This window comes from Alternaria arbusti (assembly GCF_024043155.1).
Source record: "Alternaria arbusti strain BMP 1465 chromosome Unknown scaffold_37, whole genome shotgun sequence".
NCBI classification, from domain to species: domain Eukaryota; kingdom Fungi; phylum Ascomycota; class Dothideomycetes; order Pleosporales; family Pleosporaceae; genus Alternaria; species Alternaria arbusti.
In genome coordinates this window covers 1-121,417 of record NW_026249977.1, presented here as the reverse complement: position 1 = coordinate 121,417, position 121,417 = coordinate 1, and the positions used below count along the sequence as shown (strand labels likewise).

The following is a 121,417-nucleotide window of genomic DNA, read 5'->3' as shown; positions in this document are numbered from 1 at the left end:
GGGTAGGGGGGGGTATTGTAATTCTTCTTTTGTGTATTAGTGTACTTATCCACTGCCTGGTGCTGTGATTGTGAAGCGGGACTTGAGTCTTTCAAGTATGCTCCCATGACTTTTGGCAAGTTGTTTGATCTTTCCTTCTTGCACGAGCGGTGTTGCACTCGTGTCACAATAGCACGTACATGAGCAAAGCAAAGTACACCTAGGATTTCCACTTGTGCTATCACCTTGACTAATTATTGCACGTGCAAGATGAAGTAGTGCGAACACCAAACACAGCTTTCAGTGACTTCAAGCGGTCACGATCGCACTTGGTACATGTCCCCACTCACCCCACGTTTTGTTTTCCTGCACTCGAGCATCCACTCCCATCAAAAGTCTTCGTATGCAGACACAATGGGTTTCGCCCACCTCTTCAAGCCCGTGCTCCCCGCCTAGCATGATGCACATGGTCTGGTCGAGTATACCAATGCAGCTCTATTTCTCATCCGCATCCTTGTAGTGAACACCCTTGGCTTCACACGGGTCGGGTGCATAGCCAATGGTGCAATGTTCCCAGTCCTCACTATCCACGAGTTCGCGCTTGAAGTTGAGAGCGTTGTAGATGTTTGCAAAGCGGAACTCGACGTACGAATGCTAGAGTGACCGTGTCAGTGTTATACAGACATGGGTCCGCACATGTTACTTACACCACGGGCGGTCTTTCCGCTCTTGATACGATCAACGTCGCGCTTGCTAACGCTCTTGCCCCGAGCGAGCTTCATAAGAGCCGCTTCGTTGTGCTCGTTAGTGCCGATAGCTCGCACGCAGCGTGACGCTTCGCCATCGATGCAGTTGCGGATGACATCGTTGATAGAGTTTGGTCCCTCAGCCTTCTCCACGAAGACAACTGCTTTCTTCGTCTCGCCCACTATCTCGATTCCGTTTGCAGTGTCCTTGTGATACTTGTCGCATGCCTCGGGTGTAAGAAACTTGACAAGAGCGTTCGAGGAGCCCGGCTCTGGCATGGAAATGGACTCAAGCTTGCCACCCCATACAAGAGCCTGCAACTGGTTGATACTGGTAATCCCCCCAACACCCTTCAAGATGCACGTACGATGTGCAGCGGCTATGTCTTGTCAGTCTAAATTTCTGTCTGCACGGAAAAGGACTTACGATTCTCGCGCTTCTCCTGGGTCGGCCATCCCTTCATGCTATCAACTGGGTCCCTGGACATGGGCTTGCTGTTCTCAGAGCCCATCGCAACAGAAGGTGCTGGCGTCAAAGGCGCTTCCACCGACGTGGTGGTAGGTTGCTCTGGCTTGGGCAGAACATCACGCATGGCGGCGACGATACCAGATACTTCAGTCAGTGTCTCCAAGGAGACGTACCCCTCGTCCACGAGCTTGGCACACAGCCGGAGAAAATCTCCATCCATATCCCCAAGCGTTTGTTTGATTGAGTCGGCTGTACGTGACTCCGGGCGCTTCTTCAATATCTTATTGAGATAGTTGGCGACTGCGAATGCTAGACGTGCCTTGAGAGCTTCGTTGCTTCCAGCATCTACCTTGGTGGTTGACGTGTATGAGTCGTGGAGCTTCCTTGACATGGCCTTGACGAGATATGCCGTGTTTCCCGTGCTGTTCGGAAGCGCCTGGATGTACTCAGTCGCCTTACGCATGTACTCACTCTCTAGCTTGTCTTGTCTCGGTTCCGCGGTCTTGCTACCGGGAGACTTCTGGATGCCTCCCTTCTCAGCCTCTGAATTATCCGTCTTGATCTTATCTGCCTTGGCCTCAGCAAGACGTGCACCAAACGAGAATGCAGTTTGGCTAGGTCTTGCTACCGTGGGACCTACGGGTGTGCGAGGCCCTAGGATGGTTTTGCTGTTAAGGCGAGCGTAAAGTGCATCCATTGCGGATTCTTCGTCCATGGCATCAGTTGTAGCTCTCACGACCTCCTTGGTGGACGGAACCACTTTCGATGTAGGAGCAGTCAAAGCAAGTGCTGCGCCCTCTTTGTGAAGGGGACCGGGCTTGGACGCTCTAGAGGTACTGGCGTTCGCTGGTCTGTACGCACATTAGTGGAGTCCAAGGATTAAGTAGTAATGCGTACCCTTCAACAGCCTGGAGCATGGTCTTGACTGAGCCTGGAGCTGGCGATGATGTCACTGACGGAGCGGGCGGTGCGAATCGCGACGGGGTCGTAGGAATTGGTCCCGCAGCCCCGACGATCTTGACGGCGTTCTTCTTGAGCTTCAACTTGCCAGCATAAGCTGCAGGTTGAACAGCGAGATTGCTGCGTGCATCACCAGATTCCCAACCGGACGAGGCAGCCGGCGGTGCGCTCATGTATCTCGAGCGATCCATGGTTATGGCTGAAGACGACAGTGGAGGTGGACTGGTGTGTCGTACGACTTCCTCTCGCGCGGGCGATACAGGTGGCGATATAAGGGAGAGCGCAGCCGGAGCAGACTTTCTTACAAGATCACTGCCCTCGTGCGCAGTGATTTTGATGTTGACGGTGTTGCTCGGAGTGGATGTCGCTGGGGAAAGGTTAGTGGAGCAGGGCGCGTGAGCAGGTGAGAGAGTCTGCACGTACCACCAATCCGCTTGTTCACCGTTATATTCGCGATACCCTCGATGCAGGCGTCGAGGCAGGATTGGTAGAGTTTGTCCTCGCTGTTACGTATACGAGGACGTGGATGGGGCTCGCCAGGCATGAGACAAGACGTGCTGCGTTGGCGTGGGCAACCGTTGGGGGGACGTCGGGTTACAGAGCAAGAGACAAAAACAGTCTGAGCGCCCACACGCGGTTGCCGTTCCTGGCGGTAGCCTACAGCCAATGAGACGGCAGTGATGAAGACGAAGCTGAATGCTGTGCAAGTGAGAATACTTGCACTCCACCTCGATACATTGCCAATATAGCGACGCAAGCTGGCCATACGGCTATTACTGTCGAGCAGGAAGCTCCTACCAGCAGTGCGGCATTAAGGCATGATTGTGTAGTCGCTTTGAGCCGAGGAGACAAGCGGCAGATGGTGAAGAAAATGCAGATAGTCCGTCAATATGACACAAGCTCATTTGCGTATGCTCAGACACGTCTCTTGGCTTGCAAATGAACACGAAAGAGCTTCACAGGTTGCATATATCCAGACGGAAAGTGACTCGGTTGTGAAGTGAAGCGTAGCATTATGAGATTCATTTTACTTAGCTGGCACGACCAAACTGTCCGGAAGCTGCACAGTTGACGCTTACATGAAGGGTATCCAGACACGAGTTCTTGCCCTGTACACCTTGTACTCTTCGCCGAAGAACTCGATTAGATGTTTTTCTTCGTCTAGGATGGGTGAGCAGCTTGACTGGGGCCATGGGTGTGTAAGGCTTACGTGAAATGCGTGTCATGAAAAAATACCACAGCACGCCTGTGTATCCCAAGAAGCAGACAGCGTTACCCAGCATGACCTGTGTGCCGATGCCCCACCAGAAGAAACCGAAGTACGAGGGGTGACGGAAGTAGCGGTACAGTCCATGGGTCACCAATTCGTGCCCATCACTCTTACGCGACTGCACTTGGTGGTTGAAGTTGGTACCCGCCTGCATCATCGCTGTGCTGCGCACAGCTTGTCCCACCACGACCATGCTTATGCCCAGCGCGATGACCCACGGCGGGTGGATTGTCGATTGGTAATCGGGAAAGAAAGACGAAGTCACCAGAGTCTCGATGAAGGCCATGGTATGGGCTTGTCGGTATTGGTCGCCGTTGGTGAGGAGGAACGAGGAGATGTACGCGACCGGGGTGTTGTACGCGGCCGTCGTGTAAAACTCGAGGAAGTGGAACATGGACAGCGCGCTGAGAAACATGAAAGGCCGCCATAGATGATTGCCGTTGTATGCTAGCAGAGCCGTACCGACGACGCCGAGAGCCATGGCGCATCCCAAGCAGAAAGCACGCACGGCGATGCCACAAAGCGAGCGCTTGCCGTGGGGAAAGAACTCGGGCGCGATGGCATGCTGGCTCCTAGCCGCCACAGTTGAGGCCTCAAGCTCGCGTGATGCATTTCCGTTGGGCGGGAGAATATCGACACCGGGGGATAGCGAGCCGTTCGGAGCCATGATGATGGCAGGCAGGTAGAGGTCAAGTACGGGGAGCTCGGGGGGCGAGGACGGGATGGACGATGGCGTTCAAGACATGGTTCTACCAAGGCGCAGAAGAAGGGGCCCTGCTGCACAACCCCGATCGCATGGCTTGCGGAGGCCGAACAATAGCAAGGCGTGAGCGACTATCCAGGACCGGCTGGCCTCGGGAACAGCCGAGGGCCTTGGCGCCCCGCGCATAGCTCCCGCGACCTGTACTCCTTCACAACCGGCACACCGGCCTCGGTAGCATGCGCCGGGCAGCCAGCTTCCTGCATGCCAGCCATGGACATCTCGCAGAACAAGCAGCGTATGCTCTGCGGCGAGCTCTACCATGCCATGACGCCTGAGCTGACAGCAGAGCGCGCACGATGCAGGCAAGCTTGCAGACGCTTCAACGATGCCGGTGATGTACCGCGTCGCAGGCTAGTCCAACTGTTTCGAGAGTATGTGTGGCTGCTCGATTGCTTGTCGAGAGACGTCCTTATACTTTGCCTAGCATCATCCAAGACGAAACCCCTCTTCCACCACCAGCACCTACAACAGAAGAAGACGCCAAGCTGTTCGAGGCTGAACCATGGATTAACCCACCGGTTACTATGGACTATGGATATAATGTGCGTTTGGGCAAACATGTCTTTGTCAACTTCCACGCCGTCTTCCTCGACACCTGTCTTACTACTATTGGCGCACGCACACTCGTCGGTCCGAACGTCAACTTCTACTCAGCTACTCATCCTCTCGACCCAGCCATCCGGAACGGCCTCAGCGGGCCTGAGTTGGGCAAGGAGATCCATGTTGGCGAAGACTGCTGGATCGGTGGCAATGTTTGCATACTGCCTGGTGTTGTGATTGGTAGAGGCAGCGTCGTAGGCGCAGGAAGCGTCGTTACGAAGAGCGTCCCAGAGTTTACAGTCGTCGCTGGCAATCCCGCTCGCATTATCCGCAAGATCGAGACCGAAATGGACTCTGAAAGCAATAGTCGCTATGCTGGCAGGCAGAACGACCTGCAGCACTGACTTGTATATCAGTCACCCTCGCAATGGGCTTCCCCTCGTTACGAGCGGCAGTTTCACAACTCTCAAATCGAGCATCACGAGTTCTCTCGGACTCCGAACTGCATTTGGAATGGCAATGTAAGAAGAGAAGGCTACAGTCGCATAAACCTCCCTACAAATCTCTGCTGCTCCTGCAACTGATACACCAGACCTTGTTACGCCGTGCTTTAGTGTACTCTAGCGCTTCTTGCCGCTTCCAGCTTCCCTCAGCATTTTCCAAACGGGGCGTTGAATGATTGCACGCCTCTGAAGATCCTCTAAGATCTTAGATATTTGCAATACGGATACGATTATGAACAGATTCGACGCGAAACTTGTTTATCTTGACAAATTGTTTGCAACAAACAATATCGTAAATCTTTTTGCTTACACATCTCTATAGTCTAATGAAGCATCATTGTGCGTACTCAAGGATCTAATCCACAGATACACAGCGCGATCAAGTCGTATGAGCACGCAACAGGAATTGGGCGACCTGAAGCCTGCCTGTGTCGATCTGGAACAATTGTGGGGCGTTTGGACTAAGGTTCAACACAAGATCTGATGATCGCCTGCAAGCTTCGGGCGCCAAGACCGACGAAACCTGTTCCCAGACGCTGTCAAAACAATGACATCGGCTTGCAAAACATCATTAACTAATCCAACTTACATGCACGACATGGCGTACCTTGCGAAACGTCCTGTTTGAGTTTAGGGCTGAACTTCGGCATCGCTCGCTTTGAGGGTCTCGGCAATTTGGAAGGCCATTTGGAAGCGCCTGATTCAAAATATGGCATACTTCGAAACTACGCCATTGAGCTAAGCGTGTGCTACCTGACTTGACGCCAAGGGCTGCGAGCCCTAGGGCTTGATCCCCAGACTGTTACGATGCATAGGCCTGCCCACCATCATGCCTTGACGGCAAGGCTTTCCGAAGTTGTAACAGAGGCGATACAAATACCACAGCTCCCATCATCCTGATAGTCTTCATCGGACTGGTTCCTCACTCACTACAGACTAATATTTTCCACTCTACAACCTCAGCATTCCATTCACTCTTTGATATCTCTACTCATAATCTTAGTCCACTCGACAGATCCGTTCTCACAGACAAAATGAAGTACATTTTCATTGCCTCGCTCCTTAGCTCTGCAGCTTACGCTGCCCCATTCGCCCAGGTGCAGGGCGGCAACGGTGGTAACGGCAATACTGCTGCCGCCACGACTGGTCAACAGACTACGAACCAGGGCGGCAATCAGCAACAACAGCAACAAGGAGCGCAGACCGGAAACCAGCAACAGCAAGGCACCACCAATGCCCCGACTGGACTTGGCGCTGGTATCCAAAATGGACAAACTCCCACTGCGAACGACCTCGCTACTGCGGTCTCCAATTGGATGGCCGATACCTCGATGGTTTCTAACTTCCTCAACACTGGAGCTAGCATCCAGAACAACGTTCAGTTCAAGCAGGCTGCCACCGTAGCCTTCAACGCCGAGGTCGATGAGCTCAACCACAAGGCCATCATTGACGCTGCTAACGGCGCGGACCCCAATGTCATTGCTGCCAACAGCACCCTCGCCACTGGCGGTTCTTTCCAGGATGTCGTCGACAAGCTTCAGCAGATGTCTGTTCAGGGAATGGCTGCCGCTGGTAACATCGACTTGATCAACCAGAACCGCTGCGTTAACGTCCTCCCCAACATTGATGCCTACATGGCCTCTACTGGATCTACCTCCCAGGCAGTTCGTCCCACTGTCTGCGACCAGACTGGCGTTGCTGGTGGTGTCCAGGGCACTGGCCCCACTCAGCCTGGTGCGCCAGCAGGTAGCCCCGCCGCTGCATTTGCCGCTGGTCAGGCTCTTGCTCAAGGAACTGGCAATGGTCAAGTCCAGAATACCGGAACAGCTGGTGGTGCTGCCGCCGGCAATACTGGCACCGCTACGAACAACGGACAAGCGCCTCAGCAAGGCGCCGGCATCTCCCCTACCAACGGACAAGCACCCCAGGGAACTACAGGTGTTCAGGCTCCCCAGCAGGGGGCTCAAGGTGCCGCTGGACAGCAGGTTCCACAACAAGGTCAACAAGCCGGACAACAAACGGGACAGCAGCAGGGACAGCAGCAAGGACAGCAAAATGGACAACAGGCAAAACCAAATGGCGGTAACCAGAACAATGGCAACCAACAGCAGGGAACCAAGGGTGCGGCTGCAGGACAGCAGTCTCAAGGCCAGACGCAAAACGGCGGTTCCCAGCAACAGGCAGGCAACGGTGCGGCTGCAGGCCAAGCATCTCAGGGTCAGACCCAGGCCGGAGGTAACCAGCCCCAACAGGCAGGTAATGGTGCTGGACAACAGTCTCAGGGCGGCAACGGTGGCAAGAACAACAACAACAACTGAGCACTAGGCTTGATACTTGATTGAGAAGATGATGTGAAGGATTAGCAAGATGACGGCTATGTGCTGGCGACTAGCCAATCGGTCTTTTCTGTATATAAGAATAATGGTTGAAAGGGGGGATGACTGTGGGAGCCTGTATGTAAGAATGTATGAGGAAGGAAGGGATTATATGATATAGTTGTAGATATGCGATTTATGAGCCTGCCGCCCAGTCTTCCTGTTTTGGACTTGCATGCGATGGCACTGACTTGAAGATCAAGGTTTCGAAACCTCAGGCGTGAACGCGTGGATACCTGACGGTCGCGGAAAGAAGCCAGTGACGTGAACCGTGTCTTGGGTACGCCTGGGCCAGGGGCAAGTTGCGGTGGCTGCAGCACAGGTGAAACGATGTACCAAACATCAGGTGCTACAGGACCGGATAGCTTGATATATGCCAAAATGGGAGGGTGCGAGACGGACGAGGCGTCAAGCGCCTGTGCTGGTCACGACATGTCGGATGTTTGATGCCGTCTCTCACCGACTCCGGGGTTCTGAGGTGCTGACACGTGCGCAAGTCGCGTGACGTAGCGACATGAGAAGTGTGCGCTCGTTGCGGCAAGCAACATAGAGGCTGCAGCGGGCCGATGAAAGCGTGTGCTGGCATGCATATGCTACGGCGCCTTGTACCGTCGAGGCTCGCCAAGTGTGCAGTCTAGCTGAGAGTCAACCGCAGGCGCCTGACGAGCAGTTTGCGACGAACCATGGCCGAGGGCGAGGGCGCTGGCGGAGTCCAGGGCGACCTGGAAAAGGAACTGACGTGCTCGGTAAGTCGAGGAGCACGACGACGAGGCGGCTGCTAACTCGGCCATGGCCAGATCTGTACCGACGTGCTCTACCAGCCGCTCACACTGCTCGACTGCCTGCACACCTTCTGCGGCGCCTGTCTGAAGGAGTGGTTCGCCTTCCAAGCCTCGACCGCCACGTCGATACACCCGTACACCTGCCCCTCGTGCCGGGCCTCTGTGCGCACCACACAGCCCAATGCCACCGTCACCACGCTGCTCGACATCTTCCTCAAGGCGAACCCCCAGAGCGGCAAAAGCGCCCAAGAGAAGCAGGCGGACCGCGACAGATACCGGCCAGGCGACAATGTGCTACCCAAGCTCAGGCGCCGGGATGAGCGCGATGACACCCATCAGCGCATGCTCGAGGCAGCTCAGCAGCCGAGTCTGAGGGACGCGGGCATCGCAAGCAGCAGGAGGGCCAGCCGGGAGCCTCCGAGAGAGCGCACAACAAGGGAGCGAAGCCGCAACGGGAGCCGCGAATCCCGCAGGGCGCGCGATCAAAGGCGGTCTGCCAGCCAAAATCCGCCCGGCGCATCCCCGTCCAGGGCCGTCATACCGCCCCGCGCTATCGAGCACCAGTCCAGCCTGCGCTCTCTGCTGAGCGCCTCCGACCTCGACGCAGAAGACGTCGACGAAGACCTCGTGCGCCAGGTGCTGGAGGAGCTGGTGTCCGAGGGCGTCGACCTGAACCAGATTGGCACTGCGCAGGAAGAGGAGATCACCGAGAGGATAGCCGAGGCTGTGCGACGGCGGCAGGCAGAGCGACATGCTGAAAGACAGCGCGAGAGGAGGGAGAGAAGGGAGCGTCTGGCAAGAGAGGGCTTGACGAGCTCCTCGTCTGCGTCGCTGCTGCCACAAGCCATGCGCAGCCCGCTTACGCGCGACGAGGAAGCTGCGCGCAGGAGAAGGCATGGACGTTCCGAGAGTGGCGCATCGACGCCCCAGACGGCAGTAGGACCCCCCATATCCAGACCTGCTCTCATCGACGCCGCAAATCGAGGCGGGCGGGCACCGCGCCAGCGATCGTCAAGCCAGGGCAGCTCTCGATCCGCCACGAGGGTAGAGCGCCCTGCACCTGGCTCGGCTCCTGCAAATCCGGCGACCGGCGACCGTCATCCATCATCGGAACTCGCTCGTCCAAGGCCACGTCGACAGTCCGAAAATCAGCAGAGAAATAGGCTCGACGTTCGAGAGCAGTTCCGCATCAGTCTCCACGCCAGCAACAACAACAACAACAACAACAATGAGACAGTGTCAAGTCCTAGCTCGCCCCAGAGCCTCGGCTTCGATCTGCCCAACAGCGGCAGTCCAACGACTTCTCTAGCTACAGTTGGCACTCCAGCTGTGCCCTTGTCTTCCTCTACTCCTGCCGTCACGCCTTTCCAGCCTCCTTCGGCTCGCCGTACTACCGACCCTACCACAGCCGAACTGCCACGCTCTTCTCACAGTACTACTCCCCCCTCGCTATCGCCTCCTGCTTTCCCTCGCTCCACCCCCGATCCGACCGTGAGCGAGACTCGATCGAGACAAGCTTCAAGCTCATCACTAGGTACTCCTGCCCTATATACAGAGCCCCATGTGGCATGCCAACGCTGTGGTAAAAACGACATACAGTACGAGCTTCACTACAATTGTCGACGCTGCGATGGTGGCGAGTACAACGTGTGTCTTCGCTGCTATCGTCTTGGCAGAGGATGCAAGCATTGGTACGGCTTTGGTTGGACTGCTTGGCCCCGGTATGAGCGCGAAGCACCAGAGGGTGGTTATCCGCCCTATCACGAGCATCCCCATATCCTGGTCGGGCACCGATATCGCAGACCCATGACGCCCTTGACGGAATCCACGACACCACCACATGTGCTCATGAGCGAGGATGACCCCAAGCAGAGGGTAGAAATTGGCGTCTTCTGCGATATGTGCAAGGCATACGCCAACGCCTGCTACTGGAAATGTGACTATTGCAACGACGGCGACTGGGGCTATTGTAATGATTGCGTTAACCAGGGGCATCACTGTACGCATCCTCTTGTTCCCGTTGCCCGCAAGACAAGAGACTCGCAGTCTGTTACTGACACAGTTCCCTCCGCGCCCTCTACGCCACGTCAGGATGGACATCTTGCTCCCCCAGACCTCGACGCAACACCCACAACCCCTCCGTTGACACCGAAATCCGCGTCTCTTATGCGAGGGCCAGGGTACTTTACCATTGCGAATTTCATCTTCCGCCCTCTCACCTTTACAACCTTGTGTAACATATGCAGTTACCCTATCCCACCATCAAACACACGCTATCACTGCCTCAAGTGTAACACTGGCGACTACGACATTTGCATGAGCTGCTACCACAAACTCGTCATCAGCGGTCGCATCACCAAAGAAGACGGCGTAAACGGATGGCGCAAGTGCCTCCGCAGCCATCGCATGTACATTGTAGGATTCGAAGACCGTGACGGCGCACAACGGCGCATGGTTGTCCGCGATCTAGTAGGCGGCTACGCACTGAAAGAAGAAGACGAAATGGCCAGAGTACAGCGGTACCCACCAGATGGCGGTATAGGCTTGAGATTACTGGCTAGATGGGGCTATCTGCCGGATGAAGGAGTAGAAGATGAATTATCCTTTCCTAGAGGAGCAGAGATAAGGGAAGCAGCTGATATCAATGGAGACTGGTATTGGGGTGTTTACTGTGGTGTTGGAAAACTGTTTCCTGCAAACCATGTCACATCTGTCTAAGTTTTATGCATAGATAGTCAGCTGCCGATGCTACACAGACTCACTGCGCAAACTTCCTCTTCAGCCAATCCTCCAACCGCTTCACCACCTCGGCAGGCTTCTCATACGTTGCCCAATGCGCCGCATCAATCATATCCGCTTGTTCCAATTGCGGCAACAAGCCCTTTTTAATACTCTCATACATGGCTTCGGGTCTGCACACCACATCCTCTCTGCATCCGATGTACAGCGTGGGTACATTGACAATCTCTCTCCCTTCAGGCAACTTGACATCGACTTGATGCTGCAGATTGCCTGTCATGGCTTTGTACCAGCACACGGGCGCTTCGAACCCATCGCGCGCCATACGATCAAGGAACGCCTTCTTGAAAGCTGGGTCTTGCGCATAGGGTCGGAGAGAGAAGGTTGGTTCCTTTTGCCCGGAGAGTGTTTCACGCATGGTGTCGGGTGTGCAGAAGAACTCTTTCAATCCATCTTTGTCGTGCATCATGTTAAACATGGCCTCTATATCGCGGGATAGAAGTGCTGGTCCGTCAGGCGCGGTGAAGAGGTACCAGTACGATAGCGATGGGTAGCCAAAGATGTTGTTCATGAGGGCGTTTGCGGCGTCGAGATCGAAGGGTTTGCGACTTGGTGCCGTGTAGGCGACGTTCAGGTTGACCAAGCCGACAACGCGTTCGGGGTGGTAGTTGTACAGGCGGCTTGCGGCTGCGGAGCCCCAGTCGTGGCCGATGGAGATGCATCTTGGCACTTGTTCAGCATTGAGGATTTCCACCATGTCGTTGGTCATATGGTCCCAGGTGTAGGCGGATGGGTTTGTGGGCTTGTCCGTTCCGTCGTAGCCCAGCATGTCAGGAATGATAATAGGGTGGTTTAGTGGGCGGAGAGAGCTAGCCACGTCTGCCCACATGGCGGCATGGTCGGGAAAGCCGTGTTGGAAGAGGAGGGTTGGGAGAGACGTGTTGCCAGAGCACGTGTAGTAGGTGTATGTGATGCCTCGGGAGGTTCTCAGGGTCTTCTTGGTGAAAGCGTCCATGGTTGATCTCAATGCAACGTACTTGAAATGGCTTGTTGTAATTGGTAAAGAAAGGGCAAGAGTCTTCTATGTATACCAGTGCCAAGTCTCGTTACATCTTGTCCCTCACAAATGGAGTCCATGTCGGCCGAATGTTGGTCTTTGCTAGGTAGGTACTACTACCCAAGCGGAGTTTCCGTCGTAGCTACGTCCGTAGCGGCGTTGTCGGGTCTATAAATTTAGTGGGGTGCTCCGTAGAGTTGCATGAACTTGTCTAGGTTGAGGCAGTTGGCCGGACCGTGATGTGCAAGGACACGACCGCTAGGGAGGAAAGCGGCGGTCCCGGATCGTGCATGCAACGGCCGGGCCTAAGATAGGGCTTGGATGATCGTTGTTTGCGCCTCTCATTGCCGCGCCGTGGTTTGGGTGATTGCTGCTTGTGGCGGCTCTCCGATGCGCTCGGTATGGGTCGAAATTGAACGTGGAGGAAACCGCTGGGTTATGGCAAGGGCTGCGCGAGTACTGCCGCTTGAGCATTGCGACACGGCAAGGCCGAGGGTTCTGGTTTGAATATTTGACTTTGCGTCGCGGTGCGCGTGATCGCGCGCATGGCCTCCGACCGAGGAGGCGCCTACACAGTATTATAGCGGAGCACGGCTAGTTGGGTCGTCGAGGGACATTTTGACGGGGTTCTGCCCATACAATGTCCTTCCAATGTCCTTCCAACGTCCTTTGGGTGGCAAGTACTGAGTCGAGGTGCGGAGCGAAGTACAAGCGGCAAACACGAGAGACGTCAGCCAATAGCGTCAGAGCGCTGCACGCTCGCGGCGTACAGCACCTCCACGTCGACGAGCATTGCAACGCTACCACAACCTCGTCATGGCCGGCACACGAAGATCTACGCGTCAAACGGCAGCGGCAGCACCGGACTACAACCAAGACGACACTTCGTCCGCCGAAGAGACACAGCCCAAGCGCGATGCCCGGCAGGCGACGCGTCGCAAGCGTGACCGCGAAGACGGCGCCGACCAAGACAAAACAGACAGCAGCGCTCCTCCGCCCAAAAAAGCTGCTACAGCCAAGCCTAAACCCCCTAAGACGAACTCTCTACCCGCGCCTGTTTCATCCACCAACCGCGACGCAACCGGCGCCCAAGAAGTCTACTGGCTGCTCAAAGCCGAGCCCCTCGCGCGCTACGAGAACGGCGTAAACGTTGCCTTCTCTATCAGCGACCTGCGCGCCTGCATGCAACCCGAGCCCTGGAGCGGCGTCCGCAATCCCCAGGCACGCAACAATATGCAGGCCATGCGCAAAGGCGACCTGGGCTTCTTCTACCACTCCAACGCCAAGCCTTCGGGTATCGTAGGTATACTACGTGTTGTTGAGGAAGCAAAGGTCGATGAGACGGCCTTTGACCCCAAGGATCCCTACTATGACAAGAAGAGCGAGAGGGAGAAGCCCAAATGGTTTTGTGTAGACGTCGAGTTTGTGAGCGAGTTTGAGCATGTGATAGATTTAGCGAAGATTAAAGAGTTTGCTAAAGAGGGGCCGTTGAAGGATATGCAGCTTGTCACAAATTCGAGACTGAGTGTGAGTAGGGTAAGGAAGGAGGAGTGGGAGTTTATTTTAGGGTTGGCCACGGACAGCAAGGAAGTTTAGGCAGAGAAGAGAGATGCGCCACATGCAGTCGTAGAAGTTTGATTACGTCGTGAATCGACCTGAGATACCCCTTGTAAGATTCCCGTTTCATATTATATCGTCTTCGACGTCTTGATGGATTTCACACCCTGTACTGCTCATATTGAGACCTTGCGTCAGACTGAGCTACTCCTCAATACTGAAGCGCTTGGATAATCTTCGGACTGTTAAAGAAAGCGCATCGCTCCTGTAATCTCTGTTTTGCCATCTCTCTTGTCGCGTTTGCCATGCCCAGCGCGCTGTTGCTCGGATGCGCGCCACCAATCGTCCTGACATACGGACCGCCTAAAATGTCAATGTACGGAGTCAGTGCATGCCTCACACGCAGTTCGCAAATGGGAGATTTTACCTGGCCGGCTAAATGCCTCGTCCCAATTCAACAATGTGGTGGATTGTGATCCGCTCTCTGCCGGGGCTCCTTGGCTCACAAAGGTGCTCCACGACCGGCTTGCTCGCATAGCAATTTCGTAGTCATACTCGGTCGGATCAAACGGGTAGTCCGTCTTGTTGTACACTTGCATGCTGTCGAAGATGTACGCAAACTCAGACGTGTGTACTACGCCAAAGCCAAAAACATCTTCGGTGTACTCGAGGATGGGATCAAGTATTGTCTGGTTGAAGTTGTAGAAGTAGACTGGCGCTTTGTACACTTCGTCAATTGCAGCACCCAGATGTAGCGATGGGCATACCATGAGGATATCGCGGAAGATGCGTGCAGAGCGATAGAACTCTGCTGTTAGGTTCACACTGGTTCCGAATTCTTCTACCGGGTACAAGTCCAGTAACTGAGTGAGAGAGTCCTCCGACATAGCCGGTAGGTAGTCGCGAACAAAGTCGTACGTATCTTGTGCGGTTGCGATCGAGGTGTTGGTGTACACATTCAGGTCGCCTTCCATCCAGCCGGACATGAAGGTAGCGTTACCAAAGCGTCCTTCTGCGATGAGCTGACTTGGTGCCGCAGGAAGGAAATCACCGTCCACCTGTGGCAACCAGATGTCCCCAATATTATGCGCGATATCGCTGAGATACGTCGCATTCGAGGCTTCAAAGAGGGTTTCAGTATCTAATCCCCGTAGACACTCAATCGTCCCTGGAGTGTCCACGTCAGTAGTGTTGCACCCTACGTAATTGACCAGCGCGATCATCGCATCCTTGGCGAAAGTCCCTGTGATACCAGGCTCAAGGGACTGGGACTGGGCGATACCTCGCTCGAAAGGAAGTGGCTTCTCTCCGCCGTAAGCCATAATCTGCATTCCGATTGCGAGGCCGCCGGAAGACTGGCCGGCAATCGTAATCCTCTCCGGATCCCCGCCAAAAGCAGCAATGTTGGTGCGGACCCACTCGATAGCAGCGCGCTGATCACGTAGACCAGCGTTCATGCTTCCTTCTTCTTTCAACCAGTCTGAACTGGCAAACCCAAAGAACCCGAGACGGTAATTCATGGCCACATGGATGATTGGGTCCCCATTTTCTACCGACTGCTTGATCATTCCGTCAGGGGCAGTCGTCGGCTCCGTGTTGCTTGCCCACCAGAAAGATCCTCCATGTATCCATACCAGAACTGGCAGTGGTCCCTTTCCTTCTCTGTCAGTCGCTTTTGGCCGCGCTACGTTCAAGTTCAGGCAGTCCTCGGATGTTTCAGTTATATTGCCCAGTCCAAGAGGTGGATAGAGCACACCCAATGGTTGTGGACATGCGGGACCAGGCTTGGTAGCATCGATGGTAGTACCTGGAGAGTATTCGTAGGGAATCGGTGGTTTGAATCTGTTTTCGCCGCTGGTATCATGAGCATAGGGAATGCCCAAGAAGATTTCGATGTCGTTGCGTCCGATGCCTAGGATGTTGATAGGATCTTTTAAGTCGCCGAACTGGACACCTGCCGTCATGGTGACAGCGGCGACGAAGCAGGACAGCGTAGGAAGGTGCATCTTGATCACCAACCACTGTAAATCCCGTGTTGGCTTATACGATGCGGCGAATGTGAGTCGGAAAGCTCCCGTAATAGGTAGTTGGCAAAGTTGTTGTGTTGCACAGAAACACTGCAGTAGCTGTAAGCACATAGATAACATCCTCCATGCTAGCCCCATGTGGCAGGTGCACGGTTGTGACGTGATAGACGGGAGCAGGTGCTAGCGCGACATTAGACGGCAGTAGCGTAGAGCTCATCTACATCATTGATGCGAATCATCATTGTCCAATATCCAGGTTGTTCAAATACTACTTCAAATAAGAAAGGTAGCGTGAGGCCGGCACAAGCTATCCTGCGCCGATGCACGCCACGTGCAGATACCGTGCGCTCAAGGTGAGTTGCTCGGCCCGTCAAGCACCAACAATATACCGACGTTGCTGCCCGAGCAAAGCTCCCTACAGTCGCGCTTGTGCACCCCGCAAGTTCCCAGCAACCTCATCAAACCTCTCATAGCAGTCGTTCTCTGCATCAAAATTTAGCAGCCATGCCTCGCGTGCTAGGTGAATGGATTCCGGCGTCTTCGCTATCTCATCCCAGTTGGCTTTATGCCATCGTTCGCGCGTCTTAACCCCCATCGCCTGTGCTTTGTGCACCCTTTCATAGCGGATCTTCTCGAATGCTCGTACGGCTAGAGGAATGCTTTCTTTGCCAGCCAGTTCTAGACACGCCGCCATCACAACACCGTCTTCGATGGATTGACTGGCACCCTGGATGGATGTTGGAAGAAAGGGATGCGCTGCGTCTCCAATCAAAGCGATACGGTGCTTTGGCGAGACGAAGGTCGGCAACGGATCGCGGAAGACGAGCTTATGATCGATGAGACGCGCGTCTTTTGGCGTCGACCTTACAATCTCTTGCACGATGGGTGCCCATCCTTCTACATACCTCAGGCAGTCTTCCACTCTGCCTGGGAATTGCCAGTCCTCCTCGATATTCCCGTCGTCTACGTGAGTAAACACCCAGTTAAACTCCTTGCCGTCTTTGAGCGACGATACCAGAAAGTGAAGATCTGGACCTATGAACCCAGAGTGACTGTCTCCATCTACGAGATGTTTCAGGATTGGGTTGTCTTTGATGGCATCTCCAGAGAACCATGAGCGATATACAGCGTATCCCGAACTCTTCGGTTTGTCGTCAAAACCGAGCACAATTTTACGGCCGCGGGAACGAACTCCCTCTGCTGCAATGACTGCATCGGCAACCATCTCTTCTCCATTGACTACCACGCCAGCCTTTTCATCGTCCTCGAAGTAATCAGTTACACGTTTGCCCCACTGAATATTCACTCCCCGATCGACAGCATGCTGATGAATAATACTGTACAGTTCTCCTCTGTGTCCATTGATTCTCGGCCCCCATTCCTGCTCGGCCACAAAACTCTGCCTGGTGACAAACTGCCCTTTCCAGTGGTACAGATCCAGCCATGTTGTTTTCCGTGCGACTTCCTTCATCGCTTCGATGACGCCAGGCCAGCGTTCGAAGTTGCGCGCACCGTTGGGATCGAACGAGATGATATCGCCAAACCGGATTATGTTTTCCACATTTTCCGCTTTCTCAAGAAGAACGACTGAGTGGCCTTTGCGATCGCATTCTATTGCTGCTGCGATGCCCGCGAAACCTGCGCCTACTATGATGACATTGACACCGGACGGAGGGCGGCGAGGAAAGTGCGCCATAATGGAGTGGGAAGTATGGTGAGTATACAGGCAGATGAGAGAGCAACTGTGTCTTTCGTGTTGAGTGTGCTGATCTCCTTCCCCGTAGATACAGTGTGGGGTCGGCTTGCTGGCACGCCACAAGTATGGCCCCACATGCAGCCTAATTATGATTCTATCGGTAACTGAGACCTCCTGATCTTCGCCCGGCTGTAATGAATTGTGCTAAGTCGTTTCTGACTAACTCCATCCAATGTGCGAATCAACGATCCACGCACGCCTGAAATATATGTTTCCATCTCCCCACTCCCTTTTCGCTTGCAAACTTCTTGTGTGACATACAGACACGTCTTTCGATATTTTCCTCTCAGATCCAGATTTCCGACGCCTCTTCCTCTTCTCAAGTTGCTGTGTCGCGTTCTTAGGGATAACCGCCGGAATCTCACTTTCAACTTCACTCTCTGATGTTCAATGATGCTCTACCCGCCTTCCCTATTGTACGTCAATCTTGGAAAGTCAGTCCCAGACATCGTTATTAATGGGCAACACACCCGTCATGTCCAAAGTCTCGAACCTCTTATCTTCCTACTGCCTCTTGCTTAGCTCGACAAGCACGCTGGTGAACCTTGGTTCCTGGGGCACGTTAATGTCGTAAAAGCGATACAGATTGTTGACGACCGTAAGAAGACGACAGTAGCACACAAGGTAACGGAATTCTGCCTCATTGCGGACGTGGGCGAAAGATGGGAGAAAGGTAATGTGCTACTTTTTCACGACCCATGTGTCTTCTGTCTTCAGATCAGGTAGGTCAGGTACATGTTGCTTGTGCTCTTTGTAAGCAACGAGCTCGATCCAAGTACTTGATGCTGAGCCCTCTAGCTTCGATCTCTGCGAACGGGTGTGATATAACCATAGTTCCAACTTCTATTCGATCCCGGAGACGTCGTTTTTTGCTTTGTAAACGACATCGTAGACACCCATTTGTATCATGGTGCGCACGAGTTCACCAACACCAATTGCATCGTCATATCTCATGTTGCTGTACTTAGGCAAGAAGCGCATCATATTGCGCACCCATCCTCAGATGAAGGTCCTGAAGATTGGTGCATGCGGCAACCTTGGCGATCGAGTTGAGCTCTGACAGATTGACCCATAGTCGTTCACCGCCCGTCGAGATGGTGGGTACGTGCTTATCTGAAGAGCTGACGGCTGTGCCATCGACCTTTACTACACAGGCTGGGATTTGGGGTGCTTGTGGAGGTTGTCGATGGCTCACAGGTGCAGAGTCGCTGTCCGAATTCTTGAATGAGGGGTGACACTATGATGTGCCGCTATTGGCGGCGTCATCTGACATAGTGGCTGTTGTCGCTAAAGTGAACTGGTTTTTGTAGTTTTCGGCTTGTTTAGAGCACTAAAGCAGTCAGATCCGATTTTCGTAAGGCGGCGATTAGACGCAATTGATCAAAGTGTAAGTGCAAAGATCTCCGCATTCACCTCCGCGTTCACTGGTTCTCATTGATCCTCAACCTATACCAGAAGTCCGCGATAAACCCAGCAACCTCCGGCACCCGTTCCCGTACAACACTATGGCCGGCTTGTGGAACAACAAAGATGCTATCAAAGCCAATTTCTCTTAACTCTTGCTCTGCACAAACTTCATCGTTCTCGCCCAGTACCACCAATGCTGGTATACCAGACATCGCGGCCTTTTCAAATGCACCGTGATTGTTCATTGCACCACCGTCTCTAAACGCTGCAATCACGGATGATGTATGACCAGGATGTTCGTGCATCTGCCACTCCCTCACTGCCTCCGCAACAACTTCGCCTCTTCCAGCTCTTTCCCTCCAGTCACTTGGCACTACCAGCCGGCCGCCTTCGAGAAACTGCAGGATGACTCTGCTCAGTTCATCGTTATCGTTATCGACACCGTAATCAAGATGATGCTGATCCTCTTCTGGAAAAGATGAAATACAAAGAAGCCCAGCAGGCGCAATGAGCGTAAAACTGCTAACGCGATGTGGCCGTGAGTCAACATATCCGACTGTTAGTGAGCCGCCAAAGGAAAAGCCGATGAAATGTGCCGATGGCCATTGTAGATGATCGAGCAGCGCATCTAGCAGCCTATGGAATGTGGCGGCTTGATGCGGAACTATCGGCGTATCGCTTAAGCCGTGACCCCAGAGATCCACCAGCACAAAATGTGAGTGTGGAAGGATATCGTGTAGAGCGCGAGCCAGAGGTAGCAGTCCTATTGCCGGAGTCTGGATGCCATGAACGAACAGCACGTGATCAGTCGTCTGCGCGTCTATGGAGGGTACCGAAGGTGGTATCGAGTAGTATGCAGCTTTTCCATCTTGTGTTTGCAGGTATTGCGCGGGTGGAAGGATGGCGCCAAAAGTGGAAACAAAAGATGACTCTGAGGGACCTGGGATAGGCGGTTTTTGTGGGAATGCTCCGCCAGGCCGTGGGATTGCGAAGTCTGTCCTGGTAGCACACATTATGTCTCAATGTCCGGAACCTAGATCAACGGGATGTCTACCCAGGTAATGCTGCGCCTACTCTCCAGCTTTTGTAGCATTGTAAGATTCAGATCCATGGATGTTAGGCGAAGGGCGCGCTTAGCGTAAGCATGACTCGCGGATACGGGGAGCTCGCCCGCGTTCTCGTTGGGTAGGTACATGTCACTTTTCCCGTCTCCTTCCGCGTTTAGCTGATGAGCGATGCCCAGTGCTTATTACGCAAGTCACTGAGTTTTTGAAGAATGCAAGAGTACCTAGGTATTCTCGACCACTACGATGTGAGCCCGAACGAACTCATGCCCAGCCCCTGCAAACGATGCCACACGAGTAATCTCGGCTAGAAAGCGTACTTGCCTCAGTCCCGACAATGCCACTTCGCAGAAGGATGGAAGCACCGAGAACAGGAAAAAAATCTACCATCAGGAGAATAGCGGCAGCTGTCGCACGATAGTCTACAATACATGGCAAGCCCAGAACCACCGCGCTAACTGGGTAGTTCGGCAATGTAACATGTCAAAGAAAGCCATCGAATTCAAAAAGAATAGAAAGCATAGAGTGCGCCTTAGACTTAGACTGCGGTCTGGTCCTGGTTCGGGCTGGGTCATTGAGATTGTACTTTGGTACACGGTATGATTGCGATAGCTTTGATGTTGTTCAAGTCACGCTGGCAATGTCGCGAGGGCCCGAAGCTCGACCTTACTGGGCTCGTGTTACAATCAGAATATAGAGGAAAATTATTACATTTTGAACAGCTCGGAGCAGCTAGAAGGATCGTACCTCGGTAGTACAGACGGTCCTAGGCGTCTTTTGGCTGTCCATGCTACCTAGGTATGCTGGCCTAGAATTAAATTGTCGATAATCAACAATGACCTATCTAGCAGGTCTTTCTGCGGCGCGACGAGAGTACAGCCGAACACTTCGTAGGTTTAGTGCTTATTATAAGCCCGCCATTTGCGCTAATGGGTGACAGAAACTTTACCGGACACCTGTCGATCACCACTAACAATGTCGTTACTGCCACGATACCCAACGAGCGACACCTATTCGATGAACCCTATATCACCTCTAATGGGCGGATTAAGGTCGACCGCAGGTTCGAGAACGTTCCTATCGTAAGCTACTTGGATCCAAAGAATTGTATGGTGCCCCGAACTGGAAGTACGTTTTTATCTAGTGTTTACCCGATAACCAATTACGACAAAGCTAGATTGACCATCACTCCGATACAGCGAAAGTCTCCCACACCAGCATTGATGGGCATTGATACCGTGAACAACTGTGCCGGCTTCGTGAATTCGTCTTCAGATATGGCCATCGTTTTTTGAAAAAAATTATGCAGTGGCGCAATGACGAGTCTCGTGCAGGGTGCGATGGCTGCGCTGTTGATCTTTGCTAGTACTTGTTTTCCTGGTGTAGCGTTGCAAACGAGTGTCCGGAACACAAGCATCAAGCGATGCGGAGCTACAGGAAGTTGCTACTACTCTACTTGCCAATGAGAAGCATGCCTGGACATGGCCTGTCAGGAACGTACACTGGAAAGGGCGTGGGTGAGTTGAGTGGGCCAATCATAGGTCACCTGAGTATGTTACGGTTTTATACTATACAGGTACATCTTGACGAAGTGGAACGGGTCGCCTGAAAGACAGATATTGGTGGCTCACGATGAACAGCCGCACCTTCGTCACGATATGCCATTCGTAGTGCGTTCGGCAACTTCCAAGATTAGATGCAGGCTAGCTCCCGGGTTGTTTATCCTCCGCGATGCAGGGCCTCGAGCAAGATTCTAGCAGAGTAAAGTGCTGCGCATAGATACGTCGGAGAAGGTATAGCGAGCCGGCAAGCAGGTTGTTTGATGGACTTCCGATGGTAGCGCAATTCTCATGTCACTCAGCCAATCAAAACATTAGCGTACCGACTCAGCGGTGCTTGCAGCACTTGCGCAATCGAGTATTTTGCCGACATGACCGATAGCTCGGCGAACATGATCATCAAGAACAATTGATCGTGGGCTATCCGATCGGCTTTGCGGGGGTGGAGCAATGATTGCTTCCAGGGGTTGAATCCACCGGTACATGCGCCAGCTCTTTAGGGCTGGCTCGAGCCACTCTGCACCGCCGTGGTGCAGCGGATCAAGCCAGCCGTTGTGGAGATCGTGTGGCATACGATTTTGTGGATACTCAAGGAAAGATTATCTCCATCGCTAATCGTTGGGATCTCACTCTGGTAGAGGAACTGAAGCAGACCTTGGAAGATTGCTCACTACCACTTCACCAGTGGGCAAGATTGGGCGCCGTTGTGAGATGTAGGGTGGCAGCTTGATGACAAGCTTATCCCTTCCTTGGACGTAAACAAAGCTCCACTAACTGCGTCGAACCCGTTTCGTGACGAGCCCTAATCCACCCGCCACCGGCAAATTGAAGTTGACACCAACGGCACATAGCATATGATAACTGAGTCAGTTTAGGACGTGGGTAGAATCGGCGAGGTTACATGGCCTCGCCCGTGCGCTCATGTGTTGTGGCTTTTACAGCGGACTCTGCATTCTACACCAGCACGAAAAGCAATTATTGCTACCCGTGCACATCGTCGTAAACTACCTTGTCAAAATGCTCCTTCTGTCCCCGCACCTAGCATTTGCCTCTGTGCTGCTGTTCAGCGCCTGTTGCCCCACGACGAATGCTGTCTCATTAGACGATGCGGCACTGGATGCGTTGAGCCAGATTCCGCCATGCGCCGTAAGATACACATCGCACAACAGGACGATTGTTGCAGCTGACTGTCGCAAAGCTAAATTGTATCAACAAAAACCTGCCTGCCATCGGCTGTACGCTCCTCGACATAGAGTGCCAATGTAGTTCCAAAAACTCGACCAAGATTTTGCAACCGTGCTTGGAAAAGCAGTGCAATTACAACGAGACCTTCGGTATGTTCATCGCAGTTATCGGAAGCGGTATCACTGATTTGTTTGCAGCTACGCTCCGCATTCAAGCATCTATTTGCGACAAGCCGCACGATAACCTATCGAACTCCATCCGGATAGTGGCATACGTGACTGGAATTATACCAATCATCGTGATTGTAATGCGCTTTGCTTCTCGATATGTGGGCGGCAATAAGCTGTGGTGGGACGATTGGCTCCATCTAGCAGCGGTGGTAGGTGTTCAATGGACAAATCAGTGTCATCTTACTTACGATTGTGCAGGTCTTGGTCATCCCTATGACTGTTGCCCTATTATTGAACCTTAAAGCGGGACTCGGCCATCACATATGGGACCTGACATATCCACGTGTCGTCGCGATCGGAAAATGGAGTATGCTTCCATCTGCCAGCTCTAATAAACAAATACTGACTATTGATAGCCTATATTGCTACCATCTTGTGGGGTGTCGAATTGCTTCTCATAAAGTACAGCATCCTCTGCTTGTATATTCGCATTTTTCCGAACGTCTGGTTGAAGCGCGCGGTCTTCGCCTTCATGGCTTTTACGGCTCTGTTCACCCTGCCCCTACTTTTCCTGGCTGCGTTCCAATGTGTTCCAGTCCGTGCTATCTGGGACCTTCAAGAGCAAGGAACTGCGAAATGTATTGACTATATTGCCGTCTTGAGACTGACGGTTGTATACGAGATCATCGCTGAGACTATCCTTTTCAGTCTTCCTATCCCGATTGTATGGAAGCTGCAGATGAAGACTGCAAAGAAGATCCAGCTACTCATCTTCTTTAGCCTTGGTATTTGGTACGTCTCATCTTGATCATGTTCGGTTTGTGTAATCTAATCCTTCCGAAGTGTTATTATTATGTCCATCGTACGCCTGCCATTTTTACCAGGGGTTGTCGACACTATCGACCCAACCTATACAGTGACTGGCACATCGATTACTGGATTCACCTCCAGTGGAGTTGCACATATATGCGCTGCCGTCCCCACTATCAGAAACCTGATACGATACTGCCAAAACGGGTTCAAGATGCCCACGAATGTTCCTTCAAGCTACACCACGGACCGCAGTACTTACAACTCTACGAGCAAACGAAGCTACAAGTCATTGCAGGACAAAAAGAATGGCTCTAGTACAGCACAACAGCGAGGCAAAGCCTCATCTCGCGATACAAAGGATCCATATCGCCTATCCGCAATCGTGGATGCCGAGAATGATGGCACAGTCATAGAGCTACGTGCGATAGACTCGCCAACTCACGCGAATGCATGGAATGATGAGGAACAGGATGGACAAGAAGGGAAGATTCGATGGACTCAGCGCGTGGAAGAACAACTTCCTACTATTGTTCGCGAATCTCCGTCGCCGGGGTTGGACGACTCAGCGTCTCAAAAGTCCATACTTCGCCAACACCCCTATTCATAAAAGCAAAAGAGGAAAGATCAGTGGCATGTATGCCGCCCAAGAATGCTGTTTCGCCATTACGTGTACCTACTTTGAAGTTGCAACAACAGAGGCCGCTTTAGTGATGCATGCAGAGTGCTTGGACATGGTCGCACTACCTCCTTTTGCTTTTTGAAGCTTACAACAGATATAGAGAGACCATATCTTTGAGTTCACCCGCTTTTCCTGATATTCATTCGGGTAGCGCAGACTAGCGAACGCGTGCATGAGCTTGCGCCACACGTACAGTCGGCTTGACGCGACCATGGAGCGTATACTCAAGAGTGTAGTCAGGTACACCGGGTAGGTATGTAAGTGGCTGTCGCAAGCTTTCCAAACAGCGGTCTAGGCGAGCAATTCAGCCAGGCGTCTGCAATGCTTGTAGGGGTTTGAAGTAACATACTGGCATGTGATGCGAGCTCGTGCCCGTCTTGCTCTTTGTGGTCGTAGTACACATCTGGGTACAGGTGCTGCTTGATACGCTTCTGTTGAATGGTAAGCAGTTCCCAGTGGCAGCCTGCAATCAGTCATTACGTGTTTCCGATTGGCCAGTGCCCAACCGACCTTAGCCAATGCAGCAGACGACACCTGAAGTTCGCGCTTGCGCCTAAGAATTAGAAGAAAAGCGGAAGCTAAAAGCTAAAATTACAGATATCCTAACACAGAGTATTTCAAAGTTCGAAACGAGAGTTTACGAGTGCTCTTAGTAGTGGAGTTACACCGAGTTAGCCTCGGCTCATCGCCTACATTTGACTTGGTGGCCGATGGAAACCACGACAACAATTTCTGCTTGCACAATGTGTTCACTTATACCTCGAAGTGTCACCAACTAAATCCTGAGCAGCAGGAGCGAGAATGGCTAACCAACGTATGGAGCTTACTACGCCAACAGTGACATGGCAACCTCGCACGACTTACCTTACTGCATACAACGTCCTCTTCGCATCGCTATGGGCATCGGTCTTCGTTCGAGCCATGTCTAATGCTCGAAATGGCAAATTCGAGCTCTTTGATGCAACAGAGCCATATGCGCGATGGATACAGACCGCTTCGTTGATAGAAGTCTTACATGCGGCGTTTGGTATGTTCATCATTCCTACCTCTTCTTGTGCATCTCATTGAGAACGATACCAGGTGTCATCAAATCTCCAGTCAGCACAACCGCACTTCAAGTTGTTACACGCGTCATACAGGTTTGGATGGTGTGGTACAGCTTTCCGCAAAGCACAGCAACTTCGCATGCTTATCTTGCCTTGCTCCTTGCTTGGTCGGTCGCAGACACCATCCGGTACCTGTATCTTGCGGTCAACATGCACGGGAAAGCTCCGAAAGGACTGGTATGGCTCCGGTATGTTCTCAAGCCACCTCATCCGCTACTTGGTCCTACTTAGGTAGCTGACTGTCCCAGGTATACCATGTTCTACCCACTCTATCCGGTCGGTATCGGGGCTGAGTGGTGGTTACTGTACCGGTCTATTGCTCCTGGAGCGAAGGTCAGCCCAGTCATACCGCTCGTCTTCTACTTCTGCTTGATGCTGTACATTCCAGGTATGTATTCTCTTATGGCGGCTTGTTTATACTCGAAATTCACATCTTATTAGGTTCCTACACCATGTACACCTACATGATCAAGCAAAGAAGGAAGACACTGGGTTCCAGACACAAGGTCCAGTAAGCGCATAGATTTGGTTGCGTTCCAGTACAAACGTAGTCATATGCAAAGGATGGGAAGTCTTTTTGAACAACTCTGTCTACGAGATGAGCTATCGTATAGCGATGTCCCAAGAGCTGAATATAGCCAGAAGGATGTGCTCAATCTCATGGCGTTGGTAAAACGGTGGACCTCGTCCCCTCGCATTACCATCCGAAGTTCTCTTTGTCACAAGTACAAAGCATGTTTATCCGAATAATCTAGTCTATTTCCTGCATTGATCCCATCTTCACCTCAGCTGTAACGGCTAATGTCTGGAATGTGGGAAGACGCGCGCAATGGCATCAGCCAGGTACAGGCCAAGGCTACAATGAAGGCTAGCGTATGTGATATGACAGGACCGACTCCAAGGACGAAGACGAAGAGCATGATGATATTGCAAGAGGTTAGCATGACCGACGGTAGTAATGTTTGGAAAGAAGAATATATAACCATAAGAACCGGACCCACATATGGCAGACAGGTTAGATGTAGGAAACCTTGACGCCCATTCCTACGGTACGTCTCACCTTGTCCCACGCACTCCGTATGATGCGTAGTATCCTCTCTCTAAGATGGCGCCTGCCAAACGCCAAGCCAAACGCCAATAAGAAAAGTAAAGTACGGAAGAAAGCCATGGGATTGGAAGTCATGTGATGGGCCGTATCCGAAATCATGGTGTGTATGTTTGCGAACATGGTAGACGCGCGGTTGTAGAGGCCGGGTGGTGGTGTGGTTGGTTTCTTGGCGGGCGTTCGGGAGGTGCGGGAAGACTGCGATGGCGTGGGTTGTGGCGTGGGTTGGGGTTTGCTGAAGCGCTCGTCTGAGCCGCGGGGTTGGCGTCTGTTTTGTTCCTCGCGTATGCGGCGTTCGTCTTGTGCGCGCGACTGCTCGAGGCGCTTGGCCTCGGTTTCTCTGCGGCGCTCCTCCATTTGCTCTTGTTGTTGCTGGCGTAGCTTCTCTTCGCGGGCTTGCGTGTCTTCCTTTTCTTCCTTGAGAGAGTGCAGTGCTAGCAGGAAGGCTTCCTTGCGCTCTTGGTCCAGCACCTCGGACATGGAGATGAAGTCGCGGGCATAGTCCCATTCGTCGTTCCGTGGCAGGACGTGCAGGGTGTAGAGCTCGAGGAGTTTGATGCGCTTTTCCAGGTCGCGTGGGGTGTCGGTGCCGGTGTGTTGCCTACGATGGCCTGGCCGTTTGTCGAGGTATGCCGGAGAAGACATGTGCGAGGACACGTCGAGGGCTGGGTTGGCGGTGGCGGAGAGGTACGTCTCGAGCTTCTGCTGATTGAGCCGCTGCGAGGGCGCATGGGTAAGGAGGAGGGTGGCTCTATGTAGCATTAATACGCAGTCGCTCACCAGGTCAGGGGATTGCTTACAGGTTGACGACAACGTCGGCGTCCACGTCGCCCTCGACACCCGCATAGCCGTCGCGGACCACGTGGTCCCAGATGCTGCCGTCGCGACACTGCGAGACCAGTTGCTTCCATCGCGTGCTGCCAAAGGCGTGCTTGCCCTCTTCGGCGCCCAGCTCGACCACGGCGTTGAGGAAGGTGAGGTAGAAGCTCCACACCTTGACCCGGGTGCCGCGCGACGCCGTCGCGACGGGCGCGTGGCCCACGACGTCGGCCGCGTCGATTGGCGGCGGGGTGATGATGGGCTCGATAGTCGACAGCGCCTCGGGGAGTCGTCGCGTCAGGAACAGCTGGGCAGCCTGTCGGTAGGCTTTGGCGATCTGCGACGACTGTTGCCGTGACGTCGAGAGCGACGAGATGGATGATGAGAGGTAGCGCGACCCGCTGACGTCGTCGTAGAGCGTCGCCATGTTTCGCTATGTCGCGACGTTCCAGGCAATGTTCCAGGCAATGTCCTCTGAGCTTCACGAGCGCATAGCGGTGGGTGACGGAGCGCCCGGTGTCAACATTTCGAACCTCGGCTGACCTCACCTCACCCGAACCGCCTTGGCGCGTCACCTGCCTCCGAGACCCCGAGCTATCTGCGTTTGCATCAGTCTGTAGACGTTGTCAAGGTGCTTGACACCCGCTTGCTTGCGTCAAGCTCAGAGTTAGGAGCTAGACACGGGCTTTGTCGCTTGATCCATCGCTGCTAACTTCAACAACACTGACCAGAGAGACCTCCGCACCCAGCCAACATAGCTCTACACAGCGCCTGCCCCATTTCCTCCGATTGCCAACGACGTTTGGAAGTGCGCCTTGCTTATCTTTACGCGTCTCGCCAACATGGACGTCGACGCAGCTACCTTCCCGCACCACTTGCTGGCCATCTTCATCCACATATCCGAGGCCGACTTTGTGTCTTTTGATCTCGAACTGTCCGGCATTCCATCGCGCATCCAAGACAAACCTGCACATGGCCCGGCGCGCTTCACCATGGAGGAGCGCTATGCCGAGACCAAAATGGGCGCCGACCGCTATCAGATCCTACAGGTAGGTATCACTTGCGCGCGCTTCGACTACCTTGCCAATACCTATGTCTTGAGGCCTTACAACATCAACATCAGCCCGCTTTTTGACGAGCGCATCGACTTTGAGCGTGAGATCAAGTTTCAGAGCGGCGCGTGTACCTTCCTCCTCAACAATGGTTTCGACCTGGGGGCTCCATTTGCCACAGGCGTACAGTACTTATCCCGCGAGGAAGCAGAGCGAGCAAAGCGCATGGCCTGGGATCGACTCGAGAACAAGAATCCCATACCCGATCTGCAACTTAACTCGGCAGATGTCGAGTCGCTCGACTTTATGCGCAGGGTGAGGCAAGCCATTGAGAAATGGAAATCTAGCACTTCGTCGTCCTTGGACATTACAACTCATACAGGGCTTTCCACTCCGCCCGTAATACCCGTCATCACGCGATTCGAGAAGCGTCTCGTGCATCAGCTCGTGCGCGCAGAGTTCCCAGAGTTGGTGTCCATAGGACGCGGAGAGTGTATTCGTATCCTTCATCTAGACCCTGTGCGTGAGGCCGACAACATGCGCAGGATCAAGAACCGCGTCAAAGAATCCATTGTCCGACAAACCGGCTTCCGCTGGATCTTTGAGGCTTTAGTCAAGGGCGGCGACATCAATCGCGCGGATCCACTCTATGTCGCACGCACTACTGGCACGATTGTCACTGCCGACGCATATGATATAAGAGATCGCTACGACAGAGCCATAGAAAGACTCAAGATCAAGCAGCCCGTGCTAGTCGGCCACAACATGTTCACTGACATTGTCTACTTTTATCGTACTTTTGTCGGCCAACTGCCTGCACGTGCAACATCTCCTCATTTGGACGACGCGCTAACTCCGTACAGGATACGTTGCAAGGCTTCCAGGATGCCATCCATGAGCTGTTCCCCAACATCATCGACACTAAATATCTAGCGACTCATGCTGAAGGCGACCTCAACGCCTCCCCTACACTACAGGATATTGCTGAGAATTCAAGTCTGCAGCCGTTGCCCCACATCGTCACGCATGCCGACCATCCGAAGTACCAAGAGACCGAGGCCTTCCACGAAGCAGGCTATGACAGCCTCCTTACTGCCACCATCATGATCAGGCTCGCCGCCAAGCTTGGTGCGGAGCGAGGAGAACAGGTTCCGGCGCCATTGCCCAACCGTTCCAGTAACAAAGCGAAAGGAGTGTTGGCGGAAGATGTTCAGGATTTTCTAAAAGATGGACGCGAGAAGGTCGACCTGCCCGTTCCCCTGCCCCCAGTGGAGCAGCCTCAACCCAAGAAAACAAAGAAACAAAGGGCCAAGGCTAGGAAAAAGGAGGCAAGACAACGACGATTCGAAACTAAGAACCTATTCGACACGCTCAAAGCTCTGAGCCCTGACGCCGAATCTTCCTCGACTGAAGATGACGGAGAGGTTAAGCTTCCTGAAGATAGTGAACTTGCAAAATGGGACGAACAGGTTCAAGACGTCGCCGGGTCATGGGAAAATGACGTCTACGTCCAAGATAAGACGGGATGGGTGCCGTTGGAGCAGGTTAAGCGACAGCCAATGGAGCTCATCCCAGCCTTTGATTCAAAGTTTTGGAACGAGTTTGGCAATACATTGCGTGTGTTTGGCACTCAAGAAGCTGTCCTGAAGATCGCAGAGTGGGAGGTTTGAAAGCCGCGCAAGCTTGACTCCAAGCTAATAAAAGGTGGAGTTGGCACCAAGGTTCTCATGGTTGTGTACAATCTTGAAGAGCTGAAGTTACGCCGTGAGCGGTAGTAGAAAGACAAACATGTGTTGTCTCTAATGCGCAACTCGTCTCTGTGCCCATCATGGTGATTCATCATAAGAGACAGTGGTTTGAGTGCGTAACAAAGAGTTCTTCAATGTCTTCCCCTCTTCTTGTAAAGCATGGACAGCCTCCTGCGGCATTCCTTCGGTCCCAATCCAGCAGCGCCATCATCCACAATCACTCAGACCCAATCAAGTTGCAGGTCACCAAACACGCCTTTTCATCATAGACACACAGGTTCGGCATTTGCCACTCATTTCAACGCCCGCCCATGTCATCACCCATATACAGTCTGCTTCTACCGTACACGAACCCGACTTTCGGTCCAAAAGATCGCACCTCCTCAGATATACACGATTTGCCTTTTTCAATCGATGCATATGACTCTGACAGACTACTCATACACCATCACTTCGAACGGCCAGCTCCAACAGATCTCTGCAGCGGTCTCGTATGCTCTTCAGGACGTCATAGCGTATTCGAAAGATTCCGCAGGGAGAATGCTCGACTTGACATGTATGAGTCCGCAGTTTGACGGAAAATGGTCTCGGGATCGGAAGAGGTAAAGGCTATAGGCAGGTTGTCAGGTAATATCAAATTGAAGGGTCGACGTCTGGTGCTGTTGACACAGAGTTTTCAACAACGTGCAGGACCAGCGCCTATGGCTTCTACTGGCTCGATGTTCACCTCCACCGCTTTTGCCTGTGTCGTACTCGATGGGACGATCCCTCGGTTGTGCTCTTCGTCGGAGCCGGGCACATCATTTTCCTGGGGTAATGGCTCAAAGTGCGCATTGTTGACTCTTTTCCTATCGATGCGACGTCTCCAAGGCTTGTACAGCAGAACACTGAGACCACCGAAAACGATAAATGTACCGCATATAGCTCCACCTGCATCCTGTTAGTGTCGAATTCTTTTAGTGCGATCAATCAGCTCACCAACTATATCCCAAGCATCGCCCAGCTTTTCGACGCCTTCCCAAAACTTGCCATGCGGCTCGGCAACGTTGAGCACCAGATTGAGGAACTGCACTGTCCCGATGATGGTCGCGACAACCACGGTAATGACTGTTAGCACAATGCTGTAGTAGCAAATGGCGATCGGGTCGCGCGCAAGTTGCGTGCTTGTGTACAGACTCATCATCAGCGCACCATCGGTGGTATCGAGAAGGCACATGCCTGCTGTGAAGAGCAGTGGAAAGATCAAGATCAGCCAAATTGATGTCCCCTTCGTGGCTTGAATCGAACTTATTCCTAGGATAGCGATCTCGGAAGAAGTGTCGAAACCTAGCCCGAAAAGTACACCCAGAGGATACATCTTCCAGGGTCGGTCGACCAACTTGAAGAGCTTCTGCAATATCGGGAAGAGGCAACCGCCGCCCTGTATCTTGAACTGTTCGTGCTCACTACCAGGGTCGCTCGAAACCATCTTTCGCATCTGTACTATGAGCTTGTACAGAATGTAGATGTTCATAAGACCAAGGAGCAACAAGAAAGCAGCAGAGACAGAAGTGCCGATGATGCCACCGACACGCTCGAAATTGTCAAACTTGTCTGACACAGCCGCTGCAGTTCCTGCAACGATGAGCGACGTGATGATGACGATGGTAGAATGTCCGAGACTGAAGAACATTCCAACCGTCACTGGCCGCTGGCCTGCAGCAACCAGACGGCGAGTCATGAGATCGATCGCCGAAATATGATCTGCATCCAGGGCATGGCGCAAGCCCAGAGTGTATGAGAGGATTGCTGTCGAGATCAGTGGCGTATGCCAGTGCTGCCGACGTTTAGCATATGCGATCAACGCCATTTGGATTCACCTTCTTTACTTACTAAGACTATACCAACTGCCGCCCAAACGAGGAGGTTTACAGCGACGAGGGTGATGATGATTGCGATTGCCGCGAATGGGAGCCTTCTGAGGTAGGGTGTCTGCGCATGATATGCAGATGCTTTGTTGGATACATTGCGAAAGAATGATAATTTGCTCCCTGCATCGCTACCCACTACAGATGAGGGGCGAGAGGTTGCCATTCTACCAGAGTTCGCCCTCGCGCGTAACAAAGAGCGCGAGAACTTGAGCTCGAAGTCTGATAGGAAGTGAAAGAAGTTTGAACAGGTAACTATAATGAAGCTTGGAAGGTAATTATCGCAGATGCGGCTCCTGTCCTCCACGGGTGGCACCGTGGGATGCAAATGACGCCAAGTGGGGCTAGCAGCTGTTATCGTGACCCTCTGGCGGGGTAATTAGCATCATGGTGTACTAATAGTCGCGAATCCACAAAACCTCGGCATCAAGTTTTGACGATCAGAAGCTCGTATTGTATATGGTGAACTATCGTCGACTCTCAGATTTTGCGGAAGCATAGACATGCGTTGGTGCCACCAAAACCGAAGCTATTCGAGAGAGCCACATTGACTCTGTGCTGTTGAGCGGCATTGGCGACGTAGTTGCAGTTGAAGTCAACCGCCGGATCTCCTGGATTCTCAAGATTGAGAGTCGGAGGTAGGATGTTCTGGTCATCGTCAACATGTAGGCTATGGCAAGAACCACATCTGACTTACGTGATGCATTCCAAGAATTGTGAAAATGGTCTCAACGCTCCCTGCAGCACCCAGAAGATGTCCGACCGCACCTTTTGTACTGCTCACATTGATTTCACAAGGTCTATCCTTTCCGTCTTCGCCAAGCAGAAGCTCTTTGATGGCTCGGTTCTCCGCAGCATCACCTAGTGGGGTGCTCGTCGCATGGGCGTTCACGTAGTCGATAGCGCTTGGCTTGAGGCCGGCATGTCGTAGTGCATGCTTCATTGCAAGACGTGGGCCTTGGCCATCTTCGCGAGGTGCCGTCATGTGGTGTGCGTCGCTGGACAGTCCGTAGCCGGCGACTTCAGCATAGATGTTCGCACCTCGCTTCCTTGCGTGCTCGAGTTCCTGCACCTGATTAGATACGACAGGTACGGCAACCTTGCACACAGCGATCGCGTACCTCGAGAACCACAACTCCGGCTCCTTCTCCAATGACAAAACCATCCCGTTCTCGGTCGAATGGTCGACTGGACTCCATGGGCCGTTCATTGAACTCAGTAGCCAGGCTTCTAGCCCTAGCAAAGCCTGATATGGCGAGAGGATGAATGCATGATTCAGCTCCGCCGGCTATCATAACATCTGCATCTCCGAACTGAATCAAACGTGACGCGTCTCCGATGCTATGTGCTCCGGTCGTACATGCTGTTGTTGCCGCATGGTTCGGTCCCTATCATGGCTCAGCATCAACAAACATAGCCAGCAAGTTATAGCCACCTTGAACCCATAACGCATCGATATGTGACCTGCAGCTAGGTTGATCAACAGTCGTGGAACAAAGAGCGGGGACACCTTTCGGTAACCCTAGCATAATCAGTTGACAGTTACGATCGATAGCTGGGACAACCCACGCCTTTCTCATAAGCAATTGTGGTATCATACACATCATCTAAACTGCCGATACCAGATCCCATGTACACTCCCTATCTCGGGGTAAGCAAGATGCAGGCTGGGCGGATGCTGAGCCTCCGTACCGTGACTTCAAGATCGGCCTCTTCCTTCGAAAACCATCCCGCATCATTGAGAGCTTCCTCGGACGCCACCATGGCATACTGTGCGAAGCGTGCCATACGGCGTTCATCCTGTGACGAAATTAACATTGTCAAAGACAAGAACGTTGGGTGGCGGTACATACGCTGTGGCTTAGATGCTCCTTTGTATTCCATTTGCCATCGGTTTTGCTACCCTGAGGAACCAGACCAGCGACTTGGCTCGGTAGCAGCGCGAATTCAGGGCTTCTGTCTTTGATGGAAACGATGCCACACTGGCTATCGATCAGACGCTTCCAGGTTCGTCGAACACCTATCCGCGTTAGGAGAAATGGGATCAAAGCAAGGTGAACGTCGCGTCACCTAGTCCAAGAGGGGTTACAAGCCCTAAGCCTGTTACTACTACCCGTCGCATCGCATGTCAGTAATAATGGTTGATGTTGGATACGGACGCGTTTGGGTGGGCAGAGAGAGCTAGTGTCACGCGCAAGCCACGCGTGGCGTCCGTTAGCGAGAGGTGCGTGCTACATAGCCGTGATTGCGTCCGTCCTTATTGTTTTAGATGCCTTCATTTCGCTCCCATCGCAGGAATTCTATATAGTGCACGCTGAGCTTGGTTTCCATTTGCAGCCGTTGACTGGTCAGAGTACGCTTTGCGCCAGTCGGTTGATGCATTATTTCGACGATGACAAGTCGTATTTGGGCCAACAATATATTTCTGTGTACTATAAAAGCCAGCCAACAACCTGCAATTTGCTCATGACCATCGCAATCAAAGTCTGGAGAGCTCGACTTTTCTGTTGTTGTCCAATCATCTAACTTGAAACACCTATGGGCAGCCGGTGACTCTGTCTCTTGATTGCACTCGAGGGTTTGGCGACAGTCTTCGTGTTGTTGCACAACCTCATGGGAAAAATCGTATGGTAACGCCATTCTGCGCAAAGCAGTGATTATGTCGCCAAGTAGGTGAAAACAATCCTAGACGATGGCGGACAGGCAACACTCGGAGGGAAGCCCTGAGTCTTGTCTCGGGCATTGCGGGGAACTTTGGAAGCAGTGTCAAGAGTATCAAGGCTTGGGCAGACACTTCAAAAAACCAATCTGGGCAAAGGGTGATCGTTGATGTTTGGCAGATCGAGGGCATCATACGGGCCAGGCAAATCCCCAAAAGCACGTCATTGTCTTGGCGAGCCTCGTCTAGCGGGCGTCTGCAAGCAGCACTCAACACCAATGTGATGACTCCCCACAATGTGATCGATACGCCAGACTTCCTGCGACGCAGGCTCCACTCTTCCCTACGACTACACATACGATATCGCGAATATGGATACACATGGATCTGCCAATGGACCGACGAAGTATAGTAGGTGCATTCTAAACTTTTCTTGCCGTCGCAAGCATTTCGGACAGGCAAAGCAAGAACGGCTGGTTGCTGTAATTTGCTATGCGGAATGTTGCAGAATCCAGACGGGTTTCCTTGACGCGTTCTGGCGGTGCATGATCCAAACTGACATGCGGTAGGGACGGTGTCGTCGCAACCCGAGAATCCGTTCGCCAAACTTATCCCCGACCAGACGTTTGCCGTCATACCCCGGGTCACGCTCGAATCCGGCGTCGTGTTACACAATGTCAGCGTTGCCTACAAGACCTACGGTACCCTCGCGCCCAGCGGAGACAATGCCATGGTGATATGCCATGCGCTCACGGGAAGCGCTGACGTGGGAGACTGGTGGGGACCGTTGCTAGGTGGGCCTGGGAAGGCTTTTGATATATCGCGCTTCTTCGTTGTCTGTATGAACAGTCTCGGCAGTCCTTACGGGAGCGCAAGCCCGGTCACAGCAAAAGATGGCGACGTCTCGCTGGGTCCGTACGGACCCGAGTTTCCACTGACAACTGTAAGAGACGATGTCAAGTTAGTCGAGCGAAATCTGGAATTCGTACTTGGAAGCCGCTAACGGGCACAGTGTCTTCAAGCTCCTCTTGGATGATCTTGGTGTGAAGCAGGTCGCTGCGGTCATTGGAGGATCCATGGGCGGTATGCTTGTCCTCGAGTTTGCCTACTTCGGAAAAGACTACGTCAAGACCATCATCCCGATAGCCACTTCCGCTCGCTACAGCGCATGGGGCATCAGCTGGGGCGAAGCGCAACGGCAAAGTATCTACAGTGACCCCAAATACGACGACGGCTATTACGCATATGAAGATCCTCCATCGACCGGGCTTGGAGCCGCACGCATGTCTGCTTTACTGACTTACAGAAGCCGCGACTCGTTCGAATCAAGGTTTGGGCGCAACACACCAGACCTGTCCAAGAAACAGAGCATCAACACTGTACCGCGACCGACCACTCCGTCCAATCCCTCCCACGAACACTGGGCGATACACAACCACGGTCACAAGAACGCTGGCTCGCCGCGTCTGATGTCACGGACAAACAGTAGTACCGCCATACCCGGTTCTGCAGCCGCACATGCCGACCTCGAATTCCATGATGCATCGGACCCAGGCACTCCGAACCTCGAAAGGTCAAGCTCGACAAGTAGCAGCAGTCAATTCCCGCGCTCATCGAAGCCTCTAGCGCCGCACTACTTCTCAGCACAGTCCTACCTCCGTTACCAGGCCGACAAGTTCATCAAGCGTTTTGACGCTAATTGTTACATCGCAATCACAAGAAAGCTGGATACGCATGATGTGTCCCGCTACCGCTATCCTGAAGGCGAGACACCCGAAACACTAGATCCAGTATCGGCCCTTCATCATGCGCTTTCCTTGATTGAACAGCCTACACTTGTACTAGGTATACAATCGGACGGTCTCTTCACATTTGCCGAACAGAAGGAATTGGCCGCGTGTATTCCCAAGGCTACACTTAAGACGATCGATTCTCCAGATGGTCACGACGCCTTCCTCCTGGAATTTGAGCAGGTAAACAAACACTTACTAGGCTTCCTCAAGACCGAGCTTCCAGGGATCATGAATAGAACACCAAACGTAGAGACCGCAACAAGTGACTCTGGTATGGTCGCCACCAAAAGCAGCACGTTTGGTGAGGCTGAGGTCGACGATATCACGGCATGGTAAGAAGAATGGGAGCATTGAATTTGGCACGGCGTTCTGGGTTCAGAGGATAACTGCACTGGTCGGCGTACAGATTTCGGTATAGGCTTGAAAGAAGGCCGCATGAGTATGATGCGCCCTGGGGCGTCCCGAGCTGAGGTTCAACCCCTCGTAGACACCAAGTACTGCAGCATGAGAGCAGCAACAACGACCCAATAATTCTGTCCTCTTAGTTTTCCCGAATCTTTCAACTCCGTCACAAACGGCTCGCTCATGTCCAATTTACCTCATGTCTGTACCCCGCCTTGCACGCTAATCTTTAGTCGTCTCCGCACGTCCACCGTCTCGCGTGCCCCTCATTCTCGGTTCGTATACACCGCGGATACTCCCCGCAGACCTTGACACGAACGTGCTTTATCCGATCTGGTCTCCCGAGTTGCAGTGCCGTAGGATCACGAGGGCTTCGGTGACGATGCACGGTAGATTATGAACGCAACGTCTTGACAATGGTAGAGGGGTTATCTGTGTACCGAATTCGGAATGCTCATGCTTTTGCGACCCCGATCAGTAACCTTCGACTATCCGTACAAAGGCCAAGAACAAGGTCCGTTAAGTTCGACCCCCGCACATAGAACAGTGAGTGCCGGGTGTCCGTGTTGATACATATATAGGTGTATTCTGAGTGACTCGATGTTCCTCAATCAGCCATACTCCCTTTCTTCACATCGTCCCGAATACAGTAACATTATGCGACTCCCCAAAACACAGAAGGCGGCCATCAAACAAGGCACCGGCGACAACGCTACGATTACCATCAAGGAGATTCCTGTCCCGGAACCAGCTCCTGACCAGATTCTCGTCAAGATAAACTACAGTGGCCTCTGTGCCTCGGACAAATCCCTGCTCCATGATGAGTGGGACTTCAAGATGGCCGAATGTACCAAAGGCATCGCAGGCCATGAGGGCGCTGGCATCGTTGTAGCCGTTGGCGCAAACGTGCAGGATCTCTGGCATATTGGTAATCGCGCTGGTATCAAATGGATTGCGTCTGTATGCCGACGATGCGAGTTTTGTACTAATGGCCAAGACGAATGTCATTGCCCGAAGCAGCTGAACAGTGGATTTACTGTTGCGGGAACGTTCCAGGAGTATTGCTTAACGGATGCGAGGTATGCGACGAGATTGCCTGATGGCGTCAAAGACGAGGAGGCGGGCCCGATCATGTGTGGTGGTGTTACAGCATATGTGGCTTGCAAGAGAAGTAAGGTACTCCCCGGGCAGTGGATTGTCATTCCGGGAGCGGGTGGTGGTGAGTATGCGCATAGCGCTTTTGTGTCCTCTTCCGTCTTTCGCAGCGACGAAATTGAAACCGTCATATAAGATGATACTGATACCACCCAGGCCTTGGTCATTTTGGTGTTCAGTACGCTCGCCATATGGGTATGCGCGTTATTGCCATCGACGGCGGCGACGCCAAACGCGATCTCTGCCTCTCTCTTGGTGCCGAGAGGTTTATCGACTTCACTACATGCTCGGACATCACTTCCGAGATCATGAAGATTACTACTTATGGCGCCCATGGCGTGATCGTTTTCGCAGCAACGAAAGCAGGCTACGAACAAGCGCCAAACTTGCTGAGACCCAACGGCACGATGGTGTGTGTAGGTCTACCGAAAGATTCGTCGATCATTGCGGGAGCTAGTCCAATCCTGATGTGCCTCAAGAGATTGAATGTTGTGGGAAGTGTGACAGGAACGCTAAAGGACGTTGAGGAGGTGAGTGTTATTCTCGCGAGCTAGGTAGGGAGACTGCTACTAACTGGGCGGATAGGCACTCGACTTTACTTCGCGAGGACTGGTACATCCGATTCTGACTCATGGTGGTTTGGAGGATATTGATCGGTTCTGTGCAGATATGAATGCAGGGAAGCTTGCTGGACGGGCTGTTATCAAGATCGCTGCGTAGATGGGTACAGTCTATGATGCTCTACATCAAGTAGAGATTTGGTACCGCCATCCTACACTCAAGATAGATCTGCGCCAAACTCTACGTGAAGCAATCCAGAGGCGAATCATTTTTCTGGTTTGCTTGATTCCTTCCTTCGTTATGATGCGACTGAATGCGTGGCACAAGCAGGATTGCCTCATAGGTGACGCGAAAGTGACGGAAAGATGACGTAGAAAGACAAAAAGACGATGTTCGAAAAGGAGCGGCAAAGAAGAAAGGAAGATAGTCGAGCAGGAAGAAGGTGTTGGCGATATCTGGAATCGGACAGGAGGGTGCGACCTGCGTGTGTCGGTCAGTATAGGCCGCAAGGCGAGCCTGTCCGAGGTACGGAGGACAAAGATAAGCGGCGAACGCGTGCCGCCTGCGCCAGCGTACCGCGAACCCGAGCCGTGGGATTGCAGTTAGCTGATGACCGAGACGCCAGACGGGAAGACATCCAAATTCGCACACATGAAGACTTGTTGTGACTGCGCATGGCGAACTAGCCTTTCGCATGCCTAGGGCAAGAAGCCGTCATGTGTCGAAGCCAAGATAAAGCCGACCTAGGGCGAGGCCTGACTCAGCTAAACTGGCGCGGTTGGCGTTAGCAGGGAGAGGGGCGTGTCATGTTGGTGGAGCCGAGACTGTCAGCGTGGTGTGGGAGCAGCGAGAAAAGCGATGGTGTGGTGATTCTAGGCTTGGTGAGAGGTGCGCGAGATTCTCAGCTGAGGCAAAAAGCACGCAGGGTGGAGTGGAGTGCGGCGGCACCGTGGCAGTGGCATGCGGACGACGGATCGCTTGCAGAGGTGCAGGACTCGACTTGGCTCAAAGGGGCGGGTGGGCCTGTTTCTAGGTCCTGTTAGCGGGATCTGGAACGTGTTCAGGCCTTGACGAGTTATCCTTGCATGGCACCAACAACTGCAGGGCAGCTGATAGCAACAAGTGATGCTGCTTAACTCTATCATGCCACCGCGCCGCCGACACCCGCTAGGGTTGCTTCGCCGTGAAGTCATCTTCTCCGTCAGCTTCTCCGTCAGCTTCCATTCGCACTGCCCTGCGCTGTCAATCTCTCCGTCAGACTTGTGTCGCATCTTCCTCGGTCACATACGACGCGCCCCGTCCGCATTTCATTCCACAGCAGGACCACCCCTGTCGTAGCTTTTAGATATACCCAACGCGCCTGCCACCGCTTCTTTCGCTTCTGCAGCTCCTGTGGCGTCATCTCTGCAGCGACATTGGACTTTGTCCGTTTGCTCGACTTACTTTTTCCTGACGAGAACAAATCACTGTGACACATCGAGTCCGGGGATTTCATCGTCAAACCACTACCGCAAGCCACCCGTTCATGGCGCTTTCTCCTCGATAGGTCCATGAGCTGCTTTGGCACCACATGCCGCTTCCAAATACAGCGCCGATACCTACACTAAAATCCTGCCCTGACCTTGGCCAAGAGCCCTGCAGCCTTGCAGCCATCTACTCTTCAACGCACCGCTCTGCTCCATAGACTCGACCACTGAAGCCATGGCTCAAACACGTGCACCACGGCCTCGTTCGACAAACCCTTCGCCGGCCACGTCAACATATGGATACCACAACACCTACCACACCCACGCCCAACTGCCCATCGGGTCGCCGCCCTCGTATGCTCGCGCAACCGATCCTCAGACCCGTCGCGTCCTAGACGAAAGGACAAGGAGAGAGAAAGAGGCGGTGCGCAGTATTCAGTCACCCCCGCCCTATACCTGCACCGTCGAGATAGAAGGAGTTGTTGGCATCAAGCAGGAACTATCCTCGCCATTCCAGGTCTCGGGACATCGAGAATGGCATGATGTCTACGCCGTACTTCGAGGCACGCAGTTGAGCATACACCGCATAAAGTACCCGGGTCTCCTCAGCAAGAACAAAGAGCCATGCCCAGGTCGCTTGTTGCGAACCTATTCCTTGCAGCATGCTGAAGTTGGCGTGGCATCTGATTTCAAGAAGACATTGCTGATACCAAAGTCTCCTTTCGCCCACCTGGTGCCCGCTGTCGCTCGGCCTAAATTGTACGAAACGGATCCACAGCTTTTCGAGCCTGTACGGGAACATGCCATCCGCCTGCGCCTGGAGTTTGAGCAGTTCTTGCTCTGTCCGTCGACTGAGCAAGGCATGCTCGACTGGGTGGAATTGTTTTGCGCCGCTATCGACATCAGTGCACCCCTAGAAGATCGCAGCGAGCCCCGCTACAGAAGTCTTCCTCGGAGGGGCAGGCGTCAACGCATTTTGGACAATGCGCAGTTCGGAGAAAACCTCGAAAGTCTGACAAGTCTAGAAGCCGGCCGACGCATCATTGCACAACAGGAGCAGATTATCCGCCAACTTTACCCACATTTGGCTGGCACCCGCGATTCGGGCATCAGTCACGCAGCACCCGCGCCAGACTTAGAATTCGACGACTTCGACCCCGAAGACGTTCGTTTCCCGACGCGGCATGCGAGAGAATCTCTAGCACGCATATCTTCGCACGATTACGAGCAAGGCGATGACGAGCGTCCTGAGAGTGACTCCTCGTCAGATTCCAAATCGGCACCCGCGATCCGACCTTGCCCTGCGCAGACCCTGCGTTACCGCCGCCGTTGCGCTCCAGTGTTGCTTGCTTCTTCTCCACGTGTCAGCGACGTAGTCTTTGGAAAAGGCCAACGCTTCCGCATTAGCGTCAAGGCGCACATGCTCGTCGACTATACCCCGCACCCACCCCGTTACGACGTGCATGGTTTCGCGAGGTCCAAACGCTCTGCAAGGCTTACAACGATCCACAGCTCACCAACAGCTACCGCAGACAAAACTGAATCCGCTGCTGCCTCATCAGAGAGACCCAGCTCGCCTATTCGTGGTGTCAGTGATGATTCCATCACCTCAATCACTTTCGGCGAAGACCTAGGCCCTATGCGCTCCAAGTCAAACAGCGATGCTACAGGCCCATCAGGCCCACCATCGCCGTCTGGCATGTCGCAAACAAAGATGGATACCGCGCGTCAACTGAAGACGTTAGGAAAGCGACGAGCGAGCGAGGACAGTCGCGAGACAGGCCTGAGCGCCGTCACAATTGGTGCCGGCTTGATGATCTGAGCATCCATCATACATTTCATCTACACATACTCTCTTATGTCTTGCTGCATCACTGGGCGTCAACCGAGCGTATATCTCGGCTTACAGGGACCATTACTTTTCTTTTTTCAGCATTTGCACCGGTGTCACAAGCCGGAAGGAGGATATACCCACTTTACTTTGTATGGCATATAATGAGAGCGTTTGCGTTGGGTCAGCAGTCGTAGTCGACGGCAGCGGGTCGTCTGTATATAGGCCATTTTGACATCAATCAAATTCATCTATAGAAATGACCCGTGCATGTAATCTTTCCATAGCTCGACCTCTCAAGCAACGTCGCGATCCTGACACGTCTAAAACTTGACATAGCCCTTGTCCTTGACAAACGTAGCTAACCACGGTACATCCCTTTCTTGCTGCACCAACTGCGCATAGAACGCGCCATGCGCAGGGCCATCTACACCGTTTACCATGGGCGCACCATCTGCAAATGTAAAGTTATGAAGTCAGTGTATCTCTCATATGCATTTTGTATAGTCATTTTCTTACCATGCTGTCGTTGGTCTGCATAGAAGAACCTATATCCCGATATTAGCAGAACATCCTGTATTCAATCTAGACGTTGATAGTAAGAGAAGTGTTGCGTAGCGGGAAAAAAACAAACTCACCGATACCCCTTCTCCTTGTACAAAGCATCTGCCATGCCAACCCAATGCGCACTCGCGCTCTTTCCTACACCCAGTGTCAAGAACAGCGGGACAGGCGCAATGGTCTGATTCAGCGTATTGCCAGTATAGATAAACGTCTTCTTATCCCCTGCATGCTCTTCTCCCATACTTTCCCAGCTCTTGACCGCTTCCTGCGCTGCCACATACGGACTCACGGTATTGACATTCAGGTCTTTGGCAAATTGTTCCTGGGATATAGATAGCACGCTCTCTTCCACAGGGGGAGGCGTCAGCGCGGCGGCGTTCCAGACCACAACGCTGGGCGATGTGCCGTACTCTTTTAGCACGAGCGAGAAGAGGTTGGGAATGGATGTTGGCGCCGTGAAATCGGCTTTCAGGGTGAGGATGCCCGTGTCGGGGTTGATACTGTTCGTGCCGGATCGGGAGGCAGTTGCAACGCGGTAGTTCAGGATGGTGAATGAGGTGCTTATGGCTAAGCCTACATTGGGGCCTGCGCCAAGAATGAGGGCGACGGGTTTGGTGGACATGATGTTGGATTGATCCTGCCCAGGTGCGTGAGGCGGTACGATGAGACAAGAGACAAATGGGGCCAAGATACAGAAGCGGTTGGTGGTCCTATTGAAGATGCATGTGCCCTCCGTTGATACTTATATGCAGTGGGACGGACAATCAGGCAGCCTCCCATCCATCCGCCAGCTTCCAGAGTCCCGTTGCATTTATAATCTGTGCTGCATACCTGTATGTCAGCACAATCACCCCGGACTTTGCTTTCATACATTCTCGCTCTTTGCCAGTCGTTGAGTAGGTGAGAAGCCAAGAGGACGAATCCAGAAGGAGGACGTCGGGAACGTGCATGAAGAGTTACAAACAGGACGTAATCGGTGCCAAGCGAAGACTTACCAATCAACATGACTTGGCGAATCGGGATATTTGGCCGTTTGGTAGGTTGAAATGCAACGGAACTGTGCCGCGCAGGAAGCGAAATGGAAGAGAACTTGAACTGAGCGGCAATTCTCTGAATCCGCGGAATCGGCCATATCGTACAATACACCACTCATACCTATAGTCACCATTCATACGTCATCCAAGTCATAAGCATCGTGCTCAACCCTCTGCTTCCTCCCTTTCCTTCCCTTGCTACCCCGAATTTTCCGATCCGCAGTATACCGTCCATCGCGGTCACCAACCAACAACCTCCCTCCCTTGCCAAGCACCTTTGCGGGGCCTTCCTCGACGGTCCTTCCATCTTTCTCACCAACACCTATTTCGATAGTGACTTGCTTCGCCTTCTTGACTTTCCTGCCCTTTTTGTCGAATTCGTCGTTTGGCCGGCCTAGACGTACGTTGCGTGGTATCCGCGTCTTTGCGCCGAGGGCCCAGAGGTCGCCCCAGCGGACTTTTCGCGCGTCGCGGTAAGCTTGCTTGCTGAAGGAGCGTGGGACGGTCCAGCGCTCTAGCGTGCCAGCAGGTGTGCACACATCTAAGATGATATGGCCTCTGCGCTTAAGTGCGGGGAGCACAAGACGTGGGAAGGTGAGTGGGTTAACGTCGGTAGATGAGGACATGACGGGCTCTTCGGTTCCTGGGTCTGATGATGGGCGCCATTCGTGCCCTTCAAAAGCTGCGGCGGTTGATGCTTCACCTTGCACGAACCCTTTGCCGAGGATGTCATATTGTGGAAGGCGCTGGTCGCGTCCACGCTGGACGGCTAGGTAGCTGAACTGCACATCCTCATGGTTCTTGTCTTTTGCATTCAAGATACGTTGAAGGTATGGAGGGCGGATGTACCGCTGATTGAAGAAACAAAAGTCCTTCCTTCCTTGGCTCACACCTGTAGACTGATACATCGGGCACGTGCTGTGATTTGTGCATGGTGCAACGATCATTCCCGTCTCCTTCTCAGAGAATCTAGTCTCTTCGTCCGGTTTTGACACCTGAGATTCGAGTAGCGTCTCGATAGTTTCTGAGCCGGGAGAAGATATGTGTTTGTTTAGAAGGTATGAACGGGCAGCGGCTACAACTTCAAAGCCTCGTGGTAGGCCTTTCTCAATGAGGATGAGAACACCACCCTTGGGGTTCAGAAGAGACCAGTATTTTTCGACTTGCTCTCTGCGAAGATAGTCTTGTCGGATGGGCCAAAGTGTATGTGGCGCAATGATCACGTCATAGAACTTGCGCGGTTGCTGCGTGTTTCCATCGTCGGCCGCTGTCACAGTCTCTGGCAGTCGCGGGATAAATGTTGTGTTGTCCAGCAACTTGCTTGCACGGTGGCGCAGTGCATCAGATGCGGTCAAGACAGTCGCCTTTCCCAACGGGGTAGCACCAAGCGACGTGTTTCCCGAGTCCTCGTGCATACGTTGCCATTCGGCCTCTAGCATCTCGTGCCATGCGAGCACGCCGACACCACCAGAGCCAGCGTCTAGTATGGTGCCACCCTTTTTGTCCTGCAGCATGTGTTGCAGCCATCCTGACCCTAATCGGCGACGGACTTCAACCATAGCGCTCATGACACTTGCGTATGTGCCTGGCTGTACAGAAGCCATGTAAACATCAGCCTCGATGTTGCCCATATCTGACTGCGAAGGGTCGAGCGGAATTGGTTTCTGCTCGTGGCCCAAGCGTGCAGGGGTCGTGCTGGCGGAGTGAGGCAAACCACGACCGCCAAAGATACGGTTCGCAGACTCGGCGAGGTGTTTGTGGTTGGCGCGCGTCAGGAGCAGCGCGGTAGGGTCGACGAGCGAGTTCTTGGGCAGAAAGACGGTCGAAGGCGATGGCTTGAAGCGGCCCTCGATGGTCAATGGATGTGCGCGCATAAAGCCGTCTTCCTCTTGCACTTCATCTACGTCCTCCCAGGCCTCTGCTTCCTCTTGTTGCAGTCGACTCTGCTCGTAGATGTCGTCGTGGTATGCCTGCGCCTCTTCCTCCCTGCGCGCTTCCCATTCTTCGGGTGTCATTGTCTCTTGGTCCGGCTCAGCAGCTGCCTCGTCTTCGGCATCGACCTCTTCCGCGACTTCAATCTCTTCGAGTTGGCCGTCCACCCCCTTCCTGAGCAAGACGATGGAACCATCAGGCCCCTCCTGCTCGACAATCTCGTCGTCAACTGCACCGTCAACGCGTTCCGCCTCTTCGGCAGCATCTGCAAAGACGGCTGGGCCATACAGCCTCTTGTATATTGTGTACTCGTCGTCGGTCAAGTGGTCCCGCGGCAACGTATCGCCGAACTGCTGCCTTGCTCTCCGCGCGTTAACTTCGTGGCTAACCGCGTCGGCTGCCGAGGGAGGCAAGCCTTCAGTATCCCGTGAGGCATGTTGCTGCAATTGTCGTCTTCCAAAGGCTGTAGAGAAGGCTCTTCGTGGCGTTGTAGGCTCCGGGGCGACCAAGCGTAGCGGCGGCGGCGCGTGCCGTGTCTGAGAGGGTAATCTTGCGCTACGCGCTCGTGAAATGGCAATGTTTAGTCGGCACGATGCACATACTGACGGTAAGCCTCTCGTCTTCAGCATCATCGAACGCCGACCTTGATCTTGTCGAGCAATGCATTCTGGCCGCTCGAGGCAAAGTTCGCCGCATCTTGAATCCAGGGTCCACGCGCTAAGCCCTGCCCAATCCAGATGCGTGCCGACATGTTTACTCAGCCTGCGCCCCGCTAGAGATGGCTCCCACCAACTATACAACATCGTTTAGTTGTTTCGAAACTATGAAAATGGGCCTGGGGTCTGGAGACTTTGACTATCCGTCGCTGAAGAAGCTACTCGACAACACGACTGCTGAAGTCCTACTTCCGGGCGACGGTGAAGAGTACGAAAAGAGCATCGAGAGGTGGAGTGAGCACTGCATAAAACGAGCTGTACGTTCCCTTAGTTCTGTCTTTCTATACAAATGTTCCTGCATCATGTTCACGCACTTATACGAGCAAAGGCTGCTGTAGTCCTAGTCCGGTCCGCCCATGACGTCTCCGCGGTTTTAGCTCAAATACGCGAGCACAGAATCCCCTTCACAGTCCGCGGTAAGCACATCAGAGTACAGCCAAATTACATGTGAGAGAAAGACTCACATTCTGTAGGGGGAGGCCACAGCACGTCTGGAGCTGCGTCTATCCGAGATGGCATCGTCATCGATCTTTCCAAGATGCGCAAGGTGATTGTCGATGTGGATGCCGAAACAATCAAGGCAGACGGTGGGACTATCTGGGAAGATGTCGACGTTGAGGCTGCCAAGTTTGGTCTTGCAACTGTAGGTGGCACCGTCAACCATACCGGCGTGGGGGGCTTGACTCTGGGAGGAGGCTATGGTTATCTTACAGGAAAGTACGGCTTAACGATTGGTATGTGCATGAACCAGTATCAATGAGTATTGACAAAGTCTGCGTTACTGACATCTTCCAGATAATCTCTTGTCCGTTGACATTGTCCTCGCTTCTGGTGAACAAGTTGTCGCGTCAGCCACCTCAAACCCCGACCTATACTGGGCTGTGCGAGGCGCAGGCCAGAATTTTGGAGTAGTGACGGCATTCACATTCCAGGGTTATCAACAGAGGAGCCATGTGTTTGCGGGGCCGCTGGTTTTCCTTCCGGATAAGCTACCACAGGTCGTTCAGTTCGCAAATAAGTTCCATACTACCAACGACGGCAACCAAACGATGCTCATGGGCTTCTCTGCCCCACCACCGGCGAATGCTTCGGTTGTAATTTGCCAGATCTTTCACAATGGTAACGAAGAAGAAGGAAACGCCTTCTTCGCCGACTTATTTGAACTCGGCCCAATAGCGAACATGACCGCCATGATTCCCTACCCTCAACTCAACAGCCTTCTTAATCAAGGAGCCGGCTTTGATGGACGTAAGCTTTTCGGTGGTGGCGCTTTCAGACTCCCCATGGACCCAAACTTCGCTATGCAGCTTCACGCTGAGTTCAATGCTTTTGTGGCGTCGCATGAGCGAATGAACGAAAGCATGATGCTTTTTGAAGCCGTTCCTTATAAGAAGGTCATGGAGATTTCCAACGACAAGACGGCTTTCTCAAATCGTGGCGATTACTATAATGTGGCTGTGATGATGAAATGGTAAGCCAAATCAGCACCACAGAGGAGTTAATATTAAAGAGAGCACAGGTTCGATCCTTCACTCGACGACAAAATTCGTACGTTCTCACGAAACCTTCTCAAAAAAGCCTCAGAAACTGCCTCGGAACGGTCAAAGGATGGTGGTGTAGGTCAGTACGGCAATTATGCAGCTGCCGATGTTGAGGCGAACGAGATCTTCGGCGCAAACGTGAAGCGACTCGAGGAACTTAAGCACAAGTACGACCCCGATAACCTGTTCAGTCATGGCACAAAATTGACTCCGCGTCCCTTGGTAGTGGTGAATTGAGTACTCCCACCATATGTGCATATATACAACACGGGATGAAATGTATCGAATCAGATGCGTACAAAATTCAGTCTCCGGTTTACTACTATCTATTTACCACGATGATGCTTTGTTTACCAACAGCTCAGTACATACTTTTGTGTACTTTCCTTCGTCTAGGCTCGAGGCCGGAGTTACCACATCGGATATATATCTACACTACACGACGCGACAGTAGCGCCGGAAATCAGCAATCCCTGACGTCACCCCATACCACCGGCCTCTACAATATTACCAAGCTTCTACGCCACACCCAGATAACCCTGCACGACTAACCGTATCCACTCCTTTTCAGTCTGCGCTCGGGAAATAATGTCTACCGATGCACCGACAGTATCTGAATCAAAGGACCAACGTTGTGGGGCACGCGATCCACGGAGATTCGTCCTACACGTGCTTAAAACCGAGCGTGCAGAGTCTATCAAAATCGCGAAGTTCGCCGCATGCAAGTTCTGTATCTGTTCACTTTCCAAGCTTGAACGCCGGCATAGCGACACTGTTTCCCTCACCACAACCTTCTCTATCGTTGAAAAACAGACGAGTTATATTTATATACATGGAAGTTCACGCCCTACACTAGTAATCATAGTCTGCTACACGTATTTGACAGCATACCCAGTCTTTGTGCACGCCTCTTCTCAGTCTCACGTCACCATGGAAAGCACAAGACGACCACGAGCTCAAAGATCATCCACGTGCCGATCAGTATCCCGACAACGGCGACTCGACAACGCACCATTACATCGTATCTTGTCCAGTCAATTCCCAGACGATCATTCGGTTTATCACCATGAAGATGGCGAGGGAACCCATGTCGACGAGGACGCCAGTTCATTGCACAAGACTGAGACTGAAAGGCGAGACGAGAACTCGTCCAGTGACAACGACGACGGCGGCGACAGCGGCGATGACAAAGGTGGGAAAGAAGTAAAAGACGATACCGCTCAAGAGGAAAATACGACTTACGAGGAGATACGGGGTGGTATTCCATACGAGCGTGATGTGGTGGCACTATCACGTTTAGAAAAGCAAAAGTCTACGCGGTCCGTCAAAGACCCAAATTTGGTATATTCTACCTGACAGACATTGACTGCTACTGTAACATCTAACATACATAAGGTCACATGGGATTCAGAGTTCGACCCACATAATCCAAAGAACTGTAGGTTTGGTCTCCCCAACTAAGCACAGATAAGTTGTGGTCTAACAGCTGGTAGGGTCCATGAAGCGGAAATGGGCAGCAACTATCATTGTTTCTTCTTTTACCCTCGTCTCGCCAATATCCTCGTCCATGATCTCGCCAGCTCTGAGCAGCATCAGTGCTGAATTCGGCATCACAAATGAAGTCGAAGCCCAGCTTACCTTATCCATCTTCGTTCTGGCGTATGCAATTGGACCGCTGTTCCTAGGCCCACTATCGGAGATCTATGGACGAGTCATCGTCTTGCAGCTGTCAAACTTGTTCTACTTGGCTTGGAATTTGGGATGTGGATTTGCTCAGACATCTGGCCAGCTCATGGCATTCCGATTCTTCAGTGGTTTAGGCGGATCTGCACCGTTAGCTATTGGTGGTGTATGTACTCTCTTCCTGAAAAATGCCGTTGGAAGATAAAACGCTAATTGACTTACTAGGGTGTTCTTAGCGATTGTTTCCTTCCCGAGCAGCGTGGCCGAGCCATAGCAATCTATTCACTGGCTCCATTACTGGGCCCGGCTATCGGGCCTATTGCTGGTGGCTTCATCTCTCAAAACACGACTTGGAGATGGTGTTTCTACGCCACCACGATCTTCACAGCAATAGTGCAATGTCTCGGGTTCTTCTTTCTGCAAGAAACATACGCACCAAAGCTCCTTGAGTGGAAGCGAAACAAACTGCGTAAAGAGACAAGCAACGAAGAACTACACACTGAGTTCGATAATCCTGATCGAACGCTTGCAACAACTATTAAAATCGCCATGAGAAGGCCGTTCAAGCTGCTCATCACCCAGCCCATTGTGCAAGTTCTAGCTTGCTACATGGCCTACCTGTATGGCCTCATGTATCTGATGCTCTCGACCTTCCCCAGCTTATGGGTCACGCGCTATGGCATGACTATAGGGATTGGTTCTTTGAACTTCATCTCCATGGGCATGGGCTTCTTCCTCGGCACACAGATCACCGCACCCCTCAATGACGCCCTCTACCGCCGCCTAAAGAAACGCAACAACGGCATCGGTAAACCAGAATTTCGCATTCCAATCATGATCCCTGCGTCTCTTCTCGTTCCAATCGGCCTTTTTTGGTATGGTTGGAGTGCACAAGCGCAGGTACATTGGATCATGCCTAATATCGGTGCTGCGATATTTTGCGCGGGTGTTATTGTGGGGTTTCAGTGTATACAGACTTATCTTGTTGACAGCTATACACGGTACGCTGCGAGTGCTATCGCGGCGGCGACGGTGCTCAGGTCGTTGGCTGGGTTTGGATTTCCGCTGTTTGCACCGGCCATGTATGACAAGTTGGATTTTGGATGGGGAGATAGCGTGCTGGGCTTTATTGCCTTGGCTTTGGGTGTCCCAGCGCCGTTCATGCTATGGAAGTTTGGGGAGAAGTTAAGGAGTAGTAGCAAATTTGCCGCGGGCTGAAGGTGTCGCAGAAGCGTCAATACCCGCCTCGTAATGTGGAATGCAACACGCGGGGGCTTCATGTTGCGAAATCAGATTAGACGAGAGGGCTAATCGAAGTGGAATACTTGAAAGCATACTAGAACAGCCGCACGCTATCAGTCGTGACTTGAGTTCGTCATTCTAAACACGTTCTTCGTAAAACACAAGTCGTGAGCGACAAATTGTCTCTATCATTCCGCCCTTTGTCCACAGCCTAGCTATGTAGAGCTGTTTTTCCAGCTGGTACTAAAAGTATGTCCGACGCGATGGCCGATGACGCCAACTGCGTGTCCATCTCAGTCGTCAATTTCGTAATGCAGCGATACATTGAGCCAGCTTCGTCAGTTCCACCTCTCAGTCTTCCTAATCACACCCTGGAGTATAGCAATTAGAGCATCCGTAGATATATCCAAGATCGACATGTAAAGAAAGCATCGTGAGATGACGGCTGCAGCTTTATCGTCACCCTGAGCATCTTTGGGGCGTCGGCGACACACCAGCCGGGCAACACTCCAGCGAAGCACCTCAATGCTATCTCAATCATCCCGCATACCAGAGCGCGCCTTCAATGACCAGCCCAAACTAAGACCAGGCCCCAGTCTTAGTCAAGATCGCATTCTCCTCTTGGTTGAGGTGTCTGACAAGCTACCTAGGGAGTGGGGGGTGTGCGATTGGGACCGTGCCCTAGCAACCCGCGAACTTCCCCGCATAAACACACTTTTGCTCGACCAGTACTTGCGCCGCAGAGGCCGTTACTCTAACAACCTTTCGCGTCGAGCCCTCAGATACTCTACATAATACCGAAATGTCCGACGAAGATCTCGAGCAGATAAGACGCGCGCGCCTGCAGCAGTTACAACAACAGGGCGGGGGAAGCGGAGGACAAGGAGGCGAAGGCGCCGAGCAAGATTCGCGAAAGTAAATACAATTATACACGAAGATCAAGGTTTCTTACTAAGGCAGAGTTACAGGCAGCAAGAGGGTACGTTTTCAGAATCTCTCCTGGCGCAGACATGCATCACTTGACCACACACTCCCCCTTCGCCCACTCGTCCAAACCCCGCCGTCCACTAGCAACCACGGGCTAACCCTTCCCATCAGCCGACCAGCGTTCCTCCATCCTCTCACAAATCCTTCTCCCCGAAGCAGCCGACCGTCTCGGCCGTATCCGCCTTGTCAAGGAATCGCGCGCAACCGACATCGAGAACAGACTTATAATGCTTGCGCGGACTGGCCAATTACGACAGAAGGTTACAGAAGATCAGCTCAAAGAGATACTGGGGGCTGTAGCAGAGCAACAGGAGAAGGAAGAGCAGAAGATTGTTGTCAACAGGAGGGGAGGGAACTGGGACGATGATGATGAGCTCGAGGAACTCATGAAGGATGTATAGGGAAGCGAGGATAGATAAACAAAGGGAGAGAGACACACACACAGATGCTGGGTGTTGCATTAGGCGGTGCTTCTGGGACATGCAAGGCAGGTAGTCTTGCGCATGAAAGCTAAGGTACGACTTCTCATGGCAACTTCACGACGTGCATCAAGTCATACATGATTTGTGACTATTATCCATCTGCCGGTGGTTGTTCAATACTCGCTACTTAGTGCTCAATCATGACGAATGATAACCTGTGGATCAGTGAAGAAGCAAGCACAAGAGAAGAACAACATCAGATGTGCCGTTCGATAAAATCGCAGCCGCAAATGGGAGTAGTACCACCATCCGCTTGGTGCAAACAGTGTGCGCAGTTGAAAAGAGGGTTCGGACGAAGTGAGGCTATAGATGCCGCGTGAAAGACTCAAACAGTGTTCTAATGCTAGGTAAGCGTGGGTTTCTACCAGTATACCATCTTCCGAGTGTTATCTGAGGTATAGATGAACAAGCCAACCTGTCGCAAAGACCATGACAAGCATTTGCATGTAACCCCCAAATGAAAGTACCAGATTCGATCACAAGCGCGATCTTAGAGTTGTCGTAGGCATTGAAACCAATGATCTCACGTCGCTGCCATCCTGGCCATACCCTCCCTATCCTCCGCGCTCAAGGTATTGGCCTTGGCAGCTTCCTTCCATCTCTCAAGCTGCTCATACTGCTCATACTCCAGCTTGCCTTTCAATAACTTCAACAGCTTTGGTGTGAACTTTCCCGTTGCATATACGACACCATCGTACTGCTTTGCGAAGAGCAAGATCACTAGCGTTAAGAAGAGTACGGGGCCGTCGGAAGCTTTTTGTTTCTTGATTCGGCGAAGCATGTCGTCGAGCATCGATTGCTTGGCAGCAGCCAGCGAATCTGTAGATGGATGGTTGATACCTTGTTTTTTGTTGAATTTCTCCAAAGCTGAAGATAGTGATGTATTATCCAGAGGCGTCGTGGACTCCAGCACACTCGAGAGCTTGGTAACATTCTTTCTTGTTTTGCGGCTGAGGACTAGACCCTGCGCTCGTGCTTTGGCAATAGTATCGGGTATAAGGTCCTTGTGTGCGTAAGTTGCAAAGACCTGAGCAAGCTGGCTGTGCACTTTCTGGTCCATGACTGAAACTAAGCCGGCGCTGTATATCCGATATCGGGTGAGCATGCGATCTGTCCAGTACATAGCAAACTCCTCTTCATTCAGTGTTTCGAACGAGGACACGTGGAACCAGAAGCGCTCTTCTAATAACTTCTCAACTGGTTTTTGTTGGAGGAGAAGGCGCTGAACAAGGCCTGTGGGAGGAATCATGTCTTTGATCTTGTCTCGAGTGAATTTTACGTCTTCCACTAGGGTTGGATCGTCGTGTAGACTTTGCCATTGTGCCTTTGCAGCTTCTTTTGCGTAGCCAGCGAGCTCGTCGAGTGCTCCGTCTCGGCGCCTTTCAGTGAGTATCAGAGTGCCGACGCGCACTATCTTCAGCCCTCCAGTGGTCTCGGAGAAGTGAGCGACAATGGAGTTCTTGGCTCGGCCGGCCACCTGCTCCCTTATAGTTGGTGGAAGACGGGAGCCAATCACTTCGGTGACATCAAGGGTACAACCTTCTTGTTCAAGGATGCGTACGCAATCTTGCTCTAACCTGGAGATCCAGATCAGTGATACAGCGAAAGAGTCTATTACCTCAATGCCTGAGAGTTGCTGGAAGTAAGACAATGCGACTTGGGAAGACGGGAAAAGTTCGATGAAGTCGGAGGCGAATCTTTGCACATCGAGATAGGCAAGAGCGCCGGACTGCAGATCGTAGACTGTGGTATCGCGTTCGGATTCTAGATATCGCTTGGGTGTGCACAAAACGCTAACGTCAGTTTCCTGGATGTTGACCTTGGAAGTAAGATTTTCAGACTGCAAGAGTCGCTCGAGTGTATGCAGAATGAACCATGTAGGGGGATTGTTAGGCAAATCAGCTGGTTTGATATTGAGAGTCCTGTACAGAGTGAGCATGCGATGCATCTAAGGCAAGTCCTGCACTTACCGGACATCATCGACCGTCTTTTGAATCATACTCTTTACTATGTCCGCGATCTTGTGAGCATAGGCCTTAGTGTAGATGTAGCCGTTAGTTTCCAGGACGTTATAATCTTGACTGGACAGGAGGAAGTCAAGACTCTTGGAAGAGACACGGTGCTGGGCAATGAATTCGGCCTTGGATGCCAGTCCCCCAGATGACAGGCGAGTGACTATCGTGTCTCGCTCATCTATGGGAATAATGCTTTCCTCGTCCGCGCTGAACAAACATAGCTTGGGGTGGCTGTGGACTAGTTGATGGACAAGTAATTGACCTATGTCGAGGTCGTTGGCCAATGTGGAAACCGGTATCCGCTGTGTCTCTGGTGCATGCTTCAGCAAATGTAGCCAAGAGAGATTACGAACGCTCACCTTTGGTCACGCGGCTTCTGAAACGAGCCTGGACAAACTGGAGCGTAACGAAAGCATGGCCGCTGGAGGATAGCGCAAGCCGCGGAACAAAATCGGAAGTGTCTTGCGGAGGGAAGAGGGCGAAGATGTCCTTCACATCATGTGCGGTAAACATGCCAGCTGGACGTTGGGTAGCGCTGCAGACTAGATTGCCAACATGTACTGTTCAGGAACAGTGCTGTGAGCTCGAACGGTTCGGCGGCGTTGGAGTATATAGTGCAAGGGAAAGCGTCAGAGGCTGGATTGCGCTGATTGGTGGGGAGCGGGCAGCGGGCGGCAGAACACCGGGATTGAACAAGGTTGTGGCTCATGGTCGAGTGCTCGCAGACATTCAACCCATTCCGCCCACCGCCACCATGTCTCAATTCCGCGCGGCCAAGCTGGACATTGGATGTTTCGCAAAGATTCGCAATATCCGCGACCACACCAAGCGGAAGGTGTACTCGGAGAATGAGCCAGAACGGCATGCGCCTCTGCACCTAACGCTCCCATGGCGCAACGACTGACGACGACACAGACAAGCTCTGCGATACCTGATCCGCAATACCACGCTTCCGCAACGAGTCCGCGCGCAGGCTCAGCTCCAGCTCTCGCAGATGCACTGCTACACACGCTACACCCAGATCAAGAACAGGTGTATAATGGGCGGCAAGGGCCGTGGTGTCTTCAGCGACTTCAGAATGGGCCGAGTATGCCATGGCCTTCTCTTCGCGCGACGCAGGGCTGACGATGCTACAGTATCAATTTCGCGTAAACGCTCTCGCGGGGAACCTGCCGGGCGTGAAGAAGGCAAGTTGGTAGCTGTGCTTCTACGAGAACCCGACTGGTTCCATGTACAATCCCACCTACTTTTGGCTACACATGTAGCCTTGCACATGGCCGCTCTTCGGGCGCACACTGTGAGACATTGCGTGCGAAATCTTCGTGGTTGACCCATCTCACTGTCTACTTTGCCCTCCCCTCGCTCTCTCACCGTGCGAGACACCCTTTCCTAATCGGTTTGCTCTCACCACGCGCTACAAACGACGGCAGCGGCTACCCACCGCGCCAGTGATAAAAGCCGACTTCCGTAGCCATTACACCTACAATCCCTACTCCCGCAATAGCTCTGGCTGCCGTTTTCTAGCAGCTCACTTCGCCACTGTCTACGGTCCATAGACGCCCTCAAGCATCTACGTCAGCATGTTCCGCCGCATAGAAGACACTCTGGAGCCGGATCCATCATTTCCAGCCGACCTCAACCAACTTGGCTTCTTCATCAACCTCTCAGGTCATGTCCGTATGATCGACGCCCCCGAGAAGCCCTATGTCTACCACGCGACCAACAATGAGCGCGTCAACGAGGTGCGCCGCGAGGCCATGCAAAGTACATTCCAATCTCCATTGAAACACTCGCAGCTAACACATCACAGCCTGCCAGCGCAAGGAAGCAGAGAAGCGCCTGTCCCACCTCGGCCTCGAGTGCATCCACCTTCCCGACTTCGCCATGACCAAGCCCAATGGTCCACATGTACCTATCCTTGCTCCACCGCCTGACCTCCTCAAGACGCGAAAGCGATTGATTGTACTGGTAAACGACACCATGCAAGATCTAGGCATCCTGGCGTATAGACAGTTGCAGCGGGAACTCGGCATCAACGGTGGCTCAGTCGTCAACTTTGCCAAGGAGATGGTCAAGTGCTCGGACACTGACAACACCGCTGAAAGGGACGCGAAGATTTTCAAAGATGGTCATGTTCTCCAAGACAAGACTACCACTCCTGCTTTGATTGTCTTGAACGCGGGCCAGCTGCTGTACTCGCACAAGTACGACCAGGCCATGACTCTACGCAGTTGGTCCGCCATGCCACGCAAGTCAATCGCCCACGACATGGTCCGCATCCGTGACAACGAGAACCGTGTTCCAGGTCATGAAAATGCCAAGAAACATGTCAAGACTGTCTTTGACGAAGTCATCTGCGACTCCGATCGTGTTGCAGCCGACGCAGAAGTCTACGTCATCGCTATTGAAGACGGAACGGAGAGTATCTTGAACCTGCTCACGCACGACTGTACGTCTCCTGGCCCTGCTTTCACCTGAGGAGTTTACACTAACGTATTGTTATAGTCGGCAAGTATGGTACCCGTATCACGGCCATGGCGTTCATTCACTCCTTGATCGACGACTCCCAAATCAAAGATGAACAGATTCGCGCTTTCATGCATCAGCGCACACGTCAGTGGCGATTCAGCGATCTGACATGCAACCCCCAGCACTGTGTCGACTTACCGACTGACTACAATCGACAAGTCAACGGGCCTTGTTCTGCAGACACACCATCAACCATACAATCAATCAAGCACATGTCTTGGCACGCTTCGATTCCTACAGGCCCAGTCTCGGCTCTAACGAAGGCTTTCCACAGCCTCGCTCTCAGCGTCACCTCTTCGGCCGGGGCTTCCACTCCAACCGCAACATCAACCTCTACTAGTGGAGAAGAAAGCACAGAATGGTCCTCGGGTCAAGCTGTCATCTGCCCTACCTTCGCGGGCGGCGACAATTCGGTTGGTGAATGCATCTTTACCTACCCTCCCACCCAGCATGCCATTCTCTCTTTCTTCCAAGACGTCGCGCAAGACCCGGTCCACTATCGCAACCCACCTGGCCTCCAAATCTTTACCGAAGCCCCCAAGCCCAGCCCCGAAAATCCTCTTGCACTATCTTCAGACCACGAGAATGACGCTGGGCTCTACTTGCAAAATCTCTTGCCGCAGACGACGTCTGAGCACGCTGAGCTAGATGAAGCTCGCGAGCGGCTCGCCGAGTTACAAGTTGCCTTGTCTGCCTGCCCTACTGATGCTGCAGAGCTAGACAAGGGTCGCGTGAAGTTGGAAGTTAAGGTGAAGAGCATGGAGGCGAAGATTGAGTCTTTAGAGATCAAGGCGCTGAGTCACGGCGGACTGGCCGCGGGTGAAGTGGTCGAGAAGCGCGAGGATTGGAAGCCGCAGGTTGAGGGTCCCCAGGTACCATTTGCAGGGACCATGGTGGATAGTGAACTGTTGAAGGCGGCGGGGCTGATGGAGTCTGTGGATGAAGAAAAGGCTTTTGTTTGAATGGCGAATGGCAGCTCTAATCGTGTAGCGAAGATGAGGGGATGATGGCAAGTCCCGGATGGAAAGGACACAAAAGCGTTTGTTTTTCAGCCATCCTACGCACCACGAACTCCTCCTCTTGTCACGTCAGCACGAGGAAGACGTCTTTTGGCTGCTCGGCGATGGAGTTAGGGTCATCTACCTTATTTGCATCATGTCCTTGAGAATAAGACCACAGCCTCAATCTCGCTTATCGTTGTCCTCAGGCCTAGGTTCAGTACTCAACTGATTCCCGTTATAGAACTGTTGAGGTACATCTCTTGCCCGCTGGTCCGCCAGCGTTCTTACCCTCATCCCACCCGAAGTTGCCTGATCCAGCACAGGATCGTGACTGGGATCCCGGGTAGGTCTGCTGCCCATGGTACGACCACCACCGCCATGGTTGTTACTGCTACTACCATCACCACCTTGCTCGTGTTGCGCCCCGTAGCCTATAACGGAGCTGATGGTACTCCCCACGTAGCCAACAGTAGAAGTGAGAAGCCCAAAGGCCCCGCCAACGATGCCCGTCGCGGCTCCTGCTATACCTCCTCCAGTGCCCCCGGAATACGCATCCGAGTAACCCTTTACTGGCACCAGTACCAACGTCGCACTGGGCGCTAGATCAATATCGCCCAACTCGACGGCCTCGTCGCCGGCAGAGAGCTCACGACTGGGCGATGGAGCGAGTATATGTCGGAAAAAGTAAGGAGGCAGTTGTTTGTTGTTGATGTTCTCGTCATCCTGGGTCAATTTCCCAAACTCAGTGTCAACCCAGGACCGCACGTCAGTCTGCAGGGTGGCGGAGCGAGGGAATGTAGAGCGAATGGTGCGGCCATCGAACAAACGAACATTGAGAGCGACGGTTTTGGAGTTGGTGCCTCGCGAGGACGTTGGCACTGGCTGTGATGTGTCGGGGGCTCGTAGTGCGCCCTTGTTCCTCTCCTTCTCGCGTTCTGCTTTGCGCAATTCGGCATCTACTTTGCGCGCTGCTTTGTCGGCTTCTATTCGTGCTTTTATACGGGCTATCTCTTCGGCATCTTCTCGTTTCTTCTTTCGCAGGGCGTCGCGGGCTTCTTGTTGGGCTTTGGTGGCGGATGTGGATGGGAGAGTGGGGTGCTGGGAGCCTGTGGCTTTTTGCTTGCCTGGTGTGTTGGACGTGAGGGTGGGTAGTGAGGTTTCGGGGAGGCCATACAGGTCGTCTTCGGCTGCAGCATTCGCTATACTATTCGTAGGTTCTGGTGTGCTTGCTTGTGGGGGAGAGGTTGGTGCTGCGTTGGAGGCTGGGATGGGATTCGCTCCCAGGACGCGTCGGATTGAGTTGATAAAGTCATCTCTCGTGGCATCGTTCTTGAGTTGAACTTGGAGTTGGCCGTTCTGGATGACGACGAAAGTGGGCACGCTCGAGACATCGGAGAAGGCAGCCAGAAAACCGGCTTCGGTCGAGCCCGCTTCGAGTCGCAGGACGACCGCTTTTTGGTGGAGCAGAGTCGACAGCTAAAAATGCATCATCAGCGCGTGTTGTGAAAACCTGGCCGAGTCCCAACGTACCCATCCGCTCTTCAGCCACTCGCCTTCCCACTCGTGGCTCGTGGCGCCGTCGTCTACGCAGCTAGTCAGTCACGATGCTTCCCAGATTCCGATAGTGCACCGTCACGTACCTCGAACGAAGCAGGCAACGAGTTTCTGCTCCTGAATGGCAAGCGCGATTCCGCTCTGTAGGCTGCCTTGGTGGAACATGTTGGTGGGTGGTGGTGGTGGCTCCATGTCTGCACTACCGCGGGGATTAGCCTGGGAACCTGCTCGGCGCGTGGTACCGTGGCCAGACGACGCACGAGCATGGCCGGCGGCCGTCAGCGCCCGCTTCATTCAGTGGCTTATTCACACGGCGTTGGAGATGTGCAAAGGGAAAAGATGCAATAAACAGTTCTATCGGTAATGCCAAGCCCATGAATCCTCCACGCCGAAGAAGGGTAATGCTGCAATAAGCCAATGCTAGACTCGCTCTATATCCAAACATCAAGCCAGAAGGTGCTGCACAGCATGTGCCCCTTCTGCTTGGTCCCGCCGTTCCGCTTGGGCTTCCCAATGATGCCGACCGTGTACAGTGTCGGGAGTGAGTGGCATATCCAAGTTGTTGGTCTTTTCCCAATCAGGCCAAAGCCGTGGCCCCTGGGCCCTGGTATCGGCTTATAGGATGGTGCACTTCTTCTTGTTCTTGGTCGCCGACTGCTGGGGACGGGGGCTGAGGACGGCGCTGGGGCAGGTTAGGACAGTCATGCAGGGAGCACATGGGAACATACCGAATAGCTTCGTCAAAGACACTCTTCAGGTTGCGCTGTGTGAGGGCGGAGCACTCGAGGTACTTCTGCGCCTTGATCTCTTTTGCGACCATGACGGCCTGCTCGTACTGGATGGGCGCCATCTTCTTCTGCCTCAACGACTCCTTGGTCGCCTCATCGTCCCTCAGATCGAGCTTGGTGCCGACGAGGATGATGGGAACGCCGGGCGCGTGGTGATCTATCTCAGGGTACCACTGGCAGGGGGTTAGCGGGTGCGCACGCGGCGTGGCGGGCGGCTTGGTACCTTTGCCTTGACGTTGTCAAACGACGGGGGGCTGACGATGGAGAAGCAGATGAGGAACACGTCCGTCTGGGGGTACGAGAGCGGGCGCAGTCGGTCGTAGTCCTCCTGGCCGGCCGTGTCCCACAGCCCCAGGCTTATGGGCTTCCCGTCGACCATGACATTTGCCGAGTAGTTGTCGAAGCTGGGCGAGTTAGCTCACGCGTGGTGCAGCGAGGGGCGGGCGTACACGGTGGGGATGTACTCGCCCGGGAAGGCGTTGGTCGTGTACGAGATGAGGAGACATGTCTGCGCGGTTAGCAGGCTGCGCGGCTGTCGCGGGGGCGGCGAGGCTCACCTTGCCTACAGCGCCGTCGCCGGTCACGACGCACTTGAGCGATTGCGTCGCGGGAGCAGCCATGGTGCGCGAGGTGTCGCCCGGGGAGCGTGGCTTTGGCGGACCCGGTTCGGCGGAGCAACGGGGCGGCGAGGGTGGAGCGGATCGAGTCGGGCGCAGGGCAGGGCAGGGCAGGCAGGCAGGCAGGCAGGCAGGCAGGCAGGCAGGCAGGGCAGGGCAGGGCAGGGCACGATGCAGATGCAGCGAGGCGGCGCGTGGGAGGTAGAGGACGCACCGGCGAGACTGCGCAGCACGATGCGGGTAGCAGGTAGCTTCTGTGAAGGCGCGGGAGCTATCTGCAGCGTAGGGGGGCGTTTTATCGCTTGGCAGGCGGCGGGTCACGAAGCGAGCTGGAGCTGGAGCGACCAAGCTCGACGAGCGCGTACCCTCTTGAAACCCTTGTGCAACACGCTGCTCACGCCTGCCATCCGCCGTGCTAGCTAGCTACGGGCTCGTGCTACGCCTACATGCTTCAATACCACACAAACAGTCCCTCGCCGCCTTGCCTGTCCTCGCCCACCAGCTGCTTGCACACCACCAGCCTGACCACGGCCTCGTGCAACTCTCTCATGTCGAGAATGCCGCGCTTCTTCCCGTCAATGTACGACACGTCCACCACGACTCGTTTCAAGTTGGCCGTCGACAAGGCTCCCTCTTGCAAGAGCGCTATCAACCGATCCGGTGTCCCAACCCCGTAGTCGATTCTGCTCTTGCTCAAATGCGCGACCTGGTCTGCGAGCTTCAGGTGCTTTGCAAACAGTTTGGCTACGCTGGGCTTCTCGACTCCCTGGGTAGGTAGCCCAGACTTGAGACATCGGCAGACGTCTGCCGCTCGCATCCCAGAGCCCGTCACTACAAGCGTGTGGGGAGCGCCGGGCGGCTTGCATGGCGTCGCCTCCAGCGTCCCTGCCTGCTTCTTGAGAAAGGCAGGCAGCTTGTCTGTAGTTCGCGGCTCCGTCCAGCTGCTACTGTCCTGCACCGTCCGCGCTGCTTGACGTCAGCATTTCACGATCTGTCTCGGGCGCTCAAACACTCACCAGAAATCCACAAGTCCTCGAGCTCGACACTGCTCAAATCCTTCCCGTAAAGCCGTGTTCGTGCGTTGACATAGTCGGCAACAAGCTGACCATCCATGCGCTCGAAAGCGTGATTGACTCCCAGCCCTTGGTCCAGATCGTCTTCAGAAATCGCCTTTGCTTTCTGCTTCTTCTTCTCTTTGCGTTTGGCCTTCTTGGCTGCTTTTTTGCCGTCCTTGCTGGCTTCGGGCTCGGCTTGCCGTTTCCTTTTCTTCGACGACGCGTCAAGATCGAACTGGGCTTCCATCAGGGGCACGCCTCCCTCTGATTCCGAGTCGGACATGGTGAGACTAGTGTTTTGTGTGACGGAGCGACACCTGAGTTTGCGACGGAAAAAGTTGCAGCGCATCGAGCTTCAGCTGCTATCGATAAGCGGCTAGCGCAGATGCACGCCGGGGAAGTCGCGTTACCTTGGTAAGCGACGCGTTTCCCTGACGCCCATCAACACCCGCCTGGGCACCCACCTCGCCCCTCGCATGCCTCTCTTGCCATGGCCGAGTCTGCGCGCAAAACGCAGCGCCTTCCCCCGCGGCGCGACTTGCAGCCGACACCCGACAACGACGCGTCCATGGAGCCCACGACACCCTTCCACCAGGCCACTAGTGTGGGCCCTACTCCAGCGAGCAGACGGACGCCAGCTCTTCGCACACCAGCATCGGGCGCGACACCGCGGGGCGGACCCGCAGCTCGCCCTCTTCCTTCGCGCAGGATTGCACCCACTACTCCCCACGCGATACGAGCCCTGAGAGAGCGAGCCAATGCGGCAAGGACGCCAGGAAACACCCGGAGACGAAGCGGCCGCGTACAGAGGGAGACACCGCGGGACATACTGCGCCATCTTAGCAGAGGTACGGCTCTTGCAGCCGCCATCTCTCACCTAGCTAACTGTCCATGCAGCCCTCGCTCGTGAACCGCGCCCGGCCCAGCCCTCCCCACAAGCCCTACCTCGGCGAACGCGCCATTCCGCCCTCGACCTTCCAGACGTCGAAGACGGCCCTGCCATGCCTGCGCCCCGTCTTTCAATGCCCCTGGAGAACATGTACGACGACGACGATAGTTTCCACAGTGCCCCACCACGGCAGTCTCTCCTACCAGACCTACCAGACGACGTCGATGGCGGGACCGTACAATCGCTCGAGTTTGGACGGCGAGCCATCAGTGAGGATCCACGCTTCATGTTCACGGGAAGGCAGAGTGAGCGATTCGGCGACCTAAGCGAGCTCGGGGCGGTCCAGGAGGAGTACGAGGTCGATGGCACCTTCATCAACACGCGCGCAGATGGCCTCTTTGATCCTGCAATCGACGAAGCTCTAGATGGAGACGAAACCACAGTACAAGCACTGACCGGGCGAAGAGACGCAAGGCCGAGTGAGGAGGATTTGGGCGTATTTGGAGAGGCAGAGGACGATTTAGAAGAGCCTACCTTCCGCTTCATGATACCGGAGCGCATGCGTGTGCCAGCCCAAGAAGACGTACAAGCATTTCAAGACGAGCGGGAAGAAGACGAACAAGAGCCGGATGACGAGCTTCTGCACCAGTCCGATGATTACGACTCACTCAATAGCGACGACAAGGACGGAATAGCTGCTGCTTTCGACGGCAAAGACCAAACAGTAACCGCCGGCATGTTAGGTTGGGCATCAGATCCCCCTGCAGACAACGACGCCGAACTAGTCGCCTATCGAGAAGAAGAATCTGCAATTGATCGAAGCCTGCAGGCCAAGTCGCCCAAGCAAACACATGTAGCCCAGATGAAGAGTGTTCGCAAACCGAAAGAATACATGGTATCCGAACACGGTATCGGCTTCCCCTCGTTTCCAGCCGCGCCTGTCAAGAAGCTCACTTTGAGCTTCTTGAAGTCGCAGGGAGGCAAGACCCAACTCAATACGGAAACACTCGACGCACTCGTACGCACGACCAACGACTTCTTCGAGCAGATTAGCATAGATCTCGCAGCATATGCACAGCACGGTGGACGAACGACGATTGAAGAAAGCGATGTCATCGCGCTTATGAAGAGGTATGCTGCTCTACTCGACTCTGTTTGGCGTACATGGCGTGCAGACTTATAGCAGACATATACGTTCGGTACACTGACTTTCAAGCAGGACTCGCAAGACCACCGGTACCTGTACCTCGTTTTCTCTGGCGCAAAGGATGCTTCCTAGGGAGTTACTTCAGCAGCTGCGTATGGAGCGTCCGGCCAAGTTGAAGAGATATAAACGGAAACGATTGAATGCTGTCCGTGAGGAAGACGAAGATGACGACTGAAAAGGCACGGTAATGTCTCACGACCAATCAACGCTGTGGCGTACTCTCCGTTGGGTGCCCGACATGGGCTTCTTGACGACCATCCAAAACATGACTGAGGTCGCGAAACTGAGCGCGTACCTACTTGGAGTTAGATGATTGCTTGCAGGAAAAGAGCGAGGCGGCGAACCGTACCATGTGAAGATGTACTGCGTGTGGTTGTTTCGTAGGTTCACGGTGGGCGCCCTACCAATCGGTACGCCCTTGGGTTCACGTTCATAATTTGTGAGCAAATCAGGCGCTGTGTCATAGTTAGATACCCCAATCACATCATCGAAAAAAGATAGATTACTTACTCATCGTCTCCTCCACCCACACAGCCTGACTCCCGCTATACTCGGCCATCTCCTCGACACTGGGAAAGAACCACTTTCCCTTTTCCGGCTCGTTTTTCGGCGTAAACATGTTGCCCTTGGGCGGTATCCTCAACAAGCCCTCAATCGTAACCTCACCCTCAGGCAACGCCCCATTCTTCTTGCGAAACCACTGCGGCGCAGCGTCCTTCTTGATCCACCCCCTACACGCCAATATCTTATGCACATTGCCGCGCGCATCCCGCCGTTCGAGCGGCGTAACAACCGTGTACCCCTCTTCGCCATCCAAAATCCGCGGCCCAATCAACATTTCCTGATCATGTCTCAACACGCCCCTCGCATAGACCCTGCGATAGTCAAAATCCTGAATTGCAGCCGGGTCGATTCGCAGCGGAAGTTCGAGAGGCGGGAAGGTCAATCTATCTTCAAAGCGGGCGACTAATTCGGTTTTCCAGCCCAGACGCTGCACTTGCCAGCATCCTAGTATGAAGGCTGTGACGGGGATTATCGCGAGGATGATTAGGCCGGGCCCATGTTGTTTTCCTACTCGCGCCATCTTCGCCGGCCGGTCGAGAATCGAGACGAAACTTGGGTCCAGGCCGGGGCCGCCGCCCACTCGGCGACTTTGTGAGCGGAGGAAGAGGATGCGTGTGTGCGGACATTGGGGTCGCGTGGGTGGGGGACGGGCGTGGGCGGTGCGGAAGAATGCCGATGCGGGCTGTGAGTAGTATCGCCGGAAAAGATTGAGGAATGGATTTGGTTTCGACATGGCGGGTGGTTGGGTGGATGGAAAGTTGGGAGTAGCTCAGTCGTGTCGGATATGCGAGCTGCGAGCTACCCGGCTGCTAGACGCCGATGCGGTATGGTTCCCGCGTCTTAGCACCCGCCAACCTAAGCCTGGCTCTGGGCTGATCTCGACCTCCCATCGCACTGCTCCTCTTACATCACTCTTTTTTCACTCCCATCCATGCAAGACTGCAACATCATGGCGGATGCACAGGACCCACCAATGGATCGAGCAGAGATGGCTGCGAGGCGGAATAAAGATGCGCTTCTTGATGTTTTGGATACTCGACTTGAACACTATTTGCATACACTGCATGAATATCACGACATTATGCAGCAGCTTTCCGCAGAGCTATCCTCGGTAAGCAATGTTTACGTTTGGTTAATGGCACGTGGTGTTGATGCCAACAAGGGTTACATGTCGCTTGCTCAAGCAAACTTTTACAATTCGTCCTCTGCGATCCGTTACGGACAGGACTGCTATGACGAACGTATGCAGAGTGTACGCAAGGTGTGAGTTCTACAGTTTCCTTCGAGATTTCATAGCTACCAGGGGTGCTACAACGATCCTCTGGAATGTCTATCTACCTTATGTGCTCTGTTGACAGACCACAGCCATGTCTCCGAACACGGATGTACCAAGAAGAACGATCGACCCCATTTTTCCATCAAATCTTCCGCTACCACTCGCCAGGACGCGAGCCTTGACAACCACATGAGATCAACAGAACAAGCGAACGAAATCCAAGGACCGGGCCTCCCTTCCACAGGTTCAGAAGCTAGAGAAGGAGAAACAGGCCCTACTTCCGATTTGGATGACGAGCCCGCCCAAGGATCAAGGGACAACCAAGAAGAAACCGGATCTGTCGGAAAGCCTACAGATCCTCTCAGATGGTTTGGTATCCTTGTTCCGCCCGCACTACGTACTGCGCAATCTACATTTGTAGGTGCAGTCGAAGGTCCAATCCCCCAATTAGCCACCGTTGTGAGAGATCTACGGGCCCAAGAGATCGAAATTGGGAGGGTGAGGAAGCAGATTAAAAAAATGTAGAGACGAGTCAGGTGCTGCTTGTGGGGATATTAGGGAAAATCGCGCATGAGCACTGGGTTGCGCGCATTCGATATCGTGACTCGGGTTGGCTGCAGATTGTTGCGCGTACTTCAGACTAATCAGTAGCATTACGCGTTGTCGCAACTCTATATTTACTCTCGGCACTGGTTTATGCCGACTGGAGACAAGAGTAGCTCTGGATGGGCGTATAATATGCGATGATTCACCTCCGCTGTATTGGTGGTCAGCCGGAGTAGCATAATAATTTGGTCGTTTTATTCCCATGTGTGCTGGAAGGGGAAGGCCCACTAGACTTGGGACGATTTCTTTCTCGATCATGAAAACTTTGCCAGATCAAGATAGTGGCGCGAGCTGTGCCACCTTTGTTGCTTGTAAAGCAATCATTCATATTGCCAAATTCACGGATATTGCCGGAGAGGGTTACATCAAGGTAGTAGCCATGAGCCTAGTGCTACATGCATCCACATCGTATGGGTTTCAACATTGGTGTAGTATGAACCTCGCCCTATATACAGTCGCACGCTCACCTAGATATCCGCGTTCCTCAACCCTCGTTTGAACCTATCCAACGCCCTAGCTTTCGTTTCTTTCCAGTCCACATGCGGTTTTGGATAACCCAGCTTTTCGAACTCGCTCTTTGACAACCTCGCGTAAGGAGCAAATACCGCCTTTCCCTTGACATCTTTGAGCTCTGGGATCCATTTACGGATATAATCACCATCGGGATCGTTCTTCTCAGCCTGAGAGACGGGGTTGAAGACGGTGTAAGAAGGCTCCCAGCCTTGGGTATTGTTGGAAAGGTCCCAGTCAATCAGAGTTTCGGCAAAGTAGCGTTCGCCGCGGCGGTAGTCGAGCAGGAGGTTGCAGTAGAGATAGGAGGACACGTTCATACGTAAGCGATTATGCATGTATGCCTCGGCTTTGAGCTGCCGCATCCCAGAATCGACAAAGGGTTCGCCTGTTTTGCCTTCATACCATTTCTCCCAGCCTGCTTGGTCGTCTTCCCACTCTACTGCGTCGAATTTGAGATTCTGTGGGAGGTTCATGGAGGTGTGTGGCGTAGTCATGGTTGTCTGTCTGTAGAGTTCTCTGAAAACAATCTCGCGGACCCAGCCGTAGACGCCATTGGATGCCTTGGCTTCGGTAAAATCGGTACTGCCGCGATTGTAATCTACAACTTTCTGCAGTGCTTCGCGTACGGAGAACATGCCCGCACTAAAGTAGGCAGACATGCGTGACGTGCTATTTGCGGCAGGATTTGAGCGTGTAGCGGCGTAGTGGTCAATTTGCTTTAGGAACGCATCCATTCGTTTTGCTGCTGCATCGTGACCGACAGGCCACAGCTTCCGTATCCTCTTTTTGTCTTCTTCCGACTCGAATTGCTTGTCTTTTGCAGGCTGGGGTACGACTGTATCGAAGAGGCTTTTTAGCTCCTTCTTCGCAGAGGGGGGATTCGCGGTAGGTGGAGGGTTAGTGTCAAGCAATTCCGGCTCGTCTTTCAGCCTCTCGAGCCACGCTTTGAAGAAGGGTGTAAAGACTTTCATGGGTGTCCCAGCACCTGTAAGCATTGTGCCAGGCTCGACAACGGTCTGGTCATGATACAATGAGACTTGAATACCATCTCCAGCTGTTTGGCAGAGTTTCAAATCCCTCCGCATCTCATCAATCTCGTACTCCAAGTTGCCAAACACGTGTGAAATCTCCCACTTTTGCATCCAATCCACTGCTGTCTGTACAATCTTCTTCCTATCCTCGCACTCTAGAAAGACTAGTGGTATGTTCAACTCCTTGAGCTCTTTCTGCATGATGCGCAATCCCTCGCACATGAAATCGACCCTTGCGGGGCTAGTCCCATGCCACGACTCGTCTGCAGCGCAATTGACGTAAAAACATACGAGAGGCTTGCTCGCACTTTGGGCAAGCTCGGAAGCATGATACAGCGCGGTGTTGTCTTGAATGCGGAGATCTTTTGGACGAAACCAATGCGCTACCTTTGTCACAACCTTGATTTCCTCTTGTGCACCGAGGGCTTCTTGAACTTGATCGTAGGGAAGATTATCATCTACTCGTTTCGCGCGTTTGAGAGTCGTATGCCCGAGTTCGGAGCGTTCGTATGATGTTCTTTTGGACATGTTCGTATGGGTCTGGGATTTGTTCGGCTGTGCGGGCTTTTTTGGCGGTGCTCTACTTTGGAAAAGAGTCGCGTGTTGAAACGCGCGGATCGGTAGTCGTACTTTGACACTAACACATCTATATTGAGCAGCTGCCGGCCTAGGTAGAGTTTGCAATAAGAAGACGCGTTCGAAGGAAGGCATTGAACATGCGCTCTGCGCTTAGGCGTACCTTTGTACCTGATCATCGATAAACCTTAGACTAAGGGTTCAGAGTGGTGACGTCGGCGGACCACCCAACCACACCAACTAGAGCCGATCAAGACGTTACCCTGATGGACACCTGGCGTCGAACACCAATCGAAGGCATGCCTATCGGCGTTTCAGATACAAGATCTGGAGAGATCCTTGGTTCCCGCTGCATTTCGCGATCTGTCGCCGCTTCCTGGGATTTTGGTGCTTTGCATAGGGCTGCATTCGATTCAGGGTTCCAGGCGACGACGGTGGATGTGAGCACGCGACAAACTACGTTGCTAGTGCGAGGTGTTAATGCGACCGACATAATTCCGCTCTAACGCGCAGACAAGGAGTTGCATAATTTCCATGTTGGAGTTTTGTTGGTCTGACAGATTGACCGCAGCCGAATCATGCCAGCCGGGCACGGTGCCTAGTTGCTGACACGTGATGCGAGTCTTTCGGACTGCGATCAAGCTCTCTTCCTTGAGCTCGTCGGCACCATATCCGTCGACGAGCTAGGCTAGCAAAGCTTTGTCGTGTTGTGTCGCTGGCCCTCACTACGATGGCGAATGGAATTGCCCCGTCCGGAGCACACCGTAGGCATCGAAATCCCAGCCGCTCGCAATACCCCATCGCCAAGGGAAAATCTACGGGGATACCAATTTTGGTTTCCACGAGAGAACCATTGAATAGCGAATCAGATCATAGCTGTGCGGAACGTGACGCCAAGATGTACCAAGCCACGCCAAGTCCTCATCCTCCAGCCTTCCATTAACTGGCAGAAACGTGCATGTCTTTCCCAATGAGGCAGCTCGTTAAGATTCTCGATGATGACAGTGGCTCGCGGCGCGGACCAGGCCAGCGGAATGGGGACTGGGCCCAGGTAGCCGGAGTCTTCCTCTCGAGCAGTAAGAGCGCTGTGTTATCGCACGAGGGACGGGAAAAGGCACTTAATGCACCTTGTACTGCAGAGGAAGGCATGCCTCGGGTATGAAATGTGGACGCTAGTAGCTAGATACGCGGGACATAGTCTGATTCGTCTTGATACATGTATGCAGGTCCGGGAAGCTCTGTGAGCTTATAAAGGTTGGAGCAACAGCTTCCCAGAATGTCGGTTCATCGCACTTTTGAGAGTCTTGCCCACTTACTAATCTCTCAATCGCGTTCGTTATGAAGTGTACATGCTCAGCTGTCGTGGCTGCAGCCCTTTTGGTCGGGTCTGTCTCCGCGCAGACATTCCGCCGTCTGGGAGCTTGCCCAACGCTCGGTTGCGTGTTCCCTCCTGACCAGTAAGCATGCAGATTGAACGAGCTCAGAGAGCTCAATTGCTGATACACAACTCAGGGCCGACTTTCTTGCGGGCCAGTACTTCGACATCCGTCTAGAAGTTCACCAGCCAAGGAACGGATCCGAGTTCATCGGTCTACCTCTGGATGAGCAGTTTACCTTCACTCTTGGAAAGAAGGGCGAGGAAGCGAAGCTAGTAACAGAGTTTTTCAACCTCGAAGAACCCAAATTGGAGAAGTGGAACTTCACATGGTACGAAGACCTCTTCGCACGCGACGCTCTGAGGCCCTCCCTCGTCAACGTTGCGGCTAAAGCCTACCGCCGCATCGCTCTTTACGAACCTGGCGAGTACACTGCTACCCTCAACTATAACAATGGAAGCAAGACGGAAGCTACTTGGCTCGTTCGCGACCTGGCTGAGGAGCGCAAGGCCAAGAACATCATTCTCTTCATCGGTGACGGGATGACCACAAACATGATCACAGCTGCTCGTTTGATAGGCCATAAGCAGGTCAACGGCAAATACCAATCTCTCATGGCCATGGACAAATTCCCTGTCGTTGGCCACCAGATGACCCACTCGATCGATAGCTTCATCACCGACTCCGCTAACTCTGCTGCTGCGCTCAACACTGGTCACAAGTCAACAGTCAACTGTTTGAACGTTTATGCGGTACGTGTCTTCCATCTCGTTGCGCACTTGTATACATCATCATTTTACTAACAAACAGTATAGGACAGTAGCAAGGATCCTTTTGACGACCCGAAAGTCGAGAGCATTGCTGAGATCTTTCATCGTCTTACCGGAGGTCACGTAGGAATAGTATCGACAGCATACATTGCGGATGCTACCCCCGCTGCCTTGGTATCACACACCCGTCTCCGTAGCCAGTATGGAGCTATCGTTGATACCTACCTCAATGGTGTCCAGAACTACACTTGGACAAACGTTCCTCTCGATGTCATTTTCGGTGGTGGCGCCGAGCAGTTCTACCCGTCTGAACTTGGAGGTGTCACGTATCAGGACAAGAACTACTATGATGAGTTTGCCGCGCAGGACTATCAGATCATTCAGAACCGCACTGCTCTGCTCTCTGCCAGCAACGAGGAAAAGGCTCTCGGTATCTTCACCACCTCCAATATGGCCAAGTGGCTCGACCGCAATGTCTACCGTGACAACCTCAACCAATCGCTTTCCCCTACTGGAGATGAGACACCCGCTCTTGATCAGCCGGGTCTCAAAGAGATGACCCTCAAGGCCATTGACATCCTCGAAACTCGCTCAGGCGACAAAGGATGGTTCCTTATGTCAGAAGCCGCCAGCATTGACAAGATGATGCACGCTCTCGACTATGATCGCGCACTCGGTGAACTTCTCGAACTCGACGACACGGTGAAGGCCACTATTGACCACCTCAACTCCACCAACTGCCTCAAAGAGACTCTGATCCTTGTCACTGCCGACCACGGCCATGGCTTCGATGTCATGGGCTCCGTTGACACCCACTATCTAGCTGCTCAAAACGTCGATCGCAAGAAACGGAATGCAATTGGGACGTACGAGCAATCTGGCGAATCCCAATACATCAACACCGGCAATCTGACGTACACGTAAGTTGGAACTATACGAAATGCACGTAAGACATACACTGACATCATACTTTCTCAGAGATTCTAACTTCCCGTCGAATTGGGATCCACGCTACACGCTCTTCCAAGGCCTGATGGCAGATCCCGATCGCCGGGAGAATTGGTCTGTCCGCAAAAATGGTCCCCGCGAGCCCGCCGTCGAAATCGAAGAAGATAGCAACGACAACTACGCTAACCCCGAGGATGGCGAGGGCGGTATCTTGCTCAATGGTACGCTGCCTGTCGAGAACGACCAAGGTGTGCATTCGTTGACGGATGTGCCTGTCTATGCCATGGGCCCATGCCAGGAGCTCTTCCAGGGGACATACAACAGCATTGATATCTTCTACAACATGGCGACTTGCTTTGGCCTAGGAAGAGGCAAGCCTAGTACTGAAGAGTAGAGCGTCTTTCTAGATGGGTGTTGAAGAGAGAGGGGCTCAGGCCTCATGACGACGTGGACGATGATCATGTTGTGGTAGTACTAAAATCACGTCTACTCTAGAGTAGCTGTAATGAATTCTTGGTGATGATATTACTTCGTGCAACATTTGAGTTGTCCTTGGTTCGAGCATAAAGTGTGTTCACACAACTTCATCGCAGGAAAAAGCTACCACGGAAAGTGATGTGAAAAAGTCTTTAGTTGCTTGTCGCAATTGCCATAGTTATCAGAATTTGATCATTCATTAGGTTTTACGTATTGGGGTGGAACATGAACAGACGGACGCTGCCTGAAAGCGTCACAGTGTTGTTATGTAACCAATATCCTGAGAAGGTCTTTGGTTTTGGTTGTCACTAGATAAGCCACTGTGGAGCCAAATGCTATCACAGTTCATGGCAACAGCACCCTAACAACGCAGTTCCTGAATGTTACGGCCAACCAAGCAGATTGCCTCGCGCCTACTAAGGTTTCCACGGGTATCGGTAGCGTCCATCAGTTCCGTAACGAACGTAAGGCTCGACTTCACTTGGACGAAATCATTAGCACCACTTGATAAGAATCTATCCTCACACCGAGAGCAGTGTATTCTCACAACTCCCGCCTATTCTTGGCCAGTTCAGCTTGTTGGCGTAGGTTCGGCGCCGTGGTGCTAGCCTCGCCGCTTTGAACGCCCTGCTCCATATCGGCAGCCCACAACGCAGCGCCAACGGTGTTTGTGAAGGAAAAGAAGATTCCGGCAATCGGGACGAGTTCGAGGAGGACAGCTGGGATGCCGAAACTATGCAAGGTTAGTGGTCTGAATATGACTACACGTAGACGGACCGACCTAGCATATGCGGCCTTGCGCTCGTCAATGAAGCGCTCCTTCTCCTGCTTCTTCATCTGCTTGAGTTGGAAGTAGCGGGCATGTGCGGTGGGACCAAACTTGCGTCCTTGGAGGATGACGAATAGTACGGTGCCCACGACTGGGATGAAGTTGAGCGGAAGGTACATGAAGTATCGGATGATGGCGCTGGGGGCGAATTTCGCGAAAGGCTTCGAGACGAGCTTGCCCAATTTTGCGACGGGGTCGCTCCCTGACTTTACCTGGCGCTCTTTGGAAACCAATGTGGTCTGGTTACGGCTGACCAAGGTTGAATCAAAGGTATCAATAAGCGCTTCGTCAATGAGGAAGTTCTTGCTGAGAACCGAGAAAATAGTGGACGACTCGCTGAGTACGAGTAGAACCGTGGTGAAGACTGCGAGTGGTCCGTTGAAAAGGGTGAGAAGTGCGACTTGGGGAATGTATGTGACGGCAAACATGAGCACGGTGACACCAAGACCGAGCGAGACAGTAGGGACCAGTTTCGCAGCGAGAGGCTTCCATAGAGCACGGTGTGTGAAGAAGTACGCAATGCCCTTGGGTCATGTCAGTGTTGTGCTTTGAATGCAATCCCTTAGTGTGGTCGAGAGGGCCGAAAAGCACTCCCAGACCGGCCTCTCCAGGCAAACGTCGATGCAATGTAGGTAGCAAGGATTCAGACGCGTACCTTGAAAGGGTAGAGATATGCGGCCGAGCGAACAGCTTCTGAGGCAAGCTGTCTAGCTTGGTTGAAGTCTTCCTTGGCGACTTCCTTGACCTTGTCGGGTACTCTCACTCTGGACTCTGACATGGTTGCAACGGATAGATCGGAAAGGTTAAGAAGATTAGGAAGTAGGGAAAGGCGTCTGAGTCGTGATGGAAGACAAGTGGTGTTCCCTTGCCCAGGTGTTGGTGGGGTGAAGCTATGGAATGTGGAAAACTACGTCATAATCGCGTACTTGGCCCAAGCTCCAATCCTAACAACGCGGACTCTGTCCCTGCGCCAACTACGTAGTTTGAGCAGATAACTTGTTACCGCAGGAGAGAAGAAACCCGAGAGATGGTACATGTTTATTGTATAGAATGCCAATAAGGCAAGCTGGGACGGTAGCGGATCAGTGCAAGGCACGTCATACAGTGCTGGTTTTGCGCATTTGCTTTGAGGTGCAGGGAATCCTGCGTAATTGCAATGTCAGGGCAATTTGCTGTCCCGCTGATGCTGCAATAGTTCAGAATAGTCCACCTATGGGCGATGGCTCAGGAATGCATTTCCAAGGCACAAGTTCAGGAGTGAGTCCATGCCGGATTCGCACGCTTCTAGGCCCTTGACAAAGTACCCACCGTGGCCATTGTGCCAGGTAAATGTGGCGGTGTTATCAAGATTTTACAGAAGATCTGCTACAAACACGCGTCAAGGACCAGAAATCCGATGCAAGACAGGGTAAATCAGGAATTGAAGACGTGGCTAAGCTTTCCTCTTCCCCACTTTCCATGCACCGGATCGCAAAATGACGCAGCGCCAGCCGCGTGCTAGCCCCCACCACAACCGAACCGGACATTGGCTAGCTGCATCCGTCGCGAAGCCCCTCATCGAGGGTTCAGCGCTGGAGTGGCTGATGTAATTAGCCAAATCTTGTGGCAGCGGCAGACAGGAGAGAACGCCACGGCAGGTATAAGCTGAGGGATTAGGGAAAGAATACCGACCCATGGCCGGTTGGGGCTTGCAATGGCCACGTTTGAAAACAACAGGCACATCGTGCATAACGTCCGACACGAGTTGAGCCAGGTAGTCACCAGTGGCTGTGCTAGGGGATAGAGCCAAACGCCTCGTATACTCGAAAAAGCTGCGCGGATGTGCAGCCTACGTTGGGATAAAATCAGCAATCCAGAAAGCGTAGCGTCAATGTAGGCTTCAGCGTGGTCAGCACTTCCCTCGATCAAGGTGCCAAGACCAAAGTAGGAAACAGGGATGTGAGCAGTGACTGCCCAGGTGCCGTTTGTACGACGTGTGCTGATGCAAAGGCATGACGTAGGACCATGGGTCTCTCTGACTTTGGCCCTCGCCTGTGGTGTATATATTAGACCACCAGCGCTTGCTTTTGGTGACCATCTACGCAACGACGACCACCACACCCACGCAACACTCTAAGCAACTTCATTCAAGCCCAATCAGCTATCTATACCACCTCTTATTCAAAGTTCACACCGCGATCATGTCAGGAGTGATGGACAAAGTTAAGGCCAAGGTCGACCAGGTGATGCACAAGGACAAGACCCATGGTAAGCACTTCCTGCAGACTGCCGAGGGCCTGAAGACCACCGTCAGCTACTCACACTTCTCTAGATGATCCCACCGGTCCTCACAGCTCTCATACTGCCAACACTGCCGATCCTACTGTACCTAATACTTCCAATGCTACCACTGGCACTGGGGGCTTCTCCGGTACCCACCATGGCTCTGGTGTAAGCACTGGCCTCGGTACTTCTGGTAGCCATGGCGAGCGCAACCCCGAGTACACATCTTCTACCCATGGTTCTACGGGTCTCGGGTCATCAGCCACTCATGGGAGCACTGGTCTCGGGTCCTCAACTACCCACGGCTCTACCTCTCACAATGACCCTACCGGTCCTCACGGCTCCCACACGATGAACAAGGCTGACCCCCGGGTCGACTCCGACCGTCTTGGAAACGCCGGTAACACTGCTGGCGCAGGCGGTTATGGTGCTGGACAGTATACTGAGTCCCACGGCACCCATGGTACTACTGGCAGCGGCCTCACCGGCACAGGGCTCGGCTCTTCGACTACTGGAGCTTACAGCTCAGGTAACAGCAGTGGACTGACTGGTGGTCACGGCACTGCCGATTTCAACGACCCAACTGGTCCCCACAGCTCACGCATGGCCAACCAGGCTGACCCCCGCGTCGGTGGTGTTGGTAGCACTGGAGCTGGCGCATACAACACTACTGGAACCGGTCTCACCGGCCATAGCACTACCGGTGGTCTTGGACACTCCCACAACGACCCTACCGGCCCCCACGGCTCCCACATGGCCAACTCTGCCGACCCGCGTGTTGGGGGTGTAGGTAGCACTGGCGGTCTTGGCCACTCTCACAATGACCCCACTGGTCCTCACAGCTCTCACATGGCCAACTCGGCCGACCCGCGTGTCGGAGGTGTAGGCAGTACAGGCACAGGAGCCTACGGCAGCAACGCTGGCGGCATCGGCTCAGGCAACATGGGCCAAGGAGGATACACCACAGGTGAGCACGTCAAGACCGTCCCAGGGGAGGTCGAGGGAACAGGCCGTGACAACCTCTCTCACCGCAACAACGAGAGTGGCGATCTTCCCAAGGCCCTCACCGAGCCTGTTTCCCACGCTGAGCCTCACTCTTCTCTGCAACATGACCAACACGTTTCAGGTGGCGCTCACGGCACTCATGGTACCACTGATGTTCACGGCAAGCCATCCATGATGGACAAGCTGAGTAAGTCTTCCCCATGCGGTTGAAAGTTGGATTGACGCTGACAAGACACTCTAGACCCCAAGAAGGACGCTGACCACGACGGCAAGACTGGCATCATGGACTAGATTTGTCGTCGTCTTTTTGCCATCTCACTCGTAGTGTGTTGCGAGAGCAAGTCACATGGTGGTTTTGATGGTGTGATTTGCATGAATACCCCCAAGTAGCGTAGTAGCTCAATGAATAGTAATCTCCCTGTCAATTTGGTTCTGTCGCAGTGCTCGCTCTTGATGAGCAATGTTATACTTGTCTGTTATATGCATCCATGATGCTGTTAACATAGATCTGTAATTTCGCATGTACTCGCACATGGGGTATATCCTCGTCAGTGCACTCAGATCAAGTGTATATACTCCGTGCAATGGTGTCGAAATTATAAGAAGTTTGATTAGGGGGTATCATTACTTTTTGCACAAACTTGCCAATGCATACGGCGACCACTCGCTCGCCGTATGACGGGAGTGAATTCAAATATTCAGAGGTTTCGAGATGTGTCGCACAGCCCAATGGACTCTGTGAAAACCCATGGCCATGAAATCACTTGGCTTTTCCCTTGCCCCCCTTCCTGTTTCCTTTACCACCAATCCCTTTCTTCTTGTTTTGGTTCAACGAGCCATCAAGAAGCGCGCTAAAAGTCTCACTCCGCGTCTTGGGCGCGCGATCTGGGGTCGGCACTACAGGCTCGTCTTCCTGTGAGTTTTGCGTCGAAAGCCTCTTGTTCCTCGTCCTCGTTACGCGCTCCTCTGCTCTTGAGGGTGTTGCAAGGCTGACTGTGTCCAAGTCCTGCCTGGTCTTTGTTGTCTTGTTGTCTCTCTTTGCGGGGCGACGGCGCTTTTTGGGCTGCGGTGTGCCGGTATCTGGCGCGGGTTCTTGTTGCGATTCGGCAGCTGCGTCGACGCGAGCTTTCTTGGGAGCCGGCTCTGCTTCGTCGGAGCCTTGCAGGACGTGGCTGTCCGAATAGTCCTCCTGAGCATTGAGCTCATCGACAGCCCTCTTGCTGGACGTGGCGTCAGTAGACTCGAGGGCGTTGCCGTCGGAGTCGAATTTCTTGTTGATGTTTTGAGCCTTGAGGTGGGCGCGGGCCTTCTCCTTGGCCATGCGCTCCTGCCGCTCCAAGTCGTACCTGTCGTTGCCAGCCAGGCCGTGCTTGATGAAGCGTTGGGCGGCGCCAAGGTCTAGTCGCGCTCTGCCCTCGGCGCTGCCCATGACGCCGCGGTCCTTGGTGTGCTTGATCTTGCTGTTGTACTGCTTGAGACGGGCAATTTCCTTGAAGACATGGTGTTGCGTGGCATTGACGCCCGACGCCTTGAGCACGGAGAAGAGAATAGCTTCGATGGCGTATGCGGACATGCAGTAGAACTCTGCCTTGTCGAGGAGCGGGAGAGAGGACGCGGTCGTGTGAAGAGGCGCGGCCAGCAGAGGGTCGAGCGCGGCGGTGAGCTCATCGATGTTGACTTCGAGGTCCTCGACGAGGTCGGGGAGGTCGGTCTGCGGGTCCATGGTGGTGATGGAGGTCAAGCGGTCGCATGCGCACGCCAAAGAAAAGTAGCGGGCCGAGCGCTCCGACGTGCAAGCGTCGGATCGCTCACAGCAGACAGCCTCACTCACTCGCCTCGGCCCCGAAGCCCATGGGAATCCCAAGTCGTTCAAGCTGTCGTTCTCCTCCGTTTCACCCTTTCTCCCCAGGCTCCGGCCTCGGATACCCCACGCACCATCACGATGCGCCGCCGGTAGCCATCGCCCACGCCGGCTGGCTTCCGCTCGGACGAGAGCCTTCATGACGAGCTGGCCGCCAGACGCTACAGCAGGCAGCACGGGCGCAACCAGCCACACGGCCGACTTCTATCGCAGACAGCCTGTACTCGACCGACGCATTTACATAATCGGTGTCGGCAACGTGGGCAAATTCATTGCCCACGCCCTGCGCGGCATACCCAACCCTCCTCCAGTAACGCTGGTATTCGGGGGCTGGCAAAAGTTCAACGAATGGAACGACTCGCAACGCCGCCTGGCCCTCGTCACCGACGGCCGTGTCGACACCAGAGACGGCTACGATGCCGAGCTAGCCATCCCCCGTCTTCGTTACCATGGCCACGAGGTCGGCCTGAATCCCTCCTCGCTAGACACGACCCAAGGCCCTCAGATGCTGCCTGGCGAGTCTGCTGAGCCCATCAGCTCGCTCATCGTCTGCTCCAAAGCCCCCCATGTCCTGCAGGCCATCTCCGCCGTAAAGCACCGGCTGCACAAGGACTCGGTCGTCTGCTTCCTGCACAACGGCATGGGCGTCATCGACCAAGTCAACGCGGCCGTCTTCCCGGACCCTGAGCACCGGCCACACTATATGCTCGGCATCAACTCTCATGGCATGCACGCCTCGCCACACAGTCGCTTCACTACTGTCCACGCTGGTTTCGGCACCCTCTCGCTGGGCATCCTACCCCACCAACGAGACGGCCATGCCAACGAGCCCTACACCCCCGAGTTAAGATTCTCCGCATCAAGAGATGGCAAGCCCGTCTACCCGCACCCTCCCGACAAACTCAATCCAGAGTACCCACCCCCAAGGAGCGCCAAATTCCCCTTCACGCCTAACCAACGCTATCTACTTCGCACCCTCCTCCGCACTCCAGTACTAAGCGCAGCCTCCTTCTCGCCCCCCGATCTCTTGCAAATCCAACTCGACAAGTTAGCCGTCAATTGCATCATAAACCCCCTAACCGCCCTCCTCGACGCGCGCAACGGCGCCATTCTGAACAACTACGCCTTGACCCGCACAATGCGCCTCCTCCTATCCGAGATAAGCCTCGTCATTCGCTCCCTCCCCGAACTCCAATACATTCCCAACGTGTCCCAGCGCTTCGACCCAGGCCGCCTTGAAACCGTGGTTGTGGCCGTTGCACACCGCACCAGCGACAACGTGAGCAGTATGCTAGCCGATACGCGTCAGGGTGCGCACACCGAGATTGACTATCTCAACGGCTGGATTGTGAGGCGAGGCGAGGAATTGGGTATTCGATGTGCCATGAACTATATGGTTATGCAGTTGATCAAGGGCAAGAGCATGGTGGTGCAGCATGACATGGAAGAAGAGCTTCCCCTGGTAGGGAGTAAGAAAGGGGGGAGGGCGGAGGCGGACTTGGTGATTAAGAGGGATGGCGCGGAAGCCCACAAGAAAGGCACACCGTGAGACGGCATTCGTCTTTGACGCTACGGCCAAACCTTTTGCACAGTTCGACTACACAGCGCTCCACGGGCTATCAGAATCAATACTAGATACAATCCGCAGAGCAGAATGCGCCATCAGTCGCCATGTCCATGTCCCTAGAGCGTAGATCTGCTTATATCCCGGCTTCTGATGATGCACATGTCCACCCAAGAGCCGGCAGGCATAACAGTAGAGCAATCGAAAGAATAGCAGCGTCCTTGTAATTCTCTCGATACCAAAGAAGTAAACGACAGATTGCGATTAGTAGAACTGCAGGCGATGGACATGGTCAATGTGTATATTTCTTCTCCTACTCTTCATCGTTTCTCTTTCTAGTCCTATCTTCCAAGAGCTAGTACTAGATAAAACTATAGTACATTATGTGTAAAGACACACATCCAACATGTTTAGTCAACCAGACCAATAATACTCCTGCCCACCGCAAACCCTTCCCCCAAAGCTTCTTAACCAGAACAAAAGACTACCAGAAGAACTCCCGGTATCCATCAAACTCAAGTTCCCACCATCCCGAGACGAGAACTAGCAGCGAAGATACCTCTCTTGCTATGTGTATATCCGACAGTAACGGGTCCGTAAACCTACCCCTCTAACAAGCCACTGAAGATGCTCAACAAGTAAAGAAAAACAACCAAAGCATTCGCCTCTTACTCGCCGTATACAAACGTCAACTAGGATAGTGTAAGATGATTGAATAAAAGAGTAATGGTCGTGTAAAACTCCAAGCACAGGACCGGTAAACAGCGAGTTACCCTACAAGAATCAGCCAGTTACTGCATCATGTATGGCTCAGTCGAAAGCACCAGGCATGCTCGTACCGGGCATCCTCAAACTAAGTCTACTGCCACCGGCATCCTTCTCTCTGCTCGGCAAAGCAGGTGCAGGGTTCGAAGAGGAGCGTTGACGCTGTAGGCGCGGATCCTCCAGCTTCGTCATTTCCTGTTCCTGTTCAGAGACCGCTGTTGCTTTCCTGGTATCGAGAGACTTGTTCACTTCGTCTTGGAGTTGAGCTTCAGCTTGCTGTTCAATATCCTTTTCCTCTTCCACTGTCAATGAGGGTATTGACGGGGCTGCAGTGACAGACTCATTCTGACTACCGTGGTGAGCTTCGGCTGACGATGTTTCGGCTTCCGGATTGGCGATTGTCTTGGACTCTGAGGTCAAAGCGTCGTTGTGCTTCAAAAGGACCGTCTTGCCAATGGAAATTCTCTTGACCTTATCACCGCTTTTGCTCCGAAAAGGGTCTTCATCGCTCTTCCTTGGCTCATTCGCCATCGACGCAGCAGAACCACCTGCTGTGATGTCTCGAGGCTCAAACGACATGATGCTCTCTTCACTCATCCTCTCTTCAATCTTCACATCGCTGTTCGTGAATGTGGGACTGCGTGGGCCATCTCGCAAAGGAACGAAGGAAGGAACCACACCGCCACCAACGCGAGTCCAGAACATGCGTTCGCGAAGTCGCACACTCTCTTCCCAGGACGACTTCTTCTCTTCATCCGTCTCTGCGCGCCAGTGCCCCGCTGCTACCATGCGTAGGAAACCAATGTAGTCGCACGTTGCCCGAACGCGACCCAGACACCAGTCACACAAGGGGTAGCGCTGAGAGTCTTCAGTATCGGAGGGCTTGAATCGAAATTTTCGGGCGTACTGATCACCATTCCTTGCTTCGCCACAAAGCGAGCATGGAAAGATGGGAACCCGAAATTTGGATGGAGGAGCAGGGTTCGGCTCTACGACCAGGGAACCAGAAGTGATGCTGTTCAGTACCGTGCGGCGTGCCATCCATGAGAGACCGGGGGCGATATCCAGACGCAGTGTTGGCTCTATGTCCTCGACCAGAGCACGTTTATAGAACTTCTCGTCCTTGAGGTTGGGCATACCAGCAGTGGCTACAGATTCGCGAGGTGAGTTGGTAGCCGAGGTGGGCGACTTGGAGGGCAGCGACGTGGTGGAGCTGTTGGTCAGTGATGCCAGTCCCAGCACATTCAGGCTGCTGTAGTTGCCGCTGGATGCGCGACTTGCTGGGGCAGAGGAACGGGCGCTGATCTTGAGCATGTCCTGAAACTCGTTGAAAGCGGCAAGATCGGAGCGTAGTACGGGATGGATAAGATGCGAAAAGTGGAGGGGATGATCGGGGCTGATGTCGTCGGTTCCCGGCGTGGTGGGTGTCAGGTTCATGGCCTCGAACAGCTTGCTCATCTTGTCGGCCGGAGCGATGCCTGGTGTTGACGGAGCGGTGGTTGCAGTGAGAGCGTGGCTTTCGTTGTCGTCGCCATGAGAGCTCATCCTCTCGACAACGGCCTTGAGATCGTGCAGCTGGTCCTGGAGGGAGTGTTGCAGGACGTCAGCGTCGCCCAACTGCTGCTTGAGTTGCTCGCCGCGTTTCTCCGAAGCCTCCGTCTCTTTGCGCGCAGCTGCAACCATGACGTTGGCCTCTTCGAACAGGGCAGCCGTCAGGGCCTCGACTTCGCTGTCCGTCTTGCGCTTGGCAGCTTCTGCGTGGGCTCTGCGTTTGCGCTCCTCGCGCAGCTCCGTGGACAGCTGCTTCTCCATCTTGTCGTAGACGACCTTGTCCACCAGCAGCCCCGTGGAGAGCTTGGCCTCATGGGCCTTGACCTGGGCCTCGAGGTGGGCCAGCTTCTCGCGCGCGGCGTCGAGCTCGTGTCTCGTCTGCTGCAGTGCATCGTCGAGCATGGTGGAGTGATTGATGGCGTTGATGAGCTTGGTGCTGAGGGTCGAGACTTCCTGGCTGAGGTCGGGGTGCGAGTCGGTCGAGTCGTGGCGCGACAGAGGCGGCTGTGGAGTGGCCGAGCGCGGGTCGGGGATGGTGTTGATGCCGTCGCTTTCGGACTGCGATTGCGACTGGGCGGTTTTGGCGAGCTGTGGTGTCGACATGGATCGTGTGACATGGCTCTTGGGCATGGGCGACAGAGAGCGCAGTCGCGAGGGCGTCATTGCACCTGAGCCGTGGACCCAGGGGGCCGAGTGGGCTATGAAGCTGGTGGGAGAATGGACGTTAGCGATGGCCCACGCAGCGCCTCGCTCGGCCAACGTGGACGTACGAGTACTCGGCCATGGCAGATGGCGATGCAGGCAATGTGCTATGTCGTCGCAGGCATGACAGAATCCAACCGAGCGAAACAGCACGAGGGCGCGGCCGGCCGACGGGGTGGACAAGGAGTGACGTGACGAAGAGCGTCTGACAAACACTGCGTGATGGACCTTCAAACAACGACGACGACGACGACGACGACGACGCTCGCGTCGGGCGCCTACGCTCAGATCGCCTCCCAAGCCCCCCGCGCGCGCCGCCGCCAATCACACACAGGCCATGACGCCGCCCGCGCCCGCCCTTGCCTGCTGCAGGCCTGCTTTTCTGCACCGCCACATCCAAGTGGCTGACACGGACACTGTCGCACGCTGATCCAATCCACTTTGGTCACCATGGCAAACACGCCAACCACGAGCAAGGGATACGCATACTCCATTCCACACTAGCTTACATGCTTCATCCCCAAAAGGTTGCTTGTTCAAACGCGACACAAAGAGAAAAGAAAACGACTGACATTATCGCATCGACGTCTCGCACCCCGTCATGACAAGCCGCGAGCCAGCGGTGAATTCCCCCATGTTGTCCACCATGTCTTTCCCCCCTTCGACCTTTCCGCGCTTTCTCCAGTGCTGTTGCCTGTGACGTCCACATAAAACAATGCTCTGATATCCGCCCTCTTGTGTCGCCGCCAACCATGCCAAACGCCAAGGCTAGCCACCGTCGTCGTCGTTGAATCGTCCGGGAAAGAGAGGGCCGACCGTCGTGTCCTTTGTCGTCGTGTGCGTGTAACGGTACTGGAATGGCAAGAATCAACGACAGGATTGTGTACAAATGCCAACGGCCGTCCGCAAGCCCATGGCTGAAAGGGGGTAAGGAAATCGAGATGGAGCGTGTTTCGCGTCGTTCGGCATCGGGTCTCGGGGGTGGGCTAACGATTGCCATCGTCTAACGACGCCCAAACCTGCTGTAAGAGAAGTTCGTATTGATTCTGAATGAGTGTGGTCATGGCTACTTCTAGCTTTTCTTGGTGCGAGGAGACGCTGCTCTGCCGCTGCCAAGGCTGGGGACGTACTTTTGTTTCTTCTCTGCGGGCTTGAGAATCTGCATACCCCATTAGTACCTGTTCGACGTAACCTTGTGCGCCTAGAGCTTACCTGGAAGGAACACAGCAGACTCTCGTCAACGCTCATCATCGCGCCAGCGTTGTCAAATTCACCGCAGTAGTTGGGTGCGCTGAACAGTGTTACGAGCTGGCGCTTGGAAAAGAACTCGTAACCGTCTTCGACAACTTGGTGCGCACGGCAGATGAGGTCCATGTCATGCTTTTGCAGGAAGCGCGATACTACGTCGGGCCCGAATGTGAAGCTCACACCTCGGTCATTCTCGCTCCATCCGGTAATGTCCTTGTCTGGGTCGGACCAGAGAAGGTCGCAGAGGAGACCGCAGTCGGGAATCTGTCCTTGTTAGCCTGTGCGCTTCATGGACACTGCAGTTGCAGTTGCAGTTGCAATTTGAGCCTGACTCACGTCCGTGGGTCGCATGACGCGCCTGATCTGTTCCATCGAGTTAAGGTCTGGGCTGAGACCGCCGTGCATAGTGAAGATCTTCTCGTCGATGATGGCGGCAATGGGTAGGCAGTTGAAGCAGTCGGTAAACGTCTTCCACAGCTTGATGTTGTATCTTCGTTTGCACTCGTCGTAGAAGCCGTAGATGCGGTTGATGGAGGCGCACTCGTGGTTGCCACGGAGGACGAAGAAGTTCTCGGGGTACTTGATCTTGTACGCCAGCAGAAGGCATATCGTCTCGAGAGACTGCTTGCCACGGTCGACGTAGTCGCCTAGGAAGAGGTAGTTGGCCTCTGGAGGGAAGCCACCGTACTCGAAGAGCCGCAGCAGATCATAGTACTGGCCGTGGATGTCTCCGCAAATCTGAAAGGCAAAGCAGTCAGTAGGTGCTCAGAAGCCAGATCTCGGGCTTCGCAGCACTGCGCGTTGTGACTGACCTTTATCGGTGCCTCGAGCTCGAGCAGGATAGGCTGTGAGATGAAGATTTCGCGTGCCTTGGTGCATAGATAGCGGATCTCCGTCTCGAGCAGCTGTACCTGTTTGCCAGGCCGGCTGCCACGGACCTCGAGCAGACGGTCTATGATGGAGTCCAGGTCCACCTCGTTCTCGGCCATAGCTGGGACTTGCTACTGGCACTGGTGTGGGTGGCTGAAGGTGCAAGGGAAGACCTCGCGCGGGTGGGTGGGAGAGGGCTGCGCGTAGCACTGGCGGTAATTCTCCTGCACCGGGCGTGTTAGCAGTGCCCTATGCCTTGGGGGCTCCAATGGGAATGCCGACGTACTTCTGATCTCAAAGAGTCGGCCGGATCGGGTCGTGGGTGGTCGACGCTATGGGCGGGTGGAGTATGGCTCAAAGCCCCTCAAAAGCGCCTGGCGGCAGAGCTGGGATCACGCGACGAGTGGGGCGGCTGCGATGTGCGCTGGTCAATTGTGCTTGTTGAGACGGCGATACCTGTGCGGGCTGCTGCTGCGTCGTGGGCAGGCGAGTGCGGTGCAGTGGGGGGGGGGCCGCTGAGGCGTTGTTGTGACCGGAAGCCTGTCGAGTGGGATGCTAAGAGTAACTTCACCGCCTGTAGCAAGCGGGGACGGTCTGGCTGCGAGGACACTGGGGGCGAACGGCGTGCGACTGCTCAACACAGTATACCTATGGGATCGCGCGCGAAGTGTTTGTATACGCTGATTTGTAGGCCGGGTTGGGTTGCGGTGGTGAGAGGATCGCGCCGCCCGAGTAGTAGTTTTGCAGCGTTTCAGTTAGTCCTAGGCTGGGGCTGCCTTGGCACCAGAGCGTGCTAGCCCAACACAGACGCGCGTCGGACCTGGGAGAGGTTGCAGACGTCTCGACTGCCTTGCGGAATCAACTGTAGAGGGTGCAATTATTCGCGAGTCTCTGATCTGCGCAAAGCTTCTGGCTTGGGTGTATCTACTCCTCCAGCTATTGCCGAAGCCCTTCACTCTCACCCCGTTTCCAACCCAGTCCTTGCCTGTGTTTGCCGTCTCCAATCAATGTCCCACATGAGCGCCTGCAGCACCTCACGCGTTACATACACTTTACATGTCGCAGTAGTCAACAACACATGCTGAACGTGTGCACCCTCTGCGAGGAAACTGCTATTGTATTTGTAGTCATGCGAGCATTCACTGCTAATGCGCGCTTCATGATGCAATAGATCAACCAACGCCTGCCTTCTTCCTTGGGCTCCCTCACCAGAACATAGACGACGCTAACAAGCAACACAAAGGGAACAAGAAGCTACGCACTCATCGCCAAAGGTAACGGGCAACCAACCTACAGTGCGCCGGCATAGAAGTTATCTTACACTATCCATTCAACCAGGAACATGGCCGTTATGCTCCCAGAGGAGAACACGCAGAAATGCAACACGACCGCCTGTTGACAAGGGAGAGGAAGAGATGCCGCCGATAAGGTCGAAACAGCCTCGGAAAATGGTCTCGATCGGTCCCACGAGCGTGACAAACTGCGACGCTCAAATTCGACTTACATCTATCCAACGCCTTGCCCGAAGCCCCGTGAATGAATTGATGAACAAACTATATAGACAAAAGCGTCCGCTTCCGGAAGCTGCAGTGCGAGTCTGGCAAAGCGAACAAATTGTTTTGGGTATCGCAAGTGGACAGATCGGGGGAAATTAGGTCAGCCAAGTGTACGACCAGAAACGATGCTTTGGCTCGGTGTACGAGGTAGTGTTGGCCGCATGGTAGGGGAGCTATACCCACGATCCGAAGGAAAACTATTGACCGATGTGTTGTCCCAGCTCTCGTCTCCTAGCGCGCTAAGCCATGTGTTACCGAAGTCTTGCCGAAGGGCTTCGATCTTCTTCTTGTACAAGTCCTCGCTGACGTCGAATTCCGTTGATTCCGGATCGGCGGTTTTGGTCGGGGGTGCGGTATCGATTGAGGGCAACTGTTGGTGGCTTGTGTGAGGTTCGTGTGCGACTGTACGCTCCTCTAAAATACTCTTCTTGGTAGGATCTCCAGAAACTTGTCCCTTGGACGGCTCTACAAGCCGGGGCGTATCCGTGGCCAATGTGTTGCTTGCAGTCTTCGTGATCTTAGGGGCTTGTCCGACGACAGTATCCTCGTATGCCAACCCTGTCAAACTAGAGTGCGATGACGACTGCAGCGAGTCGGTCTGAGAGAGCTCGACAATTCTCCTTTTAGGGCCCTTCTTCTTCTTTTGGGAACCTTGTGCACTGCGCCCACTCTTGGTACGTTGCAGGGAACCGGTACGCTGAAGCACACCTGTTATGTCGGAGGAAGTATCGACAGATTTGACAACCTTTGGTGGTACGTGTCGCGGGGCTTGCGAGTCATCCTCGGGTGGCGGCTTAACGATGGGAACACCATGGCGTTCGGGAACTCGGTCAACGAGTTGCTTCTTCTCGGCATTGCTAGGTCCTACAGAATCGATGACAATATCTTCCGTATAGCCTGGCGTCTTGCGGAACAGATTGAAAATGGTCACTCTATAGGTGGAGTGCGTCTTGCAAAACGGATTGCGATTGACATAGATATCAGTTATGTCGGGAACACCAGTCAGTCGCGCAACTTCTGTAGGATCAGTCAACCTGTTATCACGGAAATCGACCCGCTCCAGAGATAGCAGTCGCTCAACACCAGCCAACGATGTCAAGCGGTTGGAACGAAGGTTGAGCGTCGTGATGGCTGGCAGCGGGTTACGACCCAAAGAGTGCAAGCTGTCAATCATGCAATTGGACAGGTTCAGTGCGCGCAAACAGGTCAGGCTGGCAAGACTGTCAGGAATCTCAGCAAACAGATTGGCAGAAATATCAAGAGACTGTAATGTGTTTGCCAAGGGAGCCAGACTTGCAACTGATATGTTGGTCAGAGCATTGTCGGCCAAGCTCAGATGTCGCAAGAAGCGCCATTTGGTTGCAGGAAACCAGCCCATGGAGAGGAGGTTAGAAGAGCTGCCTCTTGGGGTGGTAGAGCGCACGCTAGAACTAGAACTCCCAGACGAGCGGCGGATGTTGGGTGCATTTGTAGTGCTTCGACCATAGGCATGGGACGAACCATGACGAGAGCTTGGGGGCCGCGTGGGAGAGGTACTGCGCTGTCGCTGGCCCGTCTTGGACGAATTCTCCGGCGCCACGACCGCGCTTCTTGGGCTTGTGCTCTGTTTACTGGCGGAGGTAGGGGAAAGTGGTGGAGATTCTGATGGCGCCAACTGACCAACCTTGGCGGACGGGCTTGCGGTAGACCAAGGCGCGGAAGAAGCGTGTGTCTTTGCCGACCGTCTACGACGCTTGTCCATGTCGTCCAAGACGACATTGATAAGAAGGTCAGCGGGATCGTCAACACCTGCTCGCTTGACAGTAAGACTGCGAAGGTTTTCGGCCAGGCGGTCCCAGCCATAGAATTGCCGAAAGTCTACATCGTGAATCTCAAGCGCAGTGACATTCTTGAAAGCGAACAAAGGGACGGCGGTGTCGAAGGGAAATTCTTCATAACCCGCAATGAGACGAGCTTTGTGGTCAGGAGACAGCCTCAGGCAGGGAATCTTAGTAAATGCAGAGTAGAGATATCGCAAGTCTTCCTGGAGTTGAACTTTCTGTTTCTCTGCCTTGGCTTCACTGTTTGATCCAATACGAAAGGTGGACCAAAGCGAGGACATGCCTGACATGACACTGCGAACGCTCGACACTGAATGTATGGAGTCGCGGTCGGAAGACTTTGTTTTGCTGCGCTGAGCGCTGCCGAGGAACGAGACATAGTTTGCGGGTGAAGCGTCCGTGTGGATGTTCTCCAGTCGCACATTCATGGGACCAACGGGTATGCCGAGCTCCTCGAATCGAGAAAGGATGTAGAAGAGATGGTGGGGCGTCAATGTGAGCTTGGCTGGCTTGATGGACTGTGAGGTGAAGGTCAGGGACGGCAAAGACAGGGCGGCGGCCCAGACGCTTGACGACGAGGATGAGGGCGGACTAGCGGGGCCGTTGGGAGACGAGGGTGAGATAATGGCCTGGCCATTCTTGGGCATCTGCCTCTGCAGTTGCAGGGCGTTGGCGAGGGCCTTTTCGTGGGTTCGTACAAAGTAAGCCAGGTTCTAGAGCCGTGTCAACGCATGTTCCGAGCAAGGCTAGTCATTGAGAACCGCACCCTTATGAAGACGTGGCCATCCTCGGTATCCATGATGAGAAAGCCGCAGACAACGACGGCTGCATGTAGGGCGCCGGGGCTGTCGTAGCAAAACACGACGTTTACTGGGAGGGAAGGCGCGGTGCGAGGGCCGTGGAGGGAGGGGACGAGGTGCCTCCGGGGCGGTAGCGGCGACCTAGGTACTGCGCCAGTCAGCGAGGCACTGGGGACACAGAGGAGGGTAGAGTAGAGTGAGAGTCAGTCATGGTTGGGATGCTGGCGAAGAAAGTCTTGGCGGCGGGGGTTGAACTCGACCTACGGAGCGCGAGGTAGAAGCAAGGAACTGCGGACAGGCAGCACGATATGCAGCGGCGCAGGACAGAGCTGCCCAGGGCTTCAAAATCCGCAGCACACACAGCGCGGCCAGGCCAGGCGGCGAGTACTGGCGGCGAGCCAAAGACTGGCGCGGCGACTGCGGCAGCGGAGGCGCGGGACGGGCGTGTGCAACAACAGGAACCGCCAAAACCAGCGCTGCTTCGCGTTGGGGACGAGCACAACGGTGCTCGACAATGGGCTTGGGTGGGGCTTGGGCAGTCGAGCGAGCACCTGGGAAATTGGATGGCTTCCCCAACACGGCTTGCCGCCTTGGAACGCCCGGTGCTGTCGAGGGGGGCGTTGAGTCTGCGGGAAGAAGCAAGCAAGAGACGACGGTGAAAGCGCCCGGGAGCGGCCTTGTTGGAGTGCAAGCTTCGAGGGTCGAGTTTGGCATCAAAAGTCAGGTCAAGAGCTGGTAGACACGTGATTGGCTCGCGCCGCGCACCCTGGAGGAATGTCGCGAGATGTGGCTGCCGTCAATCTTCTCCAACGCCGTGCGACATGCGGGATCCAGCGCTTTCCAGCCTGCCAGCTACCAGTGGCAGCGCCAGTCAAGACACGGCCAGGTGTGCGTGACGTCCGCGCACACATCGAGCAGGAGGCCAAGCACACCGCCCGGCCCGTTTCGTGGCATCGACGTACGCACAGAACCATTGGGTGTTTTTGGGCCTCATACCCTTCGAACACTAGGTGCCCAAGCATCCCAGCCACGAGATTCTCGCATGACAGGTGCCACATCCCTGCACCCGGCCCTCACATGCTGCAGCAGGCCATCCTGCTCTTCTCTCAAGAACCTCGCGCACACGTCGCAGTGATTGCACTATCGCATGCTCGACTGTCGGTGCAGCTAGTCCATGTCTGCTCTGCAACCCTTCGCTATTCTCCTCTAGTCACATCACGACCGTCGCAAGTCTGCCGCCGAACTGGCGCCATTGGCGGTGAGGCCTCATGAATCCCACTCGACCGTTTCGTCACCTCTCAGTGCAGCGTACCAAGCCCGTACCTCTCCGTCCCTCAAGTCGCTATTCTTTTCTCCTTCGCTGTCTAGCTCGGGATTGACATCACCTCGCATGTGTCCCCTAGACGGCCTCCACCAACACTACTGAACTGACCCACTGGGTACCCATAGTTTGGGACAAGCTTTTGTAGATATTCCAACTCGCATGAAAATGTTATCAGATCCCTGGTATGGCCCTCCAGCAATGCACGTCGTCACATGGACTTGATATCTTTCTCCCAGACTACCATGTACTCATATTCGCAAACCAACTCTTCAATTTGTCACTCTCAGCATCCCGAGGTCATGTCAGGTAGAAACCACCTCGGCGAAGGTCGAATGAACTGCAAAAGCCAACCCCAATAATAAAAAATGGCATGGCAGATGTTTTCATCACACTCGTAGCACTTGCATCAGCACAGTTCTGACATTTAATTTCTCAAACCCCTCGTGGCATAATAGAGACGCTGGTTGTCTCTGCATCGCATGTGCTTCAATGTCGCCTGGACCGTGCGCATAACATTACCCCACCACCCCACCTCAAAACCACCTTCACAAACACGTACGCCGCAGCCTTACCAATAGCCAAACAACGCTCAGGTCAAACAAGACAAGAAACACGCAATGCTCGTTATAGAGACACACAAAGATGTACCCACCAAGGCAGGTGGTGATATGAGTATGTTACTGCATGCCCAGGTGTGCCGTCCATGGGTGTCACGAGAAGGTTGTTACACGGAGGCTAATTTGTATGCTCGCCGTCCAGGGGTCTTCATCTTCCACCCTACTATTGCCAACTACCCGAAGGCCAAATTCCCGGCTGTCGTTGTATTCTCCGAAATATACCAAGGTACGTGCGTTTGATTTGATTTGATTTGTCTTGAAGTTTTCCAAGTGCATTCGTGCGCTTTGACGACCTCGGGAGTAAGAATAGATGTAGCCGCCTGCTTGCACGACCCCAAATCTTCTATTCTATCTAGCTCACCACTTGAACCTTATCATTCATCTTTTTACTCTCCAAGGACCACCTATGTGTCCCCATCATCCGTCTATGCTACCTGTTTCATCTACTAATTGAGCTTTGACAAGTCACTGGGCCCGTTGCTCGCTTTGCTCGTCAAATAGCGTCCCGAGGATATATCGTCGCAGCACCGTCCTCATACCACGAATTTACTGGTCCCGAGCCTCTGGCGTACGACGGTCCGGGTACGGACGCTGGGAACGAATGGAAGATCACAAAGACAGTGGAAGCATATGACGAAGATGCCACGCTTTCCATTGACACCCTGCTTGAACTGCCAACGTGTAATGGCCGTGTTGGCGCTACCGGTACGTTGCCGCCATCTTGTATCTTGTCCTTATTCAGTCCCATCTCCATTATACCCCTTTCCCACTCAACTTCAGCGTTCCCATCAATCCAGGCTAACCGTAAGCAGGCATGTGTCTAGGCGGTCATCTAGCCTATCGTTGCGCTTTCGATCCCCGCATCTCCAGTGCAATTTGCTATTTCGCAACCGATATCCACAGCTCCACGTTGGGTAAGGGCAAAAAGGATGACTCACTCGCTCGCACCAAGGACATCAAAGGAGAACTGGTCATGATCTTTGGTAAGATGGATACTCATGTCCCAGCCGAGGGTAGGGATTTGATTAGACAGACGCTTCAAGAGGCTGGAGTAACATTTTCATTCTACGAACCAGCTTGGGCACAACGTGAGTTCTGTATCGGCGCGATTATGGAAACAACACTCATACGCTATAGACGCTTTCATTCGCGACGAACTTAGCAAGGGCCGGTACGATGCTGCGTTGGCGGGGATCTGCTTTGAGATGCTCAAGGAGCTTTTCGATCGGACGCTGCGAACTGACCTCGGGCCAAAGAGTGGTGGTGACGTCGAGGTCGAAGATATTTGTTAGAATGGATCGGGCAAACGGACGTGGCACACCATGTTGTGATGTTCCTGTCAGGGTACAAATTGATGGACGACGAGCCAATAAGCCAATGCGGAAGCCGGCGACGTGCCCACCCGCGCCAAGCCCGAATGCTGCTCTAAAAAACGGCTTGAAATCGCCATGTCGATGCCTTGAATCCCCATTGCCTGCCACCACACCCGAGTCTACCTGCAAACCACATATCACCACCGAATCGCTCAACATGCCTCGTCAACGCTCTGGAACCGCTCCTCCTCGTCGCCCGCAGGTACCAGCCGCGAAGCAAGCAACCACTGCTCCTGCGCCCGCTTCTTCGCGCCCTCATTCTACGGCGGCAGCTCCCCCACACGCACCAGCCAGCGCTCATGCGCCTCCTCAGCAACAGGCGCAAGCTCCCACGCCGCAGGGACCCGGCTTGTTTGGGCAAATGGCTAGCACTGCTACGTAAGTAGATCCTGCACCCACCTTTGCGCCACCTGTTTGCCACTACGCGGATACTCTCTGCATCCGAAACCGGCCCAATGCACCAACATGCTTATACATGACTGACCTTCACAACAGCGGTGTCGCAGTAGGTTCCTCCATCGGCCACGCTGTCGGAGGCTGGTTCGGAGGCGGTTCATCTGCCCCCGCCGAAGCTTCGCCCCAGAACACCGAGTTCTCTGCCCAGCACCAGCCCGCCGACACCGCATCCGCCCAAATGGCGCAGTCCGGTCCTTGCGCAAACGATGTTCAGACCTTTCGCAAATGTATGGATGAGAACCAAGGTAGTCTGACTATCTGTGGTTGGTACTTGGACCAGCTCAAGGCGTGTCAAGCGGCGGCTGGCCAGTACTAGTGGAACGGACAGGGTGACAATGTACTGGTACAGCATAGATAGCGAACATGGCATATTTCGCCATCATGGTCAATTTCTAATGTAGCATCAAATGGACAACGCAATTACCTTGGTTGATTCAACATACCGTCATCCTCCCCTGCACCGGTCCCCCTCAATATCCCCCTTCATCTCCGGAAACGTGTCAAAGAACCTTTCGTCTACCGACCAATACTTCAGATCCCCGTGGTATCGCTCAAACAGAGGACTGGGGTAGTGGTTTCCACTGCTATCATCGAGGAAGAAAGCGTCTTCAATGGGAAAAGGCCAGTCGAAGCGCAGATAGCGCGAGTAACAGCATGAGAGATCGGTGTTTTGGAAGATCGTGGCATGGTTATTCAAGAGGCGGGAGCGGAGGGTGGGCCAGGCGAAGAAGTCAAGGGCGATGGGGTGGGCCGTGGATGACTGTGAGAAACTGATCGTAGTGTCAGACGGACGGACGGACGGACGAAGGAGTGAACTGGGCTCGCGTGGCATAAGGGAATGCATGCGGGTGGGTAGCTAGGTGAGAAGGTTACCTTGGACGGAGCCAGTCGGGTACTCTGTCTAATTCTTCTTTTCTTGCGTTCAGATAATACTACCGTACGCAGGTTAGCTTCCTGATTTGTATGCTTCATGCATGGTGAGCTGGCGTCGACGTACCTTGAGCAGTTTGAAGCTCTTATACGCCACAGCCAGCCTCTCTACATTGGGTAAATGAACAAACAGCAACTCGTCGACCTGTTTCAGAATAGCAAGCGCTGGACTTTTCTTCCATTCCAACGAGGCTAAGCTGTTCCAACCCTGCTTTATGCCAGCGTATAGAAGTCCTGCTTCTGCGATATCGACCGGCACTAGATTGTGGCACGAAGATGAATACTTGTCAGAATTGCCTGAGTAACGACGATTGTAGGTAAAGACTTTGCCAAAGAGTTCGTTGCTCTTTTTCCAAATAGGGCAAATGGAGGATGAGGCTAGGGGGGTGGGGTTGTCTGGGTTGCCAATGTGGAGGATTGTTGGAGAGGGACAACGCCAGTTTGGGCCGAAAATCTGTAGGTAGTTCTGAGTCAGCCAGGGAAAGAAGACGATGATTAACATACTTCTTCCATCATGGGCGCCCATGTTGCTGTAGCTGATGCATGGGCCCAGTGCTGGCCTCCTCCCTTTTCTTCTGCTGAGCTCTTGTGTACAGGCGGGAGAACGGGCTCCAAGCTAAGTGGTTGATTCGACCCCACAGGCGGCGGAAATAGATCTGGCATTACTGTCATACCATCAAGATCGAGCGAGCGCATTGTTTCAGAAGAACTATGGGTGGTGGGCTGGTCGATGGGCGCCGGCAGAGATGCAGGTGGTCTCGTCATACTGCTAGACGAGACAATGCTTGGCTTAGGCGATTGCTGCCCTAGCATCCATAGTGAGTCAAGGGTCAGTGCTAGAGATCCATGCGTACCGGCACTCGTCGCAGCGAGAGGAGTGTCCTCATCGTCACCATCATCAGCGAGGTATGGTGGTACGATCGCCGCAGCGGTCTTGCTCGACACCCCAAGGTCCAGCCCCACTACACTCTTGACGCTATCGATGACATCCCTCAACTGCTCATTTTCCGCTCGTAGATTATCAATCTCGGAGAGCAGACTCGACGTAGCCCCGTTACGATCTTGATCGCGAAGTATCTGGATTGTTCGTTCCAATTCCGCGATGTGCGTTTTGGTCTTTTCTCGCAGTGAGCGTTGAGCTTCACGGTCAATAGCTCTTTTCCGTTCGCGACGCTCTTGTTCTCCTAGGCAGGAAGCACGTCGTTTTCGCTTGGCGACGGTTGCAACGGGTGTTTGAGTTGGGGGAGCCGCTGCATCGCTAGCTCGTCGGTTCACCATGGCAAGATAGAGGGTATGATGTCAAAGCAGGGTCTCCAGTTCTTCATTGAATCGTGCAGTTCAAGTCAGTAGAATGTCAACGTCTCCGGGTCAACGATCTTTTCAGACTAGATACTCCGTTATAATCCGCTTTAATAGCGCCTACCTCGGGAGTTTCCTTTGACATTACGTCGTGCTAGCGCTACCCGAACGCTCCCATGCGGGGAAAGGTGGGGTTATGGGGCGCATGTAGGATGCATGCGATGACAACCTCTTCCTACATACTGTGCTAACTCTATCTGGCTTGGTTCAACAGCCTCGTAAAGTTCGGTGCGAGGCTATTGGCCGAGCACATCAGAGACGCGCCGATCGACGTCGTGTGCTAGGAAAAGCATCACCGAAGCCTGCCAACATATGCACGACGGGTAACATTCACCCACGTAGAATAAGGACTTGTTCAGTTACCAGAATGAACAGGTAGGTAAGAAAAACTAACTATACCAGAAGAGTGCACGGGAGTTGCAAATTCAAGATAGCAAGCTCCATACTGCAGTCACGTCTACAGCTTGGAAGGTCGCCAGTTCGGTTTCCGCTTCTCTGCAAAAGCCTTGAGCCCCTCTAGCGCATTATCCCCCGCGTTCAAGCCGTGATTATACTGCTCAATCGTCAGTTGAGTAGCCCGCTCCACGCTCCCAGTTTCCCAAGCTTGCTTCAGCGCCGCTCGTGTGACAATTGCCGAATCAGGTGAAATGGCTGCGATTTCATTTGCCAGTTTCAACGCCTCTTCCACTACCGTGTCTTGGGATGGCGATATGCGATTGACGAGGTTGAGCTCTCTGGCTCGTTGCGCGGTAATGGATCGGCCTGTCAATGCCATCTCGGATGCGATGGGTAGGCCTACGTTGCGGACTAGACGTGGTGGGCCTCCTGCGCCGGCGAAGATGCCACGGAGAGCTTCTGGGAGACCAAAGGTTGCGTGAGGTGCCGCTACCACCATGTCGCTGTAAAGCCGCTGATTAGCAGCCTGTCTCATTCCCAAATTCATAGCGAAGCGCGACGTACCAGCCCAGAACAATCTCGAATCCTCCACCCAGCGCAAACCCATTGACAGCAGCGATAACCGGCTTCTTTCCCATCCTTCTGCTCAGCCCCCCAAACCCACTCACAGGGTGTCGCATCATACCAGGGCTTGCTTTCAGCTCCCCGCTCCTTATCTTTCCGAGTTGAATGAGATCTTGCCCGGCGCAAAAGCTCTTCTTGCCTGCTCCTGTGACAATGGCAACGCGGAGGTTGGGCTCATGGTCGAACCAATCGAATACCTGGCCCATTTCAAGGTGTCCTTCGAACGGTATCGAGTTCATCTGTCTTTCGCGGTTAATTGTAACGAGGAGGACATAGTCGGCTGGATAAGAGAGGACGACGTGGGAGGTGGGAGGTGGCGTTGTTTGACAGTTGACGGATGACATGTTGGGCACGGCACGGCGGACGAGACGGTCACTATGAACTGTTCGAGTGAGGTCACATTTACGGCTGCTGTCGCGAGAAGTATTCAAAGGTATGGACAGCCCAAGGCTTTGAGAGATGGTACTAAGCTGCTGATGGGTAAGCTTGGGCGTGTTGAAGCCGAGGTATCTTCCCCGCCTGACGCTAATGCAACTATGTCTAACACCTTGTCGGTCGGCACCGGGCCGACCTTGAACACACAATCATTGTTTACATCTCGAACAACTCAAAAGATACCTGGAATGTTGGTCGATTCTGTGCACGAAGCCTTCAACATTAAGCACCCACTTCAAAGAAGCACGTTGTGACAGAACCCTCTGAGATTTCCTTGTTTGCCAGTGGCGGCCATGACTTGAAGACGCTGGCAACGTTCACACATCAGTGCACGCTTTGAACAGTCTATGTAAGCCGAAGCATTTGCTAGAACCTACAAATGACTTCAATCATGTCGCACTGTATCTTATCGCCAGCTCTCATTTTCGCAATTATTTCGCTAAGCTCTGGGGAAGTGACCTGACCTTAGTCGCTTCTTTAGCGCACCCAGTATGACGTAGCGTCCTTGATTTGATATTGCGACGAGATTATCCGCATGCCGGGGGTGAGTTCCGAAGGACGCCGTGGCGGCACCGACGTACTAATCTGTCTGCGTATTACTGGTGATATCTGCTTTTGGGAAGATATTGCCTTGGTAGCAGATGTGTTCGCATAGCCTTGGATACTGCATGTGCGTTTATACACGACGCTTAGTTGTATCTATCAAGAGCTCTTCAGGGCGTAAATTCGGCTTATTCCAACGCGTACTTATAGCTCATCGTCTCGCTATAAGCATTTGGTCAATTGTGAATTATCGCTACTCCTTCCGCTGCGTTCCAAGATGCTTTACGACAATGAAGTTGTCTTGGGACTGCACTATGGTATATGCTGTGGCAACATGGCTACCGAACGAGAAGGTTTCGAAGAGAGCGATACCCCAGTTCCGAGCCGGGACATGCTGTTTTGCACATTGGTCGAAACAGCCTTGTATGAATAGTCTTTGACGCATTCTTCAGCGACCTTTCACGTCTAATTGGGCTGTACCAGACTTGAACGCCTTTCTGATAATACCTACTTGTCCATATATTCATCTTAATGGTTGTCGATCTTACAAAATAATGATTTCATCAATATTATGTATTCACCAGACTGTCCAGGCAAGAATAGTTGGCCTGATATATCGAGCATGTAAGAATGGGGCAGGAGTGAACATTCGATCATTTTATTATTTGTCGTGTGCTAAACACCTGCCACAGGGTATCACATCGACATGAAGGCGTCACTACTCTTCTTGGTACATCGTGCGGATCCGGTAGATCTATTGCACGCATCATTGGCATGCATATCGTGGCTTTTCTTTCTCGGTCGTAGATGCTGCAGTAAAATTTGGAGGTGAGATGACCAAACGACTCGAATAGACGCCGACTCATCATATTTCGTCTGGCCCATCCACTAAACATCGTTCAAGTCTCCATGCGCTGGTAGAATAGGATGTAGGCCACTTTGTTGTCGCGCAGATTCTCGCTGGGCAGAGGCGTCCTCTTGCCCGCTGAGATAGGGGTTACCGTACCGTTGACAGCACTAGTCCATTTCTTGATGCTGTCCTTTTGCTTCTCGGCTCCATTGACTTGGTTCCAGCCTCCTTTGTCCATCTCTTGCTCATCCAAGTCGATCCGGGCGAAGAAGTTCTTGCTCTTCCCCACATCGCTCTGGTGTTGCTCGAGCGCAGCCGCCAGGACCTTGGGATCCTCTTCAGCGCCGCCCTCAGCGACATCTTCGGCGCGGATGCGACGAATGATGGTATCGTCCATTCGGATCCATTCCTTGCCCTCCTGGCGCCGGAGGTCGACGGTGTAGTGGCCGCCACTTGCGTTCTTACCGTGGTGGTACACGACACCGATAAGCCGGTAACGCGGGAAGCATCCCTGGATCTGATAGCTGCTTCGCTTATGCGGGGGGAAAACCTCCCTCGGAAGCTCCAACTCCAAGGGGTATCCAATCTTCTTCCAAATCTTTTGTGGTCCCTTTTCGTCGTAGTGAAAACGCTTCAGGTGAAGAATGAGGACTGGTGGGAGGGTCTCAATATGCACTTGTTTGGTGGAAGCTTTCGAACCCCGAGCCGCACCGTCCAACGTCTCCAGACGCGTAAGATTCTTGAGAGCATCAGAGATGCTGTTAGTGTTGGGCTCACCGATATCGAGCTGAAGGGGTTGGTACGGCTCAAGTGTGACCGAGGCCTTCTCGCCTGGCCTCTTGTATTCCGACCGCAACTTGCCACCGAAGATCTTGGTGATGGGACTTTCAACATCAATCGCCCCAGAATTTTGTGTAATAGAAGTTTTTTGCTTGTGCCCAACCTCTTCCCAACCACCATCAATGGAGCCTGATCGTGCGGTCCCGGGGGATGCGACGGCGTCTGCGGACTGGCTCTGCTTGCCACTCTTGATGATGTGGACGCACTCGTCGTGCAGTCCAGCAAGCAAGAAGCCCAGAAACTCCTCGGCGTCTTCTTGCTGACCCCTCTTCATATTGTCGAATCGAGGCAGACGCTTTATGACGTCGTATACGTACTCGGGTGTGAGCGGGTCGCCGTACTGCTCGAGCTCGTTGCCTTTCAGCCGAAGACGGAGTTGGTCGACGGTGTCGGCAGAGTCGATGAGTCGGAAGTCGCGCAGGAACATGATCATGGCGTCCACGAGAGGAGTTTCGGACTTGAAGCTGTGCGCAGCGCGCTTTGCCACCTGATCAAGGAAGTCGTAAAAGGGAACGCAGAACAGTAGTACTTGGAGAATCTGCAAGACAAGTCAGCGTGGCACAGAGTAGAGTAGCGGGTTAGGTCGCACCGAGTTCATGTAGCACAAGTTGCCCGTGTTTACAAGCCCTCGAGGCTCGATAAAGGAAGCCTTTGTCTCGGCGTCAACTGAGAAAGACGCCAGAACGTGTGCAAGCGTGGTGTTGCTAGGTACTACAGGGCCGTTGGAAACAGCCAGGGTATTGTTGGGAGAGGGAGCTGGCTGCGCGACGGCGGGAGTGTTCTTTGCCCTCAACAGCTCTGCCCAGGATTTTGGTGCTGCCGGCCGAGGCGGAGATGCCTTTGGAGTCTCTTCGGAGTTTGGGCCTGTGTGGGGTGTTGTTGCTGTAGTGTCTCCATTCTGGGTGTGTTCCTGATGAGTGCCGGCGGGCGATTTAACCGACTGTTGCGTCGTCGAAGGTGCACTGGGAGCCTGTATTGGTTTGACAGGAACGCGGGGCACGGCTGGGATCGTGGGGTTGCGGGCGTGTTGCTTGACAGTGGCTGAAGGCTGGGCTGGCGATTGTACGGGCAATGGTGTTGCAGTAGACGGTGGGGCAGATTGCGCCAGATCGGCTTCCGAAGGCGGATGTGAGGTAGACGGAGTATCGACATCAGCGTCAGAGGGTGCTGGTATAGTAGAAGCCTGCGAGTCCTCCGGTTCCTCGGTCGGGGTCAGCTGGCCTTGGGTGCCTTGGTCGAGGTACGCGGCGTCATGCTCGTCCACGGGCTGCTCGCGCGAGGGCAGGGCCAAAGCCTGGTCTTCGATGGACACGGGAGCTCTGCGCCTTCGCCGGCGGTGTGCAGCGCGCGGCGGGAAGACTGATTCGGGGACGGACAACCAGGGCAGAGGCGGGTAGAAAGGCTTGAATGCGATGGATTGCGGCGTAGGCGGAGCGGCCTCTGTAGGCTTTGACTCAGCCTCGGGAGGAGGGGCGTCGAAAGTCATGAGAGCGGGCGAGTGCAGCGCAGGCGTGGGCGGGGCGGGTGCAGGCGTGGGCATGCGCGGAGCAGGCGGAGTGTGCGAGTGGACAATGGGCGGCGTTTGCGCCATGGGGCGGTTGGCCGGAGGGACAGTGTGCAGATGAGAAGAGACGACGACGGGCGACGCATGGGGTTGAGGCTGGAACTGGCGCGGAGGCATGGCATACTGGAGCGGCGGCTGCTGCTGCTGATAAGGGTACCACTGCTGCTGCTGCTGGGCATAGGCGTGGGGAGGGCCATAGTGCGGTAGGTGGTGGAGGTTGTGGTGGTAGGGCGCGGCATAGGGGTTGTGCTGGACGGGCGAGTGTGTCTGTGGCGGCATCGGGTGGTGGTGGTGGTAGTACTGCTGCTCGTGCCTTCTGCCAGGCATGTACGGGCCGGGCATTGTGGGCGCTGGAGGCCGTGTTGCCTCGACCGTGGGCGCTGGCGGGAGCCGTCGCAGCCAGCTTGCGAGGCAACGGGGAGAGGGAAATGTCTAGTGGGACTGCGGGGTCATGGTATCAGGACGACATGAGCGCAGCACGGGCTGCCCGCGACGGAGACACGTGGGGTGCAGTGTAGAGGTAGAGGTCGGGGTGGATTGCTGTTGGGGTCGGAATCGATGAGGTTGTAGAAGAAGCCGCGCCAACGTGATCCGAAAGGGCAATCGCAGCCGTCTGTGCGGAGACGCTGTCGTCAGAGCACCATCGCCACTCGGCCTTGCGACTCTCGTCGTCTCCAAGCCACCTCTTGGGGACGCCAACCCTCGCAGCTACATACCACCGCACTCGCATTATTCGCCCTTGTCCTGCTCGTGAACCCTTAGCTGGGCGTCATGTCCAGCAATCCGCCCACCGCCGCCGCCTCGTCCAAGGCCTCCGCTCCCTCGGGGCCCGCTTCACCCGCCCAGACGCAGACGCCCTCCGCCAGCACCAGCAGCTTCTCCACGCAGCCGCGGGGTAGTGGCGCGCCCGCGCGGTCATCACCGACTCCCCGCAACTCGCAGCAGCAGAAGAAACAGCACAAGGCGTCGAAGCGCTTCAGGCAGACGGATGAGGATGCCATTGCCGAGTCTCTCGCCATGCGTCCCTTCCAGAACCGCAAGGGCCAGACGTCCATTACCCACCTCATGAACTTCAGCTTGCCGCCCCGCCCAACCAACCATGCCGCCCATGGCCACGCGAGGAGCTATCGGCGCAATCCGACATGGGGCCTTGGCTCGGGCTACCACGCCGTAGACAAGGCAAGGTGAGAGTCTCAACGGGAGCAGCACCGTGTCGACCATTCCGCTAACACCATGCAGATACGTGCACGCCAACTACCGCTTCATCGTAGACCCCCGCGGCGACTACCGCGCCCAAAGTGTCGATGCCGATGTCCACCTCGATTGGAACAACGTCCTGCAGATACTGGCTTCCGAGATTTCGCAAGATGCCTCGTGCCCCATTTGCCTTGGCTCACCCGTAGCCCCCAGGATGGCGAGGTGTGGCCACATCTTCTGTCTCCCATGTCTCATCCGCTACATGCATTCCGAGGACGACGCCAAGGCCCGAGACAAGCGGGCACGTTCGAGCAAATGCCCGCTGTGCTTCGACACCATATACGCATCTGAAACGAGGCCAGTGCGCTGGTACACAGGCCAGGAGGGTGAGCCTCCTCGCGAGGGAGGCGATGTAGTTCTCCGCTTGGCTGTCAGATCCGCGGGAAGCACCCTGGCTATGCCCCGCGATGGCGCGTACGCTATCACCAAAGATGAAGATATCCCTTGGTATCATGCCGCCGAGGTAACCGATTATGCCCGCATAATGCGCGGTGGTGAGGACTACATGCTGCACCAACATGATCAGGAAATTGTAAAGCTGGAGCAGCAAGGAAAAGAGGACGAAGTCATGTTTGCCGAAGACAGCATGGAATGGACCAACAAGGCGATAAGGAGTATCCGAGAGGCCAAGGAGAAACTCAAAGGAATCGGAAACCCACCAGAGGAGCCCGCCAAGCCCGCGGAACCCAAGATGAAGAGAGCGCCCATCGTATTCGACGAAACGACGGCACCAGACATGTACACCGTACAGGACCATTCCCAGGTCGGCCTTGCTTACGGAAAGGACAGGGCCATGTCTGGCTCTTCGCACTCTTCAGCAGCAAGCCATGGAATGTCTTTGACGCTTGCAGAGCTTCGTAATCGACAGCACCACGAGCACCATCAGACGCCCGCGGAATATTTCTTCTACCAAGCACTGTTGCATTACTACTTATCTCCGCTAGACATTCGCATTCTGAAAGCGGCTTTCGGAAATTTCGCCTCGTTTCCCTCAACGATCCTTCCCCGTGTCGAGCACGTATCTACGGGACACGTAGTCGATGACGAATTGCGCAAGCGCACAAAATACCTGGCGCATCTACCATACGGCTGTGAGGTTGCTTTCCTTGAATGTGATTGGACCGATACTGTTGCCCCAGAAGTGCTGGAGCGCTTCCGACCCGATATTGAGAGAAGGCGAAAGAGGCATGTTGAGAAAGAGAGCAAAGAAGAGAAGGCACGACAGCGTGCGGAAAAGGCCGAGTACGCCGAGTTTGCATCTGCGCGCAGAAGACGTCCAAGCATGACGGAGAGATTCTCCGCCGACGATTTCCAGCCTCTAGCATCAGGCAGCATGCCGGACGTGCAGCCCGTCATGGATGGAGACAACTCTTCGACGTCGCCACCCTGGCCACGGCGGCGTGGCGATGGCTTCGCTCCGTTGGCTTCTCCTTCGTCAAGCCCGTCAGCGCCACGGACCGTATGGGGTACGGCGATAGTGGCAGGCACATCTCCAGTGTTTGGGCCCCAGAATCATCATGACGGCGATGATGGGTGGCTGCAGGGCTGGGAGAAGGATTTGCTTGCCGAGGAAGACATGATTGCCCAAGCACAAGCCATGTCTCTGGGTGGAGGCGAAGAAGGCACGAAGAAGCCGGCCGGTGGAAAGAAGAAGAAGGGCAAAAAGATCACGTTGATGAGTACGAATGTGCGGAGGGGAGCGTAGTTAGTTTCGCTAGCATCACCGAGTCGCTTGGCGCGAAAGGGAGCAATGAAGATGTCAAGATAGGCTCAAGACTACGCCGCCATTCATCGTCAGCCATGCAAGTGCAGTCCCCATCGCCTCACGTCGCCTGCCTTAGATCAAACAAGCGCTGCACGCAGCTGTGCCACCCATCTGAATCGGCGGTCTTGAGTCGCTCGTCTGTGCGATGCTCCCAGCATGTCCACCGCCCCGCGCTTGACTACCAGACCTGGGTCCAGCACGACCCCGCCCATGCATGCCGTCCTGGTAACTGCCTGGTGCTGGTGCAGTGACGGCAGGGCGATACGTGGAGTTGTTGATGCCTGGTGCGCGGTAGGGGGACCCTCGTGCGGCGGCCCACGTGTCGAAGGAGAAGAGCGTAGTAAGGTAGAGGGCGAGGAAGGTGAAGAGCGTGCTCGTGGGCGTCGAAGAGGTCGCAGGCGAGGTCGTGGGCCTAGAGGGGGTTGTTAGTTTTGTATGCGAGCAATGAAGGGAGCGGTGGCTAGGTGTACTTGTGGCCCTCCATGTTGTGAGGTGCGTCGTCTCGAGGATGCTTTTAGATCAGAGCAGCTTATACCACTGTCATGGTGGGAAAGAGACATCGAAGTCAAGTTGCGCCGCCGCAAGCCGCAAGCCGCAAGCCGCGGTGCGACAGGGGTGGGCGCGCTAAGACAGGACAAAAAGTTGCGACCTTCAACGAGCAACATGCCACCGACCGATTCACATTTTCCCGCGACCGCACCCGTTACTCAAGAGCACGTTGCGCCATCTTTGTTCACGACATCGTGACTTCGAACGGCTCAAGCTCAAGTCGAAGACTGACCATGACTGTGCATCAGCCTCCACACGACAACGTCAGTCCTGCCAAGAAACGCAAACGCGACACCCAAGAGCAACAAATAGACGACGTTGATACTTCTAAACCTACCGCTCTTTTCACACCAACCAAAGGTCGCGACTGGACCGTCACTATCGCTTTGCCGGGAAGCTGGACTCTCAATGCCAAGAAGCCCGATCACAAGACTATCCAAGTCGGACGAATCGCACGCGCAGCCGCCATCTACTGTGTCGATGAAATCGTTGTATTCGATGAAGATCCAAGCAATGTCGACCCCAGAGTAGTTGATTCCAAATACATCCGCAAAGGACGGTCCAAGCAACAAGTCCTCGACTCTATCCTGGAGCACGATGAGGCATGGCAGAACCCAGACCAGTTCCTTTGCCATTTATTGTCTTACGCCGAATGCCCACCTCATCTACGATACGACGCCGATGATCCCCGATTGAGCATCTTCAAGGAACATCAGAATCTCAAATGGGTTGGTAATCTCCCGAGTATGGATATGCCGCACCATCTTCGAAGCCACGAGTGGTGTCGATACCGCGAAGGTGTCTTTGTCGGCCCAGCCCTTTTACCCACATCATTGATACCCAAGAACAACAATTCAGGGACATCTCTGTCTCATGACTCAGAGTATGCATACGTCAAATGCGGTCTGCCGTATCCCATCCGCGTCCCTGTCTCCAAAGAAGCCCCTCCTGAGCAAGGCATGCGCACAACCGTTCGCTTCACCAATGCCGATGCACCACCCAACTGGCCCCACCTATCTCAGCAGGAATGCAATCGACTGGATGCTACGGCATGCTCGGCCAGCGTGCCACGTGAGGAAGGCGGCTACTACTGGGGTTACACAGTCCGACGCGCTCCATCACTCAGCGCCGTCTTCTCCGATTGCGAATACCCAGATGGCTATGACATGTCTATAGGGACATCGGAACGCGGCCAGTCTGTCTATTCACTATTTACTGACACCAGCAATGAGTCTGCTACGTTTGCAGCCAAAGCCAAAGCTCACAAACCCTTCAAACACCTCCTTATTGTATTTGGTGGTCAAGCGGGCATAGAACCGGCTATTGCCAACGACCCGGTTCTCGCGGCAAGGGGATTGGGCAAATCGATGGCTAGCGAGCTTTTTGATGCTTGGGTTAATTTGGTTCCGGGACAGGGCAGCAGGACAATTAGAACAGAGGAGGCTGTTGTCATCGGACTTGCGGCGCTGAAGCCTTGGGTGGACAGAACGATGCAGGTATAAAGGCATGATCAACCAGGTTCTCGGCCTAGTGCTAGGAGTTTGATATGCGATTGCCTCATGCTCGACGGGTCTCACAATAAACGCTTTCCTCTACAAAACAGCACTTGAATATTATTAGCTGTACTGGATCTATGAAGCCGTCTTGATCCTCCATGCATCCTCGATTCCGACACCCAGTCAAGTCAGTATGTGCTCGTCACGGCCCTTTCCAGCCTCATAGTGTACCCTCGCCCAAGCACCTTTTGAGAGGAAACTCGTCGCCTGTACAAAGACTAATAACACCATCAACCCATTCCATATTGTCGAACTGCTTTGACTCGAACGAGTCAGCCTGGTAGTCGGATAGCTGTCCATCACCACCGATGGTACCCGTCCAGACACTTCCACTCGCACGGTTGGTCCAAGGGTTACTGACAAAAGCGCCATACTTGTCCTTGGGGACCTCGGCGGTGAAGGTTTGCGTCTGAGTCGTTTGCCACGTCTGGCTGTAGTCGATTGACATGGAGACTTGGAGGAAGTCCTTGACTAGTGTCAAAGTGCTGCTCGCCCCAACCGAAATGCTGTTACTAATGGAGAAACCCGAGGCGACGGAGATAGTAGTCGGTGCGCCCTTGGTGACTTGGCTCATTTGAACATCCCAGCCCAAGAAACGAGAGTTGGGGTTTGGAATGATAATGCTGGTGTCGCGTTTCAAGTGCTGCTTGTCTGGTGTTTTGGTCTCGTTGCCGGAGAAGTGAATCTCAGCAAGGTAGGCAGGCTTCGGAGGTACAGCACTGGCCTTGCGTGCAGCTTCCAGCTCTTCAAAGGCAGATCGTTTCATAACGGTGAAGTGGCCTTTGCCGTGGAGGATAACGTCATCCAGTCCGATTTTGACGGGTGCGGGAGCAGCCGCGACGAGAGCGGCGCCAAAAATGAGGGTGATGAAGGAAGTGGAGTGCATTATAGCGAGTACATATATGAGGTGAAACGAATGTGTAGAACTTTACGAAAAGAGTGACAGGGCAGGTAAGGTGGTGAGAAGAATTCATGATCAGGGAGGCGTGCTCTACTTATCGTCAAGACATGCGAGCAAGTTAGCACCGCATTGGCAGCGTCGGCTGTATGACTGATCGTAACATGGGTTCTGAGACGCAATTTTAACATTCCAGCTATCTTGGTAAACAGGTACGTCAATACATTTCTTGGCAGGGATTTATGAAGGATCAATAGTGGTGGAGTATACGAACCTAGGTAACGTGTTCAGGTGCGCGGCTGATTGGTTTCATGGTTGTCCGGTGATTTGCTGTCTCGAAGTACGAATAGTTCTTCCATGCCTACCCAAAGGCTCGCCGTAGGATTACTTATTCTGAGTGGGTCTCGCTAGGCCCAACATGAGTCGAGTGGCTCCTCGAGTATCACTGTAACAAAAGCACGCCCGCATCGTTCTTTCGGGCCGAAGCGCATGAAGTGCAAACCCTCTCCGGGTTCTCGGCATCTACCCTTAATAATACAAGGCATAGAATTCCCGACTTCTAATAGGACGCCGCTCTAATAGTGCACTCGGTTCACCTGCCGAGGGAATGTGGGATTGGGGCATTGCTGTGCGGTCCCTCGATACCGCGGTGGCTCGACCACGTTTCAAAACCTTGGAAGAAGGGGCGCGCTCGCCACAATTGCGCCGAGAATGGACAAAGGACAATTGTAGTGATGGCCATGAAAGCATGAACGAGGATCCGTTCTATCATCAGTTCTTACTTATTTATCTTGTTTCCACATCCGGTTCTGAGCAGTACCCAACTTCCGCTCTTTAAGCCTTTGGTGCACCTGGCTTTTACAGTCAATTCTGTCGTTACCTTCGCTCTGTCTGAGCTATTTCGAAACCTGAAGCCGTCATGCATTTCTCAGTCGGCCTCTCCGCACTTTCCATCCTCGTGGGCTCCTTCGTCAGCGCCGACCTCCACAGGGAAGGTCTTTGTGTCGATGAAGTCGGCGGACAATACGTGTACAACGCCGACGCAACAACAAAGGCATGCGACGCATATCTGAATCGCAACACTGGCGACCAGCAATGGGATACATGTGCCGATTGCAAGATGGTGAGACATACAAGAATCCCTCCATGAACCCTTCGCATGCTAACATTGTGCAGACCGAAGTCGGCAAGCTCAACCTTTGTCAATCGCTAGGGAATCACATCGGTGGTGATGAGTTGAACTATTACTGCAAGGAGAATGGCGCTGGCAATTCATTAGCCTCATAAGCTGCGGACAAGGAAGAATAGCTTTCGTGAACAGCAGTGACTTTGCTGTCGTCGTGTTGCGTCAGAGGTCGATGTATACCGTCCTGCAAAGTTTTACCAACCACGATTAATTTAATTCGATAACAAAAGGCTCATGACACGGACGTACCATTTTGCATGGGCTCATATGTTCATCTCCATCGTAGCGTTATGTTTCAAATGTCCCAGCTTACCTGCAATGACTACAAACTAAAGTGCGAATTGCTAAACATCTAGTCCGCTGGTGTTCCATAACGCAATGTTACAACAGCTACAGTGACCGATAGGAAAACGCTTCGGTGATGAAAAGCGATGAGACAGCAACTATTACCTTGGAACGAGCTCACTAAATTCACTAACCGTAGCGAGAAGGATGAACGGAAATCGGATCTATCAGTTGTCTAGATCATGGACTTAGACGCGATTTTGACGACACTGAAGTTCCAGCGCGGAAAATGTACACGGACGCTTTTGCTGTTACAGATAGTGACCTCGTCAATTGTAAGACCAACGAGATTCCCAACAGTCTTTCCCATATGTCCGTAATCGGAAGGAAATATCTCGACCTCGTCGCCGTATTTGAGCTTATGTGAATTGTCATCGATAAATGTAACGTTTTCTGGTGAGGTAGAAGTGCCAAGAGTTCGTTGGACCATAGTATTTCCGTCCAGCGTTTTGGGCATTGGCATTCTCTTCCTTTTCTTTTCCAGTTGTGCCACAAATCTCTCTACCCACGAAAATACTCTCGGATACGTCTCAGCGTTGAAGTAACGCGCGGGAAGACTGTCCTTCATAGTGGGCTCCGACATCAACCACTTGAACGGCCACACACAATCAATATCTGCTAGCGAGGGTTCTTGTGTGTTCAAAATCCACGCCCTGCCATCGGCGAGGAAAGTAGACTCCAACATGTCAAAAGCGAGCTGCAAATGCTGCGTGCCATCGGGCCGCCCCATCTCCATATCATCGGCGGTGAAGCGCCTTCCCATGAGCTTCTGACGATCATCTACAAAGGCTTCATTCGATAGGAAGCTTGTCTCCTGCCAGTATGGTATCATCCTCACGGCGTTGGCGAAGATGCCGCCGTCGATTGTCCAGTTTTCGAAGAGCTTTCTGATACCGACATCCATTGGCGTGGAAGGTGAGAGAGCGCTGTTGGGGTACAGAGACTCTAGCTTGGAGATGATGAATCGAGAATCGCAGTATATGTCCTTTCCGATGATCACGACGGGTATCTTTCTGTAGCCGACGCCCAGCAGTTCAAGGTCTTCACGCGGCATGAATGCCGGCTGGATCTAGATGACTTCTTAGCTGACGCAACTGAAAGAGGCGGAAATGATGTACACATTCATCATAGGGTATACCGCGAAGCCATAGATACCATAATACCCGGTGCGAGAAGATGGAGCCTTCGTAATGGAGCACAATTGGCTTGTCGAGAGAAACCATGGTTGTTGAATGGTATTTGTTCGAACAGCGTGGAATGTTGTTGCAGACGCGTAGTGACGTGGAATATATCTTGAACAACGGTAGGGCGGAACGTCTTTCCATTACCCCACCCCATGACGTGAGGCGCGGCGTATCTCCGTAGCTATCGAGCAATGGGAATATTTGAATGCCACGGGATGTAGAAGCGAGCGTCTGGCCGTGATCGTTGCAGTATTAGCGTCATTAAGACCGTCGAGCAAGCTGCCGTACAATACCAATCTCGCATTGGGGAGGTGCTGCGATACAGGCTAGTTGGCATGCTTTTCGAATGGCCCATCGCAAATGATACCGACACCTCCAAAGCGACAAAGCATCAATCTTTCGACGTGCCACCTGGGATTATGCTCCGTTGTTCTGTGTGCTGCCACCATTGTTATCCCACGCCAAGCGTTGCCGACCTGCGCGCACGCCCGGGGTGCTGCAAGCACTGCAAGGGTGGCTTCAAGCAACCCCGCATCCCCCACACCACTCCGGAAGAGACATTATCCTGCACGCATCGAAACGCGCTGCGGCCGGCGATAGATGCGTGTCTGATAGAACGTTAATCGAGTACGGCGACGACGCGCCTGCACACGTCAGTTCCGCTGGGTCGACTCGTCTTCGCAGCTTGACTTGTGTCTTGCCTTTTCCGCCACGACTTGAACCAACGCCAGCTATGCCACACAAGCTCGACATCTTAGTCGTGGGCGCTGGGCTCTCTGGACTCGCCGCAGCGATACAATGTGCCTTGTCAGGACACTCGGTGACGGTATTGGAGGGCGCAAGGGAGCTGGCTGAAGTATGTGCTCACGTCTACGACACCAGATGGTTGCAATCGGTGTCTATACTAACCAGCATTCCAGATAGGCGCAGGCCTCCAACTTACACCTAATGCTACACGTCTCCTTCTGAACTGGTCTGTTTACGACACTATCCGCGATCGTGTCTGCGAGCCCATCGCACTGACTGTCCACAACTATCGCGGCAAGATACTTGCGCACGAGGCAGAGTTCGATGCGAACATCCGCCGCAAGTACGAAGCGCCATTCTCCGACTGCCATCGCGTAGATCTGCAGCAGGCCATGGTCAAGCGAGCGCAAGAACTGGGCGTGATCGTAGTACTGAACGCAAAAGTAACGATTGTAGATCAGGGGTTGTCTACCGGCGATAGGGCGCGCGTGACGACCTCAGAGGGCCAGAACTACGACGCCGATCTTATAGTCGGAGCAGACGGGCTCTGGTCCTTTTGTCGATCTGCTGTGCTAGGACGTAACGACCCCCCACTACCTACAGGAGATTTAGCATATCGCATCGTGCTCAAAATAGATCAGATCAGCGATCCGAAGCTGAGGGAAATGGTGCGATCACCCATGTGTCGGTTCTGGGCGGGTCCAGACGCACACGTTGTAGCATACAGCATACGTGGCGGTGACATGTATAACTTGGTCTTACTCGTTCCCGATGATCTAGAAGCAGGTGTCGCAAGGACCGAAGGCAACTTGGACGAAATGAGGGATTTGTTCGAGGGATGGGACCCGGTGTAAGATGCTCCACTCGTCTCGCGCTACGACTAGGACGCATACTTACCATTCACACAGGTTGATTCAGCTACTCGGTTATGTGGACAAGGTTGACAAGTGGAAGCTAATGCACCGGGCGGAGATGAGCTCCTGGATCAACGCGCAGCATAATCTTGTGCTCATCGGAGATTCGTGTCACCCAATGCTTCCTTATCTCGCTCAAGGCGCAAACTCTTCTATCGAAGACGGCGCCGTCCTTGGGCTTTTACTAGCTCCGGAGCACTTCAATTCCAAAGATGAACTACCAAGTACACTGCAGTTGTTCCAACAGCTACGCAAGGCACGCGGCGAACTTATTGTGAAGGAAACATTCAAGCAGCGAGAAGATTTTCATCTGCGCGACGGGCCACAGCAAGAGAAGCGGGATGCGCTGATGCTGGCGCAACTGGGAAAGCCCCTTCAAAGCGCATTCCCTAGTCGATGGACATGTCCCGAGGTACAACCTTGGCTTTACGGTTACAACGCGAAAATCGACGTAAAGACAGCGTTGCAGGCTGCAAGGCAGACTTAACGCACAGAGAAGCAAACTAGTTAAGAGAAAAGCCAACCTTCGAGGGACTGCCTAGAACTTAACTGGAATCTTGACTTAGCGCGGGCTCCGCTCCCTGTTCTTCGCGTAAGCACGGGGGGTGCGCAAAGTTGGTGAGATAGCTCACTTACTTATTCAATACGTTATGGAAAAGTTGTAAAATCAGCTTCTAGCTATCTGATGAATCAAAATGTACTTGATTTACATCAGTATTCGTTGATATATCTGGCAACCCATCCAAAAATCTCGGAGCAGCCCATTTGCCAGCGCAAGAAGGAGACACAGAAGCTCCACGCCTACTTCTGTAGCGGGAGGGCCAATGAATTGATGTAATTAGAAGGCCATCCTCATCTTAAGCTTATCCTCTCCTACAATCTCATCCTTCTTGCTCACCAGCTCCTCCATATCCCACGTACAACTCACATACCTCCCCGCCAACCACTCCCTCCGCTCAGCACCCAACCAAGCAATCGTATCACCGGCAACCTCAGGTCGATCCGGAAACCTATTTCTCACTTCCTCAGGCGCCGTCTCCGTAATCTTGGTCTTGATTGCACCAGGATTCACACAAAACGCCAGCAGGCCTTTATCGCCGTACTCCAGCTGTAAAGTTTCTGTCCATCTCAAGATAGCGAGCTTTGAGCTGCGGTAACTCCCGCTTCCAGGACGGGCGGTCAGGGCGCCAGAGGAGGCTACGTTAATCATCGTGCACAGTCCGTTGTGTGTGGTGTTTATTGAGAGTAGTAAGGGGAGGAAGACACGTGCCATGTTGAACAGACCCTGGACGTTGACTTCGTAGCTTCGCCAGTACACATCTGCGTCTGTTTCGAGGAACGGCACGTATGGTTCCATATGTGCTGCGTTGTTTACTACAACGTCAAAGCGCGCATCAAAAGCCCGCGACACGATATCATGCATGGCTTGCACGCTGTCTAGTTTTGATATGTCGACTGTGCAACATACTACGATAGGCTCGGCGCGTCCAGCTTGCGTCGCGGCTTGCTTCAATCTTGTGGACAATTCGTCTGATACGCCGTGCAGATCAGCTACTGCGATTGCAGTTGCTCCTGCGCGCGCAAACGCCGTAGCTGTGGCATAACCGATCCCATCTTCCCATGCGGCGCCAGTGATCAACACATGCTTGCCGACTAGATCCAGTTTGGAGGGCGAGATGTAGTCGTAGGTCGTAGAATGGCGAGTAGCTGTAAAGTCGCCACCGCCGTGCTTGTGTCGAGCTTCCATCGTATGTATGTTTTGATACGCGTGGGAAATACAATGCAGAGATAGAGAGGTAGAACTTTGTTAAAGTAACGAGCTATAACGTGTAGACGGAAGCGTTGCGGTAGGTAATAGCCTACCCGAGATGACGTTCTTAGAGCTACTAACGTAGGTTACAAGCGAGCGGTCACCACAAGCGAGCGGTCACCTTTTGCTAAGACTCTACTAAAACTACAGTATTAGATTGTAAACAACTATAGCCTAACCTACAAACCTAGAATCTTTCTATACTAAAGCTGATATACAAAACACTTTACAAGCTATTTAGAGAGACTAAAATCTAATGTAACTCTAGACGGAGTTAAGCCGCCCTGCGATTCTAGCTTCGCTAGAAGGCGGCAATAGGATTTTTTAAGGTGCGAGGCCGCGCTAGCCTTTAGGCCGGCGCTAATAGTTGCCGCAGGCCGCTTATTAGCTAACAGCGCTCACGCGCTGCTTCTATCTGAAGTATTTGCTTCTGTCTAGACTGTCGACGCGACGCGTCGCGTCGCACCTCGCGCTGCGCGCGTGTTGCGATCGTCTGAAGTTTTGATGTTCCTCGCCAAGCTCGGGGCGGCAACTCGACGCGAGCGTCGCGTCGCGTCGGCTTGCCGCTGCAGCCCCTCCGAAACGCCGACCTCCGCGATAAGGTTAGCAGCTGCAGCTAATAAGAGAGTAGCTTTAATTAGCTAATTAGAAGCTCTACTTCTATTCTATACGCTCTAAGCTAAATAGCTCTCGCTTGTAGGCCGCTTCGCGACCTACTTATAGAGTAATAATTTAACTATAAAACGCGCTACTAAACTCTATAAGATTCTCTAAATAACACTTACGCGACAACACGCTAGAATTCTACTATAATATAACTATAGGCCTACTCTAGAGAATATACTTAGGCCTACTAGCTCTAACTAATATAAGGCTAAGTGTAAGGTCTTATATTTACTTAAAGTAGCTTAGCGCTAGAGTTTTCTACTTTTTATAAGAAATTTCTAACTACTAATACCTAGCCTATATACTCTCTAATATCTAGTAATAATATACTTATATAAGTTTATTACCTATATAAAGTTAGCGTAGATTTATATATACTATTAGTTTCTAGAAGCTTAATAGACGTAGCGCTATTCTCTATATTTAGAGTTAAGATTCTATAGTAATAGAAAACTCTATTTAGAATAGCTAAGCGCTTATTATATATAATAAGTAGTAAGATAATAGTAGTATATAATACGTAGATTAATATAACTAGCTCTTAATAAGTATTATAGTTATAACATTAAGCTAAAGCAACGTGCTAGTATATAAGTAGAAGCTCTTACTCTTAAAGCATCGCATCTACCAAAAGCTAATTATAATAAGTTCTCTTTTATCTAGCTAGATAGATAGCTACTTCTATAAATTAAGTATCTCTCTATATATAAGAGCTGTATATACAGTATATATAAGCACATTACTACCTAAAAGAGTACTAACAAGAATATAAAGAAGTACTTGCGAAAGGCCTACCTCTAAGCGACTGCCCTAGGTTCTAATAGACTCTTGATTTTTAGGTGCGAGCGATAAGACGCGATAAGAAAATGAGAGTAGAACCAAGGAGTGGACCTTAACCGCAGTCTAACGTGGCGACAGATTATCTGAAGAGGCCATTTTGTGCAGAGTACCCGCATAATCCCAACAGCTGCCAATCGAGCCTGCCAGCAACCGTACCGGAAGGGCAGCCGTCTACCATATCGCTTGTCGCCATAATAGAAGCACGCCCAACCAAATTAGCGCGGGACATCGCCAGGTACGCAGCCTCTAGATCCGCGCAACTGTGCCTAACTTGCACAGTTTGTTCAACGACACGAGATATTCCGACGCTACAGTCCTTATCAATGGCATAACACTATCTGTTCACAAATCCGTCATCTGCACGCAAAGCAAATACTTCGAGAAGGCATTCCAGGACGCGTTCGTTGAGGGAAGCTCAGGGGTGCTCACATTCAACATTGGTAGTGGAGCCGCCCACTGGAGGGTATTTGAGTACTTGTACACTGGCGGCTATTCGGACGAGCTGTCGCATGTTTCAGAAGGTACGGACTCTATTACCTAGGCGCTCGATTTCCTAACGGCTACCAGATGACCCCGCGCTGCTGAAAGAGCCTCGAGTATATGCCCTTGCTAACATGTTCTTTTTGGAGGACTTGAAAGTGGTTGCCACAGCGAAACTTCAACAAAAGTTAGAAGATCTCTGGATAAGCGACTCCTTTCCAGAATGCATTCGAGAAATATATGCGACTACTCCTGAGAATGATTGTGCGATGCGATCTGCTGTAGTTGAGGTAGCGAAGGTTCACGTCAGAGAATTAGGCAGCAAGGACGTACTCAAGGATCTCATCCGCGAGGGCGGCGATTTTGCCGTTCAGTATTTTGAGAGCAACAAGATTCGTGTTCCCTACAGCGCTTGGCCTGCGACATCGTACGTTCCTGCCGTGGCCGCAACGGTGGCTATGCCGGTACCAGATCAATGGCCACTTCGAATCACCATCTGCACTCTCGGCTGCAACCGCAGTGGTCTGCGCCTGACCCTCCACTTTCAGGCGTTCTAGCATCTGCTGCACGTGCGCCTTGGAACATGCGACTTGCAACTGGTGACTTGTGTCTCGCCGAAGAACGCCTGCTTCATCGAAGATCTGGCGGAGGCGACGCTTGTGAGCTTAATTAACAGGTCTATTGACCCCAATACTCCATTCAGAGGTGAGCGCGTCCATTGGAAATCTGGCTATGACTAGTAAGTACGGCGCAGCTCGGTCGTACACACAGTCTGCCTCTCTCATCTCTTTTGCGGCTATACGGTGCCTTTTTGCTGTTTCTGTAGAGACATTTACGACTTTCCGCTTCATTGCAGGTTGACTGTAGTTGGAGGTGGTGGTACAAGTAAACTAGTGTCTTGAGGGAAATAAGAGGTCATGAGAGAGAAGCTGTAAGCGGCTCTGGAAGGTATAAGTAAGGTCAAAGCACGCGACTTCTCGCACAGACCTATTAACTTGTACTAGTAGAGGTGCGTCGTTTTTATCTTGCCCCCGGGGGCAAGAGGAGTCCCTCTGTGTCTTGCGAGTCCCTTTATTTCTTGCTTTTAAGGACATCCTAACCCTACCCCATTAGTACAGTTTAGGCATATGGTATAGTATAGTATAGTATAGTATAGTATAGTATAGTATAGTATAGTATAGTATGTCGTATGATATAGTATGTCGTATAGCATAGTATATATATTGAACCGGTTCGCTGTCACCAAAATTCTAATCTATAGAATATGAGGCCTGTATATCGATCAACCGAGTAACTAGCTTAGTCGAAATCAGGACTCCAAGCAACTGCAGAGCCTCTAGACCGACCGGTTCAATTGGTTGCTTCGACGTGAGCAGCTTGTCTTGAGGTGATAGGCCAGTGTCGCGCGTCGGTGCTTAAGTTTCTGACTAGTTTAGTCTGGTCCATTGTAGTGCTCTAGTGCTCTGGCGTCAAGTAAGTAACTTACTTGGTCGATGGACACACTGGAAACTGGAAGAAGAAGTATCACAAGATCGGAGAGGAGCGTCGCCGTCTTCCAGGTAGTGCTCCTCGCTTCTTACAAAATTCTGCTCAGCAGCGTCCAAACGGAGCCTCTGCAAGAGTAGCCGCCTCAAATCGGATTGGGTCAAAAGAAGTTCGTCCCATTCCTCCACGGTTCCATGAACGCGATCTTGTCTCCCAAAGTTTGTAGCAGTCAAACCCACATACAGCTCTCGAAGCTTCGAAGTTTTGGCGCTGTTATCACACACGAACTGCACATCGTACGTCGAGATAGACCTGGCGAGGATCTTGGTTGTATGTTGTTTATAAAGACGCCTCATAGCATGGTTCTTGAAGTCAGTGCACAATAACTTATCGCCAAGGACCCAGCATTCGGCGTCGACACTGACGCTATCGGTTCCATTGCGAGAGGATGACGACAGTGGTTCGATGCTGTAATCTCCGTAGTACAGCCATTCGACGAAAAGCGCAAAGACAGTGGGTTCGTCGTCCGGGAGCTCGATTAGGTTCTGGCGACATTTCTTGAAGTCCCGATTACAAGCAGCCGCAAGGAAAGGTGAGTGATGCGAGATCAAGCGCTTGGGTAAGAACCAGCTGAGTGAAAGGTCGGCAGGGCTGTGTACACAGGTTGCTGTGCCGACGTGGATTTTAATCGTGGGGCCGGTAAGACTGCGCATATCAATCTTATGACCTGTAGATAAGGCTATTGGGGTACATACAGGGAAAGATGGCTGTTGTGCCTCTTGTCATCGGTTCGTCGCAATCTTTGTAAGGGCTGAGTGGAGAGCATCGCTGAAACATCATCTCTCTGCCTGGCAGATGGCGCGTGTCCCCGTTTGTAATCTGCCAACCTGAGTTCTTCAAAGCTGAATTTAGCACACTCTTCCTGGGCAGAGATAGCTTGATATTGGTCCCTTCCGGAACCACAGGATGAAGGCTCAGTGTAGGGGACTAGTTGCACTGCGGCCGTGCCGTTGTTTACCAGTGATGGATCTTCCAGCAGTGATTAGCCGAGACATCCGATTATCCAGTAGGTACAATGGATAAGAGCAGTCAGGCTCAAGCGGGCGCATACCAGGCAGATCCGAGAAGCTATGCGGACGCGTCAGCGATTGCTCGTGGAGGCTGCATTATAAGAGCCGCATTCACCTCATTCTGTATACGGATGTGCCTTGCGCTCAGAGTTTTGTGCAGTTGACCGCTGGTAACGCTGTTGCAAATACAGTGGTATGACTCTGCGAGCCGTTCGATGCAATGATAAAATCGAGAGGTGATGAAGCACTATGCGCGAAGATGTAAACATTCAGAGGTTCGCGTCAGTGACATGCTACTTGGCGATCTGTGTGTCGATGAGTGGGGGAGCGTGGTGGCGTAGCGTGGTTTTCAGGTCTACCCCAGCCCGATCTACAGTGGGTGTGCGTGTGCCGAGCCAGGTCGCGTACCGAGCCACCCCACCGAGATCAGACGACCACAAAGATGAGGCTGTAGAGCCACCCACAAAAGCGATTATCGTGAGAAAAGCTGATGTATTGCTATATAGAGCCTTGCGCTTCTTTTGCACTGTTTCAAGTTTCGCTGGTGTTTTGATTTGGCGCCTGCGCACGCTGGTTTTGGGTGGGGGAGACGCAGCAGGCGGACCAGTGTCAGCACGACTTGCTGCAGCTACAACGCGACGACGCTTTGCTGGAATTTTGACTGCTTTGTGTGAGGCTGTTCGCTTGCATCCTGTAGGTATATCTTGAGATTTTTGTGCGGTTGCAGCGTCGCGTTGCTACTGTTTAGCAGCCCTCCGCGCAGCCAGGTCTGCAGCCTGCGCTTGTTTGACAACCTCCGCGTCCATCAGCCACACGCCTGTAGCTTGAAAACTCTTTGCAATTGTATCGCGCTTCATTGCAGAGCTCCACGCCGCCTAAAAGTTGCTGTAGAAGTCGCGTTTTGTAACTCTCCCGATGCCTCGCGATCGCTGCTAGTTGCGGTTAAATTGCGCGGTATAGTTGCGCGAAAGCGGCGAAAACAGCACCACATCGAGCGGCTGTAAGCTGTAGGTTGAATGAGGTGAAGAGATAGCTATTAGGATGCGATTGGCGTCGCAAAACTCGATAAATCTCATCGTAAGGTGGCTGCCGTGGCCGTCAAGGATCAGAAGCCGCCATTAACGGCGAGCTTTGGCTGCTGTATGGCGATCGAACACCTGCTGAAGCCAGGCAGGCTCCAAGTCATTGTTTGACTATCCCGTCGCCGAGTGGGAGATAAAAAGCTGGTGTTGTTCGGCTACAAGGTCGTCAATCCAGATCGATTGAATCCCAGAGGTGCCCTAGTACATGAGAGCGGGCGGTAATGACTCTCCAGAAGCGCATACGCAAGCCAGCAGCGTTACCCATTCCCTGTTCCCATCTCTAAGCGTCGCGGTGCGCTCTTTTAACTCCCAAATTGCCTTAGAAACTATCCGTTTGGTGCGGCTGTTGATGCCGACGAAGAAGCCTTTCTCATCCATATTGTACGTGTTGCGCTCTTCAACACCGTGCTCGCGCATCTTAGAGTGCAGCAGATCGAAGTACAACTAGTACTTATGCTTGCTGTCAGCTAAATGGCGCTCACGATCCATCCCGGTAGTCCATTTGGTGGTGAGCCTGTCGGCGTGGCGATGCAGAAACCAAGTAATCCAGCTTTCAGAAACCTCCCACTTCGTGATTGTCGTAGCGTAATTTTGCAACATGCTTCTAGTAGGTGGTAAGCCGTCTCTTGTGCACTTTTCTATGTACTTTACAAGTATGTCCTCTTGTTGTGGGCTGAGTAGCTGTCGACGGCGCGCTTCTTCTGCATTTGAGTGTGTTCGCTGGTTGTGCCTCCGCGACAGCGTCGTTCGATCAACCCCAAACATTTTGGCAACTTGGCGGTACGAGGATTTATCACCAGCTTCACGCGATTCGATATATCTAATTGCTTCTTGAATCGGATCCATGGTGGTGGAAATATTTAGCGTTGAAGTTGTAGCCATCTCAATGTTGTGATGTTCAGGTGGCTCATCGGCTGAACTGGCTCATCGGGCGCACGGGCACGGTAGATGCAAAGGGTTGGCGGACAGCTGTCCCCTCGCCCATGCTTGGTCTGGCTTCTATCTACGACTATGTGCATTTCGCCTCATAAAGTGACGTGTTTGCCTGTGTTTGTGTTCCTCGAATAGTCATACCTGTGTGTATGAAGTAACTCCAAGCCTTGTGGGTGTAACAATGTCTCAGGGCTCGTAGAAGCGCGTTACCTCGTGAGTTGCAACTGCAATACCTTCAGTCTCCCTCTAGCGTTTAGCTGTAGTGTGTGCTAGCTTGCCTCGTGCTCCTAGGGCCTGAGATATGTTACCCGCTCTCTAATGTTCTTTAAGTGTTACGATGCCGTCCAGTAGGTTCCCATGCGGTTGTGGGGTGTATTGTGACCTGCCGCCGAGCGCAGCGATAGCAGCATTTTATCGTGACGCAGCTTCACAAGACCGATCCTCCGCCCGTGCGCGCTATCGACTCTACTGAGCATGAGGGCTTCCTCGCAAATCTCTCACACCTTGTCGGGTGTATCAAAGAGGCACCACTTCTTCGACACAGAGTGAAGACGGCTGGGGACGAGGCCGTTCGAAGGCCTGTATGTGTTGTAGGCACCGATAGTAGCATGCTAGATGTCTGTGAGTTGGTTCGCGCGAGAGGTGGTGTTGTTTAGCCTGAGGGCTCGTCGATGCGGGACGTTGCAGGCATTGTCGGATGGTGATGGCTGACCAGAAAGCTCATCAGTGACTGTTGTGTGTGCATTGTGACTGTAATTTACTCAGACGCCTTAGGTTTCTCCTATGCGAGGCTACCAAGGTATAGCTGGTATGATAACATTCTCCAGCGATTCGTACACCTAGCACCAGTACGTGGTCAGAAGAATACGATGCCAGAGGCTAGGCGGGGTGGAAACGCCTCCATAAGCAGCATTCAAAGACCTCCCAAAACGGATGCATTTCCACCGCCACATAGATATAAAAAGCAACTGGTTGTGTTCACGGATTTGTATCTCCTCATCCATCTAACTCCTCCAAGTCATCCCGTGCTGTCCGAAGGATGCCCTTCATTTCCGTGTACAGCTTTAGATTTGGAACCCTCCATCTCCCACCATCGGGAAATATCTTCCTCCGTAATCTGTTGACGTAAGGAGCGAACGGTTTGTAGTAAGTCGTAAATCTAGCTTCAACAGTCTTCAGAAAATCCTTCTCGTCAGAAATCAGGCCTTTTTCGAGCTCCGCTAGTTTTCCACTGCTCTCATAATTCCAACATTCGAACTCAGGTGACCCAATGTCTTTGCCAGGCCCATCATAATGAATACACACCTAGAAAAGGACCCAGAAGAATGATTCAAGGTCGTGCATGAACGAGTCTTGTTCGTCGTCTAAAAGCACTCCAATTGCCATGAACGCTCGCGTGCCGGTCTTCCCACGCGCCCCTGAAGACATCTCCCGCTGTTCGTTGATGGCAAGGTCGAGATCGATCAAGAACGCCCGCCAGGACGGGTTTTCGTCGTCCTCGTGCACCATGAGGTTGTTCAGCGATATGTCGCGCTGAAGCATGCCACCTCGCGAGTGGAGGGACTCGTTTCCTTCAATGCATTGCTCTAATCCAGCAAGCAGACTGGCTAGAGAGCTTGCTTTGTAAATAGCCTTCCTATAGTCGCGGACAATAACACGGCGGTAGACCCTGTTAACAATCGCAGCTTTTGTTGTCGAGCTCAAACAAGTGCGCTTGCTAGGCGGCAGCAAGGCGTTAGTGCAGCTCAATAATCGCTTCCGTCCAGCTGCGCTGCTGCTCCTGTCTCTCCGCGAAGCCCAGCGTCCGGTCGTACTTAGTAGCAGCATTAACTTTTCTAGCTTGTAGTTTGTTGCCTTTATTATACCTAGCCCTTTTCGCACGTTTGCGCTAATATCGTCGTCTTAACCGCCTACACAGAGTGTCTCATAGTAGATGTACCTTGCTACGTTCTTTACCCTCTTCTCTGTCGCCTTACGTAGCAGCTCGCCCTTCTCCTCGCGCTCTAGATACTACTATAAGTTCTTAACAACAAGCGGCGTGCCAGAGTCTTCTTCTTAATAAACTTTCTAGCAGGTTATTGCGCGGCTAGCAACGCAAGGCACGCGTTTAATTATCTTATTAACAACGAAAGCGCTCTTTTCTATTCTCGCGCTCAATCTTAATATACCGCTTATCTCTAACTGTAACAAAAGTCAGATCGAACCCTAGCTACGCCTCGTCTATCTACAGAAACCTAAGCATTACAGACACTAACTGCAGTCTATTCTTATTAACGTCTAACTACTTAGAGGCGATGCCTCTAAGTTAGTTAAACTCCTACAGCCGCATAAAGAGTCCGCAGAGAGTAAAGCTAAGAACAAAGTAGCAGCTATCTTGCGCGGTAAGCACCTCTCTTGCGTACTAGCCTTCTATTAGAGTTAACTCCGTTGCGTGCAAGGCGACGTTGCGTGCAACACTAGGACACCCTATTACCCTATTGTAGCTCCCGGAGCCACAGCTTTTCACGTCCTACCGCAAGGTACACAGGT

General features: G+C 53.3%; 53 protein-coding genes across 53 annotated transcripts; 25 read left to right on the top strand and 28 right to left on the bottom strand.

The window, feature by feature from the left end:
- Positions 1-474: 474 nt before the first annotated feature.
- J4E86_011606 (uncharacterized protein) lies at positions 475-2,345 on the bottom strand (the record flags this gene model as incomplete). Its single annotated transcript, XM_051452097.1, has 4 exons — positions 475-633; positions 687-1,105; positions 1,153-2,045; positions 2,092-2,345. The coding sequence occupies 4 exons, from the start codon at positions 2,343-2,345 to the stop codon at positions 475-477; spliced, it is 1,725 nt and encodes a 574-aa protein (XP_051296791.1).
- Positions 2,346-3,229: 884 nt separating this feature from the next.
- On the bottom strand, positions 3,230-4,091 carry J4E86_011605 (uncharacterized protein; the record flags this gene model as incomplete). Its single annotated transcript, XM_051452096.1, has 2 exons — positions 3,230-3,315; positions 3,365-4,091. 2 exons carry the CDS (start codon positions 4,089-4,091, stop codon positions 3,230-3,232), a joined length of 813 nt encoding a protein of 270 aa, XP_051296790.1.
- A 306-nt stretch (positions 4,092-4,397) lies between these two features.
- J4E86_011604 (uncharacterized protein) lies at positions 4,398-5,131 on the top strand (the record flags this gene model as incomplete). Its single annotated transcript, XM_051452095.1, has 2 exons — positions 4,398-4,558; positions 4,612-5,131. The coding sequence occupies 2 exons, from the start codon at positions 4,398-4,400 to the stop codon at positions 5,129-5,131; spliced, it is 681 nt and encodes a 226-aa protein (XP_051296789.1).
- A 1,133-nt stretch (positions 5,132-6,264) lies between these two features.
- Positions 6,265-7,548, top strand: J4E86_011603 (uncharacterized protein; the record flags this gene model as incomplete). Its single annotated transcript, XM_051452094.1, has 1 exon — positions 6,265-7,548. The coding sequence occupies one exon, from the start codon at positions 6,265-6,267 to the stop codon at positions 7,546-7,548; it is 1,284 nt and encodes a 427-aa protein (XP_051296788.1).
- Positions 7,549-8,288: 740 nt separating this feature from the next.
- J4E86_011602 (uncharacterized protein) lies at positions 8,289-11,105 on the top strand (the record flags this gene model as incomplete). Its single annotated transcript, XM_051452093.1, has 2 exons — positions 8,289-8,351; positions 8,403-11,105. The coding sequence occupies 2 exons, from the start codon at positions 8,289-8,291 to the stop codon at positions 11,103-11,105; spliced, it is 2,766 nt and encodes a 921-aa protein (XP_051296787.1).
- Positions 11,106-11,145: 40 nt separating this feature from the next.
- On the bottom strand, positions 11,146-12,141 carry J4E86_011601 (uncharacterized protein; the record flags this gene model as incomplete). The annotated part of the gene is made up of 1 exon (XM_051452092.1): positions 11,146-12,141. The coding sequence occupies one exon, from the start codon at positions 12,139-12,141 to the stop codon at positions 11,146-11,148; it is 996 nt and encodes a 331-aa protein (XP_051296786.1).
- Positions 12,142-12,999: 858 nt separating this feature from the next.
- Positions 13,000-13,779, top strand: J4E86_011600 (uncharacterized protein; the record flags this gene model as incomplete). The annotated part of the gene is made up of 1 exon (XM_051452091.1): positions 13,000-13,779. One exon carries the CDS (start codon positions 13,000-13,002, stop codon positions 13,777-13,779), a length of 780 nt encoding a protein of 259 aa, XP_051296785.1.
- A 172-nt stretch (positions 13,780-13,951) lies between these two features.
- On the bottom strand, positions 13,952-15,704 carry J4E86_011599 (uncharacterized protein; the record flags this gene model as incomplete). The annotated part of the gene is made up of 2 exons (XM_051452090.1): positions 13,952-14,103; positions 14,168-15,704. The coding sequence occupies 2 exons, from the start codon at positions 15,702-15,704 to the stop codon at positions 13,952-13,954; spliced, it is 1,689 nt and encodes a 562-aa protein (XP_051296784.1).
- A 478-nt stretch (positions 15,705-16,182) lies between these two features.
- On the bottom strand, positions 16,183-17,463 carry J4E86_011598 (uncharacterized protein; the record flags this gene model as incomplete). Its single annotated transcript, XM_051452089.1, has 1 exon — positions 16,183-17,463. The coding sequence occupies one exon, from the start codon at positions 17,461-17,463 to the stop codon at positions 16,183-16,185; it is 1,281 nt and encodes a 426-aa protein (XP_051296783.1).
- A 5,977-nt stretch (positions 17,464-23,440) lies between these two features.
- On the top strand, positions 23,441-24,328 carry J4E86_011597 (uncharacterized protein; the record flags this gene model as incomplete). Its single annotated transcript, XM_051452088.1, has 2 exons — positions 23,441-23,693; positions 23,826-24,328. The coding sequence occupies 2 exons, from the start codon at positions 23,441-23,443 to the stop codon at positions 24,326-24,328; spliced, it is 756 nt and encodes a 251-aa protein (XP_051296782.1).
- An 873-nt stretch (positions 24,329-25,201) lies between these two features.
- On the top strand, positions 25,202-26,021 carry J4E86_011596 (uncharacterized protein; the record flags this gene model as incomplete). Its single annotated transcript, XM_051452087.1, has 4 exons — positions 25,202-25,427; positions 25,481-25,694; positions 25,755-25,894; positions 25,948-26,021. The coding sequence occupies 4 exons, from the start codon at positions 25,202-25,204 to the stop codon at positions 26,019-26,021; spliced, it is 654 nt and encodes a 217-aa protein (XP_051296781.1).
- Positions 26,022-26,521: 500 nt separating this feature from the next.
- Positions 26,522-27,857, bottom strand: J4E86_011595 (uncharacterized protein; the record flags this gene model as incomplete). The annotated part of the gene is made up of 2 exons (XM_051452086.1): positions 26,522-27,362; positions 27,412-27,857. The coding sequence occupies 2 exons, from the start codon at positions 27,855-27,857 to the stop codon at positions 26,522-26,524; spliced, it is 1,287 nt and encodes a 428-aa protein (XP_051296780.1).
- Positions 27,858-28,272: 415 nt separating this feature from the next.
- On the top strand, positions 28,273-30,152 carry J4E86_011594 (uncharacterized protein; the record flags this gene model as incomplete). Its single annotated transcript, XM_051452085.1, has 2 exons — positions 28,273-29,298; positions 29,346-30,152. 2 exons carry the CDS (start codon positions 28,273-28,275, stop codon positions 30,150-30,152), a joined length of 1,833 nt encoding a protein of 610 aa, XP_051296779.1.
- Positions 30,153-30,906: 754 nt separating this feature from the next.
- Positions 30,907-34,259, bottom strand: J4E86_011593 (uncharacterized protein; the record flags this gene model as incomplete). The annotated part of the gene is made up of 11 exons (XM_051452084.1): positions 30,907-31,160; positions 31,209-32,046; positions 32,103-32,201; positions 32,690-32,785; positions 32,835-33,203; positions 33,259-33,525; positions 33,573-33,659; positions 33,707-33,778; positions 33,830-33,937; positions 33,991-34,157; positions 34,208-34,259. The coding sequence occupies 11 exons, from the start codon at positions 34,257-34,259 to the stop codon at positions 30,907-30,909; spliced, it is 2,409 nt and encodes an 802-aa protein (XP_051296778.1).
- Positions 34,260-35,167: 908 nt separating this feature from the next.
- On the top strand, positions 35,168-36,925 carry J4E86_011592 (uncharacterized protein; the record flags this gene model as incomplete). Its single annotated transcript, XM_051452083.1, has 3 exons — positions 35,168-35,207; positions 35,366-35,756; positions 35,809-36,925. The coding sequence occupies 3 exons, from the start codon at positions 35,168-35,170 to the stop codon at positions 36,923-36,925; spliced, it is 1,548 nt and encodes a 515-aa protein (XP_051296777.1).
- A 723-nt stretch (positions 36,926-37,648) lies between these two features.
- Positions 37,649-38,866, top strand: J4E86_011591 (uncharacterized protein; the record flags this gene model as incomplete). Its single annotated transcript, XM_051452082.1, has 3 exons — positions 37,649-38,210; positions 38,303-38,676; positions 38,732-38,866. 3 exons carry the CDS (start codon positions 37,649-37,651, stop codon positions 38,864-38,866), a joined length of 1,071 nt encoding a protein of 356 aa, XP_051296776.1.
- Positions 38,867-40,408: 1,542 nt separating this feature from the next.
- Positions 40,409-41,995, top strand: J4E86_011590 (uncharacterized protein; the record flags this gene model as incomplete). Its single annotated transcript, XM_051452081.1, has 1 exon — positions 40,409-41,995. One exon carries the CDS (start codon positions 40,409-40,411, stop codon positions 41,993-41,995), a length of 1,587 nt encoding a protein of 528 aa, XP_051296775.1.
- A 332-nt stretch (positions 41,996-42,327) lies between these two features.
- Positions 42,328-43,190, bottom strand: J4E86_011589 (uncharacterized protein; the record flags this gene model as incomplete). Its single annotated transcript, XM_051452080.1, has 3 exons — positions 42,328-42,458; positions 42,524-42,552; positions 42,643-43,190. The coding sequence occupies 3 exons, from the start codon at positions 43,188-43,190 to the stop codon at positions 42,328-42,330; spliced, it is 708 nt and encodes a 235-aa protein (XP_051296774.1).
- Positions 43,191-43,736: 546 nt separating this feature from the next.
- Positions 43,737-46,285, bottom strand: J4E86_011588 (uncharacterized protein; the record flags this gene model as incomplete). Its single annotated transcript, XM_051452079.1, has 2 exons — positions 43,737-46,070; positions 46,172-46,285. The coding sequence occupies 2 exons, from the start codon at positions 46,283-46,285 to the stop codon at positions 43,737-43,739; spliced, it is 2,448 nt and encodes an 815-aa protein (XP_051296773.1).
- Positions 46,286-46,312: 27 nt separating this feature from the next.
- Positions 46,313-48,028, top strand: J4E86_011587 (uncharacterized protein; the record flags this gene model as incomplete). The annotated part of the gene is made up of 5 exons (XM_051452078.1): positions 46,313-46,507; positions 46,579-46,666; positions 46,724-46,984; positions 47,046-47,721; positions 47,770-48,028. The coding sequence occupies 5 exons, from the start codon at positions 46,313-46,315 to the stop codon at positions 48,026-48,028; spliced, it is 1,479 nt and encodes a 492-aa protein (XP_051296772.1).
- A 693-nt stretch (positions 48,029-48,721) lies between these two features.
- On the top strand, positions 48,722-52,104 carry J4E86_011586 (uncharacterized protein; the record flags this gene model as incomplete). Its single annotated transcript, XM_051452077.1, has 7 exons — positions 48,722-49,132; positions 49,187-49,229; positions 49,285-49,640; positions 49,700-50,282; positions 51,460-51,631; positions 51,685-51,695; positions 51,815-52,104. The coding sequence occupies 7 exons, from the start codon at positions 48,722-48,724 to the stop codon at positions 52,102-52,104; spliced, it is 1,866 nt and encodes a 621-aa protein (XP_051296771.1).
- A 604-nt stretch (positions 52,105-52,708) lies between these two features.
- J4E86_011585 (uncharacterized protein) lies at positions 52,709-54,713 on the bottom strand (the record flags this gene model as incomplete). Its single annotated transcript, XM_051452076.1, has 3 exons — positions 52,709-54,107; positions 54,156-54,510; positions 54,560-54,713. The coding sequence occupies 3 exons, from the start codon at positions 54,711-54,713 to the stop codon at positions 52,709-52,711; spliced, it is 1,908 nt and encodes a 635-aa protein (XP_051296770.1).
- Positions 54,714-54,954: 241 nt separating this feature from the next.
- J4E86_011584 (uncharacterized protein) lies at positions 54,955-55,399 on the top strand (the record flags this gene model as incomplete). Its single annotated transcript, XM_051452075.1, has 3 exons — positions 54,955-55,061; positions 55,116-55,287; positions 55,337-55,399. 3 exons carry the CDS (start codon positions 54,955-54,957, stop codon positions 55,397-55,399), a joined length of 342 nt encoding a protein of 113 aa, XP_051296769.1.
- Positions 55,400-55,780: 381 nt separating this feature from the next.
- On the top strand, positions 55,781-57,691 carry J4E86_011583 (uncharacterized protein; the record flags this gene model as incomplete). Its single annotated transcript, XM_051452074.1, has 3 exons — positions 55,781-55,964; positions 56,011-56,649; positions 56,706-57,691. The coding sequence occupies 3 exons, from the start codon at positions 55,781-55,783 to the stop codon at positions 57,689-57,691; spliced, it is 1,809 nt and encodes a 602-aa protein (XP_051296768.1).
- Positions 57,692-57,910: 219 nt separating this feature from the next.
- Positions 57,911-59,449, bottom strand: J4E86_011582 (uncharacterized protein; the record flags this gene model as incomplete). Its single annotated transcript, XM_051452073.1, has 3 exons — positions 57,911-59,206; positions 59,261-59,313; positions 59,371-59,449. 3 exons carry the CDS (start codon positions 59,447-59,449, stop codon positions 57,911-57,913), a joined length of 1,428 nt encoding a protein of 475 aa, XP_051296767.1.
- A 450-nt stretch (positions 59,450-59,899) lies between these two features.
- On the bottom strand, positions 59,900-60,692 carry RAC1 (Rho GTPase protein rac1; the record flags this gene model as incomplete). Its single annotated transcript, XM_051452072.1, has 5 exons — positions 59,900-59,966; positions 60,013-60,245; positions 60,296-60,476; positions 60,522-60,580; positions 60,630-60,692. 5 exons carry the CDS (start codon positions 60,690-60,692, stop codon positions 59,900-59,902), a joined length of 603 nt encoding a protein of 200 aa, XP_051296766.1.
- Positions 60,693-61,140: 448 nt separating this feature from the next.
- Positions 61,141-62,027, bottom strand: J4E86_011580 (uncharacterized protein; the record flags this gene model as incomplete). Its single annotated transcript, XM_051452071.1, has 2 exons — positions 61,141-61,655; positions 61,706-62,027. The coding sequence occupies 2 exons, from the start codon at positions 62,025-62,027 to the stop codon at positions 61,141-61,143; spliced, it is 837 nt and encodes a 278-aa protein (XP_051296765.1).
- Positions 62,028-62,234: 207 nt separating this feature from the next.
- J4E86_011579 (uncharacterized protein) lies at positions 62,235-64,015 on the top strand (the record flags this gene model as incomplete). The annotated part of the gene is made up of 3 exons (XM_051452070.1): positions 62,235-62,592; positions 62,642-63,764; positions 63,853-64,015. 3 exons carry the CDS (start codon positions 62,235-62,237, stop codon positions 64,013-64,015), a joined length of 1,644 nt encoding a protein of 547 aa, XP_051296764.1.
- Positions 64,016-64,032: 17 nt separating this feature from the next.
- J4E86_011578 (uncharacterized protein) lies at positions 64,033-65,137 on the bottom strand (the record flags this gene model as incomplete). Its single annotated transcript, XM_051452069.1, has 3 exons — positions 64,033-64,135; positions 64,190-64,295; positions 64,351-65,137. The coding sequence occupies 3 exons, from the start codon at positions 65,135-65,137 to the stop codon at positions 64,033-64,035; spliced, it is 996 nt and encodes a 331-aa protein (XP_051296763.1).
- Positions 65,138-65,353: 216 nt separating this feature from the next.
- J4E86_011577 (uncharacterized protein) lies at positions 65,354-66,101 on the top strand (the record flags this gene model as incomplete). Its single annotated transcript, XM_051452068.1, has 2 exons — positions 65,354-65,665; positions 65,883-66,101. The coding sequence occupies 2 exons, from the start codon at positions 65,354-65,356 to the stop codon at positions 66,099-66,101; spliced, it is 531 nt and encodes a 176-aa protein (XP_051296762.1).
- A 652-nt stretch (positions 66,102-66,753) lies between these two features.
- J4E86_011576 (uncharacterized protein) lies at positions 66,754-68,358 on the bottom strand (the record flags this gene model as incomplete). Its single annotated transcript, XM_051452067.1, has 1 exon — positions 66,754-68,358. The coding sequence occupies one exon, from the start codon at positions 68,356-68,358 to the stop codon at positions 66,754-66,756; it is 1,605 nt and encodes a 534-aa protein (XP_051296761.1).
- A 1,386-nt stretch (positions 68,359-69,744) lies between these two features.
- On the top strand, positions 69,745-71,894 carry J4E86_011575 (uncharacterized protein; the record flags this gene model as incomplete). The annotated part of the gene is made up of 4 exons (XM_051452066.1): positions 69,745-69,863; positions 69,919-70,534; positions 70,598-71,472; positions 71,531-71,894. The coding sequence occupies 4 exons, from the start codon at positions 69,745-69,747 to the stop codon at positions 71,892-71,894; spliced, it is 1,974 nt and encodes a 657-aa protein (XP_051296760.1).
- Positions 71,895-72,520: 626 nt separating this feature from the next.
- J4E86_011574 (uncharacterized protein) lies at positions 72,521-73,584 on the bottom strand (the record flags this gene model as incomplete). The annotated part of the gene is made up of 3 exons (XM_051452065.1): positions 72,521-72,710; positions 72,759-73,330; positions 73,462-73,584. The coding sequence occupies 3 exons, from the start codon at positions 73,582-73,584 to the stop codon at positions 72,521-72,523; spliced, it is 885 nt and encodes a 294-aa protein (XP_051296759.1).
- Positions 73,585-74,986: 1,402 nt separating this feature from the next.
- Positions 74,987-76,364, top strand: J4E86_011573 (uncharacterized protein; the record flags this gene model as incomplete). Its single annotated transcript, XM_051452064.1, has 3 exons — positions 74,987-75,053; positions 75,118-76,260; positions 76,315-76,364. The coding sequence occupies 3 exons, from the start codon at positions 74,987-74,989 to the stop codon at positions 76,362-76,364; spliced, it is 1,260 nt and encodes a 419-aa protein (XP_051296758.1).
- Positions 76,365-76,833: 469 nt separating this feature from the next.
- On the bottom strand, positions 76,834-77,796 carry J4E86_011572 (uncharacterized protein; the record flags this gene model as incomplete). The annotated part of the gene is made up of 1 exon (XM_051452063.1): positions 76,834-77,796. One exon carries the CDS (start codon positions 77,794-77,796, stop codon positions 76,834-76,836), a length of 963 nt encoding a protein of 320 aa, XP_051296757.1.
- A 277-nt stretch (positions 77,797-78,073) lies between these two features.
- J4E86_011571 (uncharacterized protein) lies at positions 78,074-79,483 on the top strand (the record flags this gene model as incomplete). The annotated part of the gene is made up of 1 exon (XM_051452062.1): positions 78,074-79,483. One exon carries the CDS (start codon positions 78,074-78,076, stop codon positions 79,481-79,483), a length of 1,410 nt encoding a protein of 469 aa, XP_051296756.1.
- Positions 79,484-80,308: 825 nt separating this feature from the next.
- Positions 80,309-82,598, bottom strand: J4E86_011570 (uncharacterized protein; the record flags this gene model as incomplete). The annotated part of the gene is made up of 2 exons (XM_051452061.1): positions 80,309-82,520; positions 82,585-82,598. The coding sequence occupies 2 exons, from the start codon at positions 82,596-82,598 to the stop codon at positions 80,309-80,311; spliced, it is 2,226 nt and encodes a 741-aa protein (XP_051296755.1).
- A 990-nt stretch (positions 82,599-83,588) lies between these two features.
- J4E86_011569 (uncharacterized protein) lies at positions 83,589-84,753 on the bottom strand (the record flags this gene model as incomplete). Its single annotated transcript, XM_051452060.1, has 4 exons — positions 83,589-83,675; positions 83,729-84,028; positions 84,101-84,502; positions 84,577-84,753. 4 exons carry the CDS (start codon positions 84,751-84,753, stop codon positions 83,589-83,591), a joined length of 966 nt encoding a protein of 321 aa, XP_051296754.1.
- Positions 84,754-86,285: 1,532 nt separating this feature from the next.
- J4E86_011568 (uncharacterized protein) lies at positions 86,286-88,809 on the bottom strand (the record flags this gene model as incomplete). The annotated part of the gene is made up of 3 exons (XM_051452059.1): positions 86,286-86,363; positions 86,396-88,723; positions 88,777-88,809. 3 exons carry the CDS (start codon positions 88,807-88,809, stop codon positions 86,286-86,288), a joined length of 2,439 nt encoding a protein of 812 aa, XP_051296753.1.
- Positions 88,810-90,751: 1,942 nt separating this feature from the next.
- On the top strand, positions 90,752-92,043 carry J4E86_011567 (uncharacterized protein; the record flags this gene model as incomplete). The annotated part of the gene is made up of 5 exons (XM_051452058.1): positions 90,752-90,806; positions 90,894-90,977; positions 91,217-91,456; positions 91,564-91,839; positions 91,889-92,043. 5 exons carry the CDS (start codon positions 90,752-90,754, stop codon positions 92,041-92,043), a joined length of 810 nt encoding a protein of 269 aa, XP_051296752.1.
- A 238-nt stretch (positions 92,044-92,281) lies between these two features.
- J4E86_011566 (uncharacterized protein) lies at positions 92,282-92,896 on the top strand (the record flags this gene model as incomplete). The annotated part of the gene is made up of 2 exons (XM_051452057.1): positions 92,282-92,502; positions 92,620-92,896. 2 exons carry the CDS (start codon positions 92,282-92,284, stop codon positions 92,894-92,896), a joined length of 498 nt encoding a protein of 165 aa, XP_051296751.1.
- Positions 92,897-93,449: 553 nt separating this feature from the next.
- On the bottom strand, positions 93,450-94,788 carry J4E86_011565 (uncharacterized protein; the record flags this gene model as incomplete). The annotated part of the gene is made up of 3 exons (XM_051452056.1): positions 93,450-93,512; positions 93,578-93,964; positions 94,015-94,788. The coding sequence occupies 3 exons, from the start codon at positions 94,786-94,788 to the stop codon at positions 93,450-93,452; spliced, it is 1,224 nt and encodes a 407-aa protein (XP_051296750.1).
- A 538-nt stretch (positions 94,789-95,326) lies between these two features.
- Positions 95,327-96,233, bottom strand: J4E86_011564 (uncharacterized protein; the record flags this gene model as incomplete). Its single annotated transcript, XM_051452055.1, has 2 exons — positions 95,327-95,768; positions 95,830-96,233. 2 exons carry the CDS (start codon positions 96,231-96,233, stop codon positions 95,327-95,329), a joined length of 846 nt encoding a protein of 281 aa, XP_051296749.1.
- Positions 96,234-97,766: 1,533 nt separating this feature from the next.
- On the bottom strand, positions 97,767-100,463 carry J4E86_011563 (uncharacterized protein; the record flags this gene model as incomplete). The annotated part of the gene is made up of 2 exons (XM_051452054.1): positions 97,767-99,095; positions 99,147-100,463. 2 exons carry the CDS (start codon positions 100,461-100,463, stop codon positions 97,767-97,769), a joined length of 2,646 nt encoding a protein of 881 aa, XP_051296748.1.
- A 429-nt stretch (positions 100,464-100,892) lies between these two features.
- On the top strand, positions 100,893-103,083 carry J4E86_011562 (uncharacterized protein; the record flags this gene model as incomplete). Its single annotated transcript, XM_051452053.1, has 2 exons — positions 100,893-101,305; positions 101,361-103,083. The coding sequence occupies 2 exons, from the start codon at positions 100,893-100,895 to the stop codon at positions 103,081-103,083; spliced, it is 2,136 nt and encodes a 711-aa protein (XP_051296747.1).
- Positions 103,084-103,215: 132 nt separating this feature from the next.
- J4E86_011561 (uncharacterized protein) lies at positions 103,216-103,627 on the bottom strand (the record flags this gene model as incomplete). Its single annotated transcript, XM_051452052.1, has 2 exons — positions 103,216-103,555; positions 103,614-103,627. The coding sequence occupies 2 exons, from the start codon at positions 103,625-103,627 to the stop codon at positions 103,216-103,218; spliced, it is 354 nt and encodes a 117-aa protein (XP_051296746.1).
- A 298-nt stretch (positions 103,628-103,925) lies between these two features.
- Positions 103,926-105,194, top strand: J4E86_011560 (uncharacterized protein; the record flags this gene model as incomplete). The annotated part of the gene is made up of 1 exon (XM_051452051.1): positions 103,926-105,194. One exon carries the CDS (start codon positions 103,926-103,928, stop codon positions 105,192-105,194), a length of 1,269 nt encoding a protein of 422 aa, XP_051296745.1.
- A 214-nt stretch (positions 105,195-105,408) lies between these two features.
- On the bottom strand, positions 105,409-106,134 carry J4E86_011559 (uncharacterized protein; the record flags this gene model as incomplete). The annotated part of the gene is made up of 1 exon (XM_051452050.1): positions 105,409-106,134. One exon carries the CDS (start codon positions 106,132-106,134, stop codon positions 105,409-105,411), a length of 726 nt encoding a protein of 241 aa, XP_051296744.1.
- Positions 106,135-107,065: 931 nt separating this feature from the next.
- J4E86_011558 (uncharacterized protein) lies at positions 107,066-107,433 on the top strand (the record flags this gene model as incomplete). Its single annotated transcript, XM_051452049.1, has 2 exons — positions 107,066-107,269; positions 107,323-107,433. 2 exons carry the CDS (start codon positions 107,066-107,068, stop codon positions 107,431-107,433), a joined length of 315 nt encoding a protein of 104 aa, XP_051296743.1.
- Positions 107,434-107,852: 419 nt separating this feature from the next.
- On the bottom strand, positions 107,853-108,731 carry J4E86_011557 (uncharacterized protein; the record flags this gene model as incomplete). Its single annotated transcript, XM_051452048.1, has 1 exon — positions 107,853-108,731. One exon carries the CDS (start codon positions 108,729-108,731, stop codon positions 107,853-107,855), a length of 879 nt encoding a protein of 292 aa, XP_051296742.1.
- An 863-nt stretch (positions 108,732-109,594) lies between these two features.
- On the top strand, positions 109,595-111,009 carry J4E86_011556 (uncharacterized protein; the record flags this gene model as incomplete). The annotated part of the gene is made up of 3 exons (XM_051452047.1): positions 109,595-109,717; positions 109,782-110,458; positions 110,517-111,009. 3 exons carry the CDS (start codon positions 109,595-109,597, stop codon positions 111,007-111,009), a joined length of 1,293 nt encoding a protein of 430 aa, XP_051296741.1.
- A 351-nt stretch (positions 111,010-111,360) lies between these two features.
- Positions 111,361-112,269, bottom strand: J4E86_011555 (uncharacterized protein; the record flags this gene model as incomplete). The annotated part of the gene is made up of 1 exon (XM_051452046.1): positions 111,361-112,269. The coding sequence occupies one exon, from the start codon at positions 112,267-112,269 to the stop codon at positions 111,361-111,363; it is 909 nt and encodes a 302-aa protein (XP_051296740.1).
- Positions 112,270-120,193: 7,924 nt separating this feature from the next.
- On the bottom strand, positions 120,194-120,557 carry J4E86_011554 (uncharacterized protein; the record flags this gene model as incomplete). Its single annotated transcript, XM_051452045.1, has 1 exon — positions 120,194-120,557. A coding segment is annotated over one exon (364 nt), but the record flags the coding sequence as incomplete, so codon positions are not given.
- Between the last annotated feature and the right edge of the window lie 860 nt (positions 120,558-121,417).